The sequence below is a fragment of the Dipteris shenzhenensis genome, chromosome 27, assembly GCF_047967505.1.
Source record: "Dipteris shenzhenensis isolate YYH24624 ecotype China chromosome 27, Dip_SZ_1.0, whole genome shotgun sequence".
Taxonomy (NCBI): Eukaryota; Viridiplantae; Streptophyta; class Polypodiopsida; order Gleicheniales; family Dipteridaceae; genus Dipteris; species Dipteris shenzhenensis.
This window is the reverse complement of record NC_141622.1, coordinates 5,402,716-5,546,894: the sequence shown is the minus strand read 5'-3', so window position 1 is coordinate 5,546,894 and position 144,179 is coordinate 5,402,716. Positions and strand designations below refer to the sequence as shown.

The window sequence follows — 144,179 nt, the reverse complement described above, 5'->3', positions numbered from 1 at the left end:
CAAATCTAAAATGTGATGCACATAATCATCTCCTAAACCTAATGCAATTATTACATAAGCGTTCTCTATCCTTTTGCATCTACAGGTGTAGAAGAAGAGTCAGTTGCCTTCCCTTTACCTTTGGTTGTGGTTGATTCACCTTCTTGAGAGGATTGAGCTCCTGACTTGTCCAAGTCCCACAAATTCTCTTTCATAAGCACAAACTTTATCTTCATTTGCCAAGTGTGAAAGCCTTGGCCATTGAACTTGTCAATTTTATAGGTAGCCATGAGAGGGTCTTACCTCTATCAGGCAGTGTTTACTCTCTTACAAAATGACTAATCTTGTTGAATAAAAAAATCTCCCTCACCATACAAATGTAGATTGCTAGAGATAAATTCACAAAAGCCTAGTTGTTTAGCATATGTATACCCAATTGGCTTCTCCCAAAGCTTCTTGGCTAGGGTCTTCTTTACCTTGAACTTTGTCCTTCTTGTAGTCTTCTTCAAGTGCTTTAGCATTATAAAAACATTGAGAGCTTGGCATCTTGACAAGAGCTTAGTCCCAACTAAACTACAAACTGACATTGCATTCTCTGAACTATAGTTTAGCACCACTTCATACCTCAAGCATCATCTTAGCATTTGCTCTAGCATCAAATTTCAAAAAACTATCAAAAATGCTTGCAAGGAAACAGAGTAATCTTGAAGGCTTGAATTCTCACTCCACATATCTTCAAATTTGAGGCTTTGTAAGCTGGAATGAAGTCTTTATCCCAGAGAGTAAGCACAGAAGAGGAGGGGCGAAATAGTGTGCCACATTGCCTGTGAGAGTCTCTCCAAAGTCGACTGTTCTTTTGATGAATTCTCTATAACCAGTGGACTATATGAGCTCATATTTCACCAGCAACAAGCTCTAGGCATTGCCTAACTTGTGCTTGAAGGGCAGGATGTCTTCTACTCTGTAGGCATGCAATTTAATGAACAATCGGTGCACTCTGTTTGGGTCAGCACTGGCGACAAAGTCCAAATCTAGAAGATTGCTCTAAGCCAGAGGTGTGCCCTAGGGGGTAGAAGCTTTAGTTCAAAGGGTTTTGTAAATGGCGCACAGGATGAAGAGAATGGAGCTTAGCAAATTTTGAAGAGGACGGGAGAGAGAGCTTCAAAATGGAGGTGATGGAGAAGATGATGAGGTGGCACTACCAAAGTGGATTCTCTAGACCCTACCAGCTCTAATACCAAATGAAGAAGTGAGTGGGATAAAAGAGATGCATGATGACACAAAGAGAGACCTCAAATGAGGCAAAATCAAAGTGTATTAAGATGAAGGAAGATCCTCCATTATATAGAGTGAGAGAAAGGTGTAGGCCCCTCCCCTACATCAGTGGCAATCAGCCCCTACATCAGTGGAACTCCCTAAATCAAAGGAATACTTACATCATCACTTATATCATAGATTAGACACCTCATAGCACTAGGTGTCTTTCTACTACACACACACACACACACACACACACTCACTCATATGTGACTCCCTTAGGTGCACACATTCACCTTAGAGCAAGCCCTTGATCACACTTATCCCAATAGAACAACTGCTAAGCTCTATCTCACGGTTTCAAATGACCAACCATAGCATCCCCTATGACCTAACAAGCGGCGTCTCCTTCACCTCTACAAGCCACGTGAGCTCTCCACGGCTAGCTATGATGCTACACTCCAAATTCCATCCACAAGAAACCTCTTCAACCGCGCTCCTAATAGCTATGCTCTAGCCTTGTCTTCAAAGCTCTAGTAAGCTTCCAATGGCGGGCAGCCATGAATAGCCACCATAGTCCAACAATCGGCAACCACGAATAGCCGTCATAGCTAAATGACTGTGCCAGTCTGGTTGCCTTCTGCAGCCTACAAACGAGCGACTCAAAGTGGTGAGGCATCTACTATGCAAGCCAGTCCCAACCTCATAGCACATCACGTGCGACAACAGTCAACTAGTAGCTAGTGCCTCTTTACAGCAACGTCAACCTCCATGACATGCACTGGATGACCAGATCCGACTTATCCTCCTACAGCTCCCAGCACCCTTCTTTACCTACCCACAACCATCGACCAGTACCCACAACGCTTGGTACTCTACCAACGGACCATTCGACTAGGGAGCTCCTTCTATGGACCTTTGTTAAGTGCCCACCACGACAAGAATGCACCAACTACAGCGGCTCTTCCAACACATCTCTCCAAATGGAACAGTCCAATGCTCCATCACGACTACACACACATAGCTCGCCAACGAGCCCCATGAACTCAATGGAGAAGATAACAGAATCTTTGAGATTTCATCAGAATCTTGAAGATTCTGGTCGCCCTCATTCAGACATGTGGCAAGATAAGGTAACCCTATCTATAGCTACCACGTCAATAGTCACATCAGCACAACTCATCCATAGTGCCACATCACCCAAAGTGCCACATCAGCAAGGCTCTGTCACATCGTCCTTGCCACCTCAATTAACACATGGCAGACACATCACTAGTCTACCATGTCATCGGGCCACCTCAACTGCCACATCATCATCCACATCAGCTACCACGTGGCACTCTGACCCCCTTGTTGACATCATCAGACCTTGGGGTTAGTTAACTAGACCATGGTTAGGTCAATCTGACCTTGGTTTAGGTCAGCTAGTGCCACCTCAACTATCCAGTCAGCTTCACACTCATTGCATGTGACCACTCCTGCCACCTCAGCATAGGGCTTCATAGGCACTCCTCTTGCTAGGCACAGTGCCACATCATCACTACATGTGACCCATAGTGACACATCATCATTGAGCACATTTGCACTTCTTTTGCCCCTCCACCTAGATCAAGTCGTATCTCTTAATCCAGGAAGAATTTGAGGGGGCTCCAAAAGAGAAAATCGATCAATTTTTTGAGCTCTACGTGTCGTCACATCACGCACACATTTTGGTGCAAGTATCACTCACTTTTGAGCTTTAACGACAAATCCACTTTCTACATGCACATTTGTCTCTACATCGATGCATTTGACCCAACACATAAAAAGAACAAAGAAAATGAATTATTTGTTGTTCTTTCATCAATTGACAGTTGGTATAGATCAAGATCAAAGTAGACTAGATCGCCATAGAGGGGACGCTTTGAATCTCCCCAAGTTGCCAATCTAAGCCATGCCCAAAATTCTTGACTAGTACCTACTCGGAGTTAGCAGTCCATACGCTCACACATGGTTTCACATCATCACATTACCTGAAACCTGATATTCATCAGTTCAGTGAGTAGACTTCAGAGTGTTCAAAGGCATTGCCGATTGTTCAGTGGGCAGATAGCACATGATTTGATTTCACACACACATGCCATCATTGTAAAGCCTACTTGGCTATTTCACAGCATTGTGCACATCATTTCAGCCTTGTAAAGCCTCTTGGCTATTCCCACCATCATTTGCCATAAGCCTTGTAATTCAGATCATATTTTATATATTACAGTTCTATCTTCACCGACAGTTCAGATTTCACTTACCACAGTTAGTGTTTTGCAGTTGATTCATATAGTGATTTTCATAACACTTTGAGTACATTTCCTGCAACATGTCTATGACTAGCAACCTCAATCTCGAGGCATCTGCTAAGCTAGACAACTCCAATTACAGCACATAGAAATATCGAATGGAGACCATTCTTGTACTTCAGGACAAATGGGAGTATGTCGATGGATCTACACCTAGACCATTGGACGATCCAGCCACCAGTAGCTCTACTCCACATGTGATCACAACACCAGCAACAACGGGATCTACAACAAGATCTGTAGCTACACAAATAGTTTATGCACCCATAGTAGCATATCTTGCCATTGCCCAAGCAAAGGCAAAATGGGATAAAGACAAGTACGAATATCATCTGATCAAGCAGAATGTGCAAGATGTCACGCTAGGACAGCTCAACACTGTCAAGACATCAAAAGAAGCATGTGATATGTTTGCAACTCTCTAAGAGTCCAAGAACACTTCTAGGATTTTCACACTGAGAAACCACATCAACCAGAGTTTTTGCAATAGCAGAGCAAAACCAGTCATGCTTATGTACTCCGGATCAAAGACTACAACAATCAACTCCTAGCAACAGGAGAGACTATGAACCCCATAGAAATGGTTCAAGTCATCCTGAATAGACTAAGAGAGGGATCGAGAATCTAGTCCAGAGTATTGCCATTCAATGGCAAATTTTGACACTGGAAGAACTTCAGTCAGTCCTACTTGGTGAAGAAATCAGGATGCAAGCCATTCAAGCACAAAAAGGTCATTCTAATGATCAGGCATTCACAGCTTCAGACAGAAGCAGAGGTAGAGGCAGATCATTCTAGAAAAGTGGTCATCATCAGCAACAAAATCAAAGTCAGCATCAGCATCAGAATCATCCTGAGCAACATTAGAATCATCAAAGAGGAAATCATTCCAATCGAGGAAGATTCCAAGGATGAGGGAATGCATCCACTAACGTGTCAAACATCAAATGCAACTATTGTCACAAGTTTGGAGACTATGAAAGAGATTGCCATCGCAAGAAGCTGTACGACCAAGACGGTCAATCCAGTAGCAATCGAGGGAATTTCTACGGTAGAGGAAATCATTGTGGTGGACATTCTAGTCATAGTCATTTTGCAAATGAACATGGGAATATGTTTCTTGCAAACGAGGAAATGCAACAAACTGATACAATGTATGTAGACACTGATTGCAATCCCAAAGAGAATTTCAGCTATCAAGTTGACCAAGCAAAATAGGATCCTTGGTACATCAACAGTGGTGCATCATCTCACATGACAAATCATCAAGAATGGTTCACAAAGATGAAACCATTAGAAGGTCAGAAAATAATCATCTACACAGTAGATAATACACTGAATCTAGTTCAAGGGACAGGTGTTATCCCTATGAAAAATTTCACTGGTACGAAAGGATTAGTGAAAGATGTACTCTACATTCCGAAGCTCAACAAGAACCTCTTGTCAGTAGGTCAAATGATGGAACACAACTATCGAGTCATCTTTGACGGAGATGAATGCACTATCAGAGACAAATCTAGAAGATGTCAGCTACTAGTAGCAAAAGGTGTCAAGGAAGGACGCTTGTACAAAATGCTAGCTACAGTAGCAGAGAAGCATGCCATGTCAGCTCAACCACAACAGATGCCACTATCTGCAAAATGGCACAAGAGATATGGTCATGTCAATTTCAAGTACTTGTTAGATCTTAGGGATCAGAATATGGCGATTGGGATTCCTAAGTTACAGTTTCTTAAAAAAGTTTGCGAAGCATGCTACTTCAACAAACAAAAGCAAACAAATCTTGGCAGAAGTACCTCTCGAGCATGAGGTATTCTTGATACAGATGTATGGGGTTATAGCATCAATGGTTTATGGTCAATTTGTTGCATTGGTAAGATTAGTCAAAGGTTAAGAGTAAATCATTAGGGAAGGATATCTTTGTAGTAACAAAGAAACATGGGTTTTGTTCCAAGAGTGAATAGAGTTAAAAAAGATAAGCATTTACATATGCATGGAATCTAGAGTAATACATGCAAGGAGTCCTTGGAAAGACCCCATTGTGTGGGAGGTTGCATTGATGATATCAATCACTCTAATGGAAATAGAGAACTTGATTATAGTAGGGTTTGTCTGTGATACAAACAATGACTTGTAAATTAAACATACAAATTGTCTCATGGATGATGTGAAATTAGTGTTAATGACTTTAAAGTTATATGCATATTTAACCTTCTAGCATTGAGGAAACATATGGACTTTTGAATAAGTGATTTTTTTTGCTACTAAAATGGGGGATTTATAAATCTTTTATTGCTCGCTTCTTTTGGCCCGCTTGCTTTTTAGTAATCCTCGGCAGAAGCAATAGCCACTGCAAACTATTTGCTTAATCGGCTTCCTACCAAACTAATATAGGGTATGACTCCTTATGAAGCATTCACTGGACATAAGCCACACATTGGGCATCTCCGCATATTTGGTTGCATAGCATATGCCCACATACATGATGATCATCGCATGAAATTGGATGCGTAGTCACGCAAATGCATCATGGTTGGCTATAGTGAAGAAAGCAAAGCATACAAGTTGTATGATCCCATCAACCGCAAGGTCATTATCTCCAGAGATGTAATCTTTGATGAGGAATCAGAATGGAAAACCTCAAACACATAGGAGATAGAAGCATCGACTTCACAGTCATCTATAGAACAAGTTGATGAAGAAGAGAAAGAATTGCCAGAAACACCCTAAGTAGAGCCACAGCATCTCAGATGGTCTACTAGGGAAAGCAGACCACCAGCCAAATTGACATATGCTAAAAAAGGCAAAGCAATTCAGGTTGAAACAACCAACTATGCTCTTATGACTACCATCATGGCTATAGAAGAGCCAGTGTACTTTGAAGATGTAGTATACAAGCTAGAATGGCAAACTGCTATGAATGAAGAAATAGATTCTTTGTATAAGAATAATACTTATGAATTATGCGACCTTCCACCAGGAGAGAAGGCCATAGCAAACAAATGGGTATACAAAGTGAAGTACAATCCAAATGGAAGTATTTAAAGATACAAAGCGAGACTAATTGCAAAAGGATTTGCACAGCAATATGGTCAAGATTATGATGAGACTTATGCTCCAGTAGCAAAGATGGATTCCATATAGTTCTTCATATCACTAGTGACTCTCAGCAGATGATATGTTTATCAGCTCGATGTCAAGAATGCATTTCTCAATGGTTATCTAGACGAGGAAGTCTACATGCAACAACCAGCAGATTATGTTGAGCCAGGAAAGGAGAATAAGGTTTGCCATCTCAAGAAAAGTCTCAACAACTTAAAGCAGGCACCCAGAAGTTGGTACAATAGAATCGACAAGTATTTTGCTGATTTGGGATACATGAAGTCCAATGCAAATCATACTCTCTACTACAAAGTTCAAGGGGAAGACATTACTATTGCACTTTTTACGTAGATGATCTGATTGTGATCGGAAGCAAGGATAGCTTCATCAAAAAACTAAAACAAGACTTATCTGTAGAGTTTGACATGAAAGATCTTGCACTTATTCACTATTGTCTTGGAATTGAGTTCTACAAAGATTCAGATAGCACATTCATGAGTCAACTCAAGTATGTTGACAGTCTCCTGAAGAAGTTTCATATGGCAGATTGCAAGATTGCACCCACTCCCATGGAACAGAGTTTGAAACTTACTAAAGATTCAGAAAAGCCTATAGTCAATGACAGATACTATAGGTAGCTCATCGGATCTCTTATATATCTGACTATCACACGGCCAGATATTTGTTATGCAGTAAGCTCACTAGCACAGTTTATGGAAAATCCAAAACAGTCTCACTGGAATGCAGCCAAAAGAGTCTTGAGATACATCAGAGGTATAAGACAATTTAGGATAGAATATAGAGGAAGTCATCCACGGTTGCATGGATACTGTGACAGTGACTATGTCGAAGATCATGAGACCAGGAGATCAACACAGGGATATGCATTTTTCCTTGGTCAAGGTGCTATATCATGGTTGTCAACAAATAGCCAACTATTTCTTTGTCTTTGACTGAAGTAGAATATAGGGCACTCACTATAGGTGCATGTGAGGCTATATGGCTCAGAAGACTATTGTCGAAAACAGACTACTTTGATAAATCAAAGCCAACAACAATATTATGTGATAATCAATCGGCTCAAGCATCGGCCAAGAATCTAGTATATCACTTCAGGACAAAGCACATTGATGTCAAAGAGCACTTCATTAGAGAAAGAGTGTTACTTGGTGACATCACACTGTAGCATTCTAATAGCAAATAGAATGTTGCAGACATATTTAGCAAACTACTCGGTAAAGAGCTTTTTGAGAAACACCAACTAGCTCTTGGTTTGACATAGAGGAAGGACATTCCCATTAAAGGGGTGTGATGGAATGTAATGCTCAGTCCTTCTTCAATTCCCCAGAATCATCATCTTGAGGGAAGGCCTACTGCATGATGTCGATCTTGAGGGAAGGTGTTGAGAGTTCATGCTCAACATCATGTGATCATGTGTGCATAGCACCATCATGTGATCATATGTGCATAGCACTAACCCAATAGAGTGCTATAAAGGAAAGGGTTAGATGCCCTAACCCTAACCCTAAATGGGTTTGTATATATTCTACATTTTCAACTAAATCTAGTGTATAGTTAGTCATTTGTGGTGTGCTCTCTAGCTGTTCCCTCTCTCCTCATCTCCACTCTTCTCCTCTCTACTCCATATTTTGTCAGGATGACCCACCACTCACATATCCTTTTGCTTCTACCTTATAAAGCCACATGAACAGTATCTCCTAATTATTTGCAAACAATCGAGTGAAAGACTCATATGCATAAAATGCAAGAACAATATCAAAATAATTGGAAGATGTTTGACTGCAAATTTAAGAAGAATTCTGTCACAAACAATGGAGTGAAAGGCACATATGCATACATGCAAGAACAATATTGAAATAATTGGAAGATGTTTGACTGCAAGTTTAAGAAGAATTGTGTCACAAACGATGTAGATAAAGATCTAATGGCACAAAGCATTACAATACAACCTGAAGAGTCCTATAAACATTCAAATTTACTTTCCCCTAAAGGCCACACCATGTCAAACACTGGCTAGTCTTCTTATTGTTGAGTGTTGAGTGTTGAATGTTTGTAGCTTGCAATATGGCAATTTTAAGCTTCTACAATAGGGACTTTTGAAGGAAATATGATGAGATAAGGATCCTGGTAAGGTGTCTAGCAACTGGCAGCTTGTCCATTGCAAGTGTACAAAGTAACTTCTCCAAGGTTACAACCTTAAATAGCATCGAAAGTAACACTCCATTAATAATCATTGACCCTAGAAGACATGGGGCACACACCATGCACACTCATTCATCACCTTGAGAAATGGAATTGCCAAATGCCTTTGATTGCCAATAGCATATCTACCAATGTTATCCTCACTGTCAGGTTGCAATCAATCAAAAAGTGTCCTAATTTTGGAAGCAACACTCTCAATACTTCATGACTAGCATGATTTTCAAGCAAGTAAGTCACCCCTTGCAAGAATGCACCTCTTACAGTAGTGACGGATTTATCTTGACTAGTTTCAGCTACAATTCTAGGGAGAAACCTCATAGTTGTAGCAAATAAAACAACAACTCAAAATAGCCAGAGAACCCAACAAACACCTTCAAGGCTATAATTTTCATGCAAACTGAAGACAAGAAAGGAGTCCCAAGAGAACATAATTTGTGAAATGTTTCAAATAGATAAAGTAGAGATAGAGGGACACAATTCTCCCTTCCATGACTTATCACCTAGTAGCTTATATAGCTTTTTTGTCAACTAACCAAACAATGAGGCTCTTTTTTTTGCCTTTACCCAAGAGAGAAATTCTGACCAAAATGTTGAAATATAGGATAAGATCCTGTGAGAACCTCATACAAGAACCATGCAAAAAAGAAACAGCTAAAATCCAAGAAAGTTTGGAACATCAATATATAAATATTATATAAATATATAAACTAATTTTTCCGCCCAAAAAAAGAAACAAAGGCAAATTTGGAAATCAAACAGCTAGGTTCTTACTTGAAGAAGATACCCAAAAGAAGATATATGGTGCACGATTTGTCTACACAAGTCCCACAAAGGTCTTGGCCATTAAAAGATATATCTGCCCATAATGGGTGGCTGCCTATCACCACATTGATGCAAGGCCTTTTCAAAACTAGAGAAGTTTACCATGGTGCTACAAATTTATCATGTACTTGAAATTAATATAAAAAGGTTTGGTAGTCTATTTGATTTCAACATGACCATCAAAACATATCTACCAATAGAAGTAAAGATTCTATTGTATATTACAATTTGCTACCTGCCCATCATCGAAACACTCCATGTTAGAACCAAACGTTTTTAGGAGGTGAATGGTTTTAGAATAAATTTTCCAACACTAAACATCACAAGCCTTATATAAATTTAAATTGTAGTTAGTGGCATGTGTAATGCAAAAGCCATGCTATTAGCAGCTGGTGAGCATGCTTTGCATGTATCCAACAATGGGACTACAAGGGTCTCTTTGGATGGTCTCATAGGACACTTGCAAATGAACACCATTACTTGAAGGGGATTCTGCAAGCTGGGCAACAAAACATTGCATCAAAGTCCATAAATATGACCTCTAACTTGCCAAGGAGAGAGCAATAATTTTTTGATGCTCGATAAGATCTAGCCATGCTCTTTGAGAACCATTGGACACCCATAGCATTATGTGGCATTTGAATTCAAAGAGGAAGCAAGCATACAATATAACAGGGACTGCACCCTAATGACAACGTTCAGATTTTTTAGTAATTACAAAAGGATGAAATCAAATTAATCAATCCAGTTTTCATAGATGAGTTATTGTAATTGATGATTCAAGTACAATCACCTAGCCCTGGAGACTTTCCCCAATGAATTACTCTGCCTAATGCAACAAAATTGGTGCAGCATATGAGGCAGCAAGCTATTAATGAAGCTCAAGGAAAGTCATGGCTTGTGGGTGCAAGGATTTGGGAGAGCTCATAGTGCTTTCTTTTGAGGAGGATTTAGTGACCAAAATTCATGATAGCAATGGAGAGTGATTTTTGACATATGAATGGTGTTAGAAGTGTTCATATGGATTTTCAATTAGATATGTACATGTGGATCACAGAGAGCTCAACATTTCATTTCATGGCACATAGGTACCTGCATAATAAGGCCAACACTTATTCCTATACCGGATCATGTGCGATTTTGATTAAGAAAGTAAGTGTGTGTGTGTGTGGGGGGGGGGGAGGAGACCAGAAAAAACCCCTTTGCATAGTGAAATGACAAAAGAGTAAAGACAATGGAATAGGGATAGAAACTTATTGAATTAAAGGAATGGTTTAAACAAGTAGGTGAACCCCTACTAATAATTATAAAGAGATAACAAGAGGTAGGTAATATTTTCAAAATGATTTTGCAAAAGATGCAAAAAGTTGAGCTTGGGTAATTCCTGGCAAGCATCATTTTTATTGAAGAGGAGAGTCTACATTCCTAACACCATCCAACAAGGAAAACGTGGTGAGAACACACCTTAACCTTATTGTTATCAGGGTCACAAAAGAAATTAGCACTTAACCACAAACCTATCAATCTTGATTTAAACTTATGAGTAAATTCGTAAGTTTTGTTGATCCGTCTAAAAAGTATTTTAGTGCCGGTGGTGGGCTCATGTTTGCCAGTCAAAATTCACTCACACTTAGATACTAATTGGATAGTTAGTACTTAGATACTAATAGGAAAATAAGTTTGTCAGTTGCATGAAACATTTTAGGTGTCTTTGGAAAGGCTTAGGATTTTAATTTGAGTTGCATGAAATATTTTAGGTGTCTTTGGAAAGACTTAGAATTTTAATTTGTTATTTACATGAAATACTTTATATTGGAAAGACTTAGGTATCACTTGGAAAGATGTAGGATTTAAATTTTAGTTGCATAAAATATTTTAGGTATTTTTGGAAAGAGTTGATATTTTAACTTTAGTTGCATGATATATTTTAGGTGTCTTTGGAAAGATTTAGGATTTTTATATGTTAGAACATAGTTGCATGAAATATTTTACTTTGGAAAGACTTAGGATTTTAATTTAGTCACATGAAATATTTTAGGTGTCATTGGAAAGACCTAGGATGTGAATTTGTTAGTTGCATGAAATATTTTACTTTGGAAAGACTTAGGATTGTACTTTTAGTTGCATGAATTTGTTAGTTGCATGAAATACTTTACTTTGGAAAGACTTAGGATTGTAATTTTAGTTGCATGAAATATTTTACGTGTCTTTTCAGGCATATTCATTTATTTATAAATATATAGCTACAACTTTATTTAAGAAAAAATCAATGGGCCAGTTGGAGGTTTGCATAAGCAAAACTATAACAACTCGCTCATTGATGAAGAATATTAGTCCTTGTGCCAATTTGGGGTTCACTTAGGCTGACCCGTAACATCTCGCATGTGTATATAAAATTAATATTATATACTACTAGTATTGTATAAGGTAGGACTCAAGAGAGGAGGGAGAATACTTAACTTTAAGCTAGTTGTGGGATGCCGGCCATTCTCATCTCGCGCAAAGTCTAGCCATTTGTGGAGCTCATAATTGCCGACTTGTAGCAACTTGTACAATTATGGTACAGGTGTGTGGATAGATTATAGTATACATAGTTTCACAATCCTTCATTTTTAGATGTTATCAGGTGGGAAAATATAGATATGATTATGTTGCATTTATTACAATTTTAAATCTCATGATGCTACACTTATATACAAATGATATATTGAGGTTTAAAAAGTTTAAACAGTGCTTATATATGCTTGTATAAGTAACCTAGCCTACTGCACACCAAGATGATCTATGCAATCACACATCTGGTTGGGAAGGTCATCATCGAGATGAATCTGGCCGATCGAAGCGAGCCATCATCTGGACAACAACCGGCTCTACTGACACCTATATATGATATATATAAGTATATAATACTAGACCAAAGTAAGGTGTGAATCCGACCAGCCTAAGTGAGCCATCTCCCAGTTTCAATCATCGTACTACCAAAAACACATCACTCGAGACGAGATGAATTCGACCGGCCAAAGTAAGTCATCAACTGGCCCTGAATGATAAACACATCACACACGCATGCGTGCACATGCGCACACACACACACACACACACACAAGAAAGCAAAAATACACATATCTCCCTCTCTCACTCCCTCACTTGCCTTCCCTCTCTCAGCTCTAGGATGAGGTGAATCTGGCCAATCGCCACCATCACCTAGCCCCCACTGAAAAAAAAGAGTAGGAAATTCACCAGAAGCAAGCTACAAAGGCATTTGATAGTGAAGGCATTGGGTAGAATCTTGGGAACATGGCAGGAACCTCCCCCTTTTATAAATCTTGCTTATATAAACTGTGTAATGTAATCGTACACCGTACGGTATGTTTAGACTAATAAAATTATGCCACCTAGTGTGCATGCATTCGGCAACTGAATCCCACATGGTAATACTCCAATTACACCATGGGGTGTAGTGTTTTACCATGCAATTTTTTTATACTATGCGAGGTCTGTAGACGCCGCGTGGTGTATTCTATTGATACTGTGTGGTGTGAGGTGATCAACCAGTACACGTTGACTGGTCTTTTAAAATGTTTTTGTGCATTTTTCACCTTCCCATACAATTTTAAAACAAAAAGCATGTTCTTTTCTTTTCAAAAACATACTTAAAAAATCCTAGTCCATAGAGATATCCATATCAAGTGATAGACCATCCACAAGGTCATGTTCCTGATTCAAGATTCATATGTCCAAATCCTTGATGTCATAATATGCTTGATGCATGTCCTTTGCTTGTGATAGCATTTATAAACTCATCATTTAGCATTGTGTTCTCTTGGTGCAAGATTCATATGTCCAAATCCTTGATGTCATAATATGCTTGATGCATGTCCTTTGTTTGTGATAGGATTTATAAACTCATCATTTAGCATTGTGTTCTCTTGGTGCCACCCCAAGAATGCAACCTTATTATATCAACTCATATAAATTACCTTCTCTTGGTGCCACCCCAAGAATAATACAACCTTATCATTTATCAACTCATACAAGCTATCTTCTCTTCAAATCAAACAACACAAAAATTCCACTATCTGTAAGCCTAGATATTGAATTTCTCTTGGTGCCACCCCAAGAATATAATTATGAATCAAACAACACAAAAATTCCACAATTCATAAGTCTAGAAACTAAAATCTGATTGTAATGGACGCTTTGAGCATCGTCCAAATAAACAAGCTTTCTTATAAGAATAGGAAAAAAAAATTATCAACCATTGATTATAATGTATCATAAGTTAAGAGGCTCCAAAATCTAACATCAATAAGCAAAATCACAAATTGGTCAATTCTTGTTCTATGGAGACATCACCATAGCCAATCTCGTGCACCAAATAAGCTTCATCACTAGCTCCATTCTGCTCAGTATGTCTCTTAAAATAACACGAAACCTCATCATGACTAGTTTTACCACAAAAAGTACATACAGTGACAAATGTATTTGAATAAGCATGTCCAGCATGGTGCCCACGATCGAAAAAGTTTGGCTTCCATGACCAGCTTGATAAGCTTGGCTTCCATGGCCACCTTGATAATCTTGGCTTCCATGGCCGACTTGATAAGCTTGGATTCCACATCCAGCTTGATAAGGGTGGCTTCCATGACCAGCTTGATGAGCTTAGTATCCACGACTAGCTTGAAAAATGTGTTTGTCCAATATTTCCATGAAAGCGCTTTGATGCTACATAGAGCTTTGTCATTATATAAAGAGGAATCAAACAAAATTATTTTACTTACAACCTTGAGGCTTTCTCTTGAAGGTGTTCCATTGTCTTAATCTTTTGAGCAACCTTTAAAGAATCACAAGCTCATTCAAATGTAACATTGTCCTTATTTGCTAACACTGTGATGATTTTATCGAATTCAAGAGCTTCCATAGTCTCCAAATGCTTAGCAACATGTTGATCCTTTAGAACACGTGCACCTACAGTAGACGTGTTTTAAAATATATTTGAACTTCTCAATGTGCTCATCAAGAGAGTTAGTAATTTTATAATCCAAATTTGATAAAGAATTTCGAAGATGAATCACTTCTTAAGTAGTCCTCCTAAGAAAAGATTTTTCTAAATGATTCCAAACCTCATGTGAATGTTGTAGACTTTCCATATCCATCAAAATCGAATCCTTGAGAGCATATAGAATTAATCCTCGAGCAGCTTGCTGTATTTGTGTGTCATATTCACAATTCATAGTGTTTGCAATTCGCCAGCTACCCAGGTCTTTATAGGATTAAACCATATCATTGTCGAAACCATCAGGATCAAGCAGCATCACTGCTTGGTTGGCGGAGAGAAGAAAATGCACAGTTTGTGGAGGATCAAGTGCTTCTATTTTGTCCCCTTCACTTGGAATCCACCACGATATAGGCAACTTGGGTCAGAGAGCTGTGTGATGGGCAACCACCTCCCACGATTTGGAGAGCTCTTCATAAATGTTCCAACTTCCAAGCATATGAGGCTTTGTTGCAATTTGTCGCGTGCTCTATCAGTGCCATAGGTTGCAATTGCCCTACTAGCGTGTGTGCTGAAGTAAAAGTTGACAAAGGATGAGTCTACCCTATTCGCTTTGTAGAACAAATTCATGTGAATATGTGCCCTTCTTGGAAATGCTCCTACTTTTGGAGGAACTTTCCGCCATGTAGGATCCTGGGCAGTAGAGCACGTGAACGGAAAGAAGTCAAGCCAAAAGATGCAACCGGATCCCAAAGCTGAAATGGATGGTTCCAACGTAACAAGTCTTGTTCAAGCAATGTGTCGATAAGTAGAAAACAAGAGAGTACATTGCCTCTTTCTTCTAGCTCATGGATGTAGTGGTATCTCCCCTTCAATGAGAGAATTCAACATATGATGAATGGATTGTACTTTCCCAAGTACAAGAAATGCATTGTAATTTGCCAAAGCCTGCAAACTTCTTACGCTGCTCCCATGTCATGCAATACAATACGTCCGTCAAACTACATTCTTCAAATTGATCATAGATTGTGGAAGCTCAAATGGTCTTCAAGTGATCATGATTGTAGCTTAGAAGTGCTCTGATACCATGTTAATGAATTGATAGTAAGTAAACACATAGATAACCCCCGAAAGAAGAATTGTATTCAATGAACGGCTGTTTACAATTGACCTTCTTTTATAAGAGATGGAGGGAGAAAGCATATTATGCTTTCATTACACAAATAAAACAAGTTGAATGACTTTTTTCATTCATAAGGCCTGTTGCCCAAAAGGCGTTGGAGCAAGGGTGCAGCTTCTAGGCTACATCATGATAATGTGGGCTTGGAGATTGAGAGTGGGGGGGAGACTTGAGAGAGAGAGAGAGAGAGAGAGAGAGAGAGAGAGAGAGAGAGAGAGAGAGAGAGAGAGAGATGAGAAGAAGTGGGAGAAAATGGTGGAATTGCCAAGTACCCTCCCGAAAAATAAAATAAATACAAAAATAAGCAATTTCGCTTTCAAGGGCCACATCTCAACTTAAGCCTTCCTGAGGGCAAGCCAAAAAGCAAAGCATATAGCCTTTACAAAAGCTAAGGCTACAATTTGCTAACAGTCAAGAACAATTTGATAACTATATGCGAACTCATCTACAACTTCATACATTTTCCGTCGCTATACGGATAGATCAAGCAAAAGTATTGGTAGATTTGAAATAGTTTGCTTTTGACAATGTTGTTACTCTAAATTTAGAAAGGTAGTTGTGTGATCCTTTGCGATTGAAAAAAAATATGGAGTCAAAATAATGTGCTTTGGAACGCGTTTGTGCAATCATAGCTCACTTGCCTTTGTTGCGTTGTGATGTTAACATTTTCTTTTCTTCAATTTGAGATGACGGGAAGCTAGTGCATCACTAATAATTCCTTGTTCGATATTGTAAATGTAATGCAAGTTCAGCATCCTCAACCGTCGACTTATAACACATATCTACTCATGCCGACTCCTTAAAATGGTTATTTCTCATTTTTAATGCAAAGCACGGAATTCATCTATCCTATAATGGCTTTCAAGGGATCAAATTCAAGCTTTTGCAAGGCTTTTGTTGAGTAGGAGTGATATGCACTTACCTTTTGAAGCGTGCCCACCCCACCACTAATGTTTTCTTTGAGTCGACATACTTGGAAAACCTTTATGTTGAGTATAACCACAAATACAAGCTCCTACACTTTTATCCCGCCTTTTGCTTAGGCAGGACAACTTCCACCTTGAAGGTAGGAGGACCACACTTTGAGTTTCCAATAGGTCATCTAAACCTCCTCCTCCAACGTCGAGATGCCTCTTTTTCTCTGCTCTTTCTCATTGTGCTTGCCTTCTACCATCCAAATTCTTCATCTCTCTTTTCCCTAAATACTTTCACCTAGTCAAGGAAGCGCAGAGATAAAGATCATAAAAGACTTTCTAATCATTTAATTTTCTCCCACCTCAAATTCATTGCATATCACAAGCCTCTCTTTCAAAGTATTGAGAACATTATCGGTGTTGTTTCCAACCCAAAAATTACAATGCCAATTGTGTGGGAGAGGAGAGCACACACAAAGGGTTAAGGAGACACCAAAAGTGGTGGAGCAAAAGCTACTCCAGCTTATTCCTCTATCATATATATATGAGTATACATGGGCACTATACAGTGGGTGGGCACACTGCCCTTTACCCCAACAACCTCCCACTTAAAGGCAGTGTGCCTTTAAGGGAGTATAGTGTACATATCATACAATCAGCCATAGGCCTAAAAACAAGATGACCAGACTGTCATCCTATGCCCATCGGCACTTTACAATGTGCGAAGTGCATAGAGGATAAGCTGCTAGCAGACATCAGATTTGCAGGATAGAAAATGACAAGCTATAGATGCCTATCAACCAAGATCTCATGCCAGATCTCACTTGGAGAGTGCACTCTCACCACCACGTGCTCCTGTGCTAAGTCCATAGCACCCGAACTGTCACTGTGCAGAGAAAATGTCTCTGAATCCAACCCGTGATCCCCTAGCCATAATCAGATTGCCTCTAGCAATCTTCCATGCATGATCACCCAAAGAGACATGATAACCTGCCTCAACCAACTGTCCAGTACTGATCTTGCTCGTAGCAAGTCTTGGTATATGTCTAACCCTCTGTAGAACAAGAATAGAGCCACTAGGCATAACAAGGTGGATATCCCCATAACCATAGACATCCATAGAATGATCGTTGCCCATCAAACCACTCTCCACAATGCATTCCTGATATGCATTGAACCATGACCTATGAGGGGTCATATGACATGAAGCACATGGATCTAACATCCAATCACCAAGAATGGGTACATCAGTGGCCAAGAAGGAGGTGTCAGACATAGACAAAAGAATGCCTTCATCACTGCTACTGTCAGTGGAAACCCTGGCATCCACGCCTTGAAGCTCAACATGCTTCTTCTCCTTCTTCCTGTCATTCTTAACCTTGCTCTTCTTCTTGTATTTTCTCAGCCATTTCCAGCAATACTTTTTCACGTGGCCATACTTGCCACAATAGAAACATCTAACACAAGTCCGAGAGCTAGACTTGCTCTTGGAATTCCCCCTTGCACATGACCTATTTCTACCAATTGATCTACCTCTGGAGTGCATATCAAGGCTATATTTCAGCACATCAGGGCATTTCAACCCATCATGCTGTAACATAACACTATCATGGTCATACATCTGGCATATACGAGTATAGAACTCATATGCATGGTAGTCTACACCCTGTACACCATCATGTACCTGCAAGTAGACTGACTTCGAGAGTGATGACTGAATGTTAGAGCATGCTTGCTCATCCATGTCATCCCAATCACTCTGTTTAATGCTATTAGGCTTGACACCTTTGCATTGAATGGGCTTATGCTGCCTCTTTTGCACTAACACATCATAAATCTGCTCTTTCCAATGCTGAAAGTTTGATCCATCCAACCTCTCAATATCAAAGAGGGCACTACCAGCTGTAGATGCCATATCTGTGGCACAATAGGTCACAACCAAAGAGCAGTATAGTGCAACAGGCAACCCAAATGACCAAAAAGTATAGTGTTGTCCAGACCAATCAGGTAAATTGGCTGATCCAATGCTCAAAAGCACTCAACCATAAAGAGGCATAAACAAGAATATATGCAGCCTAGTAACCTGCCAATGCCTGGCAATCCAAGTAAGAAACGCACTAAACCAAATGAGCAATGCCTGCTCAACCAATGGCAATAGGAGCCCAGCTCAACTATCCATAAACATCAGTGCGGCATCCACCAATGCAAATCCATAATGCATCGAAATGGCATTTACTGCATCACTAATGCATCACCTCAAGTGTGCAATCCTTTGGCAACAAAATCAAGCATTCACCACCTGCCAAATGTGCCAAAGTGACTTGCCAAAATGCCAATAATGCCCTTGGACTGAAGTAAGATCCCAATCACTTTTTGTAATTTACTATTGTGCAAGAGAAATCACATCCACTTTGGGCAAGATAACATGCTGTCCTTGTTTTTGAACGGTGATATCTTTTCACTGAAAGACCGGATGCCAAAGCTGTAAACAGCAAAGTTGTAGATGGTAGAAAGATCTACAATGTATCAGTTGACCTCAAGAGCCAAATCCTTGTGGATTCTCAGATATTCTCACCTGAAAAACAGCTTCCTGCACATTGGTCACAAATAGACAGTAGACTGTAACTTTTTGTGGTCTTGCAGAGGCTGTAGCTCCTGCAGCTTATACTGGATCAACTTGCTTCCAAAAGCAAAGTTGTAGTATGTTCTATGAACTACAACTTTCCAGTTTGGCATAAAGTGCAATTCCGCACCAGGAAAGAGATATTTAGTCCTGAAAATGACTGTTTTGTCATAAAAACAGCAACAGCAGCAATTGTAATGTCGACCAATGGCAAACACAATGCCATAAAATCAGCCACGAATACGGTAACAAATCATCCCCAAAATGCTGACAAAATACATCCAGCAGATCACCCCGTATGTCAAATGCAACACCAGCAAAATGGCAATTACAATGCCCAACCAAATTAGCCCTGAGAATGCTCACAGATTAGCAATAAAATAGCCCAAAAGCACTGGCAAAACAGCCCCGAAATGTGCTCCAAACAACGGCAAATCACTGATAATATATCCTCCTCATCTGTTCAATGAACTTACATAAACACCACCATACATGTAGGTGTAAAACCGTCAAAATGTCCATTAAATCACTATCAAAATGACCTCAAAGCATGTGTCCTCAGTCGACAAAAGTATTTGCAATGGCCTCTGACAAGAGAACTCCTAACCTGAGTCTCCGTTAGCCTACTGTCACTCGGGGAGACCTACACCTGTCCCCAAGCCAAGCCAAGACCAACTGAAAGAAACTCACGCTGTCTAATGCCCAGCACGGACAAGATGCAGCAAATTATGTCCAACAGGACCCAAATGCACAGGAAAACACGAGCTAACAAAGCTCAATTGCAACCGAAAGAAGCTACATAATGCACAAGCACATATCCCACACAATGTCCACAAGGCGTACTTCTACAAAATGTCCCACAAAGAGACCAAAATCAGCCAATTCTCAGCTCCAAGACCTCAAATGCAACACCGGCTATCTCCCAAGCATACAACTGCATCAAACATGCAATCCACAAGCTCCCCAACAGCTCATCTTCTCCAAAGTGGATGTGGAAAGAAAGAGAGAAGAAGAGGGAAAGGAAGGAGAGATTGGAAAAGAGGAAAGAGGGAGAGAAAGAGAGAAGTTGCTATCACTGGGCTGCTCTTCCTTTGCTCACGGGATGGAGTTGCTGCTAGTGCTGGGATGCTCTTGTTCCTTTGCTCACATCTCTTCCTTTTGAAATAGCCTGTTTCGTGCCATCCTCTCAAGGGCACCTCTAGTGTCCACGGCTCCATCAGCCCTTACAAGTGCCTCAGACTTGAAATACTCTCCTGCTCACGAGCCATCTGCAGCAGCTGCATCTACAAAGAGCTTCCCTACAGCCCTCCATGCAACGCCTCACCTCCAATGACGAGCAAGATTCACTTGCAAGGGGATCTATGGCTGCTCCACGGCTCCATAAGCTGGCAACACACGACACCATCGATGATCTCCATCGACGGTCTCCTTCCAACGCTAGGTGATCGACTCCACAACCCTTCTCATAAACGAGCTCAAGGGCTCACAGGCAATCCGAAATGCCACCACCAGCTGCTCAACAAGCTCCTGGACGGCTTCCGAACAAGCTCCGCAAAATGGCAAAGATATATGTCTAGATGATGTCTACCCAAACTCTCTCCGTGAATGAGAGAATCGAGCTCTCCAAAGCTCCCGGTAGATCTCTCGAAGCAGTGCCCGTTCTCCTCTCACCGAGCTCCTCGTAGATCGAACGCCATGGGCTCTGATACCAGTTGTGGGAGAGGAGAGCACACACAAAGGGTCAAAGAGACACCAAAAGTGGTGGAGCAAAAGCTACTCCAGCTTATTCCTCTATCATATATATATGAGTATACATGGGCACTATACAGTGGGTGGGCACACTGCCCTTTACCCCAACAAATTGGCAAAGAGGAAACATTGACTGAGAAGGCTCCCCTTAGCAACGAATCCCTTCCTCTACCAATATTGATAGAGAGAGAGATATATATATATTATATCTCATGTCTTGTTCAAGATGCAAAGAAACTAGAGAAGGAGAGTGACATCTCCAAATCTTGTCATCTTGTTAAGATGCCAAAAAAATCCTTTGGGTTCCTGTAATAGGTATGCTTGAACTGATCCACAATTTCTAATTTAGTTTGCATCTCATCTTACAAAAAATGAGCTAAAAACAAGGACGTACTCAAAAATGTATTGTGAAGTATCCTTATTTGGAAATCTTGATTAAATTTAACGTCTAGCTCGATGTTTTGCATCGTGTTGGGAAGTTAACTTTATGCAAAATTTTGTATTTTGAGTGACATTAACCTTCAACTTCGTGTGTTAGCACCAAGTTGAAGACTTGGCCTTATATCTTTTGCTAGTGCAAGGCTACTTTTACGTTCATGGACTTCATGCTTTTCAAAGCCTTGAGTCAAGAGCTCAAACCATGAAGAGTTGCTCCCCTACATCACTATCCAACTCCCTTATACATGATGTATTATAGCATTAAATTGAGCACAAGAACAAGGTAAGAAGGCTTTTTTTCAAGAATAAGTATCATCTTTCTATTGAATGCTCTTATTTGCTAAAACCCTAAAAATAGTGATTTTTTTAACAATGTGTTTCTCGCATCCAAGAGCGACATGTTTTAGTGGCCACTTTTTTATACACTCTTTTTTACAGCATCTTTAAGAAGAAACATTTGCAATTACCCAAACAATTCGCAATAGTGTTATACATGTGTGTGTGGGAGGGGAGGGTGAGTGAAAAAAGAAGAGAGCACATGATGTGCTTGACAACACTCTTTCATTATTTCAAATTTTTTAGCTTTATGGAGTGTTGGAGTGTACCGATAGAGGAGGATGATGTTGATGAGTTGATTGGGGAGATGGGGAGGAAGGGGGAGAGGGAGAGGGAGAGGGAGAGGGAGAGCGAGCAAGAGCGAGAGCAGGAGTGGGAGGAAGGGAGGGACGGAAGGAGAGAGAGAACGAGAGAGAGGGGGGGAGGGGGGGGGGAGAGAGAGAGAGAGAGAGAGAGAGAGAGAGAGAGAGACAGCGTAAGAGAAAAACTAAAATAGACTGCGGTTAAATAAAATGGGTGTCCAAAATCTATTGGGAGGACACTTTTTTGCAAGTGTCTCAGTAGAGCACTGCCTTGCAAGGTAACAAAAGAGAAGAAGGGTGTGGGGGTGCGTGGGTGGGTGGGTAGGTGAGAAGGGGGGTGCGTGGGTGGGTGAGAAGGGGGGTGGGGGTGGGTGTGCACAAGGGGGGGGAGGGGGGACGCGTGCATGGGTTGGCGTGCATGCGCGTGCGGGTGCGTGCGCACATGTGGGTTCTTGTGGACGTGCATTAGTGTGTACATGTTGCACAAGTGGAGATACTCATAAATACATTGTAAAGATGCTTGCAATATACAAAATTGTAAAATCGTTTATATGCAACCCTAACCTTTGTAGCCCCAACCAATCCCTTAGTTTTTTTTCCTCCAAGAACCTAGTGGCTGCAATGGCTAAAAGGTAAGGACTTCCACAAAGTTTCAAAACCAAACCCACTCTATACAAGCTCCTTTGTTGGCGAAGAACTTGATTAAGCCAACATGTGTTTCCATCCGAAAGAATATAATCTATGCTTTCTTCGAGGTGACTGGGAACTCCTCAATAGTGACCTCAAGGGGATTTAGAAGTAAGGCCTCAGAGTTAAGGAGCACTTTGTTCATGGAATTGGAAAGAGTATGAGCTATTTCTCTACTCGCTTCAATCCTCCTCAACGCAATGAAGGAAGGATTGTCTTTCATGGCTTCACCGATGAGTTGGGCACTTATGGCCTCCCCCTGCCCACAAAGACACAAATGTAACAAAACCACCCTTGGCTTTCAAGAAGTAAGAGACCTAAGACCTTTTCAATTGTGTGGAAGGACGCTCCAAAACCCCTCCTAGCCCTCACTGAAAATAAAAGCCCTCCTTAGCCCAGCTGTACTAGGTATCCAATGTGAAATCACCACAATAACAGAATGTCGTCGCTATGGAAGGATATTGCTACCACTAAAAAGGTCACCACCTATTAGGCGTCACCACCTACCTGAGCTCGAAGAATCGCGCTCTTTTTGTCTTGCTCGGCCTTTTCCACGAGAAACTTTGCTCTCTCGGCTTCTTGTGCAGCCACTTGCTTCGCCTCGATGGCAGCAGTGAACTCCTTGCCAAACGTGAGATTTATAATCGACACATCATCCATAGAAATGTGGAATTTTGTAGCTCGCTCGGTTAAGATCCTCCTGATTTCTCGGCTCACAATCTGCCATGCATTCCACCACCACAGATCAAGCAATGAGCACCGATCACTACATTCCCCATCTTACACATCAAGCAATGAGCATTGAGTATGCGGAGCCTTGGACTCGCAAAAAATGGATCAAACAGAAAGACTTTTACCTCACGTTGTGTTATCAGCTGGCTTGCATTATACTGAGCTACGACGGCCTTAAGTGTCTCATGTATGATAGAAGGTAGCACTCTGTCATTGTAGTTTAAGCCCAATTGCCTGTAAACCGTGGGAAGTCTGTCTACTATAGGTCTGGTCAACACACGAAGACCAATACGCACCTGCAAAGTACATTCTTGAGATTACAGCCACGCCAATATCCAATGCTTAGCCATGCTGGCCTGGCAGTAATTCCCACCCTTTCTTTTGAAACTTACGATGTGAACAGGCTTTTTGCAATTTTCATGGTCTGTATGTCACAAAGAGATTTCACATTTTTATCAGCTTGTCCCCCCGTGATGGATGAACATGCAAGAATGAGTAATCAACTAATCGTGAAAAACAGCCATAGCTCTGTGCATGGGCTCTGGCTTGGTAAATCTTACGGTTTGCAAATCTCTGCTCCCAGAAGTACTGTCCACCACATGTGGTGTAGCCCTCACGTCGAAAATTACCGGTCTCTCAAACCACGGTATCTTAAAATGCGTCCCTTCAGGGTAGACCTACACAAAGTGGGCAAAATCAGCATCGCACTCCAGCCGTAAAATTCGGAGACGCGAGATCCACAGGAATACCAAACGTCCGACGAATGGAAGCTCTTGAAGTCTTTACGGATTAGCAACTACGCTGGCAGACCTGCCCACTAAGGACAAGGGTGCCCTCCCTCGCATCTTCCTTTATTAGCCTGCCTTCGTTTACAAGAGACTTCTTAGTTTTTCAAGCGGTACCCAAAGCAGGGACAAACCTTGTCTTTGATACCGACGATGCGGTTGAATACGATAGCACGGTGGCCAGCCTCTACGTTGTACAAACTGTGGTAAGCCGTAAGGGCGGTAAGCCCTGCGAAAGCGGCCACCCTGACGAAGGTCAATATAGGTCCGGCGTTGGGAAGCTTCACATTTCTCGAACTGCCGAAGTCCATGATGAGACGATTGAGAGAGGCGAAGCAGGATCCAGAAGCAGCTTATGATCCGGCGATTACGAAGTTTCTATTTGAAAACTGATGTATCTTTGCCCTTGCCCACATTATTAGAGATTGTAATTTAGCCGTCAACGGCTACGGTCGGAAGATTTGTATCCAAAATAGCTTTACTTCTCACGGGTTCAATCCCCAATGATCCCAAGTAGACACCCGGTCACAATGGCCTAGGAAAGCGATGAGTTTTGCACCGTTGATTTCTATCTTGATCCTACCGTGCACAAATTACGCTTCTTGTGTGATGTCCGATCAGATCTTTGATCTTGTGGCTAGAAACAAAAATTGCACGCATGCCTTTCGACTGACTCCCGGTGCATGCCACGTGTCCATCCACCTCCCCAATCCGTTGATGGTCAAAAATCGACTCCAATTGCCAGTTTCCTCCTTGGGAATCTGGCTCCCACCGTCAATTCCCTACTTCTTAAAGGTTGCTTGAGGCAATTAGATTTACCACACTAGCAAGGGGGTGGGTATAGCCCAGAATAGAATGCCCACACCACTCATGGAGCAAAGTTAATTTGTTGGAACATATCATTAGCCTATAGTCAAATTTTCCTTCTATTTTTTGGATTTTTCGTTTCTACTTAGAAATTAAATACCTTCATGTGGATTGTGGACTTGTGTTCATTTTTGCCATCAATTTGCTCTAGCAATCTAGTTTGTGGGTTTTTGTGCAAGGACTCAGTTTGTTGCCCTACCTCGTCGTTGCCTTCATTTTCTACCAAATCTCATGCATGCTCCAAGGGTAGTTCCAAGTCTCACATAAAAATATGATTGAAGAAGTCGACTAAGCCCCTTCTTTTGGTTTCTCTCAAACATGAGACCAAGGAATCCGTGCCCTGTATTATCAAGAAATTGGAAATAAGGGCCAGATTCAAGGAAGATTGGTGAGAGTTTGGATGCTCCATCAATCTCAACCACAAAAATAAAGCATAAACCCAAAACATGTTGAAAAAGAGAAGCATAAAAGCTCCTCCCATGAATCATTCAGAAATTGGATGCTACAAAACCTCCCAAAGGCTATGAATGTGCTTGCAAATAATTAAAGCCTCAAAGAAAGAAGGAGTGGAAGAAAGGAGGGGAGAAAGAGGGGACAATGCAAAAGAAGGGAGAAAGAGGGATGGACAAGAGATGAAGAGGGGGATATGGATGCATAAGAGGGCTGAGTTTATGAGGGTAATGGACAAGAGATAGAAAGGATGGATGCATGAGAGGAGATGAATGATACATACAGGAGGGGCTGAATAGGAAAGGATGGTCTGAGTTTACAAGGGGGATAGGAGATGAGATGGATGCAAAATTTATCATCACAAAACTCACCTTAGAGAAGATAGGATTCAATTTTGAAAGGTAGGAGCCATCTGCTAGAAGGATACAGCTTGAAAGTTTGAGAGTGATGGATCATTGACATAAAATTTTTTCTTTTTCCCACCACAACATTGCTATTTTTGTTGGTATTTTTATCAAAATGCCTTGGGATACAAAAAATAGCAATGTTGTTATATTTTGACTAATTTTTAATTGAATTTTGAAGAAATATATCCATTTGTCACTTCCATCTGAAAGATTTACAAAACTAATCCATGGCATGCATTGGATTGTGGAATTTCGGCACGTGCTTTGAATGTTCAATCTTGTCATTTGAATGACGTGTGTGGGTTCACAAGGTTGGTACTATGTGGGGAGGTTGGTCATTGGCGGCGGCTAGAATGGGACCAAAAATTACTAGCCCCTAAATCACAATGGGATGGACTAGTGCGAGGCCTTGCTTTAGGGTACGCATGTTTTTGTTTACGGCACATGTGGCTGATGGATTTTTGGTATAGGGATCCATGTCTTGCAATGGGACAAGAGTTTGTGCGACTCTAAACCACTATGATACCAACCACTATGCCAATTCTTGTCCCATAAATAGGTTTTCACATGCACATTTTTGTTATGCCACTTGGGGCATGCACCTAGACACATGTGGGTAAGAAATAAGGAAATATGCATGTCTAACCATGCAAATGATATCCGATATGTATGATAATTTGTATAGGAATTAATGTGAGTAATATTAAAGCTTGTGAAATGTATCACATCCATCACACACACATAGGCTAGGATCACACTGATGCATCTTTTTTAACACATGCATGATGCATGGTAAGAAACAAGGAATATGCATGCACAACGATGGATGTGATACTTTTAACAAGGCTTGACATTACTCACATTAAGGCCTATGCAAAGTATCATACCCATTGGAGACACACACATCGGCTTCACAGGGATGCCTGTTTTTGTACACTTATGCATGATGCATAGTAAGAAACAAGGAAATATGCATGCCCAACCATGAAAATAATATTCGACAAGTATGATACCTTTGAAAAACCCTTAATTTGAATAGGATTAAGACCTATGCAATGTATCATACCCATCAAAGGCACACACATAGGCTATAAGCACACCAATGCATAATTTTCAACACTCACGAATGATGAGTCATAAGAAATAAGGATTTAAATATGCATGCCCAACCATGAAATGATATTTGATGTGTATGATACTTTGCACAGGCCTTAATCTGAGTTAATGTTAAGGCATCTACAAAGTATCACACCCTTCAAAGTTACACACTTACAGTAGTGCATAGACACTCTCTCCCATTGCTCTCTCTTTCAAATTCTACAAGAAAGTGGAGGCCTATGGAGCTATTTCAAGATTTAAGTGAACCTATTTGGGATTACTTTCAAGAAATAGGGAGGTCTATTAGTCTAAACTACATTGAGAGAGAGAGAGAGAGAGAGAGAGAGAGAGAGAGAGAGAGAGAGAGAGAGAATCACCATTTGTTTAGCATGCTCTCGTCTATGAGAGTGTGGTATGAGCTGTCACTCGTTGTAGAGATTCACTTGCTCGATATGTTGGATCCATTGAGGAGCTTCAGTGCATCACGTTTCAATCTTTTGATTTGTAAGAAAAACTTGAGAATGCATAAGATGCAAACACATTTCAGACTTGCACTACCAATCACTCTCATGGTGATTGGTGATGCTGAGGACTAAGAGAACATGAGAGTTTTGAGGGAGGCTGAGAGAATGAGAGAAAGATATTAAGAGAGCAAGAGGATGAGTGAGAGTATGAGAGAGTATAAATGATTAAGAGGTTGAGAAAATGACAAAGAGAGTGAGTTAGACTAAAAGGTTAAGTGAATTACTAAGAGGTTGAGCTAAGTTGACAGAGAGCGAGGCTGAGAGATAAGTTTTATGCCTAGAGAGAGGCTAAGAGAGGTTGAGCAAGGCTAAGCAAGGCTACGAGAGAGAGAGAAGAAAGAGGGGGGGTCAAGCAATTATAGGGATGTCGCCAAGGCTATGCAAGTCCTCTTCATTGCCCTTTTTAGCAAGGGTGATTTGCATGCATGACTTACATGTAGTTCACCCTTGCTTTTCTATTTTGCAATGCTTTTTGTGATTTAGTAGCCTCTCTCTCTCTCTCTCTCTCTCTCTCTCTCTCTCTCTCTCTCTTTCTTCTTTTTCCTTCTTGTTTTCCCTCCCTCCCTCACTCTCTCTCTCTCTCTCTCTCTCTCTCTCTCTCTCTCTCTCTCTCTCTCTCTCTGTTTTCTTTTTCCTTCTTCTTTTCTTTAATGACACTAGGAAATCAACCACCTTCAAGGACACATATCTTTCAAATGGTGAAGAATCTTTCTACCCTCTTAGATTCTCTATGATTTTTATCTTCATGTCGCTTAAAAGTCTACACAACATCTATCAATCGCTTCTGAACCAATGCTAATTTGAAAACTCAAATTGTTCTAAAGTGCCTCCCTATATCCTATAAATGGGGCTAGGAAAGCCCCAGCAGTAGCTACTTTGAACTGTCACATGGTGGTTGTACCGTTGCAGTCTATTTTTCTCAGCTCTGTAATACTATTCCAATAGCTTTGTATGAATGGCTCGCTAGCACAACATTGCAATGCACAAGCATCTTGATTGCTCTAGAGACTTTGATCTCCAATTTTTTGATAGGCCTCATTAATAGCACATTCCCACAAATGTGATATCTTGGGATGTCACAAGCATCCTTGTGTTTTACTGATCAAGTTTTATGAAGTAAATTTTTTAATTCAAATTATATTCAACAATAATGTATTTAATTATCTTAATTTATTACATCAAATATCAAATTGCTAATCAACTACATCAATGAAGCTAGATAAAGCATTTAAAAAATAGGAACTCGTTGTAGACATCACATAACAACTTTATGCATGCAACAATTTGCAATGGAAACACCTATCACACACATTCAATATATAGCAGATCATAAACATGGAAACTAACCACAAAAAGATCTACAAGAGTAAGTAGCATGCAACCCAAATTGACCTTAGCTCATTTGAATGCACGAAAATGCCTTTAGCTTAAATTAGATGGAAACATTCGATAAATCAAGACAAAACATGCAAGAAGTTGCTAACATAAAAACATAAAAGTTGAGAATTTCAAGCAAGATTCACTGAACAAAATAGATATAAAAGGGCACTCCTGCTAAACCAATTTACAGAGTTCCAAATTCATAAAATTTTCCCACTTTTCCTAATATGGTCTTCTCTATCTCAATCATGGATTGTGACTTTTTCATTGCACAAGAGTGAGTGCTCAATAATAGAGAGAGAACATAACTCTCAACAATAGAGTTTCACAAAACACCTGAAATAGAACGAAACAAAGCTTGTAAGCACTCACACAAAAACAAGAGGCTACTTATAAATGAGTCTATACTTTACCAAAAACATTGACAAAGGTTGAACACAATAGATGGCTAAACAACAAGAACAAAGTCAAAGCACTACAAAAAACACAAGAACCTACAATAAAATCTAGCTTTGTTATTTCACAAACACACATAATGTAGAGAAAATCAAAATTCATAGTTGTCATCTAGAGTTTTAGGCATCTCTATCACAATGCATGCCACCTCACATTCTTGATCTCTTGAAGTAGAGTGATCACACAATTTGCTTGCCCATCCTTTTATGTGTTGCCTTTCTTCTTGAAGCAATATGCCTCTATGTGGGCGGCCCATTCTTACCACAACATCCACACTTCCAAACGTTTTGTAGTTAATTCTTTGATCCCTTGGACTTCATAGTAGTAGATTTCTTACTAAAAATTGTTTTCTCCTAGCCTTCCAATTAATAGAATTGTGTGTGAACGTCATCATTCTTCATCCAATTCACACCTTGACTTATGCACAGTATTTTGGCAATATCTCCATAATGCATTGTTAGACTTGACAATAGGATAGCTTCAACAATACCAAATTTTTGGACTCCAAAAATGGCCTTGTAAGAGAGTCCTTGTGGAGATATGGCAAGGTAAGGTGAATAAATTTGAATATGAAGTTGGCTTGTGGAGGCTAGGATGTGACATGATTCTCCCCTATTTTTTACCAAATGGCATAAGATGCAACTCTTCACTTTTGTCCACACCTCCCTATCATTCTTCCTCAGCTGCAATGGGGAGAATGGCACTAGTGCCATTGCCCACAACCTCCTATGAGCTTCTAGGGAAAGTACCTAGTGCCATTCACATATGTGTTAAAATCTGGCCTTCTATACTAATGACAATTGGGATCCATATGAGATGACTAGTGCCATTCTCCTCAGTTGCAATCAGAAAAATGTCACTAGTTGCAATCAGGAGAATGGCACTAGTGCCATTCCTCACTATCTTATATACTAATGCCAATTGGGATCCTCATGAGACCTTGTTGGATTGGACATCATGAGGAGGGAAAGTGGATTTGAGTAGGGGCCACTCCTTCTAGAACTCCACTCCCTCTAAATAGCATCATTAAATTGGTTTCTAGGTTTGGATTCCCTAGTCACACCAAATAGAATCTTTAGATTGGTTTCTAGATCTAGTTCCATTGATATTGATCCATGCATCTATCCTTACATCCAAACCCTTGGAGATTGGGCCCATTATTTCCCGTGAGATGGTTAAAACTTGAGCTAGATGCATGAAGGTCCCTTATTGCATTGTGATATGAGGTGTTGTGCTTAGTCTCCCTATTTTAAACAAACGCAATCAAAAACCATGCAAGGAAGCATAGTTAGTTAAGGATCCCTAGAACAAAAGAAACACAACAAACTTTTAAGTAAAATCTAGGGCAATAGCATTCCTAAAACAATATTAAAAATATTAAAGGACATTACAATCAATATCTCAATGCTATGGGATAACCAATGGACAATTTGATATACAACCAAGCCAAGAAAGAAAATGAGTTAAGGTTCTCTATTAAGAAAGAAATTTGAATGAAGTTTCAGTAAGCACTGTGATATATCTCCTCAAGTTGATTTGAGTAGGGGATTGTCCTTCTGAAACTCCACTTTCTCCAAATAAAATCTTTAGATTGGTTCCTAAATCATATTCCATTAATTTGGACCCATGCATCTATCCTTGGACCTTGGGCCAATAGGGACCCCCAGTTAATAGATGTACATTAATTTGCTTGGGCCAGGGCGAGAGGGGGGGTGGAGAGATGGATTAATCTAAGGTTTTGTGAATAGGGAGAATGCACCACATGTAAACTACAAAAAGTCTATAGAGTTCCATATATTTTTGTCACCGCCTTTTGTGAGCTATAAACGGGAATATGCAGTGGTCCCGGTGAGGGAAGAGGGAGGCAAAAGCGAGAAAGGGGGGGGAGAGAAAGAGAGAGAGAGAGAGAGAGAGAGAGGATAGAGAGAGAGAGAGAGAGAGAGAGGAGAGCTGGGCTGAGGGAGAGGAGATTGAGAGAGGAGTGGGTGAGGGGGATGTGAGAGAGTGCAATAGACCAACGAGGTGGAGGAGGGAGAGAGAGGCTCAAAGGGGAGGAAGTGGGGGGATGGAGAGACTGAGAGACAAGGAGAGAACGAAGACCTAGGGAGGGACGTGCAAACACACTGAGGGAGAGGGATGGAGCTTAGCTTAATTGAGAATATGCAAAAAATAAAATGCATGAATAGGCCATAGCTTAGGTTAATTAAGGCCGTGTAACACGAATGCTAATTAATTAATGTGTTTAGACACGAATGCGAATAGGTACATTATTTCCTATGAGATGGTTGAAAGTTGAGATAGATGCATGAAGGTCCCTCGTTGGATTGTGATATCAAGTGGAGGGCAAGTTGATTTGAGTAGGGGCTTGTCCTTTTGAAACTCCACTCCTTGCCATGGAAGATTCCCCCAAGGGTCAATCTTGGGATCCCCCTTGCAAGATCTTCTTGAACCTTACCAAATGCTTTGATCCATTGGACAAAAAAATCACTTCACTTTTAGTGTACTTTGGCCAATTCGGATCCATATGAGATACCACATGAAACTTGAGATAGATACATGAAGGTCCCTAGTTGGATTTTGACTCAGGTTGAGGGGAAATAGATCTTCTTAAATCTCAACAAATGCCTTGATCCTTTGGACACATGGAGCACTTCACTTTCAGTGTACTTTGCACTTCTATACTAATGCCAATTATGATCCCTATGAGATGGTTGAAACTTGATATAGATGCATGAAGGCCCCTAGTTGGATTGTGATCTCAAACGAAGGAGAAGTAGATTTGAGTAGGGGATAATCCTGAAAATCCACTCCATTCCCATTGACGGTGGTATGTGACATATATCTCCCTCATTATTCTTAATGAAGAGTGACCTCCCTTCATGAAGATTCCCCAGAAGTCATCCTTGGTTTGGATCCTAAGTCACACCAAATAGAATCTTTGGATTTGGATTTCTAGATTTGGATTCCCAAGTCACACCAAATAGAATCTTTGGATTGATTCCTAGATTTGGATTTCCAAGTCACTCCCTCTCAGATTTGTTGGTACTTTATAGTAGTGATCTAGATTCATGGTTTAGCTCTTCACAAACACTAGTGTTCTATATAAAGGTCCTCTCATAATGTGAAGCCCATGTTCTCATAAAGGTCTTGGAGAATGGCATTCTCCTAAGTTGCAATGGGGAGATTGGCACAAGTGCCATTCCCCACAACCTCCTATTAGATTCTTAGGAAAGGCCCTAGTGTCATTCTCCTATGAGGTTTTGGGGAATGGCACTAGTGCCATTCCCCACAATCTCATTATTTCCTATGAGATGGACCTCTTTGGTGGATTAAAGTCCGATTCTTTTTAGGCTTTCACATTCATTTTCTATTCAGATCCCTCCACTTCAATTGGCACAAAATTTTGCCAACATCTGGCACTTTTTATATGGTCAAGGTCTTCTTGAACCTTAACCTTAACCAATGCCTTGATCCATTGGACACAAGGATCAGTTCACTTTTAGAGTGCTTTGGGGTGTAAGCATGATTGAGTGGACCAAAAAGCAGTGTCCATGGACACTGCTATGAGGGATTAATTTAGGGTGCCCAAAGCATAGGTGGACAAACCTATTGTGCTTTTAATCCTTCTTATATTTAAAAAGCACTAAAAGCACTACTCTTTTTGCCAATGGAATTTGTAAAAGCAATATTAGGGGTGCTTTTTGACTACTAGCAAAGTAGTAAAAGCATATCAACCAATCATGCCTACAACCTTTTTCCTTCTATACTAATTTCAATTGGGGTCCCTATGAGATCAATTCACTTTTAGAGTAATTTGGCCTTCTATATAGCTAGGGTCCCTATGAGATGGTTGAAACTTGATATATATGCATGAAGGCCCGTAGTTGGATTGTGAACTCAGGTTGAGGGAAGTACATTTGAGTAGGGGTTTCTCCTTCTAAAAACCCACTCCCGTCTCGTTAAAGGTTCTCAAAAAATGGAACTAGTGATATTCTCCTTAGCTGTAATGGGGAGAATGACACTAGTGCCATTCTACACAATCTCATATGAGGTTCTAGAGAAAGTCCCTAATTCCATTTTCTATGAGGTTTTGGAGAATGGCACTAGTGCCACTGCTCTCAACCTCTTATGAGCCTTAACATGGAGGAAAATTTTGGTCATCAATTGGATTCACTCTGCATGGACTTGGGCTATGACATTGCTACTATTGGATTTGCTCTCGAATAGCTACCTTCATGAAAGACCCAATCCCATTCTCCACATCCTTACCGGAGGTTGTGCAGATAAAGATAATGAAAAATTGCACTAGTGCAATTCTGTCCAGAGTAGTTGGATAATGGTGTCAATGCCATTTTGCCCATTGCTTAAGATGGAGAATAATCTAGCCCTGATTGCATGGAATAAGACAAGAATGAGTCTTGACATGGAGGATAAATTGGTCTTGAATTCTTGGCATAAGGCAAGAATAAGGCATGATATAGTGGCACTAGTGCCAATCCCCCTAAACTCCTATAATATAGTGGCACTAGTGCCATTCCCTTGAACATCATTATCATGGCATTAGTGCTTTTGACTATATTATGAGGCAGTAGTGCCATTCTCCAAATAATTATAGGAGGTTTTGGAGAATGATACTATTACCATTCTACCCATTGGATTGGGAGAATAGCACCATTCCCATTATACACATTGTTTATGCCCACTACAAGGGGATAATGGTACTAGTGCCATTCCTTTGACCATCATATGGATAATGGTAGTAGTGCTACTCTCCCCTATGCTATAGGAGGAATGGCACCGGTTGAGGAGGACAATGCTATGCCATCCTATCCGTTGCATCGGAAGAATGGTGCAAGTGCCATCCTACCCATTTCTTATGCCCATTGCAAGGGGGTAACAACCTTACTTCCATTCCCATGAACCTCCTATGAGGTTTTGGGTAGTGTGGCAACAGTGCCATTATTCCCATTGCTGTGGGCGAATGGCACTATTCTCATTCCATTGAACCTCTTATGAGGTTAAGGAGAATGGTAGTAGTGCAATTCCCCACATCCTTCTAGGAGGTTCCGGAGAATGATACTACTTCCAATCCACCCTTTGCATTGGGAGAATGGCATCATCCCCACATCCTTATAGGAGGTTATGACGAATGATACTACTTCAATTGTTTATGCCCATCGTGAGGGGATAGTGTCATTAGTTCCATTCCCTTGAGAATTATGTGAGGTTGTTGAAATTGCAATTAAATACATTTCAAATAGCATTCTAACATGGAAGAATGGCATTGGTTGCTAATAGAAAACAAAGCTATTTTTGCAAAGCTAGCTTTCATGAAAGCATCCATAAAAAAGGGAGATTGAAACTAATGTCATTCCCATGAACCTCCTGTAAGGTTTGAGGGGACACTAGTGCCATTATTTTGATTGCAATAGGGAAGGAGCTACTTCACCTTAGATTAGTTTAAAATATATCAAGGTTATTTAGATTTTGTTTTGAATCAAACTAGTCGAAAGGTTTGCTCAATTTACATTACATTCTATCATATCTAGGGCTAAACTTCCCATTGGATGAGGAGAATGGCATCAATGCCATCCTATCCATTGTTTATGCCCACTACAAGGGGATAGTGGCACTAGTTCCATTCCGTTGAGACTTATGTGAGCTTGTTGAAATTGCAATTAAATACATTTTAAATAGTGTTCTAACATGAGGGGATGGGATTGCTAGGGAATAGAAAACAAATTTGTGTTTGCAAAGCTAGATTTCATGAAATCGTCCATAGAAAAGGAAGATTGACACTAATGCCATTCCCATAGACCTCCTGTGAGGTTTTGGGGGAATGGCACTGGTGCCATTCTTCTAATTGCAATAGGGAAGTAGCTAATTCACCTTAGTTTGCTTATATTTATTTTAAAATATATCAATTTTATTTAGATTTAGGCTTGTATTAAATTAGTTGGAAGATTAACTTAGTTTACATTACCTTTTATCATATCCCTCCCCATCACAATGGAGAGAACGGCACTAGTGCCACTTCCCACAACCTACTATGAGGTTCTAGAAAATGATATCATGTAGACTTAGTAAACCACTTAGTAAACAAAATGATATGATATGGACTTAGTACACCACTAAGTAGGTAAAATGATGTGTCATATATTCAATGCCATTTGTGGTTCAAATGTTTTAGATAACCATACAAGCACACCCTTTGTAACCTTTTTTATGGACACAATCTATCAACCAAACTCATCCCAACCCTGGGAAAGAAAGACCTTCTTGGTACTTTCGAGTTCCCACCATCACGGGATGGGTTGGGGGTCATCGCATTAGGCGATGCCTAGGGTGGTTCAAATGAGTTACACAACGACACAATCAAACCCTTCTTGGACTTTTTGATGGACAAGATCCAATCCTTCCCATTACAATAGGGATAATGGCACTAGTGCCATTTCCCATAGCATACTATGAGGTTCTAGAAAATGATATCATATAGACTTAGTAGACTATTTACTAAGCAAAATGATATGATATTGACTTGGTAGACGACTAAGCAAGAAAAATGATATGACACATTCAATGACATTCATGGCTCAAATGTTTTAGATAACCATACAATCACACCCTTTGTAGCCTTTTTGATGGACATGATCTATCAACAAAACTCATCCTAGCCCTTGGGAACAAAGACTTTTCTGGTACTTCTGGGTTCCCACCACCATAGCATAGAAGTCATCGTATTAGGTGATGCATGTGGTTGTTCAAATGTTTTAAACAACCACACAATCCAACCCTTCCTTGCCTTTTTGAGGAACACGATCCAACCCTCTACATTGCATTGGGGGGAATGGCACTAGTGCCATTCTCCCACAAAGTTCTTGAGAATGGATGCAGTGACATTCTCCCAAATTTTATCATAGATAGTATTCTTATACTAACAAGTATGTTTCTAGGTCTTTACTCTAAGGAATGGCACTAGTGCCATTCTTCCTATTGCATGAAATAATGGCATGAGTGTCATTCCCATGCTAGGAAAGAATGATACTGGTACTTCTTTTTCCTATTTAATGGGGATAATTCTTTTAAAATGTTTTGAGTATTCATTTTCTTGACATTTAATCCTTATTAAATAGGACTTGCAACAATGTCTAGTAAGGGAAAAAGAAAGTCCAATGAGGTGTCTATTCTTTATGGTGTAACCTTTGGAAAAGGATGGTATTTGGACTTGCTCAATAATGAACTCTAGAGGCTCCATAAAGTGTGTTTTATGAATCTTCACGGAGAAAATTTTGAAGATGTTGGGCAAGTCAAAGTAATTAAAGAGGGAAAAGTTGATGAGAAGGATATGATCCCTTTCCTTAGCATTCATACAACAGCAAGTTATCATATATATCAGTTGGATTCAGCTTGCTATGAGCATGCTAAAATGAAAACCATTGGAGACGATACAATAGCATCTAGGGGCTGGAATGTTAATCCATAGAATTGTGCCGGACAACAAATATTGGATGGCTTTTGTTTTGTGACCAAAAAGCTAAAAGAAGATACCACAAAGGGTAGAAAAGTATCTAAGAGAACTAAGATGACCAAAGAAGAGGGAACAAGCTCACGAGTATCGAAAGACACAAGGAAAGAGAAGGAAATAGAGGCAAGTGGGAAGGTTACAGGGCCAGGTGGGGAGAATACGAGGGCATGTGAGAAGGAAACAAAGATAGGGGGAAGAATTCAAGGGAAGGTGGAGATAGTGCACAAGCAAGTATTGCAATTGCTGATAGAGGACAAACGTGGGGCATAAAGAGAGTGGAGATAAAGAGACATAAATAACTAAAGGAGAAAAAGAAGCACGTGCAGAAATAGGCAATGTTGGGGAAAAGAAGGAAGAAGAGTGTGACACGTCTAGAACTGCAATTACACTATATAACAAGACACCATACAAACTTGTCAACTTCAAGACAATACAAAAAAATTTAGCAAAGGACATCGGTATTATAGGGCTAGGGGAGTACACACAGTACTTTCCATTTGGACTCAAATATGAGGTGTTGAATCCTATTATAAATTGTTTTAGTACACCAATAGAAAATTGACCATTAGTTATGTCAATGAGTTGGTGCATAGTTTCATCTTGATGTCAAGGCATCCTACTACTGTGCCTACCTAATACCATTTCACAAAGACACAAACACTCCCATGATCAAGGAAGAGATACATAAAAACAAGTTAACGGATTACACATATTGGATCCTTGCAGGTCAGCATTCTACATATGCTACAAAACTTTTCATAACTCAAGCACAAGGGAAAACCTTTGTATAGAGAAAGAGTTTTTATGCATAGAGGAAGGCAAGAATTGTAGTCAATATGCCATCAGATGCAGGTTGCAAGACAATATGGAGGCCCAACCAATCTTAAAGAATCAACCATATATTGATATCTTGCAACATTTAAGGGCTCAATAGAATGCATTTAGACGACCAAAAAGGCCACAACCCAAGGCCTTTTCAAATGACATAAAGATCACAAAATTTGGGATATGAGTAATCAACTATACGTTCCTCTTTATATTCAAGTTCTCATCTATTTTCACCATTGTTTATTTAAAAAATATTTTTGTGATCTATGAGGAATGGCACTAGTGCCATTCATTGCATAATGGAAATTATGACTTTGTAATTGTGAAGAATTGTCATTATACACAACTTCATTGGATGAGAGGCCAAACATACTACTCTTACCAAATGTGTGTGTGCATCAATTTCATTTGGTGAAAATAGTATGTGTGCATGCCTGCACGTACATATGTGTGCATGCATGCAAGCGCACATGCATCTAAATGCACATGTGTGTGTGTATGTGCACACATGCACATGCATGTGTGCGTGCACGAGCATGCGCACGCACGTGTGTGTGTGTGTGTTTTAGTGCACACGCATGCTCATGCTTGCATGCATGTGTGCATGATCCATGTGTGATTCATTAGATGAGAGTGTATGTGATTGACTAGGATAGTGGATGATGTGTGACTGTGATCATGGCCATGATGGCAAAGTGATAGCCCATGAGCCTACATAAGGAAGTTCTTGGCAATGGAATAAGGTAGAGGATTTTGTTCTGCCAAATCATGTTTTCTTTACAGTGTCTTTTGATGCTTTCCACTCCTTCCATACACAAATTTTCATGCTTTTTAAAATGAATTTCAAAGCCTTTAGTTCCACCTATAGGTTCAATGGATCACGTGTTGCCCTTCTCTTTTGGCATGTTATGCATCTGATTTGCAACTTCTTGTGTGTATAGTTGCTTCTGTTAGCTATCACAACATGCATGAGAAATCATAATAGATACAATAATTGCCTCTAGTTATTTGAGTGTTGTTGTAGCTAATGATGTTGCCTTCTCTTGCTTCTACAAAGTAAGGCCCTCCTAGCTATGTCTTGGAGGTTATGATGGCCATTGTTTCAAGATTGCTATGATGGAGATAGCCCGTAGTACATTGATAGAGCTCTTTTTTGGAACTTTGCACAATCATTAAATCCCTTTTCAAGCCAAATAGATTTCTTTCAAGTCATTCCTTCATTATTGTTGTATTGTTGAAGAGTTCATATGCTCATCAATATTTGCCATGAAGGTTATTTTAAGAGCAACTTTCGTGTGCTACCCTCCTCTAATTCGCATTGGATTCTATGGAGGTGGACCTCATAAATTTAGAGGCACAATATTGACCTACTAGACTCACTTTTGGAGCTACTGAAGGTTTGATTGTGTGAATGTTGCAGACAAATTCAACACGTTTGGTGAGAGACAATTTGTCCTTCAAAATGTTGGGTGCAAGAGCACTACCATGCTTTTGCACCCTTGAAGTACTTATCTGTCTCGAGTTACCTGTCTAAAGTTTTATTGACCCATATCCAATAGATTGGATATGGAAACTAGGCATGGCATGCTTTCCCTACTTTGGTGGTAAACACTTCCTCATGTTGGATTCTTTGGTGACTCTACTCATGATAACATCTTATATACAAGGTTCCTTGCCCTTTGTAGGTCAATGGAACTCTCACAATTATAGGGATACCACATTATATGAATCAGTTTGCAGCATCTACAAGGAGAACAAGATATGTAGGTAGCTTGACAAAGTGTTTTGCATGGCATGCAACAAAGCACTATTCTTGAGAAAATAACAAAATTGAAAGCCCTCATCACCACATTGGAAGGAGTGGAGATAAAGGTAATTTTAAAGGAAAACTAGGTTGAAAAAGTCCTTCGGCTACCATCTCCATTTGTCCAACTCTTTAATGAAAGCACTTTGGCATCATAGCTCTATGGTGCCAAAGTAGAGGGACACTTTCTTACAAATATGATTTATTCCAACCAAATCAAAAGATATGTAGAGAACATTGAATAGAGATATTAGCATTTGCCATTGACAAATAATTGTTGTACATGCTGGACTCTTTTGTCATTTGGAATGCAACTATTTATGAGTTTTAGAATTTTAGTTTTTCCAATTATTGCAAAATCTTTACCACCTTCTCTCTTTTGACTTTGTTGTGATGTTTTTGCATTTAAAATACTTTCACATATCCTTCTATTAGAAAAGATCTGAAATATTTAATGGTGTATGTAAACTTCCAACATTATGGTCTTACTATTAGTCCTGGGAATTTAAATTCATATGCCCTATACAAAATCTATGCCCACAGATATGTGTACCTCTAAGTTTGAGTAGTAAATTTAAGTGAAATATTGACCAATTCATTGTCAAAGAAAAGTTATTGTACATATTTTTTTGATTCATGATTGGGTTGACATACTGAGATAGCTTTCATGAGATTTATTTCTCTATAAAATTTTGATTGCAGGTAATATGCTACCTTGATAATATACTGCTTATGCTTCAAAAATTTTCATGTACATATGGGACTCAAAGTTGAAATAATAATTCAAGGCAACTAACATGCTGCCTTGATAATATATAGCATGATCTTCAAAATTTTCATGTACATATGGGACTCAGGGCTGAAATAATAATTCAAGGCAACCTACTATAGTCGTGCTCTCTTATGGCAGAAAGGCATATTTTTGTAGTAAGAAGAATCTACTAAGGAATATATTGTGTATGGCATCTATGTAAGAATTATTAATTTCTATATTGGAATCCATTACTCATTGAAATGATTTCCCATTTTACTCATTATGATGTTGTTTAATTCTTATATAGTAGAGTGGCTTTGTCTTCACCATTGACAAAAGCATTGACAGCAACTTCTAAATGGATAATACAATCATCATGATATGCTGATGGAGCATATGTACTCTTGATCCATATTGCAATTACAAATTATTGTCTAAATCCACTCTTACACACACAAAAGTTACAAACTTGGACAGAGAAATTTTCTACTTGTATTGAAAGTTTCATATGGGTGAAAGGGAATATATTTTTTACTTCAAAGAAGCTACTGCTATCTAGTGTTGTAAACCAACATCATAATTTTAAGAGTGGGTCATTGATGCTGTTATTCCTTATATTGAAGACTGGTAATTGACAACAACCTCTTGGTAGATAACAAACAATATGCTTTGTTGCTGATGCAGCATTTCCACGTGGTTGGGTTACTAATTTTCGCTCCAGCACGTGTTGCTATTGCAAAATGCTTGATAGATCCAATGTAACTTACTCAAAATAAAATTTTATATTTGTAATGAGCATTCACCATGGTTAATTGGGAGACATTTTTTGTTTGAGAATTGTGAAACTCGGTGCTATCCACTCTTATAAGCCACTATCGTAGGTCACTTCTCCAAAAAATCAATATGGAAGATTCATTAGATACTATTATTAATTGAGCTAAAAGATTACTCAAGTCTCTACATGTCATTGCAGCAATTTGATATTGAAAGTTAAAAATTCATTTTCCTATGGAGGAGCATTTACATGACATGAAAGTTTATTAGTGGCTATCCTTCCATTCATGCATGAATATCATAGATTTTTAAGATGCCATTGTAGGTGATTCTAAGTCATTTCCTCTTTGTATTTCAAATATTTCCTTGGTATTGGTGTCAACATCTCTTGCCTTATTTATTTTAATGCATTCTTGATGTCTTACATAACCAAAAGTATGGAGTACGTTATAGATGAAAACTTTAAAGAATTGTTTCCTTTAAATATATGTGTTTGCATGTGTTTGTCTTAGAAGCTTGATTTCCATGTATCTCCTAATGCACTACAAAAATTTATTACAAGGGAGTAGAGTGTGTGTCCTAAAATGTCTTGCACAAGACCAAAAGACATGGCACAAATTCTCAAGAGATGAAGCTATTATGAAATATATCAAAACATATCAAGCATGGAAGAGTATATAATGAGATTAGGAGAATTAAACTTCTATATCTCTCCTTTTGGTCCTCTCATTTACAAAATGTTTTTTCAAGCTTTCAATTTTAGAGAGTTCAACTATATTGTGAAGAATGGAGGATAAAGTACCAAAAGTTTGACTACTCAGATGCAGTCACTAAAGCAATGGCCATGGAATTTGTAATTAGAGGCATTGAGACAACCATTTATCCATGCAAAATTTGCAAGGAATTCAACAAAAAGAAAATATGGAACGATTTCTCATACATAAAATTGATACACAAAGCAGCCAAACAATATTAGATATTGTTTCATCATTCAAAGGACAATTCAACATACCAAAGAGACATTACTGCTCTAAAGCAAAACATATATGAACTAAAGAGAATAAGAAAGCAAGTATCTAACCTTTCAATCCAACAACTTGATAAAAATTTACAATACAAAGGTGAATGAAAAGTATAATAGAAAAGAGATATCCAAAAAGAGGAAGCAAGAAATCACAATGAAAAACACATTTCCATCCAAAAATACACAACAATGTTTGATGATCATTCAAAACATTTCAAGTAATATTTGAAGACAAACCAATGCACGATTGCCTTTCATGTCAGAGATTGGTGTCCAAAAAGCAAAGAAATTATGTTAAGAAAGTTGTGTATGAGTGGATTGCAGCCAAAAGAACACATGTACACTCAAATTTTGACAAGGAGCATAGAATTTATAAAGAATGCAAGGCTACAATAAGAAAGAATGTAGTAACTAAATTCTTTTCACCTTCACACATAAGATTAAATGATATGGTGAAACCTACAAACATGTTAAATGAGATTGAGGAAAGATTAATTGCCCCAAGAATTGCTTTCACCCAAATCAGGGAGAGCTTACGCATACTGGTCAATATGGTATAATTGGAAGTGTTGTCAATGTCAGCTCTAACACAACCACTATCATAAAAAGTTTTGCCAAGTTTCTTGGATGATGAATCAACACTTTAAATTGGCATTAAATAAATTCAGAGTACAAACCAACATACCTTATTGGAAAGGTTTGTCCATATATTCTTATGTGAAAGCTTTGAATGCCCTTATAAAGACACCACTATACATATGCAACAATGTCACTAGTAATGACAAATGGTGTAAACATTTTAAAACCATGCAAAAGAAGTGGACTTCAAAGAGAATCTTGAAAATGAGAATGAGGATGTTGACACTAACACTCTAACCCACAATTTGATATATATTGGACAAATAATGGATCTCAAAGCACAAGCAACATATGTTGCTCTCTATGAAAACCAAATGCCTTTATGTATGTTTCAAGATTGTGAAGAGCTACATCTCCCAACTTAATACTATGGATCTTAAAGAAATATTGAAAATACAAAGTTCACTTACTTGGATATTATGAAATGGGAACTAACACCCAATCTAGGAATTTTGCACAGCAGATTCCAAACTTATTTCAAAGCCATCAAAGCCTTAATACAATAAGTCATGTAGTCAATATGGGTGCATTAAGGAAAGGAATGTTGCAAAATAAAACCTTGGTAGAAAAGGATGTGAAATATGATACTAATGTAGAAAGAATATAGAGATTTCCAAAACTTACAAACTTTGCCCAACCACAAGGAGAAATGAAGAAAGGAGGCATTCACCATGATGTGATAGTTAGGCCACCAACTTACTTCATTACTTTTTCTTGTGCTGAAATATTATGGGAGCCTTTGATTGATTGTCTATAAACCTCTTATAACAACAACAATAATGTGACCACCCTAGCTTTAATGCCATCTTAAGACAATGAATTAGAGAAAATCCCATAGTGTGTGCTAGATATTATGTACATAAGTTAGAACACATGTTGGGTCATAGGGCATGTTATGAATTACTTTTTTGGTGACTAAATTCCAGAGTAGAGGAAGCCAACATGAGCATGGAATAATGTGGGTGGAAAATGCACGTATATACAACTTGAATAGCAATGAAGAGGTGGAACAATTTATAGATGAGAACATTACATGTGATAAGAACTTGCTAAATGATAACATGAAAGAAATACAAACACGTAAACATACTTCAACTTGCATAAACAATTGTAGGATTCCATTATCCTAGGCTCCCATTACTCAAAATAATGATACTAACTCCTCTGACATGTAATAAAAGAGAACATACTTCAAGTTGCATAAAATATTGTAGATTCCATTATCCTAGGCTACCATTACCCAAAACAATGATACTAACTTCTTTGACATGTAATAAAAGAGAAAATTTCCAAAAAATATACAACATTAATACAAATTTAAAAAATTTGCCATCTGACAATAACATTACAATGGAAGAGTGGCTTGATCAATAGTCTTTTGACTTGATCAATGGAAGAGTGGCTTAATCAATCGTGGACTTGCCAACATACATTTTAGCCATAAGGTCTAAAATCACTAAACCAACTCTTTTTATCCAAATAATGCCAAAAGGCATATTTACCAATGCCTTTAACAAGAAAATTAGCTTTCTATGGCAATCGAACATGAATATGAAGTTTGCCATGGCGCAGCGGCCTCCTATTGCACTTTGTACATTACAAAGATGGACAACATTATAACTTAGAGTCTCGAAGAAACAATGAAGACGTGCTGTGAAGACAATTCAAGCACACAAGAGAGGCTATAGATGTTGGGCAACATATTTTTGCATGCTCAACAAATTAGTGCACAACTAGCCTCATTTATTGCAATCTCTTTATCTCTACACAGGAGCATGTGAGAATTTCAATTTATTAACACAAATGAGAAAAACAATTGCGTATTCATACTAAAGAGGAAATACCAGTTGCAAATTCTTGATGAATCTTGCATAAACATAGCGTTCAAAACAAAAATTGACAAGTATGAAAAGCGGCATAATATGGAGGAAATATGTCTTTAGAGTTCATTGTAGAATACAACCACAACAACAACAAATATGTCTTGCAGAGTTCATCATAGAATACACCACAACAACAACTCCATCTAGAAAAGAAAGTGACCAAAAGTTCTTAGGTTTGTTAAGCTCAACAAAATAAAGGATCTAGAAAATTATTACCATGAGCAATTACTCGTTTATAGCCCATTTTCCAATGATGAGAATGAAAAGCTCAAGATGCATGGCTCATAGCAAAAAGCCAATATGGCATTTGAAAATATTACAGAGATGAAAAAACTAAAATATAATTTTAATTATGATTTATTAGAATCAAATTTTTATGAGTATGATGAAATCCATAATGAAGAAGACTCACACAATGGCATTTTGAAGGAACATACAACCACTCATGAGATGCTGTATGACATTCATCTTGACATGCCACTCCTCCAAAAAGAGCAAAGCAATAAAAATGTTGTGATGTCATTAAAGAAGAACATACTCTCACCTAAAGAAGGATACTTCAAACAATTGCAATCATTAAATGACCAACAAAGAAATTTGTTCAACAACATCATGCTATGCAAAAGACTAGCTCCCACAGAGCAAATCCACCTTTTCATAATAGGTAGGGTGGGAACATGGAAAACCTATCTCCTTCTACTTCTCGTGCAAGGTTTTCTTAGGGCATTACCACCATAACATTTTAGACATTGATTTGGAACTCCCAAAAGCCCTAATCTTTGCATACACTAGCAAACATTAATCGGACCACAATTCACTTTGCATTGCACCTCCCTACTCATACTTAAACCTTGACTTCTTGGATAACTCCATAAGCAAGTAGAGTTACTTGTTTCCTTGTTAGTGGGGAAAATAACTATGTCCTTTCCCAATTTGCGTATGCACACCTTCTAGAGAAACCACACCGATTACTTTGGCGGGACATATGTTTTCACATGTGGAGAATTCTATCAAGCAAAACCTGTAAAAGATTGGATATTCAAAAAAGGCAATGATCCACTTGAAAGTATGGCATCTCCATATTGGTATGCAAAGCCAAAGTGTTATGACTTACTACTACAATGAGCCAAAACAATACCTCTTTTGTGAATGCATTAAACTCTTTTAGAAAATGCACACACATGCAAGACCAATTTGACTACATCAATAAGCGATCTTTGTGAAGTCCCACAACATCATACATTCTCCTTTACTTATTTTAGATAAGTTCAAAATTTGAATAAACACAACCAAAAAGTCCTTGACATAGCAAAAGGTAAGAAGTATGCTTTAAAAGCAACGAACCACTTTTCTCAATGGATTCCTAAAACTCTAAACTATTTGAGGATCCTAGGGGCACAAGTGGGCTCCACACCAAAATACAAATTAAAGAGGGTATGCTAGTGGAATTCTGTTATGGAAATATAAACTAGCAAGATGGTCTTGTGAATGGAGCCAATCACATATTAGTGACCATGTCATCTTATAACAACAAGGACATAGTTTGGATATTATTTTAACAACCAAGAATAGGAGCACAAACAAGGAACCTCAACGTTAATGGTTACATGTCACACATTGACAAGATGGACACCAATCATAAAATCATAAAAGAAGTGCAAATAGGCCCCTTAAAAACAAGCATTCTCACCCACGAACAATTCGCAATTCAACCTACTAGAGCAAGGACAATACACAAGGCACAAGGATTAACCTTGAAAAGCTAGCCTTCTCATCCAAAGGGGTGCATATTCATGGGCTCACTTACACCGCGCTCTCTCAAGTCAATGAGATTGAAAACCTCTACGTCATTGACCATTCCCAAATGACAACTTTGTCCTAAACAAGGACATTAAATTAGAAATGAATGGGTTAAATATAACATCAAGATGGATAACTTTAGAAGAAAAGAAATTCAATACCCACAAATCACATAGCAAACTCGTGAAATCATCAATACAAGATCACTACCTAAGTACAAAATAGACATAATCAAAACAACCAAATTTATTAACTTAGATATTATATGCATTCAATAAATAAGGACCTCCACAACAATAAAGCACATTCCTTCATACTTTCATGTTGTTTTAAATAATGCAAAGCAGTGGAGCTTGTACAATGATTAAAAAATCAATTAAAATCATAAAATTATGTTGTTTCAAATTATGCAAGCAGCAGAGCTTGTAAAATGATTAAAAAACCAATTCAAATCATAAAATATGCTGTGCACAAATACCAACGAATAGAACTTACGACTATTATCATAGTTAAATAGCAATATAACTATATTGTCTTCAACATATATAGGTCCCCATCACTTAAATACAGTATGTTTATTTCATATCTCCAAAAAATAATTACATAAACAATACAACAAAATACAATAATTATACTTATGGGTGATTTCAACATTGACATATCATAGCAAACTCTTCAAGCAACAAATTTATACAAAATGATGCAGAGCTTAAACTTACAACTACAATTCCATGAGCCTACAACATTATATGGATCCCAATTAGATCATAGACAGGCACCAGATTCCCCTATTGGACTTATATATACATTTAGATAACAATAAATAGTTTCTAGGTATAACTTTTCTAGTTTTTGAGAGCTTTTCTTTGCAAGATACAGTTTTTGTTTGTTAATTAATTTCTAGCCCCCTATGATGTGTTGCCTTTACAAAATATGGCGGTGGACAGAAGAGAGTACGAGCTTAAATATGAATTGGAAAAAGCTACATATAAAGGCAGCAGAAACTACTCCCCCTATCGTCACAACCAAGCCTAAGAAAGAAGATCGATCGGCTTGGGGAGGGGAAGGGGGGGTCCCAAGGGGTGTTTCGAACCATACAATTAGAAGAGATCTCTCAAAACCAAACACACGGATAATGAAAGAGCTTACTTGCAGCATAATTGACACGGAAAACTTTGAGACGATGTTGAAAGAAGCAAGCACAGTTTGGCTCAGCAGAAAGAAAACTTCGAGAGGATGTTCAAGAGAACCGGACAAAGTTAAGAACAAGTGAGGCTAGCCCGGCTACTTTGAAGAGGCAGAGGAGGCAACATAGTTATGTCCAGTAGCGGACCCTTAGACACTAGTCCCACATAGATATATAAATTAGTGAAGGAATGATCGTAAGAAGAGCAAAGATTTGGTTTCCGCATCGAGGATGCAAGATTGAGACTGGTAGAAGCAGAACCACCAATAGTGAGCTCATTAATGGATTGTGTGAAGCCTAATGGAACTTTCTTTCCCCACTTGCACCTTGGCAATTCAATTTACGAAGCTTGTTCCTCCAACTAGATTTTATCTGCACCACCCATATCACAGGTAATTATAGGAGGGCCGATAGTAGTTGCCTATATAGAGTTTTTGGCTTGCTCTAAAAGTTGTAGGTGGTTGATCTCAATTGGAAAGCAGTTTTGCTTGCTCCAGGGATTGTGGGTGTTTAAGAGGTGGTCAATTTTTGGATTCATGAGGTGGTGGTTTGTTATAGTGAGGTTGCAGGTGTGTCCACCATTTTACTCATTCACTTTTTATTGATAAAATGCTAGGATTCATGTTTTAAAAGGCTGCTGCCACAAATCTACAAGAGCTCTACCCTCATCCGATTTTTTACTCCCTTCTTGTTAACCCTTGGCTCTCTTGTAATCTCCTTACAAGTTATTAAGTATAGAATTCTCCTGAATTCTGCTGTCGTTGACAGTGGTGCTTCTTCTGTCACAACTTCCAACTCAGGCTTGATGTTGGAAACGGTTTGAGTCTCGCTGATTTGATTCAATATGCGCGGCAACCGTTCCTTTTCTCCGCTCTCTGTGTCCTCGGGGGGTTCCGAGGGAGTGGAGGCCTCCAGCGACGTCGATGCCAATGCTGATCTTAGTATGGGCATCGTTGCGAAAGCTAGTAGTCGTGACTTTGATAAGACTCAAGGTCAATCTTCCATCCATCCGGGTACCGCCCTTCTTAATGTAATAGATTTGGATTCGGAGGAGGAGATTCTGAAGAGCAACGACTTGGAGGTGATCGAGAAGGGCTTCGACGCACGTGGGGAGAACGGGGCTGCAATAATTGCAAATCCTGAAGAGACATGTGGGACTGATATTGTACCGGTCGCCACTTCCAGAGGGGATGAGCAAACCACGAAGGTGGACCGAATCGAACGACCCCAGAAAAATGGGAAAAATAAGAAAAAGAAGAAGAAGGAAAAGGAGGTATACTTCCTACTGTTGAAAAGTTATTTGTTTTAAAGGTTGAGTCTTGTTCCGTAGATTCTCTTTCAGTGTTCGAAAGAGAGAGAGGAGGGTAATGTAGACGACAACCAGGAAACACAACTCCACAAATTGCGAAGGCTGAATACGAAAGTTCTCAGTGATTGACTCTATCCCTTTTCCTATTTCCACTTCTAAGTCTGAGCGTGAATCTCCTTCTGTATATTCTGTTAAGTTAGATGTATCATCTTTGCGGTAAGTTTGCTTCACCTGGGATTTATTCCCTTCTGCAAAACCTTATTTTAAATCTTGGTGTACGTCATGTATCTCGTATTGGTGCACCTCACATCCACGTGCCTAGTTCCAAAACTCTTCGTTGCTACCTGGCTTCGTCACGTATCTGACCATGCTCTTCATGGCAACCTAGCATCGGATAATTGTACTGTAACCCCAGCGATTCTCTATCTTTCAATATATGTTAACGGCCTTTCATGATTTTCTTGCTAGACCCTTTCAGAAAAGAGTCATGCTTTCTTTACATGAGGCAGTTACGCAGGCAGCTGTGCAGGAGGGCTGCCATGCTAGCGGCAGCTATCCAGGTCACGACAGCAAAGGGGTAGGCAAAGGCCTGCAAACAGCAGCGGAAGGCAGCACGTGCCATCAGCATGCGGGCCATGTCAGGGCTGCAAGTGGCCAGGTCAACATACGATCAGAAAAAGACAAGACTGGGTCAGTCCAGTCACAGGTTGGCTGACAGACTGTGTTGGTGTTGTTAATGCCCCACCTGTAAGAGGAGAACTCAGGGGATTTACATCTCAGCATACTTGAGGGTAGAGAACCTGTCGGGGGAAGGGGTGAGGCTGCCATAGTCCTTAGGGTTTATTTGGGGCAGCCCAAAGGGCCACCACATGCCTACGTTGGCTTGCTGTGGTGCTTGAAAGAGCCCAGCCATGAGCCCAAGAACAAGGGCTGGAACAGTGCACGTAAGCAGCAGTAGGAAAGAAGAGCTGCGCCAGTACGTGATCAGCGGTATGGAAGGTACTGTAGGTGGTATTGGCTACTGCAGCATCAGGTACAGCATGGGCAAGACAGTACAAAAGGTCTTCAGCAGGCTGGCAGTGGCAGGACAGATCTGCAAAGGACCAGAACTGGTCGGCAGCACAGCAGACCTGCATACAAGAAAGGGCCAGAGGCTGCACAGGTACATAGGCCTAAAATACGCTGGTAAACAGGTTGGCGGAACAGGCAGTAGACAGACTGGGTCGGGCCAGTCTGTGGCCTGACTGATTGCTTGAGTGTCCAGTCAGCCTAACCCTAACAGGTTGGCCAGATTAGGGGGCCAGTCGGCCCATTTTGGTATACGGAACCCCTTTTGGGGGAGTCCACAATGGGGCTGTTCCAAGTAAAGAACTGCTGGAGAGTGATTTGACATCGTAGTACCTGCTAAAATGTCGGTGGAGCCGCCACGGAGTAGAGACCAATCACCGATATAATAAAATCTGTCCAGGCGCTCCAACAGCACATCATGCCGTCACTAGCCAAAGGAGAGCTGCAGGCTGCCCGGGCGTTTGGTAAACTCAGGCTCGCGCCATGGATCCCTGCCGCTGATCGCAAAAATGAACTGCTCCCAGGTACTCTCCCTAGCTGGCATCTCTGCGAAAGAGGCTCCTCCTGCTTATCCTCCATGAACTCTAGTTTGTTGAAGTTTCCTCCAACAATCCATGAGTCCACCTCTGGAAGGCAATCTGTGAGCTGCCACCGACACTGTTGTCTGCAAGCGGGTGCATACTCATTCAAGATACCGATCCGGGCCTCTCTCGCCTGCAGGCCCACCCACACTGTGCAGCTTGGAAGGAGCTCGCCCTGTGCAAATACCTCTGGGGCCATCGCCTGGGATATCGAATACATGCCCCTCCGCTCCTACCAATTGCTGGGGACCAAACGTCTGGGCCCCTCCTAGGGAGAAGGTAGTGTCGGCGCCGAAGCCTTTGCCTTGCCGTTACTTGCAAATGAGAAGTCTATTGCCGAAACTAGCGGTGTGCGCGAGGAAGAGGCCCCAGGCGAGGCTGCTGCTGTTTGAAGGGAAGGAGAGGTGGTTGGAGGGGGCTTGGGTGGTGAGGGTAATCACCGTGGGAGGAGTAGGCGGTGGAGGGGAGGCATGGAAGGGGGGCCTGGGGGGTCTGAGGGAGACGGGGAAGCTGGCTGTGTGGATCTGCTGCTGTCATAGTAGAAAGTCGCTGCAGCAGCGGCACCTGTGGCCTCCGAGGCTCCTCCTCTGAACTCTGAGGAGGGTGAGACAAGGGGGCCGTGGGTGCTGGTGCTCTGTGAGTCTCTGGTGCCTGCTCCTGCTGCTGTGGGGTTCTTGTAGCGGGCAAGAAGTTTGTCCTCCGGAGGGGCCTGAAGAATGTCCTAAGATCGAGGGTCCTCTCTCCGAATCTCATGGTACGCTTACTTGTGGGCCACCAACCTAATCTCCCTGTGACTTTGCAGCTGCCTGTACTCGCCTCTTATAATTGGCGAGCTATCATTGGTTCTTTCTAGTCCATTTACTTGGCTTCTTTTTCCCAACCTTCCCTTCGAAGGCTCAACCCATGGGGTCTGGGACTCTGCCTGTTGTCGATGAAACTACTGTTGTGTCTTCGTGGGTGGCCTTCGAGTCCCATCCTCTCTCGTGTCACTATGTTGTCCCTGTGCCTTTTGTGGGGAGGGGTGCGCTCTGTTCAAGCCTCTCGTACAATCTCTAGCTAGGTGCCCCTTCTGCCTACACCTCAAGCACTAACTTGGTAAATCAGAGACCTCCATCGGTGGCAAAGAGTACCTCCTCCAAGGTCTCCAAGAGAATCACCTCTAGGAGGGTCTCGTCATGTGTCACCAATGCCGCCTCCGACTTTGAAGGGTACTCTAAAACTGTGCCAAAAGCTCGTTGGATGGACTTATATTCCCTCAGGAGCCTTGGGAAGCGGAGTGTCGCTAGAAAGCGAGGAACATGGTGAATCAAGTCCATGTCCTCCACCGTGAATCCATGGTACCAAGGGATAAGATACACCAAATGAGGGCCTAGGAGAATCGGGCTTCTCCCCACGAGAGCCAGAGCAATATCTGGGAAGCCAAGCTGGAGGAGGAAAACACCACGTCCATAGATAGGGACCTCCTGGATGTGGTCACCATCTAGTTCCAAGCTGGCCTGGATCCAGTTTCCTAATTCCATGAGATGAACTTGCATAGAAATGCTTTGGCTACCAACAAGTAGTAAATAGTTAAAGATGAACTTTCATAGAAATGCTTTGGCTACCAACAACTTGCATAGAAATGCTTTGGCTACCAACAAGCATTTCTATGAACTTGCATAGAAATGCTTTGGCTACCAACAAAGGGTTGAAACTGTGACAGGAGAGTCTGCGGGAGTTCTCCACTTGCCATCGTTTGATCGATGGGAGGAATGCCATGACATGAGCTCTGCAGCCCCCGAGCTGGCGACCGCGGCCGCTAGCCCCCCCGCCCCCCCTCTCAGCCCTCCACCCCCTTCACCCCTCCCACCCCCTTCCCCCCCACCCACCCCCCTCCTCGCCCCCGAGCTGGCGACCGCGGCCGCCAGCCCCCCAGCCCCCCCGCCCCCCCTCTCAGCCCTCCACCCCCTTCACCCCTCCCACCCGGCTCCTCAACCTGGAGATAATACATCTGGACACACTCATATGTTGGCATTTGAAAGAGATCATTGGTCTCAGCTCTTGCTTCACCTCCGTTTGACTGACTTATGGAAAGAATCTCTACCTTTTATGCCAAGTTTCACATTTCAGCACAATGCAGTTTCCTCCTATTAGGCATGCCTGGATTGTTGGTACAGGGTTAAACCATAGCACTATGACAATATTACTTCAAAAATGTTAGTGGATTATACCTTTGTATATTCGGATCATGCTCCTGTCTAGCTGAGAATATCTTTGCATGATATACCAGATGATTGATTATTTCATAGAAGGCTGCTCATTGTAAACAACAGTTACCACCTGCCTCCTTCTCCGTAGATATACAAATTTGCATCAGATGGGCTCCTCCTGAACCCGTTTTGTAGAAAGTAGGCATCAATCCATTGGTACCACGCTCGTGGGGCCTATTTCAGCCCGTAAAGTGCCTTCTTCAGTTTACAGACTTTACCTTTTGAACCGGGGATTACAAAACCTGGTGGTTGTTCCACGTATACCTCCTCCTTGAGATCTCCATCCAGAAAGGCGGATTTTACATCCATCTGAAACACAGGCCAACTTTCCTGTGCTGCTAAAGCCAAAACACTGCGAATTGTGGTTAGTCGAGCTGTGGGAGCAAAAGTATCCTGATAATCAAAACCATATACCTGTGCGAATCCTTTTGCCACGAGCCGAGCCTTGTACTTATCCACCGTGCCGTCGGACTTGTACTTGGTCCCGATGACCTTGCGTTTTGGTGGTCGATCCACAAGGTCCCAAGTGTTGTTCTTCATTATGGAGCCATACTCCGACTGCATAGCCTCCATCCACCTATCATCACCTTGTGCCTCTTCAAGACACTTGGGTTCTTCAACACGAATCACCTCTGTCATCAAAGCGTAGTTGACCAAGTGTTCTTGCGTCCTTCTTTGCTTCTCTAATCTCTTGGACCAGCGGTGTTTGGATGATTCCTCCTCAATGGCTGGAGGTTCTCTGCCGTCCAAAAGCTGCTTTACCTACTTCAGGAATGGCCGTTGTCGTTGTGGTTTCTGCAGGCTCTTCTTCCTCTTCTTTATCTTGAATCCTCCCAAGCACCGTTGGGGGAGTTCGGTCTGCTGTTGGTGGTTGTATTGGATGGATATCTTGGTCCTGGTTGTCTGGGAAGGAAACATCCTCCTCCAATTGATGCGGCTGTTCTGAGAAGACCACATCGCGACTTACTATTACCTTCTTGGTAATATGATTATAGAGGCGGTAACCCTTCGCCTCTTCACTGTAGCCCAAGAAAATACACTTCCGGCTCTTCGGTTCCCATTTGGTCCTGTTAGCATCAGGGACATGCACAAAACAGTAACATCCAAAAACTCTGAAATTTGCAGCTGAAGGTTTCTTACCAGAAAAGGCCTGCAGTGGAGTCATCCCATTCACAGCCTTCGTGTAGCTACGATTCAGAATGTAAACTGCCGTGTTACATGCTTCAACCCAGAAAGTCTTTGGCAAATGTTTCCCTTTCATCATACTCCTGTCTATTTCGCAGATGACGCGCATCTTGTGCTCTGCTACTCCATTTGATGTATGTGGCGGGGGTTTCTGCCTCTTGATCCCGTGACTTTTGCAGTAACTTTTGAATTCACTTGATGCGAACTCACCACCTTTGTCTGATCTCAACTTCTTCACCTTCTCCCCGTTTCTTTCTCGACCATTACATGCCATTCTTTGAACTTACTAAAAGCCTCATCTTTAGTCTTCAGGAAGTATATCCATATTCTTCTACTGAGTCGTCGATCAGCGTCATGAAGTAGTAGGAACCACCCAAAGCTTCCGTCTCCATCTTTTCATAGAGGTTCGTGTGAACGAGCTCTAGAGGAGCCTTTGCCCTGCTGGCCTCTTTAGGAAAGGGCTGCCGATGCTGCTTGCCCATCATGCAAGCTTCACATGCATCGGGCAGATGTGTTATTTCTTGTAGGTCTGCAATCATTCCACTTTTATGCATCTCCTTTAAAGAACTAAGGTTTAGATGACCAAACCTCTCATGCCACAACTTAGTGTTGCTCACATCGGCTCGAGCACTGAAAGCTGAGAGTTCGTAGATGTTGTTGCGCCGTGTACCTTTACCAATGACCTTCCCTTGAAGATCCAAAATCTGTGCGCCATTCTTATCGAAGTGAACTTTGAGGTCCCGATTCGTGATCGCAGAAACGGATAACAAGCTCCTCTTGATATCTGGCACATAAAGAACATCGGACAACTGTTTTACAACTCCATCTAACTTGAGAGCAATCGTACCTTTTCCTTTTGCTGGACATTTTGCATCATTGCCGACTGCTACCAGGATGTCATTCCCTACCGGATGTAGAAGGTATACTAATCCTTACGACTGGTCATGTGGCGCGATGCACCACTGTCAATAATCCAAGATTCATCCGCAGGTATATGAACTGCCTCCGTGCAAATCTCCTCAATTGCTACGAACAGCTCTACTGGTACTGCTTGTGCGCTGTTGCTGGACTCTTTCTTTACTCCGTTCTTCTCATCTGCAATCTTCTTTCGGCACTCATTCTGCGTCTGCCCTGCCTTGTTGCAATAGAAGTACTTGATCTTCTTCTTGCTCTTTTTATCATTAGAAGAAAATGGGTTACCAGAGTCCTTACCCTTACCTTTCTTTGATCCGGCCGAGAAAGCCGAATCTTCTCATGTCCTCATCTTTTGACGCATCTCCTCCTCTAGAAGCATAGTGCTAAAATCCTCAAAGTTGAGGCGGATTTTTGTTATGTGTATTCAGCACCGTAACAAGACCGTCGTACTTTGGTGGGAGAATCCGTATGCACCTTCGTGCTGGATTCTCGCTGGTGATGGTGATGCCAATTGCAGTCATGTGATAGTGCAGATTCTTCATCCTGGTGATGAACTTCTCTGTCGTTTCAGACTCAGACAGGTTCTCGTTTGCGAGTTGAGTCTCCAGATTTTGAATCTGCGTCTGATTCGTGGTCTCGTACTGATTTTTTAAGACCGTCCATGCCTCCTCCGCTGTGGTGACATGTTGAATTAACGCCATGACAGAATCACTTACACTGCAAACAATAGAACACAGCGCATCTGCATTTCTTCTTGTCCACGTGAGAATCTGATCCGCAATTGGTACTATGTGTTGTCCTGCTTTGGCTGGATCCGGTCTCGCAACCGGCTTCACGTCCACCCTAGTAGCAGTATCCCAAAGCTCGTATGCACTTAGGATGGTCTTCATCTTGAACTTCCACAGTGGATAGTTAGTGCCGTCCAACTTTCCGCTTTCGCCGAACAGTGGGATTTGCAGTCTTGCGGGCTGGGCCATCTCTCACAATCTGCTTGCAAACAGAAACACACTACCAAATCTTCTTGCTAGAGCCCAAGCTTTGATACCATGTAAGAAAACAACACAACGTCTGTGCTCGACAGATAACAGGGTCTCGTATGCAAGAGAGAAAAGCAGATAGTATGGAGAATCAAAAATTTGATTACTGTAAAACTGATACAATAGATGGCGCTGCCTCCCAACCGCACGCCCACGATGCCAAAAAGAACTATTCAGTGTATGATAGAGAGCTCTTCAATGTCATCCAAGCATTAAAACATTGGAAGCCTTTCCTATACGGACGGACTTTCACGGTGAAGACAGATCACCAAGCCCTTAAGTGGCTTCAGACAATGCCTAGTACGCAATGGAGCGATCGGCAGCAGCGGTGGAGCCAGATATTCCAACAGCTTGGGAGAATGATTGAGTACGTTCCCGGCAAAAACAACCCCGTTGCAGACGCTCTCAGTCGAAAAGGTTCCATCCAAACCATTGAGCAGGCCACTGTGCTCGAAATCAAAGGAAAGAATCTTGATAGCATGAAGGCACAGTATGCGGAGTCAGCAGAGTTTGGCACGCAGTTCCAGTTAGCCACGACGCTTGCTCCAGGCCATTACTCATTAGAGGACGGTTGGCTTTTCTATAAGAAAAGATTATGTGTACTCAAAGACAAACGGCAGTTGCTTCTTCATGATGCCCATGACGCCCTTACCGGTGGCCACAGAGGTATCAATGAGACTTTGGAGAAGTTAGAACGCTATTTCTATTAGCCAAAGATGCAGAAGGACGTATATGGCTATGTGCAGAATTGTCAAATATGCCAAAAGATCAAGGCTTCCCACAAGAAAGCGGCAGGCTTACTTCTGCCATTGCTAATCCCCGACGGTCCTTTTCAAGACATAGGTATGGATTTCGTGGGACCACTTCCAGCATCTGCAGGTACGCGTAATACTCAATGTCTTACTATTGTTTGTCGCTTTAGTAAATATTGTATGCTTATTCCCTGCAAACAAATGGCCAGCAATGAAGAGCCAACGCTGAAGATGTAGCTCGTTTGTTTATCAAGTATTGGTATCCCATTGGAGGGTTGCCAAAGCCCATCACATCCGACAGGGACTCCAAGTTTACGTCTAACTTTTGGCGAGCCTTTTTTGATAATTTTGGTACCAAGCTAGCACCACAGTCGGAGGTTTGGACCAGCGAACGGAGAGAGGTTTGGACACTGTTTCATCAGCTTTTCTCAGCTTTCTTTTACAGGCTACACAAGCCTATTTCTTAGCTCTGTTCTCTCAGTCATATCTCAGCTCTCTCTCAGTATCTATTACTCTCAGCTTTCACTCTCTCACTCACGCAGTAACCTTGCATTCTGGTGGACAGCACAAGCCTCTTCCTTGCCTTGCAGAAGCGTCCTACATCGTCAGTGTGGACAGCATCAAGGTCTCGGTATTGGTCGGTGTTGCCTCTCAGGTCTTTGGGTCTGCTATACGTGTGCACAGTGAGCTCTTCAGCGTTCCGTGCTCTCTTGAAGAGTGTTCTTTGTATTTCTCAGTTCTCCAAGTATAAAGCAAATTCTCCCCTGATTGGGGGAGGGGGCCCTCAGTGGGTACAGGGATAAGCTTTCTGCTGTAATATGCCACGTGCCTATCCTCTTGTTGTAAAACTGCCCCTATGGCGACATTGCTAGCGTCTGTGATTACTAGAAATGGATCATCCCAAGAGGCGATCTTCATAACTGGTGCTGTCGTGGCCAACCATTGCAAGTCGTGGAAGGCCTACAAAGCTTTGAAATCTATAAGAGGGGCTGCGTATGTTGAGAAACCCTCCATGTGCGAGCTGTATGCTTGACACAAACCCACAAAGGATCGGATCTCCTGGGCCGTCGTGGGGACAGCCCAACTTGTGATAACTTGGATCTTCTCAGGGTCCAATCGAATCCCTTGAGCACTAGTGATATAGCCCAAATACTACTAGTGATATAGCCCAAATACTGAATTTCCAGCAATCCAAATTACTTTTCTTTGCGTTGAGATATAGCTGGTTATCACGTAATAACTGTAGGGCATTGCACATCCTTAATATGTTGCTCGGTTGTAGCGGAAAAGATAAGGATATTATCGAGAAAGATGAACATGCACTTCCCAATATACTCTGCAAATACCGGTGACATCATCTTATTCAATGTTGGTGGTGCATTCTTCAGACCAAAGGGCATGACGACGAACTTGTAATGAGCTCGCTCTGTTCGGAAAGCTATCTTTGGGATGTCAACTTCAAAAATCTGGACTTGATGGTAGCCACTCTTAAGATCAATCTTTGAGAAAAATCTTGCACCATTGAGTCTTTCCAAGATGTACTCGATGCGGGGCATAGGAAACTTGTTGCTTACGGTAAGCTTGTTGAGTGCTTTGTAGTCGACACATAGTCGTGCGGACTTATCCTTCTTTGCCACAAATAGAATGGGTGCAACAAAAGGCGAAGAAGGTCTAATAAACCCTGCGCGCAGTAATTGAGACAATTGATGCTCTAACTCCCCCTCCATAGACTTTGAAAGTCGATAAGGGAACTTACTTGGAGGTGTCGAGTTCGGAAGTAGATCAATGCGATGGTCTTCGGGTCGGTTTGGAGGCAGCTGGGGTGGCAGATCATCTCGGAGCATGATGTCTTGGAACTCTTGAAGTAGATCCACCATTGCTTGCCCCATCGGAGGAGCGGCTTAAACTGCAGTGATTTGGCACTGGACATAAACAAGTGCACACATGGCACCCTTGCGGGCGGCGCGACCTGCTTGAATATGAAAGATTAACGGAATCCCTGGTATGCTCCAATCACCGCGTATCACGGCAGGCTCAGGTAAACCTTCCACAATCATGAAGGTGTCCTGCCGCCATTCAGGCGTCAGAACATGCTCACGGAACCACTGAATCCCGATGATCATGTCGCACCCCATCAAAGGAGTCAAAATAAATTCTGCATAAACATGGCCTTTTGAATTGAAAAAGTGAAATGGATGGCCTTATGCTTGATGTGTGTGTGCAAGCCGAGTGTGAACCTGTCCACCAAGGTGCACCCCACTGTCTTGGCAAGCTGAGGGGAGATGGCATCTTCTGAACTCCCCATATCGAACAAGACAATAAACTGATGCCTGTTAGCTGTGCCGTACGCTCGAATGAGCGCCTGCTTTTGATATGAGAAATCACCCTCCTCCTTACCTTGAAAGACCACCGTGGGAACGACGTTCAAAGCAAGGAAGACAGCATTCGTAGTTGAGGATGGAGGTGGGGTTGGAAGAGCCAATACATTGGCGACAAAGTAGGTGCTTTCGCAGCCTTTTCGGCAAGCCACTTCGGACAATCCTTCTTGCCATGCCCAGCGATGTGGTGGCAATGAAAGCAGTGATGTTCTTGGTGGTACGGCTTTTTCTCATCGGGCTGTAGATAGCCTCTTGTAATACCCGCTTTAGCCTTCTCATACGGAGTCATCTTTGGCTTGGACTCCTTCTTTTGATCAGAAGCCTGGCGGTTTTTCTTCTGGAATTGGTTGTCCTCCTTCTAATCCTTACCCGCTGTGTTGTTGACTGTTGCGGGGCTTTGGAATCTTTCTCGACCTGCTTGGGCCTTTCTATAGAGAAACGATAGGGTTTGCAGTGGAGCGATAAAAAATAGACGATACTCAGACACAACTGAAGAACAGAACTCAGAAAAACATAGTGCTTGTCGGTAATATGAAAAACTAAATACAAGAACCTCAAGCCGTCGTGTCTCAAGGACCATGGCTGAGGTCTGAACAGTGAGCCAGTGTGTGCCCGATCTTGAACCTCGGGAGAGAGGAGTCTATCCCCGCCTCTATGAATGTAGAAGAATTCGAAACAACAGTCATCAAGACACATCTGAACAGAAAGTGTCCCGCCTAGGGAGAACTTGTAGATCCTGGAAGTCGATGCCAATGGAGATTTGGTAGAGGTGAAGGATCATGACCTCCTTGCTCGAAGGAATGGGGAGTGTCAAGCCTGAAACCGAAAAGGGAGGGAGGGATGGGTGTAGAAGATGGAGGTAAGAAAGGGAGGGAGGTATGGGTGTAGAAGATGGAGGTAAGAAAGGGAGGGAGGGATGGGAGTAGAAGATGGAGTTCTGAAAGGGAGGGAGGGCTGGGAGTAGAAGATGGAGTTCTGAAAGGGAGGGAGGGCTGGGAGTAGAAGTGGAGTTCTCTCCCTTAGTGCGCAGCGGAATGAAGAGGAAACTGATATGTTCATAGGAGTGATGCTCCCCGTACCTATGGCCTCTATGAAGAAGCAGGATCTTTAGATCACCAGAGATCTGGGGTCTTTAGATCACCATGGCTCTGATACCATATAGAGAAACGATAGGGTTTGCAGTGGAGCGATAAAAAATAGACGATACTCAGACACAACTGAAGAACAGAACTCAGAAAAACATAGTGCCTATCGGTAATATGAAAAGAATACAAGAACCTCAAGCCGTCGTGTCTCAAGGATCGTGGCTGAGGTGAATCAGAAAGATGATTCCATGTAGAGAAACTGTAGAAAAGATAGCAGCAGAGGGAGCGAAACGCAGTCCTCCGTGTAGCTTGATGATGACGAAGATGATGAAGGGCTGGAGCTGCCCTAGGAAATGGCTGAAAACCAGCATGCTCTGAGGAAGGAACCTTCAGGCTATCTGGAATAGCAACATGATGAAGAAAAGGAGCAGATCTGGGGTAGAAGGGGCAGATCTGGAGCAGAGGAGCAGAAGGGGCAGATCTGGAGCAGGAGGGGACAGATCTTGAGCAGAGGAGCAGAAGGGACAGATCTGGAGCAGAAGGGGCAGATCTGGAGCAGAGGAGTAGATCTGGAGCAGGAGGGGCTGCAACAAAGGATGGAGGAGGTGAGGAGCAGCTGCAGGTCCTGTTCAGAGGTAGGAGAAGATGGCAGAAAGCAGAACTGGAGCAGGCGGGGCTGTAGCAAAGGATGGAGGAGATTAGGAGCAGCTGCAGGTCCTGTCCTGTCAGTGAGAGTGTGGGGGCTAGTGCCTTTATAGGCCTGACCTAGCTGGTCGGCCAGCTGGTTGGTGGGCCTGCCAGCTGGTCCGCCAGTTCTGGTCGGCCAGACCAGCTGGTTGGCCCGATTTTGGTCGGCCATTTCTGGCCTTTCTGGCCACTTGTTTGGCCCTGCCGGCTGACCTTTTGGCTGGCCTGCAAGCTGGTATGTTTGCCCCAGAAATTGGGGATTGCTAGTTGCTTAACATTTTCCCGGTTCAACATCATCTCGTGATTTTGTGCGAGAGTCAGCGCCTGCTTGTAATCCGGCAGGTCGAAGTTCCGAATGGTAAAACGTATGTTCATGTCCAATCCTCCAATGAATTGCTTCATCTTGGCGCTCTTCGTCACGCCCAACTGTTGTGCCAGCGTGATGACCTTGTTACTGTATGTCAACACATGCAAACCATTCTGGGAGAGACAAGAGAACTCATCCTCCAGGTTAAGCATATATTGGGGTGGGAGAAAACGGGCTTTGAGGTTGGCCACAAACGTTGCCCAAATGAAATTCGTCTTAAATGTTTTTGGGTTAGTATGCTTACTAGCCCAATGCTGCCACCAAGTCATCGCCTCACCTGTAAGATGAGGGGCTGCAAGGTGGACTTTATCTTGCTCATCTTGAATCCGCGCTAACGGAAAATGAGCTACAAACTGATGAATAAATTGCAAAATTGTTGAATGGGCACACTTACCATCATACTTAACAAAATTTGGAGTGGACCGAGTGGGTGGTGTTACCTTTGTCGATGGCGAAGTTGTGGCTGTGACGGCTGCTGCACTCAAACTTGCCTGCATAGTGGCTAACATCTGTGTGTTGGAGAAGCATCGCCTCTTGGTCTAGCTTTTGTTGCCTCTTTGCCTGGGCGAGCTCTGCGCGTCGCACTGCCTCCTCATTTTTGCGTTCCTCACGTAGCAACAAGAGCAGTTTTTCAAAATCTGTGGTTCCTCTTTCTTCCAGCGGCTTTTCTGCTTCTTTTTCCTCCAAACGTTGTTTTGTCTGGTCCAGCTGTCTTCTGCTTTCTTCCAGCTGGGATGAATGTTCTTCGAGTTGCCATCACTTCTTGAGCACTTGGTGGAAGCATATCTTGTTGGTAGTCTTTCTCCTCTTCAAAGTCTTCGAGGTTGAAATCTTTTCCTGACCCTTCCATGGCACTTGATTGTGTGTCCTTTCCAGATCTCAACACAACCATACACTCGTGGTAGTCAAGTTGGATATAGACCGAAGCTCTGATACCAATGTAACATGCAACGGTAATCTGATCATGTAATTCACAGCAAGACCTTCTTTAAACCTTTAGCGAGGAATTAGCATTGTTTACCATAGAGAGAGAAAGGAGATGAGGGTAGAGAGAGAGTAGAGTCGACAACCGATTGGGTCCCTGTACCCATTGAGGGCCCCCTCCCCCAATCAAGGGAGAATTTGCTTTATACTTGGAGAACTGAGAAATACAAAGAACACTCTTCGAGAGAGCACGGAACACACTTCTGAAGAGCTGCAGACCCAAAGACCTGAGAGGCAATGCTGACCAATACCGAGACCTTGATGCTGTCCACACTGACGATGTAGGACGCTTCTGCAAGGCAAGGAAGAGGCTTGTGCTGTCCACCGGAATGCAGGGTTACTGTGTGAGTGAGAGAGTGAAAGCTGAGAGTAATAGATACTGAGAGAGAGCTGAGATATGACTGAGAGAATAGAGCTAAGAAATAGGCTGTGTAGCCTGTAAAAGAAAGCTGAGAAAAGCTGATGAAACAGTGTCCAAACCTCTCTCCATTCGCTGGTCCAAACCTCCGACTGTGGTGCTGCGTGGACAGCTTCAGATCAAGGAGCTGAAGTGGAGCTGTAGGAGAGCTGTAGGCAGGAGCAACTGGATGCTTCAAAAGGGCAGCAAAGGGGCCCATTTATAGGGCTGGAACCGAGCCAACCCAGTCTGTAACCAGGCAACTGGGTCGGTCTGTTTTACAGACTGGTTGGCCTACAACCAGCCTATAAAAGCCCTCCTTGGCTCATTTGCTAGGGGAGATTTTGGGCAGCCTTTGCAGGCTGCCTTCCCTGCTTACCTGTCCAGCCTTTGGGGGCCCTAAAGGGGTTCCTAACCTAGGCTAAGACCTAACCTATAAGATGGAAACACTTAACCTACTGTTCTCCAGTGGGTACTAGTGAACAAGTGGGTACTAGTGAACAAGAACTGAATTGTTGACTTGACCTAAGGCTGAGAGATTGGTCTACGTAGCTTGTGCCTGACTGTCCCTGGACAAGGGCTCACAAAGGGGTCACAGCATACGACAAAATCTCCTATCTGGGAGCTATAACGCACTTGTCGAGGTAGCCAGTGTGTCACTTTGCACCCAAGTGCAGGCGTGCATGTGATAGAATGACATGGGGAAAAAAAAGCAAAAGTTGTAAAAGAGACCCACACAAACAATACATGTGGCTAGAAGAAGAGTCATGAAGTGGAAGAAGATAATGAAGAAAGAAAAGGACATCAAATGATGTCGGGAAATCACTCATATGGAGATGATCTCTTACAGCAGGTGGACTTCAAGTAGTTGATAGTAGAGCTCTGGACTCTGGAGACAGCCCAAGGACAGACTTGACGAGGGATGGGCGGCATGGGTGGTGGAGAGGATTCAGTGGAGCAGTCAGGAGCTCCAGTGCTAGGCGCTTAGAGGGAGAGCTGCTTTTGGGGAGCGGGAGAGAGCTCTTTGCCAAGACCTAGCGTCTATTGAGAGACTCAAGGAGCAAGATCCAGGGTCCCAGTGGCTTAGGGGCTGTTTGGAGTGTGCACGTTTGGAGCTACAGGATTTGTAGGTCTGCAGAGTAGAGTTTTCATACCATTCTTCCCGGGCCAGATGTGTCCTGTAGGGTGACAGGATGACCAGGCCGTTTTTCTAGACCATAGGTCCATAGTTATGTAGGCATCCAGCTATGACGACTCATGGACTCACAAGGGCATATGCACACATACTCTCAGGAGATCCTTGAGATGACTACGGCCTTCTACCGCCAGCTCTTTCAATTAGAGGAGGCCTCACCCACCACTCTTTTGGCTAGAGAGGTTGTTTGGGAGCATGTCGCCTCAGTTGTTTTCCAAGGTCTTCGCAGACGTCTGGAGGCACCGCCTCTTGCCATTCTTCTTGATTTCAAGGAGGCTTAAGACAAAGTGGAATGGTCCTTCTTGGAGGGGACCATACAGAGAGAGACTCGGCTTCTCAGAGAGATGGATCAGAACGGTTTCAGCTCTTTATGCGGGCAGCTCCAACCAGGTGATTATTGGGGGGCCTCACAAGCGAGACCTTTCCTCTTTCCCGTTCAGTGAGGCAGTTGCCATTTTATCTATTCCTCTTTGTGGCGGAGGCCTTGGGCTATTTTTTGCTCTCTTAGGCACTTGGCCTTACAGGGATGAGGCTTCTGATCCGACTGCAGGAGGAGCTCCTAGACTCTGAGTTTGCAGAGGATACATTGCTCTATGTGGACGGCTCTGCATCTAGTCTAGAGAGGGTCAGAGGGGCCCTATCCATTTATTGTGAGATTGCCGGTGCTTGCATAAATTGTACGAAATCTGTAGGTTTCTTCAGAGATCTGGGAGGTTCGAGATCAAGGTACTAATTTTGGCTTTCGGTGGATCTCGAGAGGGGAGATAGCAAGATACTTGGGCTGCGAAGCATGCATCGACATCTCGGCAGAGCAGCAATTCAGCCCGAAAGCTCTTGTATTGGAGAGCTCCGCTAAACTCTCGCTCGCGAGCCGAGCATTAGCGGTTAACCAGGTACTCCTTGCCACAGCCTAGTACATTGCCTCTTGCTGGTGTTTCCACCGAGGCTGCATGGGGCATCTACCGTGCCTGGTGAGGAACTTTCTTTGGTCGGGATCGGACGGCACGTGCAACACCATAGCCAGGGTGACCTGGCCCCAGGCGTAGGGTGGACTAGGCATTATTAATCTAGAGATGCAGAGCAGGGCAAGCTGGTAGTGAGAGGCCTCACCCTAGGAGCGGAACCATGGAAGCTCCTACTTCAACGGGGGCTTCTTGGAAACTCCCCTCGCACAGCGGGTCAATGGTAGTAGTCCTACATGTGGATCTTCTCCGAGGCTCCTTTGATAGGGAAGGTCCTCCTGTCACGAGCATCCACACGCCCGTGGCCATGCTAGTTGGTGCCAGTGCAAGAAACCAGGTCAACGGCCACGCAAGCATCCGTACAACCATGCAGGAAGACCTACACAGTCAGCAATCAGCAGTCAACACCACATCATTGCAAGTCAAAAAACAAAGGGTTGATTTTTTGGTCAAAAGCCAACACGTTGACTTTTTTTTCAATGTTGACTTTTTGATCGACTTGGTCAACGGTCGGTGTTGACCAGCGACCAAGGTCCTTGGTCGACGCCCAGTGTTGACCAAGTCGGCCAGGCTGACGTATTAGCCTATAAAAAGGCAACGTTTAGCCCTCGCTCTTGATCCACTCCTCATGCCTTCAAGCCTTCAGAGCAGCAAAGCCCATGCCTCCCCGTAGTAGAACAGCAAGGTAGCCTCAGCCTCTTTAGGGATCTAGTGAGGATTCACCTCCTCTAGGTAGTCTAGTCTTCCATTGCAATGAAGGTTTCAGCCGCTTCATACAGTTGTATTCATCCCTTTGGGCATTCATTATTCAGTTGTATCTATTTCCTCTTCGGAGGTCCACTAAATTCTCTCCCTCTGATTCTCTCTCACATCCACAGCATCACTTTGTGTATTGAGTGCATCATCTTGCAGTTGCAGTTAGTATTGAGCAGGAGACAGAGTGAGGATTGTCTATCTCCCGCTACACCTCCATTGATAAGGAGCCTCTACCGAGTGTGCTAGAGATTGACGAGAGGACTTACACAGACTAGGCCGTCGTGTAGAGAGGAGTTTGAGAGACAATGCTCATTTGGCACTCGAAGATCATGGAAGCTCCTACTCCAACGGGGGCTTCTTGGGAACACTTCTCACACAGGCGGTTAGTGACAACAATCCTCCAGGTGGATCTTCTCCGAGGCTCCTTTGATAGGGAAGGGTCCTTCATTGATAAGAAGCCTCTATCAGGTGTGGCAGAGATTGATGGGAGGACTCACACAGGCTAGGCCGTCGTGTAGAGAGGAGTTTGAGAGAGCGCTCATTTGACACTCGGAGATCAAAGATTTGGAGGGGTGCATGCTTGGGCAAGACTCACATTGGATGGGCATAGTGGGACATTGGACCGGCTAGATCCTTTGGGGCATGGACACGGCTTCCCCGAGAGATAGAGGCCCTTAGACAAGCCCTTTCTCACCTCCGAGGAGCAGCTACCTGGATGCTAGAGATCAAGGCGACAATCTCGGATTCATGGTGGGAGGGATTACGGAGTCCTTGGACGCCCCACTGTTGGTCAAGATAGTTCTCGCGGACAGGGTACCACTCCGGATACGCTTCTTCCGTGAGTCTCTCGGATTCCACCAGTCTCGATTTTATAGGGTGGGACCGGGAGGCTTGCTGCAAACAGAGCCAGAGTTGGAGGATGAGGCAGAGGTGGACCTGGAGGACCTAAAGTGGCAGAGTCAAGATAGTTGGCTGTTTGGGCAGGACTTGGTACATTGACTCCTCCATAGTCTTATCGACCCCGGAGGGAGTAGTGTGGCGCCTATGGATTTGGAAGGGTAGACCCTTATGCAACATTCAATGGGATCTAGGAGAGTGGTTCTAGCTCGCCTGCATAGGGCATTCGGACCGGGTGGAGGAGGTCTCCTTCCTTTCTTACACTACTTGTATAGGGTGCAAATAGGGTGCCGTTTACAACTCGAGGCAGCAGCATGGTCCCCCTTGAGGGAACGGCATTGGTTAGAGCAGGATGTCGTGAGAGAGGTCATAGCGTGCTTCTGGCCTCGCCTTTGGACAAGCTTATGTTCATGCAAGTTCTACTTTTTTTGGCTGATGGCTCACGGGGGTCTATTCATCGGCCCCTGGCTAGAGTAGATGCCGGTAGATGGCATATGCACTGACTGTGCGGATGGGGTTTTGGAGACGGTCCCTCATTGCCTATAGGATTGCCCAGTCGTACAACGGATATGGCTGGTGTCCTTTAGGATTGTGGCTAGCACACAAACGATGAGTAAGATTTCACTTAGGGGATGGTGGCTTGGCTCACGAAGGGAGGACACGCCTTCGCGATTGACCCTGTCTTTTCGGCTTATAGGATACATGGACAGCAGGTCTCCCGGATTGACGCGGTTCAGCCCTCTTGCTCACCCCTATCTTTTCGGCTTACAAGATACATGGACAGCAGGTCTCCCGGATTGACACGGGTCAGCCCTCCCGACCTAATTTTAGATTCCATGGCTTTTTGCCATGAAGGACGTCTTTGTGCATCCTCAAACATTTGAGGCTCAATTTTAGCTTCCATAACAAAGGTCCATGAGCACTTTTTGTGTTTGCCCTAGTTCTCTCTAAAGTAGGCTGATCCTTTGCATCTTGAATGGTCAACCTTTCCCAATTTGGAATGTAGTTCTCTACTGTGCTGCTGGCTGTACCACTTGGAGTCATACTAACTCGATGGCGGTGGTAGTGTATCCAAACATTGGGCTGTTTTCCCTCACCAACTGGCTGCTCATCTAGGACATTTGAGGGAGAATCACCCTCAACATGTGGCAAACTAGCTGAAGAATGAGAGGAAGAAGCAGTATCCTATAGAGAACCCATATCATCATCCTCAAACTGAATTATATCCAAAGGAACATCATCATAAGGTGAAAAATCCACACTACTGGGATGCATGCATTCATTTTCAACAAATGCAACATCTCTGCTAACTTCAAATACCCTTCAAAGGCATTTGATGTGTACTCTCCCCCATTGTGTGAACAAAATGTTTGCCAGAATTGCATTGTTCTGTGGTAAAATCTAGAAATTAACTTGGGCCTTTGATGAAATCCCCATGCCCCCCTCCCCTCCCATGTTTGTGTGTGCGTTCTTCTCTTTCAATCATTGTCTAATGCATTAGTAGGTTATCTTTTTGTTGCGTTGTTATGCAAGTCTTTATCTATCATATATGTAGGTAACAAATGTCAATGTGGGCCACCAGGAAAAGCAAGAGGGGGATCCACTTGTGAAAGTGATTGCAGATGATGGTGAAGACAATCTTGCAATGCGAAAGCTTCTGGTGAGGTTGACCAATATCCTTTGCATATGGCATTCGATTTATCAAAATCTTTTAGTGACAATGGGCCTAAATGAGCCATGCTTCTATATTTTGCATGTGACTATTCTAGATGGAGGTCTTTGTCTTAAAAAAGGAAGTGAAAATTTAAAGTACATCTTGATTAGGTTTGAAATTGACATGGTACGGTTTTTTTGGTCCAAATTGTGGTTATTCAGCGAGGTGCTCGGTATTTTGATCTGCCAGAGGAGAAAACCTGTTTTTGGTGTGGGGACATTGGGCATATTGCAGCCGATTGTACAAAAGAGTTGCGGAAGAAGGCATGCTATGTGTGTGGCAGCTTTGATCATGAGGCAAAGGATTGTCCACAGGTTTGTCTATACAATAGCCATATGTGGCTTATGATATGAATTGGTGATTGGAAATGTCAAAACATCCACTTAATATTGTGCTTGTGGTTTTGTTTAATTCCTTTGGTGCACCAAGGTATGCATCTTGTAGTGTAGGAGCTCCTTCAGATGTGCTAAGTTTATTTTGAATAGGACGATCCAAACAGGTGGTTTGCAAACAATCTCTCATATTGAAGTTAGGAAAATGCTTCTCAAGTCCATCCACACAATCCTTGGTATCATTATCCATGAAGGCCTTCCAGGGACTTTCAGAGGTGACGCAAGGCAAGTAGATAGGCCACCAGCAGACACATAAGCAAAATGAGGCGTGGGATTTTTAATGCCCCTAAGGGGTCAGATGGCACACCATGACCCTAGTGCAAAGGAACCAATGACCCTATTTTGTAGGATCTATAGGGGGTCAGTTTTTAAAGGATGACCCCACTGAACCAAACCAATGACCTTAGAAATTGAAACCACTCTAATAACACCAAGAGTTGCACTTATTGCACATGAAATCATAGGTACCTTTTGGGAAGTAACTAAGGCCCCTAGCCTGGTACCCTAGGCCAAATTCTGTGACAGTTAGTTCAGACACTTCACCATCACCACCACATCCCCGTGACACTTACTTTGCATGCTTTTACAAACAATGGCTGCGTAGGATGCTAGGATACCAGTGTCACATAGTGGCAACTGTTGTAAGCTTGCAGCATCATGCATCTCTTGGCTCGGCAAAAAGCAACCTACAGTTGCTATTTCCAGCCATGAAGTTGGGTACAGGGAAGTTTTTACAACCATGGCAGAATGTATTGGGCTATGGTAACTGCTTGTAGAATCCAGATCTTGATGTTGGTCAGACATCTCCCACCACTATTGACACTGACAGTCAAAATGCTTAGCCATTGTGCGGAATCCAGTGTTTCATACATGCACTAGTGCATTGTCGTTCACTGTCATTATGTCTGAGAGCGACTGTCAGTAGGGCATATTGAATTGTCTTATGTTCTGACATAAGACAATTTGGCAGATATCTTAGCCAAGGTTCTTTCACGACCCAAGGTTGAAGCTTTTCAGCAAGCTTTATACCTGATTCCATTTGTTATGTGATTCTGATTCAGAGTACTTCATCCCTACCATGGAGGGGTGTTTGTTAGGTTTAGCACCTGCTATGGCCTTGTAGGCTAGTACTAGTTAGTTCTAGCTACTGTTAGTTCATTTTTAATTAAGTCAACATAGATGAGGGCTGAGGGCTAGCCTTCATAGGCTTGTACTCTTACTTATCTTGCATGCTTTTTGCACGTGAGTGCTGCTGCAATACATCGGTTCAGAAATCTTAGCTTTGTCCTTGCTCTCCTGCTCTGATGTGTCCCTACAACTACTGTTTCACTCGCATCAGTTTCAAGAACAAAAGGTTCAACGTTTAAGTCTGGGGTTGTAGTATTTAAAGTGGTAAAACTTGTTCTAGCCTCCTCCATCTAGGTAAGATACTTCCCTTCCTCTTAAGCTGACCTCATATGCACCACAACTTGTACATACTGCTTGGCAAATTGCAAATTTACTCTTAAAAGTCTAAAAGACCAAGGATTTTAAAGAAGGGCCGGGCTTGGTCAATCAAGAATAATTTCAAGTTTCATTGGATCCATATATATTCCATCTTTGGAAATAATATGTCCTAGATAGATGATGTTGTTTGAGCAATTGAAATACATAAAGGTAGCTAGCGCATTTGTCAAAGCATTACTTTGAATTAGTAGTGACCCTTTCAACCTCTAAAATCAGTTTTGGGAATATCTTTGCGATGTAATTGACTTGATGATGCTTTGAATGTTATCCGATATTATTGAAATGCTTTGCTTGTTTTTAACTAATCAAAGAACTCATCACCACATCACATTGGATATTTAAGTTTTACTATAACTTTATTTAAAGGTCAATAGTCTATACACACTAGTTCATAGACCCACCATTCTTTCTCACTAAAAGAACTAGGAACTAGGGCAGCCAAAGTGAAGTACTAGGCTGAATCTCCCCCTTCTAAGATATTGAGTTAATTGGTTTTGTGTGTGCTCTTTTTGTTTTCTTAAATGATAAGGGATGTTAGAAATGGGAACAACCCCTTGGACTAACTCTAGAGTCTATTTTACGATATGAAACACTCTTTGTACGTACCAAGAAGATTCTTTGGAAAAACTTTAGCAATCTCATGTAATACAAATGGAAACTTTTCATGCTTCAATTCAATTTGATGCAAAAAATATTTGTCAAATAAATAAAATCACTAAGAATATGTGTACATTGTGCTCGATTAAAGGCTCTAGCTCAAATACGATTCATGAGAGAGAAGTTCGTTATGTCATGCTGACTGTGAATGTGGATCCCATGTCAATCCTTTTCAAAAGTAATAGAGTTATTCAGATAACTCCTTTGTAGGGTAACCCTAGAACCATTCCCTATCTAGAACTACATTAACTTCATGATTTGGAAATCAAATGTTGGGTTAATGCCCCACCTATGAGCCCTATTTGAGGAGGACTTGGGGGACTTGACACTTATGATGATTGTTATCTTCTGTATGTAAAGAAGTGAGTGAGGGCTGCTTTGTGGGTGTGCCGGCCATCCCCTCCTTGTATGGACTTCCAGCAAGGTTTGGGCTGTTTTGGGGTGCATGAGAGGTCCGTCTAACTTGGACCAGGCTGGCTTGGGAGCCAGCCAAGGATGGGGCTGGGTTGGGGGCCAACTAGGTCCCCAACTTGGTTGGGTTAGGCGACCAGACTAGTCGGGGTAACTTCACCAGACCCGAGCGTTTGGGGTCGGATTAGGCTGACCTGTGGGTCGACCCAGGTCGTCCTGCATAAGTAGGTCGACTGTAAGGTTGGGGCTGTAATTATAGATCCCTCTCCTGCCCTCTTTCATCAATTTTCATGATTTTGGGTGTCGAAGTGTCTCTCCCTCCATCTTTTTTTTTGTTGTTTGCGAGTTTTCAGTTTTTTTGCAAAGAAAGGAACCTTCTATTAATGCTTGAAAAACTTCATACAAAACAGCAGCACCGAAGGTACTGAGTATGGAAAAAACCGATTAAAGGCTGAAAGAAGAAAACCAGCCTATTCCAAAGAAACCCAACTCACTGCCTAGGGAATCGTTGGTATAGGGGCTGACAGCCAGGTGGGGGGACTATACAACCAACGAATCCCTTGCGGAGTGAAAATGTAGAAAACTCCTGTAGGTCGAGGCTTGCAGAAATGTGCGTGCCTCGCGAGAGTCGCCCTAGAGCCCAGGGTCCCACGATCCCTATAGATGATATCTTGCCAGATGGCAACCAAGGTAGCCAAGGGTGGAACCGGATGCTCACCCATCAATAGACTATAGCGAGCAACCCAAATATTCAACGCCGTGATACTAGCTACTACCTCCCACACGCTATCCTCCAGAGGGGGGAAGACGATCCGGGCTATTAGGAGGGATTACCTCATGGCGCTCTATCCTGTGAATGCTTTGACCTTGTATCTGGTAAGCTGGAGAGACCTCATTAATCTGGAACACGTGACCTCCCTAAGTCAACGGCCACCATCCCCTAGGTGTAGTCCCTCTGAAGGCTTTGCATGCGGATCATAATCCTGAGGGCTCCCATCCAAATCCTCACTGCGCTATGACAGCTCCAGAGGCAGTGAGGGATCGTCTCCAGAAAACCAGCAGAGCAACAATGACACTGCCCCTCCACCCGCATCTGCTCCAACCACGGGCCTATGAGGCAAGCCTCTCTTCCTCGGCCGCAAATTGGACCATAGACGCGTCCAAAACCTAGAATGGGACTCAAGAAAACCCCAATCTACTCTGTCATAGGCTTTTTCAAAGTCCAAGAGTAGAACTGCTAGCCTCTGCCTGCTGTGCATAGCCCACTTTGTGGCTTCCCAAAAAGAAAAGATATTATAAAAAATGCTCCTGCCATGCACAAAGCCTATCTCAGTATCATGAATGAGGTTTGTTAGAAGAGGTTGCAATCGGATGCTGATCGCCTTGGTAAGGATTTTGTATAGGGTGCCCAAAAGAGTGATGGATCTCCAATGGGATACAAAATTCCTGTTGCCACCTTTTGGGATAAGGTGTATGAGTCCCTCGGTCAGTGAGTCAGGCATCTCACCCGAGTCCCAAACGCCTTGCATGGAGACATCCACCGAGCACATTCCACCGAAATGGCGGGTTATTATATGCAATCCATTCCAGGCAGGAAGTTCACTATAGAACAAGCAGAATTACGAGAACTTAAATTGGTTATTGGAGTCTCTAGAGGAGGTGAACCACGGGAAGTGCTTAGAGGTAGATGGTCATAGCACAAATAGCTCATGCAAAATCATGGTGGTTCACCTCCCTAATGCATCGTCGATATTTGGACTAGGGGATGTCATGCAGTGGTGGAACGGCTCTTGCAATGCATTCAATCTTGCAAGTTGAGTGCTTGCAGACAATGGTGTCCTTATATTCATAGGGACAATGAAAGGATTGGAGGCCCTTCTCATAAAGATCGAGGAGGATAGGCGTCTGCATGAAGAAACATGATGCTAGAAGTGTATGTTTTTTTGCTTACAGGTGGTGCACTCAGAAACCACAATATGTGTGCAGGGAAAGAGAGAGGTACATGCTGTAATCATGAAAGGGTTTTTCAAGGAAGTAATATGATCACCTATCATATCCCAAAAGGCTGTAAAAAAAGATGTAGTAAGACCATCGGAACCAGGGCACTTGCCCTTATGAAGGGCGGAGAGAGCATTCCTGAACTCTGTGTTGGTGAAGCGTGCATCAAGTGAGCATATCATCTCTGGTGTGACCAACACAGGTAAACTTTGCCAAACTACATCTCTAGCCTCATCTTTGGCCTGTGTGTCAGGATCTGCATAAAGAAGGGATTAGAGGGGTGGCCTCCCTTTACAGATCAGCCCACAGCCAGGTTTTGATCGGAGGAGTAAGGGGTGACAGGTTTAAGATTTCGAGGTCAGTTCGTCAGGGGTGCCCTTTAGCCCCCTTCCTCTTTCTATTTGTGGCAGAAGCTATGAGTATCTTCCTTAGATCTCAGGTTGATCGTTATGGGCTGAGATTGCCACTGAGACAGGAGTAGGAGCTTCTTGACTATGAGTTGGCTGATGACACTGCTATTTTTGTTGAGGTCTCTTTGCAGTCACTTGATTCTTTTCGGACAGCCTTGGATATCTTTTGCTCAGCTGCAGGGGCACACATTAATTGGCATGAATCCTTTGGCTTTTGGATCAGCGATGAGGACACTCCAGGCTGGGGAGTTGACATTGGCTTTTCCTGGATTCAGAGGGGTGTTCCTGTCAGGTATTTGGGATGCCAGGTAGGATTGGGCATCTCTCCAGCACAGCAGTTTGCCCCAGTATTGGAGAGTATAAGGAAAAAGCTCATTTTTTGGAGCTCAGCCAAACTCGACCTTGCATCTAGAGTTGTGGTAGTGAACCAGGTTCTTTTGGCCATTGCGTGGTTTGTGTGTTCTTGCTGGTGCCGGTCTAGGGATTGCATCATTCAGCTCGTTAGACCAGCCAGGAATTTTTTATGGAGTGGACTTGATGGCACGGCAGATGTTGCAGCGAGGGTGGCCTGGGAGACCATTATTCTCCCTACATGTGAAGGGGTCATTGACCTGGACTTGCAGTGCAGGGCCTTGCTTTGTAAGGTGGTGGTGAGGGGTGTTGGGGTAAAGGCACATTGCCAACCCTTCAATTAAAGATAGGACACCTATGATTGTCTTAAGACAGTCATAGGGTAAACCTAATCCTAATAAAACATAAGTGAGTTTGTGGTGTGGCTCATCATTCTTCACACCCGCACTAGAGTGTCACTCTCTCTCACTCTCACTCTCTTGCTCTCTTCCACTTCTCTCCCCCTCTCAACTGGTATCAGAGCCTACCTAGCTCCCCCTTTTTCCCTACCCAGCCTTCTCCCTTGCCTACCCTCTCTTCCGTACGGACAGATCCGTACGGCCGTACGTCGTCCGTACGACCGTACGGACGGGCTCGACCTGCGCAGGAAGCGGCGGCGCATTTTCGCAGGACGACGGTACAGGGCGGCGCATTTTCGCGGGCTGCAGGGTGAAGGCGCGGGCGCGGGCTGCAGGGTTTTGCGCGGGCTGCAGGGCGTCGTCGGATTTTTTTGTTGCAGCTGTACAGCAGCTGCTGTACGCAGCATTTTCGACGCTGCATCAGGCAGCTGCATAGCTGCTGTGCGCAGCTAGTTGTACGACAGCCGTATGGACTGTCCGTACAGTCGTACGGACTGCCGTACAACTGTGTACGGGCGTCTTCTTCTGGTATCTCACCTGCAGGTACAGTTTTTGGCTGCAAAGACTCGATTTTTTGGGGGGAAAGCGTGCCTGCTACAGGCACCGATAGTACACAGGTACTCTGCAGGGACAGAAGTACAGCAGGTACTTTGCAGGTACTGAAAAGTACAGCAGACATTTTTTGTTGGAAGAGGAATAGTGCTGAAGCACTCTGTTTTTGTGCATGTGCGCGCAGTACATGAAGCATTTCTGATACATTCTTGAAGCATTTCAGCTGTATACTGTGCATTTGTTGAGGTACAGCAGGTACTCTCGTGTCACTCACGCTTGAGGTGACTTGTGCCACAGTGGTGGTGTTTGCGCAGTTACTTGTCTTTCAGGAAGGTCAGATGCTTGTTTTGCAGAAGCTTCTATGCATTTACTAAGTGCAATTCTCAGTTTTGGGTGACCATTTCAAAGGGCTTTTGCCTGGATGTGTTTGCAGTATATGCCTTGTGTAGCCGGGGAGCACACATTTGCTTTGTTTCCGCAGTGCATTTGGTGACATTTGTTGCAGGTCACATTCTTTGTACGCACTTTGAAAATCTCAGTTGAGCCACGCTTGGTCAGGGCGCATCGAGTTTACTTGGTCCCTAACTGCCCATCGTTGACAGTGCTCAAAAGATTTTCTTCTTGGTGTTTGTACTTTGTGATTTGTGTTGTTACTGAGTACACAGGGGCAGTCTATGCATTGCACATTGTCAGGTACAAGTGTCAGAGAGATTTCATATTGCATGCTACCTCAGTGTTGAGGTGTTCTCCACTTGATTCAGGTGTCAGATCAAGGGGCTTTTGCCCAGACTTTGTTTGATAGCACTTGGGTTACCGACAGAGATCTTCAGATGCATTTTCTCCCCTTGGTATAAGGGTGATTGCTTGGGATTTATCCCATTTACCGTTGCAGGTTTTGTGACAGGCTGAAGGGTCATTTACTGTTTTTGGGGTGTTTGTCAAGTGGTTTCTGCAATTTAACTCAGTGCAATACCTCATCTGAGGTGGGAGAAGTGATCAGTACAGTCAGTACAGCAGTGTTGGTGGTTTTTTGTCAGATGATTATGCACTGTTAAGCACTTGTTGAGCAGCAGCAGCAGCAGTCTGAAATTACTGTTTTTTATGCCTCTTTGAGCTCAGAACAGTTTGTCAGAAGGTACAGTATTTGCAGGGTCATTTACTGTTTTGCTGCAGATTTTACTGACAGTAAAAACAGCACCATTGAGAGTGCTTCCGGCTCTTGAATAGAGCAGGTTTTTTCTGAGAAATCAGAATTTTTATTCAGTTTTTTTTTACTTCCAGGGAGTCAGGTACTTTCCTCATCTGATATGGCATCAGGTGGAGGTGATTCTTCAATTCTGAACATAAAGAAACTGGAAGGAGCACACAACTATGCATTATGGGCAGAACAGTGCTTGAATGTACTTCTGTTAAAGAAGATTGCTAAGCCCATAAGAGTGAAGGGTGTCAAGCCATCTGATATGGCAGCTGATGACTGGGAAGAGCTTGATTTGTCCGCGAGAAAGCCATGCAGTCAGAAATGGACTCCCTACTTCAGAATGATACATGGGACTTGGTGCAGTTACCTGCAGGCAGAAAGGTTTTGCCATGCAAGTGGGTTTACAAAGTCAAAGTGGATTCAAATGCTTTACCTCGGTATAAGGCCAGATTGGTTGCCAAGGGATTTAAGCAGGAAAAGGGCATTGACTTTGATGAGATTTTTTCCCCTGTAGTCAAGATGACTACTTTGAGAGTAGTGTTAGCTCTTGTTGCTCATGATGACATGGATTTATGTCAGATGGATGTGAAGACAGCTTTTCTTCACGGAGATCTTCATGATGAGATCTATATGAGTCAGCCAGAGGGATATGCTGTTAAAGGGAAAGAACAGCTTGTGTGTAAGCTCAAGAGGAGCTTGTATGGACTCAAGCAGGCGCCAAGGGAATGGTACAAGAAGTTTGATGCCTTCATGCAGTCCCAAGGGTATCATCGGTGTGAGACCGATCATTGCTTGTACACCAAACGGGCAAAGGATGGCAGTTTGATGCTACTCATTCTATATGTGGATGACATGCTTATTGCCAGTAAATCTCAGCATGAGATTAGTGCTTTAAAGAAACAACTGCATAAGTCTTTTGACATGAAAGACTTGGGTGATGCAAATCATATTCTTGGCATGCGTATTACTCGTGACAGGTCCAAGGGACTTTTGTTTCTGTCACAGAAAGAGTATATTGACAAAGTACTGCAGAGGTTTAAAATGGAGGGGGGGAAGTCTATTAGTACCCCGTTGCCTCCACATTTAAAACTCAGCAGTAAGGACAGCCCCAGATCAGATGATGATAAGGCTGAAATGGCCAAGGTTCCGTATGCATCTGCAGTTGGATCTTTGATGTATGCCATGGTTGCCACTCGTCCGGATATTGCTTTTGCGGTGGGAGTCATCAGCATGTATATGGCAAATCCAGGCAAGAGGCATTGGGAAGCAGTGAAAGGTGTCTTGAGGTATCTCAAAGGTACCAAAGACTTGTGCATATGCTATGGTAGGCAGGATGCATTGGTGCATGGTTTTACAGATTCAGACTATGCAGGGAATGCGGATAACCGGAAGTCTACTACCGGTTATATTTTCACATTTGCAGGCGGTGCTATATCATGGGTGTCTCGGTTGCAGAAATGCGTTGCACTGTCAACCACAGAAGCTGAATATGTTGCAGCCACTGAGGCTTGCAAGGAAGCAATATGGCTTACTCGGCCGGTGGGAGATTTGGGCATTACAGGAGATATGCCAGTTTTGCATTGTGATAGTCAGAGTGCTATCATGTTGGCAAAGAATCCGGTCTTTCATTAGAAGACCAAGCACATAGAAGTGAAATATCATTTCATCAGGGAGGTACTGGAAGACAAGCGACTTGAGCTTGTGAAAGTGCACACTGATGATAATCCTGCAGATTTGCTCACTAAGAGCTTGCCTACAGAGCGGTTTGCACATTGCCGCCACATCATGGGATTAGGATGAGACCATTCTTACTTTATGGTCTTGTATACAGTAACTGTATATTGCTGTAATTTTTATTCTTTTCTCCCCTTTAGGCACATTGGCCTTTAGGTGGGAGGTTGTTGGGGTAAAGGCACATTGCCAACCCTTCAATTAAAGATAGGACACCTATGACTGTCTTAAGACAGTCATAGGGTAAACCTAATCCTAATAAAACATAAGTGAGTTTGTGGTGTGGCTCATCATTCTTCACACCCGCACTAGAGTGTCACTCTCTCTCATTCTCACTCTCTTGCTCTCTTCCACTTCTCTCCCCCTCTCAAGGGGACTCATGCCTAGGCAGGAACCTTGGAAGGATTTCTTTTTTGGACGCATTCAGGTTTGTACACCTACCTTGGGAGATGATTGGGTGGACAGCCCTCGCTGGATTTTTACTTCAGCCCCTCTGAGATCTCTTGCCTCTCCTCTCATGACTGCCATCCTGAAAGCTTGGGGGAGTTTCAGGAACACTCTTCGGAGGGTGCCACCCTCTACCCTCGAAGAGATTGATAGGCAGCCGATGATTTGGAATGATAGTATACTTGATGAGCATGGCAGACCACTGGGCACCTCCCATTACATGCAGTGGTCTAGATGGGAGAGAGGCCCCACCTACACAGTAGGCACTTGGAAGGCTTTTATCAGGCTACCTGAGGATCAAAGACTAGAGTCAGTGAGTCACCTCAGAGGAGTAGCACGCAGGATTCAGCAGATAGGTGCAGCCATCTCGGTGGGATGGACAGTTGAGATGCCTATTACTTCCACCACTTGGATGGGAACTTTTTCGAGGACATCAGTTCCTTTACAGGTGATCGCTCTTCGAGGTCTCGAGGAAGATGCGCTGGTCTTTGATGTTTGGGATGGAGGTATACTCTCTAGATCCACGGATGATATCCTTCTAGAGGTTGCCTTTCAGCCTGTCAGGATTGCCGGTTTTGTGGTTCATGGAGCGGGCTTGCAGTGGTACTTAGACCCTGACCCTCTGTTCTTGGCCCTGGGATCCTGGAGGTTGTGGTTATATGGATCAGGTGCTTGCAGTGGGACCCAAGAGAGTGGGAGTGGATAGATCATGGGCACCGAGAGAGGGGGATTCCCTTCTTTCGTTTCACGGTTGGTAATGCCAAAAGATTGCAGCTGAGCATTAGGGGTTGGATTCCCTCCAGAGCCCCCCACTGGGACAGCTTCTTCATCACCACAGATTTGCGTAGGAATTTATGGAGGAGGCTCTGGAAATCCCTCAGAAATAGGAAGATCACTCTTTTCATTTGGCTGATTGCAGTGAACCAGTGGAGATCACGATTTGAGTCAGTGCGACATTGCCTTTGGGACTGTAGTCAGATACTCAGCTTTTTTCATACTTCCCCTTTCTTCATGACTTGGGGCTCGGTCGCATGGTTATCCCTTACTGGGCCCCAGGTGTTTTATGAGGGTGAGCCTTCTTCTTGGGCACTCTCGGTCCACCAGCAGGTGATAGAGCCCTGCTCTCTTCAGGATGTACCACTTACTCCCTTCAGAGCTTCCCATGCTTCAGTGGACACCTCTTGGGAGATTTTGGCTAGCATTTCCTCTTGGCACATTTGGAGAGCCAGATGTACAGAGCCATTGGATGGCACGCAGATACACCCATCACATGTGTTCATGGGTATTTGGATTGACACGGTTCACATGTTGATAGCCACTTGGGCTAGCATGCAAGGCCCTTCACGGGCAGCCTCTTCTAGGAGGACTGTTTTTCTTCGAGTTTGGAGAGGTTCTCCCTTTTTCTTGGAGGACTCTACTGGATTGAGATGGCACTATCAGCCACAATCCTTTCTTTTTGGCTCTTGAGCTTTTCATGCATTGCATGGTGTATCCCGTATGGAGCTTGCTCCAGCGATTTTCTTTAATACTTAATAGAAGTCTCTTTTTGCAAAAAAAAAAAAAAAAACCTGGAACGGACCTCTTGGGGTACCCTCTAGGCCACCCCCCTCGAAGGGGTCCAAATTAAAGAGTCCATCTGAAGCCTCCTGCCAAACCGAGTGGTATAGGAAAAGAATGGCACCTTGTCCACCTGCTTGGCGAGGCCGATCCTAGAAGGCCAAAACCACTCTCCCGAATCCCACTGGACCTCCCTCAGGGGCCTACCTTCTCAAAGCCAAAGGCGTTGTCTAAGGGCATCCTGCTTTGGAATGTTGGGAGGATCAATGTGCCACTCCTCCAACAATCAGCCCACCACTCTGATCATTTGCCAATGATTCCCATCCAGACTCCCATCCATCTCTGGGTCTCTCTCAATGAGTGCCTAAAGTAAGCCTCCGGGTCCTACATGGAAGAAACCGTGTTGCATGTTGCCTCGCTGAATCATCATCCTCAAGGGGACCCCAGTCCGAGAAAATTGACCCAACCATTTGCTGTTTATCCACACGTGGAGTCCCTCCCACCAAGACTCAGGGATGGCTAGGTCAATCTCCCTCATCTGCTACCCTGCCCCTCGCATATGCACCAAGGCTTCAAGCCTCACCTCTGCCTCCATGGGTAATCTGCTCCATCTGCCAAAGGAGCATATCGGGCCCCTGTCTCACTGTGCCCATCCAATGTGAGTCCGCTGCCAAGCATACACCCATCCTAATCCCTGATCTCCGGGTGCCAAATGAGGGGCTGACGCTCGAACTCCTCTCTGCAACGGGGCTGAGCACGGATGAGACCCCCTGCTAATCTCTGCCAGACCCTATGGAGGCTCCTCATCATGGGAGAATCCTTCCCCGTAAGGGGAGCCTCTAAAAAGATCCATCCGTGTGAATGCTGCCACTGCCCCCCAATGCGTGGCGGGGGCAAAAGCGGACGGGAGGAGGCAAATGAAGGAGCCGGGGGGGCGGGAGAGGAGATGGCGGGAGGTGGAGGGAGAGAAGGCAGAGAGGGCGGAGGAAGAGGGCAGCAGAAGGAGACAAAGGGGGGTGGAGGCAAGGGGTGGAAGAGGAGACGAACGGGAGTGGAGGAAGAGAAGGCGGGGGCCCGAAGATGAGGGAGGCGCAGAAGGGGTTGGATGTTGAGGAGATGGATCATGGTGGAAGGTGGGAGAGTTGTAGGCGGAGGAAGAGGACAGGAGAAGGAGACGAGGCGGAGGCGGAGCAGCTGCAAGTCGAGTTTTCTATTTTTGTTGTTCACATATCTGCTGCACCTTTCACATGGTATCAGAGTAGCAAAACGATATAACTTGTGACAAAATATGAAGAGGGGAGATGAGAAGAGTGGAGATGAGGAGAGAGGACACAGCTAGAGAGCACACCACAAATGACTAATTGTACACTAGATTTAGTTGAAAATGTAGAATATATACAAACCTATTTAGGGTTACGATTAGGGCATCTAACCCTTTCCTTTATAGCACTCTATAGGTGTTAGTGCTATGCACATGTAATCATAGGATGTTGAGCGTGCTCAACACCTTCCCTCAATATCAACATCATGAAGTAGGCCTTCCCTCAAGATGGTGATTCTGGGGAATTGAAGGACTGAGCATTACATTCCATCACACCCCTTTAATGGGAATGTCCTTCCTTTGCATCAAACCAAGAGCTTGTCGGTGTTTCTTGAAAAGCTCTTTACCGAGTGGTTTGGTAAAGATGTCTGCAACATTCTCTTTGCTATCACAATGCTGTAGTGTGATGTCACCAAGTAACACTCTTTCTGTGATGAAGTGCTCTCTGACATCAATATGCTTTGTCCTGGAGTGATATACTAGATTCTTGGCCAATGCTTGAGCCAATTGATTATCACAAAATATTGTTGTTGGCTTTGATTCATCAAAGTAGTCTGTTTCTGACAATAGTCTTTTGAGCCATATAGCCTCACATGCACCTGTAGTGAGTGCTTATATTCTGCTTAAGTCGAAGATAAAGAAACAACTGGGTGTTTGTTTGACAACCATGATATAGCACCTTGATCAAGGAAAAATGCATATCCCTGTGTGGATCTCTTGGTCTCATGATCTTTGGCATAGTCACTGTCACGGTATCCATGCAACCTTGGATGACTTCCTCTGTATTCTATCCCAAACTGTCTTATACCTTTGATGTATCTCAAGACTCTTTTTGCTGCATTCCAGTGAGACTGTTTTGGATTTGCCATAAACTGTGCTAGTGAACTTATTGCATAACAAATATCTGGCCGTGTGATAGTTAGATATATAAGAGATCCTATGACCTACCTGTAGTATCTATCATTGACTGTAGACTTTTCTAAATCTTTTGTAAGTTTCAAACTCTGTTCCATGGGAGTGGCTATAATCTTGGAATTTGCCATATGAAACTTCTTCAGGAGACTGTCAACATATTTCAGCTGACTCATGAAGGTGCTGTCTGAATCTCTCCAGAACTCAATTCCAAGAAAATAGTGCATAAGTCCAAGATCTTTCATGTCGAACTCTGCAGATAAGTCTTGTTTCAATTTCTTGATGAAGCTATCCGTGCTTTCGGTCACAGTCAGATCATCTACGTACAAAAGTGCAATAGTAATGTCTTCCCCTTGAGCTTTGTAGTAGAGAGTATGATTTGCATTGGATTTCATGTATCCCAGATCAACAAAATACTTGTCAATTCTGCTGTACCAACTTCTGGGTGCTTGCTTTAAGCCGTAGAGCCTTTTCTTGAGATGGCAAACGTGATTCTCTTTTCCTGGTTCAACATAACTTGATGGTTGTTGCATGTAGACTTCCTCGTCTAGGTAACCATTGAGAAAAGCATTCTTGACATCGAGCTGGTACACATTCCATTTGCTGAGTGTTGCTAGTGATATCAAGAACCGTATGGAATCCATCTTTGCTAGTAAAGCATAAGTCTCAACATAATCCTGACCATATCGCTGTGTAAATCCTTTTGTAACTAGTCTGGCTTTGTATCTTTCAATACTTCCATCTGGATTGTACTTCACTTTGTATACCCATTTGTTTGCTATGGCCTTCTTTCCTAGTGGAAAGTCGCATAATTCCCAAGTATAGGATTCATTTCTTCATATGTAGCAATTTGCCATTCTGGCTTGTCTACTGCATCTTCGAAGTACACTGGCCCTTCTGTAGCCATGATGGTAGTCATAAGAGCATAGTTGGTGGTTTCAACCTGAAGTACTTTACCTTTATGAGCATATGCCAATCTGACTAGAGGTCTGCTTTCCCTAGTAGACCGTCTGAGTTGTTGTGGCTCTGCTTGGGGTGCTTCTGGCAATTCTTGCTCTTCTTCATCAACCTTTTCTGTAGATGACTGTGAAATCGGTGAATCTATCTCCTGTGTATTTGAGGTTTTCCATTCTGATTCCTCATCGAAGATTACATTTCTGGAGATAATGACTTTGTGGTTGATGGGATCGTACAATTTGTATGCTTTGCTTTCTTCACTATAGCCAACCATGATGCATTTGCGTGACTTCACATCCAATTTCTTGCGATGGTCGTCATGTATGTGGGCATATGCTATGCAACCAAATATGTGGAGATGCCCAATGCGTGGCTTGTGTCCAGTGAGTGCTTCATAAGGTGTCATACCCTAAATCGGTTCGGTCGGAAGCCGATTAAGCAAGTTTGCTTTTGCACAATACTGATTGGGAAGATGCTTCTCACTAAGCATTGCTGTAGCACTGTCTGCTAAAGTACCATTCTTTCTTTCAGCTCTTGCATTCTGCTGAGGAGTATCTGCACAAGTGAATTGTCTTCGAACGCCGTGACTTGTGCAAAAGTTCATGAATGTTGAAGACATGCATTCACCTTCTCTATGTGATCTCATGACTCTGTTTGGTTTTCTACCATGGCTTTGAATTCTTGAAATCTAAAAAACACTTTAGATTTCTCTTTCAGAAAGTAGACCCAATAATATCTGCTGTAGTCGTCAATGAAAGTTAAGTAGTAAAGTGAACCATTGATGCTACGGGTCTGGGCATAACCCCACACATCTGTATGTATCAAATCAAGTATATCTCGTACTCGAGAGGTGCTTCTACCGGAGTTGGTTCACTTTTGTTTGCCGAAGCAACGTGCTTCACAAACTTTTCCAAGAAACTGTAGCTTAGGAATTCTAATTGCCATATTCTAATTCCTGAGATCTATCAAGCTCTTGAAATTGACACGACCATATCTCTTGTGCCATTTTGCAGATAGTAGCATCTGTTGTGGTTAAGCTAACATGGCATGCAAATCTAGTACTGTAGCTAGCATTTTGTACAAGTGTCCTTCCTTGACTCCTTTTCCTACTAGCTGAAATCCTCTGGATTTGTCTCTGATAGTGCATTTATCTCCGTCGAAGATGACTTGGTAGTTGTGTTCCGTCATTTGACCTACTGACAAGAGGTTCTTGTTGAGCTTCGGAACATAGAATACATCTTTCACCAATTCTTTCGTACAAGTGAAATTGTTCATAGGGATTATGCTTGTCACTTGAACTGGATTCAGTGTATTATCTGCTGTATAGATGACATTCTTTTGACCCTCTAATGGTTTCATCTCTATGAACCATTCCTGATGATTTGTCATATGAGATGATGCACCGCTGTCGATGTACCAAGGATCGTGATGTGCTTGGTCGACTTGATAGTAGTTGAAATCCTCTTTTGAATTGCAATCAGTGTCTAGATACACTGTATCAGTTTCTTGCATTTCCTTGTTTGCAAGAAACATATTCCCATGTTCATTTGTATAATGACTGTGACTAGAATGTCCACCACGATGAGTTCCTCTTCCACGGAAATTCCCTCGATTGCTTCTGGATTGATTGCCTTGGTCGTACTGCTTCTTGCGGCAATCTCTTTCATAGTGTCCAAACTTATGACAGTAGTTGCACTGGATGCTTGACACTGTGGATGCATTCATTCGTCCTTGGAATCTTTCTCGATTGGAATGATTTTCGCTTTGCTGTTGCTGAGGATGATGCTGATGCTGATTTTGACTTTGCTCATGAGGTTGTTGGTGATGATGATCACTTTGTTGGAATGACTTGCCTCTGCTTCTATCTGAAGCTGTGAATGCTTGATCATTGGAATGACCTTTGCGTGCGTGAATGGCTTGAGTCCTGAGTTCTTCACCAAGTAAGACTGACTGAAGTTCTTCCAGTGTCGAAATTTGCCGTTGGATGGCAATACTCTGGACTAGATTCTCGTATCCCTCTCCTAGTCCATTCAAGATGACTTGAACCATAGCTGCGGGATTCATAGTCTCTCCGACTGCTGCAAGTTGATTGTTATAGTCTTTGATCCTGAGTACGTAAGCATGACCGGTTTCATTGCTGTTGCGGAAACTTTGCAAAGTTGATTTGGTTTCTCAGTGTGAGAATCCTGGAAGTGTTCTTGGACTCATGGAGAGCTGTGAATATATCCCATGCTTCTTTTGATGTCTTGACGGTGTGGAGCTGTCCTAGCATGACATCTTGCAAGTTCTGCTTGATCATATGATATGCATACCTTTCTTTCTTATCCCATTCTGCTTGTGCTCGGGCAATGGCAGCATCTGGTACACGTGCGAAAATTATTAGTGTAGCTGTAGATCCCGTTGCTGGTGCTGTGACAACAGGTGGAGTAGAGCTATTGCTGGTTGGATCGCCCAATGGTCTAGGTGTAGATCCATCAACATACTCCCATTTGTCCAGAAGTACAAGAATGGTCTCCATTCGGTATTTTCATGTGTCGTAATTGGAGTTGTCTAGCTTAGTAGATGCCTCCAGATTAAGGTTGCTAGATATAGACATGGTGCAAGAAATGTACTCAAAGTGTCATGAAGATCACTGTCTGAATCAATTGCAAAACACTGGTTGTAGCAAGTGAAATATGAACTGTCGGTGAAGGTAGAATTGCAATATATAATCCAATCTGTTACAAGGCGTGTGGCAAATGATGCCGGGAATAGCCAAGAGGCTTTACAAGGCTGGAATAAAGTGCACAATGCCGTGAAAATAGTAGAATAGGCTTTACAATGATGGCATGTGTGTGTGAAATCAAGTCATGTGCTATGCCCACTGATCAATCGGTCAATGCCTCTGAACACTCTGAAGTTAGCTCACTGAATTGATGAACGTGAAGTTTCCGTGAAGTTTCAGTAATGTGATGATATGTGAGCGTAGGGATTGACTCTTGAGTAGGAACTAGTCGGGAATTTTGGGCATGGCTTAGATTGGCGACTTGGAGAAATTCAAATCGTCTTCTTTATGGTAATCTAGTCTACTATGATCTAGATCTATACCAACCGTCGATCGAAGAAAAGAACAACAAATAATTTCTTCTTCTTCTGTTCTTTTATGTGCTGGGTCACATGTGTCGATGTAGAGGTTGATGTACGTGTATGAAGTGGATTTGTCGGCGAGGCTCAAAAGTGAGTGACACTTGCACCGAAATGTGTGCGTCATGTGACGAGCACGTAGAGTAAGAAAAATCGAGCGATTTTTCTTTTCGGAGCATCCTTAAATTCTTCCTAGATCAAGAGATACGGCTTGATCTAGGTGGAGGGGCAAAAGGGTGCAAAGTGTGCTCAGTGATGATGTGGCAGTCAGGGGTCACATGCAGTGATTGTGCTTGTAAAGGGGTGTACACGCGTCTGGGGCACTGTGTGTTGAGGTGGCACAGGGATTCCATGCAGTGTGCTTGGCACGGGTACAGTGTGCCTGCAAGGGGAAGTGCTGACTAGACAGCTGAGGTGGTAGTTGATTGACCTAACCCAAGGTCAGATTGATACAACCATGGTCAGGTTAACTAACCCATGGTCACGTTGACTAGGGTCTCAGGCAATGACGTGGCAGGCGAAAGTCGGTGCGAGGAGCTGTCGGAGTGCATCCGTTGCTTGTGGGAAGAGCTGCCCGTGTGGCGATCGTATGCTACAGGAGTTGGGAGCCCCGTCTATCTACTGGGGTCGTTAGTGGGGTTGTGCGTTGAGATGCTCGCTGATTAAGCTAGGCAGAAGCTTCCGAGTCGATGGTTGGAGGAGTCAGTTGATGGCTGATGAGAGCTCGGTTGCTGGAGCTGGCTGAGGCGTGACGCAACTTGGTGTGGTTAAAGTCGATGCTACGTGGATGATGACGTGGCAGATAAGATTGTTGAGGGTGCCACGTGGCAGGGTAGGGTGGCACATGGCACTATCTTAACCACACCAAGGGGTGTGATACCCTTGTGGATAGCCCTTGCCGGAATCTTAGAGGATTTCGACGCCTAAGAGATGTCGCCTATCTGCTCGCCGATCCACACCAAAACTTGGAGCTCGCGGGGAGAGTTTGTACGTTGCCTCACTCGCCTTGATGAAATGTACCGAATGCCATTCCTCCATCGCTATAACATCACTGGGACAATCCACCATATCACCTCATGAAATAAGTATACCCGCAAAATCTCACAAGTGTGCGTGCCCTTCCTTGTCAACGAATCCGTCAAGCTTTGCAAAATTCACAAGGACTTTTTTCGCAACGTTGCGGTCGGTTTTGTCCAATCTCGTGCTGCATACAGGAGGCAACCCAACAAGTGGTTTGATGACGGGGCTTGGAATTCGGAGTTTGTCAAAGCTGTGATGCAGAGATTGCACGAGCTCCAAAGAAAAATCGGGAGTGGAAAGCTCGGATTCTCGGGGCCCTCGATGGGGAGCTTGCAAGTCTGCACACCTGCTTCGAAGACGTCGAAAGAATCAGCTTGGAAAGTTTTCTCTTGTTGATGATTGTAAATATTGTTGTGCCTACGACTTTCGTGCTTCCATGCCGTTGAAGGACAAACTGCTTCTGGAAATTAAGGAGCTTGCACTAAAAAATCAATTGTCGAAGAATTCGTGCAGAGTAGAGCGATGTTTGTGTAATTTTTGCCTCTTCTTCGGATCATGCGATGCCTCTTTGTGATTGATGAGAACTTGCGTGCAATTTCGATGGAAGATTCGGGGCTTAATCCATTGTGGAGAAGAGTTGCTTAGCAATCAAGCTGTGCTTGTAGAGTCAAAGTGCCGGCTGGAGAGATAGCCCTTCGTAGAAGTGGCCCTTTAGAAGGCCTTGATGAAGCCTTTGATATAGAGAATGGAGATGGAGATGACCATGAAGTTGCACTCCCTATCTCTCTCACAAAACCTTTGAAAAAACACTCCCTATCTCTCTCTCTCTTGCAACAACAAGAATATAGATGCTCTCTCTCTCAAAAGAACATGAACCTCAATCTCTCCCTATCTTTGTCTATAGATTATCTCTCAAGAAGAATACAAGTAGATCTCTTTCTCTCAAATGAATCGATGGAAATTCTCTTTCATCAACGGAATGAACTCAATTGCTTTCAATCTCTCAATCACTCTCTCACGCTCTCACACAAGGATCACCATGTCTTAGCGGAAGACAAGGATGCTCTGTGAAACCGGCCTCTAATCACTCAGAGGGCAGTGGAACTAAACCTTTAATTACGTCAGCATTTTTTACAGCTCACAAGGCATATATCACAACCATTAACCATTGCATGATCACCATTTGGCCCATTTGTTCACAAACAAAACCACTGAAAAAGGGATGGAGGCTAGAATGCCCCTGCTCAACAAACATAGACAAGTGCACCCGATTGGCCCCAAACACCGTGGCGCCCCTTTCGGTATTTCTTTATATTTCACAGTGAAATGATTACAAGTTGCATCTGGGAGACCTTCCCTGCAAGTGAGCACGCAGCCCCAATTCACTAAGCCTTTGCAAGGCTTTCAAGCATAGAACACCATCACATAAGTGCACTTAACCCATAGGCTCAACCCAAAGGCATTCTCTTTTCCGAGTGCAATTCCATTGGCTGTCCAGATGCAATCACACTGCACCCCAGCTGCTGTCACCACAATGTAAATATCCTAAGTCAAAGTACAGTTGACTATTTATTTGATCATAATTAAAGTGTTTTATATGTGTTAATTATGGTCAAAGAGTTCTTTCAATGGTCAGGGGATTGACTATGGTCAAAGATACTTGACTCTAGTCAAGTAAACCTGACTTTGGTCAAGGAGACTTGGTTTATTACCAAGAGGGTTAACTGCGGTTAACCAGAGAACTACAGAGCTGACTACGTTCAGAGAGTGTTGACTTCGGTCAACAAGACTTGGCATGCGCCAAGAGGGTTAACCCCGGTTAACCAAGATGTGCCAACTTCGGTTGGAGAGACTTGGCTATAATTAAGGCGCCTCGACCCTTGGTCAAAGCTCCTTAATTATAATCAAGAGTGTTGACTCCGGTCAACTAGAGAATAAATATATATTTTTTATATTTGTTAGGTGTGCACATGTGTTCAGTGGGGACGCCCACCGTGACTAGAATTAGTCCACAGTGTATTATTTGCATGCAAAGCGCTAACAATTAATGGGCGCCATGGTGGTGCGCTTTAATTAATTGTTGCAGGTACTAGGAAGAGTTATTTTTCCTAAGCGCTAGGGGAGCCTGACAAGCATCTAAGAGGCGGTTCGTGTGACCAAGTGCTTTGAAGACTCCAGAGTGGCCCTCAGTGGCATGTAATAGGACTTAGTCTAGATTTTAGACAAGTGGCATGTTGCCAAATTGAAATGAGCTTGAAGCTCTTGTAATAAAGGGGATTTTTCACGTTTTGAAAAGAGAGAGGACCAGACAGCTCTACGCTGAACTTTTGTAACAGATTCTCTTCAAGTAATAAAATACCTTCGGGGGGGTCCAGCCCGACATGTTGTCCTGGGCCCTATTGTCTCTGTAGAGAGAGAGAGAGAGGGAGAGCAAAAGGGGAAGTGTGCTTGCTGTCTTTTACGGAGGAGGTTCGTAGTGAATCAAAGAGAAATTGCTGTCTGTCAAAGAGCGTGTGGGATTTCGTCTGATTTTATTGGTATCAGAGCATGGCTTGACAGCTCTTTGTAGCTGTGACGATCAAGTACGGGCTCCGTGCAAAAAGAAGCTTCACAGGAAATTGTGTAGCAAGCGTTTATTTTGGGGGGCGCAATTCTGAAATTTGTGAACGCACGATTGGTCGGGTGATAACCGAGGAACACTTATTCCAAAGGCAGGCTGGATAGTAGATTGGAGCCTAGTGTTTCTGCGTCATACGGCCTTTTCAGACAGTTGTAAATTGTGGCGTATATTTGAGATTTCACAAAGCACCAAGCAGAGGTCCCCTGATTGCACGTTACCAGAAGTGGCTTATGGCTATGCTTCTAAGTTCTCAGGTCTTGAAATGGAGGCGTGGGAGGCAGGAACCGCTGCGTGGGGGCTTAAGGAGTTTGAAGGACGGCTGAAGAACTACCTTCACGTGACTTGCAACGCCCACAGTGAATGGACGGAGATACTGACGGAGACGCTCAACGGAAGATGACTGTTTGGTTAACGGAGCTAGCGATGTGGAGCGCTATCAAAAGGAGAATACGCCGGCGATAACTGATACGATAGACATCGTATGCAGACGAGGAGCAGACGATTGCGTACGCTCAGGGCGGAAGGCTAGGAGGGAATACTGATGCTGTCACGCGGGCACACATGGTCCTCACGCAGGACGGATTGTAACACGGCGTTCGCGTGACGAGTAGCGACGAGGTGGCTCCGTCGACCATTTCCTTGCGCAGGGTGCCGGCGTGACGCTGCCAAGGTCGAAACCTTTGGCTGTTGCTGACGTGGCCAGGGCGCCAGCTAGGAGGACACGTGGCGCTGATGTGGCCGGCCTAACAGACAGATGACGTGGCAGCCAGCAGGTCCAGCTGACGTGGCAACCACACTTGCGAGGTGACGTGGCAGCCTAGTGGCATGCATGTGCAGGTGCTGACGTGGCAGTACATGTGGCAGCCAGCTCAGATGATGATGTGGTACTGACACATGGCAGACAGGTAGCTGATGTGGCAGACCCTGTGTTTATCCAACCTAACCTTGGTTAGTGGACTGGTTAGAGGTCCAGTTAGTTGACCCAACCAGACCAGTCTGGTCACTGTAACTAAATTGTGACCAGTCCAGTTAGTCTAGTTGCAGACTAACCAGACCAGAACCAGTCAGTCTGGTTAGAGTAACTAGCCAGTTACTCCATCTGGTTACTGTTCTTTCAAAAAAAAAAAAAAGGGACAGTTCCAGAGACTGTTTCTGCTAGCAGATTTCACCTGCCTGTCAGACTTCTACTGTCAGAAAAGCAGCAGAAAAGCAGAGAAATCAGAGATTTGCCGAAAAAGAAAATGCATGCCTTTGTGCACTGGGAAGATGAATCAGATGCTTCTGAGTGCTTTTTGCAGTAGCCAGAAAAAAGGGCAATACAATTGTTGATGCTTTAGCAATTTTGTGGGTTTATGCTTTGAACTGATAGCCCAATTACTGGCACAAGTTGTGAATGCAAAACACCTCTTATTGAGGTATTTTTTTTGTTGGAAAAGCAAAGGTAGTTGTGCATCAGTTACCTACACGGTGTGTGTGTGAAATTTGCAGATCTCAGAATATGGATCAATCACCTATCCAGTGGGATTCACAAGATAGGGATGTACATCCAAGACAGAGAAGTGTGCCGCAAACTCAACAAGAATTTGAACAGATGGTACGCACTCGTATACAAGAGATGGAAAATCTCAAAAAGGATCCAAGGGCTCAGCATTTGTTTCAAGCAGAAGCTATGCCTAGTGCAGAGGCACACTCCCGTGTACAGCCAGAGAAAGAGAGATCTCATAGGGGATGGTCTCATAGCAGGAAGAGATCGAGGCATCATCACCGATCTCCTAGTCCATCACCATCTACCTCGAATTCGACTTTTGTTTCTTCTTCTTCCTTACCAGATAAACCATCCAGGAAAAGAAGGAAACACAAGAAGTCTAGGAAGAGAAAGTCTTCCAAAGAGACCAAGGAATTTAAAGAGGGAGGTAAATCTGTCAAGTTTATGACCTACAATGGACAGTATGGTCATACAGACAAAGCATTGCAGTTCATCAGGCAGTTTGATGCTGCATTCGGCACAGAAAAGTTTTCAGAATCCTCCAAGTTAAGAATGGTTAGTTTGCACTTGACAGCAACAGCTAGTGCATGGTGGAGTGCACAGACCACAGATGGGTCAGCCCCAAGGAAGTGAAAGGACTTCAAGAAAGCCTTCTACCAGCAGTTTACGCCTAAACAGTTTAGAGACCATGTTCTTCAAGATTGGGACAGTTTGCATATGGATGTAGGAGATACAGTAGATGTGTACAACCAAAAGTTTTGGGATGCTTATTTGCAGGTTGCACCTTTCAAAAAGATCTCCAAAGGGACCCAAATGAGAAAGTATAGAGCAGGTCTCACTCCAAGAATTCAGGCAGTAGTGACTGCTTTGGGGGCAAAGAACATTCAAGACCTTATGCATTCAGCTTCAGTAGCTAGTCTTGTGCCGTTACAAGATCCATCTACAGTGCTATCCTTGCATGCAGGACGTGCTGATAAAAAGAAAACTGATTTTTCAAAATCAGAAAAGAAAGAGTACCCCAAGGCTGAAAAGAAAGGGTTTCAGCCTCAGAAGTCGAGGGGTACTCAGTTTTCAAAGGCTTATAAAGGCAAATCTCTATTCACCCCTGAACAAATAGCTGAATTCCGTAGAGATGGGAAATGCTTCAGGTGCGGCAAAGAGGGGCATGTGGCTGCCCAGTGCCCAGAAAAGCCTTCAACTTCAAAGGGAAAAGAGGCAGAGAAGCCACGAGGACCGCAAAAGCCAATGGCGGGGGGGATTCGTGACATACTGGGTCATGCTTCAAACCCAGAAGAACGAGAATTGCTGCTATCATGGGGCAAAGTTAGAGACCAACAAGCGCTAATTTTATTTGATCCAGGGGCTACTGATAATTTCATATCAGAGGATCTAGCCCTGAGGCTGGGAATAAAGACGGAGGAGTTGGGCAGGGCTTTGGATGCCGATCAGATGTTCTGTGGGAATCCTGTGCCAGTCACTCCCTTGATAGGGAAGCTCCGTTTTCATGTACAGAGTTATGTGGATCAGGAAGACTTCTTCATTTCTCCACTGAAACATCATGATGTAGTCTTGGGAATGCCTTGGTTTCATCGCAAGGCAGTGAAGTTGACTCTTCCTGAAAGAGTGTTGGAGTTTTTGCATAGGGGGAAAAATCAGCGTTTAGTTGCCAGGAATAAAGGGGACACTATCCCCATTGTATCTGATGTTACATGTGGTAAAGCAATAAAGTCTGCAATTTCTGCGTACATGGTTTTTGTAAAAGAAAAAGAGAATGATATGCATGCTGAAATGAATGATGCAGACAAAGATAAATTTCAGTTTCTTGTAAACTTTAAAAATTGCTTTTCTGATACTTTGCCAGGGGAGTTACCCCCAGAGAGACCAGAAGATCATCAGATAGAGTTAATGCCTGGTAGTGAGCCACCAAACAGACCACCTTATAGAGCCAGTGCGACTCAGAGAGAGGAGATTATGGCTCAGGTACAGGATTTGCTGTCCAAAGGGTTGATTCAGCCCAGCTCGTCTCCTTTTTGTTTCCCTGTACTGCTAGTACAAAAGAAAGATGGTTCATTCCGTATGTGCGTCGATTATCGCGCACTGAACAAAATGACCATCAAGAATAGATTCCCTATTCCGCGCATTGATGATGTGCTGGATCAGTTAAATGGAGCTTCAGTTTTCAGCAGGATAGACTTAAAGAGTGGCTATCACCAAGTGAGGATACAGCCTCAGGATGTGCACAAGACAGCAATCCGCACTACATTCAGGTTGTATGAATACTTAGTGATGCCTTTTGGGTTGACAAATGCTCTAGCCACATTCAATAGAATGATGGATCGCATCTTCCGAAAGTACAGGCATTTCATGGGTACTTTCTTTGATGATATCTTAGTCTTTTCTAAGACAGAAGAAGAGCACAGGGAACATCTTGCTATAGTGTTTCAAGAGCTGCGAAATCATCAGCTCTACGCAAACAGCAAGAAAAGTGAATTCTTCTTGGAAGAAATCCACTATCTGGGGCATATAATATCCAAGAATGGGATACAAATGGATCCAGCAAAGATCCGTGCCATTCAGGAATGGCCAGAGCTGAAAACTGTGCATGAAGTTCGAAGTTTCCTAGGCCCGTGTTCTTACTACAGAAGGTTTATCAGACATTTTGCTGATATCGCAGCTCCATTACATGACCTTACTAAGAAAAATGCAGCCTTCTCATGGGGAATATCACAGAAGAAAGCATTCAATACACTCAAGGAGAAGTTGACTACAGAGCCTATTCTTGTAGTCCCGGATCTTTATCAATCTTTTGATGTTGATTGCGATGCTTGTGGAGAATGTGTTGGGGCTGCATTGCATCAGAATGGTCATGTAGTAGCCTATGAAAGCAGGAGACTTCGGATGCAGAAAGATATCTAGGAATCTATGAGAAAGAGTTATTGGCTGTAATTCATGCCATCCATACATGGAAGCACTATCTTTTGGGTGCAGATTTTACTGTTAAGACAGATCACCAAAGTCTGAGATACTTTTTGACTCAGACCAAGCTTTCCGAGAAGCATATGAAATGGGCAAACATGCTGTCAATGTATCATTTTCAGATTGTCCATACCCCAGGAATTCGGAACAGAGTGGCAGATGCCTTGTCCCGAAGACCCCAGGTCAATAACGTGACTATTGCTTATCACCAGGACCTGGAAGGCATGAGGGAGCAATATGCTCGTGATTCAGATTTTGGTGAAATTTTACAGCAAATGCAAGAGGGGCAATCCACCAGTCACTATTCCCTGAAAGATGGGTATTTAATGAAAGATGATTGCCTATGCATCACCCAGGAGATGGAAAAAGATTTTGGAGGAATGCCATGCACCTCCCTATGCTGGACACAGAGGAATTACAGCAACAACTCTAGCACTAGAGAGGTATTTCTTTTGGCCAGGGATGCGGAAAGATATACATCAGTTTGTTACTGAATGCCTTACGTGTTAGAAAGTGTGAAGTATGATAGACGGAAGGCACCTGACCTACTTATGCCTCTTCCTGTGCCTCAGGCACCATGGGAAAGTATTACAATGGACTTTATTTTTGATTTGCTAAGATCAAAGTCAGGGAATGATGGGATTTGGACTATCATTGATAGATTCAGCAAGCAAGCTCATTTCATACCGGTTCGCAAAACCATAAAGGCAGATCATATGGCTAAGCTTTTCATGGTACAGATTTTTAAACATCATGGTATGCCTAAGTCCATTGTTAGTGATCGAGATCCCAGAATGACCAGTCTATTCTGGAGAGCTTTATTTGATAACATGGGGACGAATTTGAATTTTTCTTCTTCTTTCCATCCCCAGACAGATGGTCAAAGTGAAGTAGCAAATTCTACAGTTTTGGATATGCTGAAATGCTACGTGGGTGACCAAAGTTCAGACTGGGAAAAGTACCTACCGTTGGTAGAGTTTGCCTACAATAATACGGTACATAGCTCTACAGGGAAAGCCCCTTTTGAGGTCATATATGGGAAAGTAATTTTGCCACCTATATTGAGGACCAAAGATGAAATATTTGCAGCTGATCAGTTTGTGAGAGACCTCCAGACAGCTTACAGCCAAGTCCGGACAGCAATTGAAAGGTCTCAAGAGAAACATAAAAGAGCTGCAGATAAGCATAGAAGACAGTTAGATCTCAAGGAAGGGGATTGGGTACTTTTGAAGTTTGAAAAAGCTAGGCTCCGCAAGTTTAAAGGCAAACAGAAAGTGTATGCAAAGTTATCTCCCAGATACTATGGCCCTTTCAGGGTTACAGAAAGAATAAATGAGGTTGCATACAGATTAGCATTGCCAGAGCATTGGAGGATTCACAATGCATTCCATGTGAGTCTTCTAAAGAAATTCCAGGGACCAGAGCCTACAGAACCAGTATCAGAGGATCCACCAGAAGTGGATGAGCTCGAGGAGGTCCTTCAACCAGAGCAGATTGTGTACCATACTGTGCGCAAAGGCCCTCAGGGTAAGGAGTTTTACATGTATCTTGTAAAATTCAAAAATTATACGGCATTAGATGCCAAGTGGATGGACGAAGACATGTTATCCGACCATCCACAGCTTTTGGATGTTTACAAGGAAGCTTTTCAGTTGAGGTCAACTGAATAGAAGCCGAGGGGATGTCACCACAATGTAAATATCCTAAGTCAAAGTACAGTTGACTATTTATTTGATCATAATTAAAGTGTTTTATATGTGTTAATTATGGTCAAAGAGTTCTTTCAATGGTCAAGGGATTGACTATGGTCAAAGATACTTGACTCTAGTCAAGTAAACCTGACTTTGATCAAGGAGACTTGGTTTATTACCAAGAGGGTTAACTGCGGTTAACCAGAGAACTACAGCGCTGACTACGGTCAGAGAGTGTTGACTTCGGTCAACAAGACTTGGCATGCGCCAAGAGGGTTAACCCCGGTTAACCAAGATGTGCCAACTTCGGTTGGAGAGACTTGGCTATAATTAAGGCGCCTCGACCCTTGGTCAAAGCTCCTTAATTATAATCAAGAGTGTTGACTCCGGTCAACCAGAGAATAAATATATATTTTTTATATTTGTTAGGTGTGCACATGTGTTCAGTGGGGACGCCCACCGTGACTAGAATTAGTCCACAGTGTATTATTTGCATGCAAAGCGCTAACAATTAATGGGTGCCATGGTGGTGCGCTTTAATTAATTGTTGCAGGTACTAGGAAGAGTTATTTTTCCTAAGCGCTACAGGAGCTTGACAAGCATCTAAGAGGCGGTTTGTGTGACCAAGTGCTTTGAAGACTCCAGAGTGGCCCTCAGTGGCATGTAATAGGACTTAGTCTAGATTTTAGACAAGTGGCATGTTGCCAATTTGAAATGAGCTTGAAGCTCTTGTAATAAAGGGGATTTTTCACGTTTTGAAAAGAGAGAGGACCAGACAGCTCTACGCTGAACTTTTGTAACAGATTCTCTTCAAGTAATAAAATACCTTCGGGGGGGTCCAGCCCGACATGTTGTCCTGGGCCCTATTGTTTCTGTAGAGAGAGAGAGAGAGAGAGGGAGAGCAAAAGGGGAAGTGTGCTTGCTGTCTTTTACGGAGGAGGTTCGTAGTGAATCAAAGAGAAATTGCTGTCTGTCAAAGAGCGTGTGGGATTTCGTCTGATTTTAGCTGCACTCTCTTTGAGTGGTTTCCAGATGGCATTCACAAAGCTTTTCAAAGCTCCAAAATAAAATCAGCAAAGTACCCAACCAAAGAATGACTCATGTAGCGCTGCCTGGGCACCTGTGAGCCAAGAAGAGGCGGCACACGAGGCCAACCAATAGCTTATGGCAAAAAGAAATTGCAGCAACAAAAGCACAACTCACCAAGGCCTGAAAACTCGAACCAAGTCCTCAATCGCCAAGAGGACATAGTAGCCAATGCCCAATTGCATTCTCAGCCAAAGAGGAGTGCAAAGGCATGAAGAAAGAGCATTTACAAGAGCCAACCAGCAAGAATTCCACTGAAAAATGCGAAAAGAAGCACTTCTGTCGCGAAGAAATGGGAGTTCATGGGCTCAAAAGAAGCGTGCTTCAGAGAGGAATGCATTGAGAAGGTTTTGGAGAAGTTTCATCGCCGGAAAGTCCTCCGAAACTGAGAAAAACCAGTCAACCAGCACGTGGGACCACTCGAAATTCAACAGAGATTCTGTAGCTTTGCAAGAGGAGAGGCCCAGGAGGCGGTAGAAGCAAAAAGGTCCAGAAAAAGCCACTTTTGCAAATTCGACCAGCAAAAGAAGTGCTCAGCTCTGCCCGTTCTACCAAACGCACGGAGGGAAAAGCATATCACTACGAAGGGGAGGCAGAGGGGAAGCCATCGGGCCAAACGGAAGTCGAGGAATCCAAACGGGTGAGGAGTTATGAAGAAAAACGGAATTCAGCTGAAGGAGGCTGAAATACCAGTCCAAAATCTCAACAAAGGGAGAAGATGAGAGAGAAAAGCACACATGTGAAGTTTAGAAGGCCCAGGAAGGTCCAGGAATGGCAAAGGAGCATGTAGAAGGCACTAGAGCCACCTGGAACTCTAGGGGGGCCACTGAAGATACATGGCCCTCTAGGGGGTCCATTAAAAATGCCACATCATCATTTCCCAACAACCACTCTTTTAATTCCTTGGAATGCCTTTGGGCCTAGGGATTAATTACACTTTACCTGTGGATGTGTGCACCGTATTATTGTTAGCATATTCTAACAAAGGCAAATAATGCTCCCATTTGCTTTTGTGGTCTGAGACATAGCATTTAAACATATCCAAGATGATAGAGTTTTCCTGCTCCGATTGTCCATCAGACTAAGGGTGAAAAGATGACGAAAAATTCAGCGTAGTACCCATATTTTCAAACAGCCCTCTCCAAAAGAGGCTGGTCATCCTCGGATCTCTATCACTGATTATGGATTCAGGCATCCCATGATACTTGAAGACATGCTGCAGAAACAATTTGGCCATTTGATTTGCTGTAATTTTCTTTCTTACTGGCACAAAGTGGGCTTGTTTGCTAAACTTGCAAATTATTGTCCACAACTAAACTTGCAAATTATTGTCCACAATCCATCATGTCCAGTAGGAGTACGTGGAAGATCAAACACAAAATCCATAGCTATGCTTTGCCATGGTCTATCCGGAATTGGCAAAGGGTGTAACAACCCAGGTGCCTTCTGCCTGTCAAACTTTACTTTCTGACAAACCATGCATGTTCTCACATATTCTTCCACATCTTTCCTCAAAGATGGCCAATAAAAGTATTGTTCCACTGCTGTAATTGTTGCTGTAATTCCCCTATGTCCTGCATATGGAGGAGCATGACTTTCCATTATGACTTTCTGTCGCATCTGATCAGTGACACTGAGTCGTCCATGCATCAAAATGAAACCCTCTTTCAACATATAGTGATCATGCCTTTGACCATTAGAAAACTTATCATAAATAGTTGAAAAATCAGCATCATTAACATATTGATCTTTCATCACATCTAACACATTGTTGTAAGCAATGCTCACTGCTGAAACACTGGGTTTCTTGGAGACTGCTTCAGGCTGTGGTTTCCTGGAAAGTGCATCAGCCACGCCATTTTTGTTACACGGCACATGTACAATTTGAAAATGAAACATTGAGAGGAAGTTAGCCCATCTCATGTGCTTTTCAGATAATTTTCTCTGCGTGAGAAAATATCTAAGTGACTGATGATCTGTCTGCACATAAAAATCAGCTCCAAGAAGGTAATGTTTCCATGTGGTCAAAGCATGTATCACTGCTAACATTCCTTCTCATATGTCTGCAAGTACAATTCAGCATCTTTGAGAACTCTACTCTCATATGCAACCACTCTGCCATCCTACATCAAAGTGCCTCCTATGCTGTTCCCACATGCATCACAAGTTACAGCAAAGGGTTTTGCAAGATTTGGCAAGATAATAATGGGTTCAGAACACAACTTTTGCTTCAGGTCTTCAAAAGCTGCATTTTCCTTTGGTCCCCACCGAAACGGTACAGCTTTCTTTTGTAAAGCATGCAAAGGAGAAGCAATTTCTGCAAAGTACTTTATAAACCTCCGATAGTATGAACACTACCCAAGGAAGCTTCTGACTTCATGCAGATTTTTCAAAATTGGCCAACTCCTTATGGCCTCAACTTTTTCAGGATCCATCTTGACTCCATCCTTTGACACTATATGACCGAAAAAATGAATCTCATGCATAAAGAACTCACTTTTCTTGGTGTTTATTAATAGCTTGTGTCTTTTCAACTCTTGAAACACAATAGTGAGGTGTTTCCTGTGCTCTTGCTCATTTTTAGAGAACACAATGATGTCATCGAAGAAAGTGCCCACAAACTTTCTATGTGCTCTAAAAATTATGTCCATCATTCTATTGAAAGTGGCAGGTGCATTAGTCAAACCAAAAGGCATCACAAGGAACTCATATAAGCCAAATGAAGTGCGGAAGGCAGTCTTGTAGACATCTTCAGGCCGTATCCTTATCTGATGGTATCCACTTTTAAGGTCAATACGACTGAACATTGAGAAACCTTCCAACCGATCCAATATATCATCAATGCGTGGAATTGGAAAACGGTTCTTAATTGTGACTTTATTCAAAGCCCTATAATCAATACATATTCTCCAACTGCCATCCTTCTTTTGCACAAGCAACACAAGGGAACAGTAAGGAGAATTACTTGGCTGTATTAATTCCTTTTCCAAGAGTTCCTTCACTTGTGACATTATCTCTTTCTGTTGTGCCTTACTGACACGATAGGGAGGTATATTAGGCGATGATCTTCCTGGAATTATGTCAATTTGATGATCCTCGGGCCTCTTGGGAGGTAATTCTTGAGGAAGTGCATCTGAGAAACAATCCTGAAAATCTGAAATAAAAGCAGCCCTTTCTCTATCTAAAGCAGAAAGAGTAGAGCCTTCCTGAACTGGTTGGCTGTCCTCTTTGACAAAAATCAAGTAGGCTGAAATATGACGCTTTATTACATTGGAAATACAAGAAGCTGAAACTACAGGGATGGACTCCCCTTTCAACTTTACATCAAGTACATGATTTTTGCCTCTATGAGTTAAAGAAATCTTCTTGTTTCTCATCTGCACATCAACCCCCACCCTGTACATCCAAGGCATCCGAAGCAAAGCATCACACTTTGGCAAAGGCATAATGTAGAAGTCCTCTGCATCCTGATATCCCTGGATATGCATCCTCAACTTGCCAATGATAGGAGTGACAGGTGTGTTGAGTTCAGGGTTCACCATATCACACATGCTGGATGGCCCCATTTCCTCAGGCTTGATGCCAAGCCTTCCTGCCATATCAGGAGTTATGAAATTCGCCTTTGCCCCAGAATCAAAGAAAAACAAACAATTCTGATTTTTTATTTTTCCCCATGCTCTGCACATCTCAATCTTTTTCATTTCCTCTTCATCATGTGCATGTCAAACTCCCAATCACATCTGGAAGAAGTCCTGCGGAAGGTTTAGGCCTTTTGCCCTTCCGATCAGCCTGTTTATCACCATTCTTATCATCATTTGACCTGTCTCTTTTCTTGGATGGGCAATCATAAGAGCGGTGTCCCTCTCCTTTGCATATAAAACATTTGTTTTGCTCCATGAGTGACTTTTTCTCTTCATCAGATAACTTGGTACGGGGCTGTTTATTATGCTGTCCACGCCTTTGACCAGCTTTGAATTGGGCTTTTTCTCCCTTTTGAAACGGTCGTTTGCCATAATTTTTATTTTCAGATTTGATGTCCTTATCCTGGTGTTTGGCAGCCCGTTTGTTGTCTTCTTTCTTGCTGTCCATAAAGCCCAAATTCTTCTCCTGCATCCTCCTGCATCCATGCATATGCTATCCTTGCATTCTCAATTAATTGAGTCATAGAACCCACCTTACACATTATTAAGCCCATGCTTGGACTTTTAAAACCAAAGTTGTCACGGTCTTGTAGTACATTAAAGTACTTAGAATTTCACGCCCCCGTGACACTCTGATACCATGACAAAATGTGAGGAGGGGAAGAGTGGAGATGAGGAGAGAGGGCACAACTAGAGAGCACACCACAAATGACTAACTGTACACTAGATTTAGTTGAAAATGTAGAATATATACAAACCCATTCAGGGTTAGGGTTAGGGCATCTAACCCTTTCCTTTATAGCACTCTACTATGCACATGTAACCACAGGATGTTGAGTGTGGTCTCTCAGCAAATTGGGACCAGGAGCGGTGCAGGAGCAAGCAACAAGTTCGAAGGAATTTCGCTGATGTTTGGAGGCTTGAGGGACGATTGGAGTGTGCTGCCAAAGGCGGTGGATTGTTTGGGAACGCATGAGCTATAGGAAGAGACAAAGCAAGTAAGGGAGCTCAAGGTGACTTTGTGAGAAGAAATAAGACGCAGGGACAGCAAGTGTTTTGATCGACGTAGTAGAAGGCAGAAGCAATGGAGCAGCCCCTTTCTCTCTTCCATGCTCTTCTTCTTTTCTGAGCCGCCTCCTCTCTTCTCTTCCAGTTTTTTCCCCATCTCCTCTTCTTTTCCCAGCCACCTTCCCCTTCTGAGATGGTAGACCTACGCGAGATGGCTGAGAAGTGTAGGCTATCTCATGGGCTATTAGTCCAGTTAGGGCAATTAGCCCTAGGGTTTTGTTATGTTGGCTCTCCCTTGAGCCTCCACACTTCAGTTTTGCAGCAATCTATTATAGCATCTCGTTTTTCTCCATTGTGCTTCCATTGCTTCCAACACCCAATAGTGGTATCAGAGCAGGTCGGGAATCCATTCCCTCAGCCATTGACAACTTAAGCTGTTTGGCAGCCTTTGGAGCTCTCATTCTTGCTGGTCTTGCTGGTTTTCACATTTCCACGAGTGTTTGAGACCTTTCGAAGCACTTTTGTCGCGAAAAACCTCATTTTGTCACGAGAAGACCGCACTTTGGAGCAACTCTCGCGAAGGGAACTGTTTTTCGGAGCATTTTTCAGCCTACTGCAGCAAAAAAAGACCACAAGTGAGCATTTACAGCATCTGTACGGAATTTCGAACCTGTCTTTAAAAAATTGTACATGCGTCAGAAATTGTACGAAAATCCGTACATGCGCCAGAAATTGTACGGAAATCCGTACATCTATCAAAAATTGTACGGAAATCCATACATCTGTCAAAAAATTCCATACTTCTGTCCGGTTTAAACGTAAGAATTTCAGTACATTCACTGCAGTACGGGCTGCCTCGGGGTGCACGCCAATCATTTCTTAGTTTCCATCATTTTGGAGCTGCCTCGAGCTGTGTGCCGGCGTTTGGAGCCATTTGGAGCTGCTGAATTGATCCGGAGACTTCTCTTTGAGCCCTTCCCTCCTCATTTGGCATCCCTTTGCCTCGGGCTGCGAGCTTCTCTCCATTGGTTCTCTTTCTCTCCATTTCTATGTGCTCTCCTCCTCGTGGGAGCACTTCTTTTGCTGTAATTCTCATTTCCGGCCCTCCTTTGCTCGCATTCAGAGCCTTTCATTGCTGTCCTTTCGGGCTACATCATTGGATAAGCCGTTGTTGCATTGGCTTTTTCCAATTTCTCCTTCGTTTGCATTTTGGAAAGGCCCATGTTGCCTTGGAAGGCCTCGTGTTGCCTTTGGGGATTTTTCTTGCAGCAGGTACACCTTGGGATAGCAGTGTCTTTTGCAGACATAGCTTTGAAGCTTGGGCAGTTTTTTGGCACTTGATTCTGAGAGGTTGCCTTTCTCTCATTTGCTTTGCCAGTTGGTGCATTTGCCTTGTATTTCAGCACCATGTATGGTGGCAAAGATGATTTGTTTGGGCTGATTGGGGCCGATGACAAGCTTGATGGCACCAATTACCCCATGTGGTCATACATGATGGGAGATGTTATGGTTGCCAAGAATCTATGGCATATTGTTTCAGCTTCTGAGGCCAGGCCTACACGCAATGTTACTGCTACACCTGCAGCCTCTGCTTCTTCAGGTGATGGTTCTACTACTACAGCCAGGACTCTTGCACCTCCTGCTCCAGGTGCTTTGCCTCCTTCACAGGAGCAAATTCAGTGGGATGGTCGTGATGCCAAAGCACATGCCTTGATTGCTCTTTCAGTGAAACGGGTTATTATCCCTCATATTTGGTCTTGCAAGACAACTAAGCAAGCATGGGATCAGCTTGCATCTTTGTATCAGGTGTGGAATGAGGCGAGGGTTGCCTATCTCCGCAGGCAATTGAAAGATTTAAAGCTTGATGAGGGTGGTAACATGGATGCCTATCTCACTAATATGAAGGATTTGAAAGAGCAGTTGGCCAACATTGATGAGATTATTCCTGATTCTCAGCTGGTTTCTAATACCCTTGATGGATTGCCTGATTCATATCAAGGCTTTGCTACTACATTGAGGTTGGTTGCAAGGGGTGATGCCAATCATTTCTCATTTGACCAGCTTGTTGCTCTTCTTCTTCAGGAGGAGCAAAGTCGTGTGAATCGCAATGCTACTATGGCTAGTGATCAAGCATTTGCTGCCCATCATAAACACAAAGGTAAAGGCAAGGTTTCAACTGGAAAGCCCTCTCATTTCCATGCTGATCATTCACATGGTGCCTCTTCTTCGGGGGATAACAAAAAGAAGAAGAGATGTAACTATTGCAGGAAACTTGGGCATGACATTTCTGAATGCAGGAAGCGCATAGCATTTGAAAAGAAAAAGAAAGAGTCTAGTCTTGCAGTATCTGGTTCTTCTAGTGCAGAAGATCGACATGAGTTCGCTAATTTTGCACAAGATCACCATTGGGCTTTCTTGGTTACATGTCAGTATAATCCTGATGTTCATGATGCTTGTATGGCAGTTTTAGATGTTTGTGATGCCTGGTTCTTTGTTAGTGGTGCTAGCAAGCACATCACTTCCGGCAGGAAGTTATTCAGCTCATTGGAGCTTACATCTAAGGGGGGCAGTGTCACATGTGCCAATAATGCATCATATACCATGAAAGGTATTGGGCAAGTTGCTCTTACTTCTGTCTCTGGTGGTATTGTCACTCTAGAGCATGTGCTTTATGTTCCAGGCATTCGTAAGAACCTCATTTCTATTTCAGCCATTGCTACATGTGGCTTTCAGGTTATTTTGATGGTGTGAGGTATGCAGTGTATGATGTTACACATGCCTCTACCCTGGTTTTGATTGGCACATTGTGTAGCAGTCTTTACAGACTTGATGCTTGTGACAGATGTTCAGATGATGATGCTGCACTTGCCGATGCACATGCCTTTGCTATTGATTCTACCATGACAGATACTCATTTGTGGCATGAGAGGTTTGGATACCTCAATTTTGGAGCCCTGGTGAAGTTATATAAGGAAGATATGGTTGTGGATCTTCCCAAAATGCATATGCCTACCAAACATGTTTGTGAACCATGCTTGCTTGGTAAGATGCACCGTGCTGCGTTTCCCAAGGATGGGAGAGTTGGTGCTTCACGTAAGCTTCATCTGGTTCATAGTGATGTTTGTGGACCCATGAGGGTTGCAGCTCTTGGGGGGTTCTACTATTTTGTTACTTTTATTGATGATTTCACTAGGTACACTTGGATTTTCACATTGAAATCCAAGTTTGATGTTTCTTCATGCTTTAAGCACTTTATTGCCTTGGTTGAGAATGAGAGTGGGCTGCACGTTGCTCACATTAATACAGACAGGGGGGGGGTGAATACATGTCGAAGGAGTTTGCTGTTTTTTTGGCTTCCCTTGGCATTAATCATCGATGCACGGTGCCTTATATTCCTCAATAGAATCCCGTGGCTGAGCGGAATAGATCAACGATGGAAATGGCCAGATGCTCTACTGATGCCCCAAAAGTGAGTCCAGTAGCTCAGCAAGAGCTCTGCAGTAAGTCCTTGTGCGTGCCAATGCTGGGAGGCAGATGGAATGTGATGAAAGTCTCCTACTTTCTTTGGCTCACTATACATAGGGGCATACTTGTGGGTACTTGGCTCCAGCAGATGGGTAGACCCTCCTTGTGTAGGCGTTGTCAGCTTGCAGAGGAATCTAGCAAGCATTGTTTATGGAGTTGCACCAGCTCTAGAGTGGTATGGACAGGTATCTTCAGGTTGTTCTCATATGTTACATCTGAGTCCTTTCTGATGACGTGGGGCGCTGCTCTTTGGGGAGAGGATCTGGAGCCTTTACTCTCTTTGAGTCAGAGCCAAGAGACCTCGGTTTCTTCATGCAGCGTCGCCAGAGACGGGGTCCCATGGAGGCCAGCATCATGGAGCCGCAGGATTTACTTTTGGTACCGGTACCAGCACAGTATTCCATGCCTACTTCAGCTGCAGGGTCAGCCTGGGAGGTGATTTCCAGTATTACCCTATGGCGGATATGGTGTTCGCGATGTTCTTTTGTCCTTGGGGACCATTTATGCACGGAGGTTGACACTCTCGCTTCCATTTGGGCAGAGATTATCTTCACTCTTAGGAGTCGATGGGAGCGGTGTACAGGCACCTCTTTGGCAGCTTGTGGGAGACTTATATCCTTCATGAGGACATGGGACTGCTCTTTATTTTTTCACTTGACCCCTTTTGGGATGTCGTGGCATTTTAGACCACCTCCATGGCTTTTTTGCCACATTGTTGAGGCTAGGGATAGAGTACTTTCTCTCCCACTTGTTGTATGATTTGTTTTGAATGGAATATATCACTCTTTTATTTCGAAATGGCCAGATGCATGTTGAAAGGCAAACATTTGCCTAATAAGTTGTGGTTGGATGCGGTCATGTGTGCAAATTACATCTTGAATAGATGTCCTACAAAGGCATTGCATACTATCACACCTTATGAGGCTTGGACGGATCGTAAGCCTCGCATTTCCCACCTGAGGACTTTTGATGCTTAGCTTATGCTCATGTGCCTTCACAGAGACGCACTAAGTTGGATGATAAAGCTATTAAATGCATTTTTCTTGGGTATAGTTCAGAGAGTAGGGGCTCTAAGCTATATCAGCCCCGCACGGGCAAGTGTTTATTCAGTCGGGATGTTGTGTTTGATGAATCTTCCACTATGCCTTTGCTGGACTGTCAAAAACAGCCCATTGTTGATGCCCCAAACATATTTGACAGCTTGATGCCTTTGTTTCCATCCGATGCTCGGGATGATGTTCCATCTGAGGTTGTCCCTCCTCCATTTGTTGGTCATTTACAGCCCCATGTGCATGCAGAAATTCAGCCTGATATGCCTATCATTGATCAGGATCATTTGAACCGGGCTCTTGACTAGGAAAGAGCAGAAATTCAAGAGCCTAAAAAGGTACCCCGTTGGCTCCTTGACACATTAAAAGACAGCAAACAAGACACTCCTTTGCCAGCCCGTACGAGAGCAGCTGTTCGGAAAGAGCATGCTAGTTTTGTTGCTCATGCTTTGGTTGCTACAGCATGCAATGAAGACCCATTATGTCATCAAGATGCCTTTCAGAATGATTGTTGGATGAAGGCCATGCAAGCTGAATTGGATTCTATCCATCAGAATGACACTTGGGAGCTGTGTGATTTGCCTTATGGCAAGAATGCCATTGGATCTAAGTGGGTTTACAAGATCAAACGGAAAGCGGATAGTTCAGTGGACCGTTACAAAGCCCGTCTTGTTGCTAAGGGCTATGCTCAGCAGCATGGCATTGACTTTGAGGAGACTTTTGCTCCCACTTCCAAGATCACTACCATTCGCATTGTTATTGCCTTTGCTGCCCACTTTGATTGACAGATACATCAGCTTGATATTAAGACAGCTTTCCTCATGGGCATTTGCAAGAAGAGGTCTATGTTTCCCAACCTCCCAGCTTTGAGGTTGACGGTTCTGAAAGCAATCTATGGATTGAAGCAGGCACCTCGGGCTTGGTATTCGAGAATTCATTCTCATTTGCTCACACTTGGCTTTCAGAACAGTCCTACAGAGGCTACCCTTCACATCTGCAAGCGTGGGACAGATTTGCTGATTTTAGTCCTTTATGTGGATGACATGCTTGTAGCTGGGACACATGCTCAGCAAATTGCAGATTTTAAAGTTGATTTGTAGCAGACATTTGCTATGTCTGATCTTGGTCTTCTGCACTACTATCTGGGCATTCAATTTGCTAGCAGTGAGGGGGGCATTTTAATGTCACAATCCAAGTACATTGAACAGCTTTTGCAGCATTTTCAGTTTGAGGATTGCAAGCCAGTATCCACACCATTAGAGACTGGTTTTCACTTCTCTTCTAAGGATGGCAGCGGTACATGTGATGTCACTCTTTATCAGCAGGTAGTTGGTTGTTTGATTTATATGAGACTTGATCTACAGTATGCTGTCTCACAGTTGAGTAGATATATGCACAGCCCATCTATGCACCATTGGCATGCCGTGAAGCGTGTTTTCAAATATCTTAAAGGCACTCAGCATTTAGGCCTTCTTTATGGGGCTGATACTTCACTTGTCATGCATGGGTTCACTGATAGTGATTGGGCTGGTTGTTCTGACACTCGTGTGTCACCTAGTGGCAACTATTTCATGCTTGGTACTTCATGTGTTTCTTGGTTCAGCAAGAAGTAGAGTACAGTTGCTACTTCTAGCTGTGAAGCTGAGTACAGAGCAGCTTTTACAACTACAGTGGAGTGTGTGTGGCTTCAGAAGCTACTTGCAGATCTTTGTGCATGTCAAACTGCTCCTACCGTCATCTTCACCGATAGTAAGAGTGCTTTGGATGTTGCACAGAATCCAGCTTTCCATGCTTGCACAAAGCACATTGAGGTTCACTATCACTATGTCAGAGAGCGATTATCAACATGTGATATTGAGTTGTCTTATGCTCCCACTGAAGACAACTTGGCATATCTTTTTACGAAGGCTCTACCTTGACCTAAGTTTGAGGCTTTTCGGCAAGATTTAAACTTAGTACCTTTTGTAACTTGATCTGTTGTACTTTGTACAGTCACAGGTTGCTATATCCTACGAGACGAACATGTGCAACCATGACACTAGATATTTAGTTATCCTGAGCCATGTCCTGGATACTTCAGCCCATACCATGGAGGGGGGTTTGTAGGCTATCTCATGGGCTATCCATAGATGCCACTTATACCTTGGTATGAGCCTTGTAGGCCTAGTTATAGTCAGTTAGGACTATTGGTACAGTTAGTTTATGTACCATCTAGCTCTTCAAGAAGAAGAAAGGCACATGGAACTCCGGAGAGGCAATGACACAGCTTATGCCATAAGAACTCAAAAGGGCAAGTTTTCACCTTGCAAACATTGTAGGAAGACTAATCACCTCTCAAAAGATTGCTTCAAGATCAATCCTTGCAAACATTGTGGCAAAAACAATCACCATGAAAAGTATTGTAAGGCCAAAAAGGAAGCAACTACAAAGCCAGAGACTGCCAATCTACTTTCAGTTGATGTGCCTCCACAAGATGAGGCATCCTATGAAGATTATGCTTTTTGAACCATCTCCATATATGCTCCAGATCTCTCTTTTTATGTTGAGTCAAGGTACTTAGCCTGGATAGTCCTCCAAAATGAATGAAATAAACTATTGTGTGATTTGTAAACACCTCTGGTCACCATATGATGTAGGCCATGTGTATGTGTTTTGCTCCATGGTACCTCCTACAGACATTGTGTACATGCAGGGGAGATAACCATTGGAAGGTCTTATGTATCCCTTTTGTTTACTTCACACCCTTGGGAACCCCTTGCTAGCATGAGAACCTAGCCATAGATTTATCCTTGACCACCATGAGATGGCATGAGAAACTATGAGACTAGATGTATCCTTGACATAGCCTGAGGCATTCCCTTGAGGGGGGGTATGATGGGATATCTCAAGGTGTATGCCCCAGGCACACCTTGGTTTCTATGTGTGTGCTAGAGGCACAGTTAGGTGCCCATAAGCACTATTAGGTGGTGGTTGATGCCACATAGGATGATTGAGAGAATCTAGGAGCTGATTGAGGAGATGATTGTGGAGCTTGGTGGCTCATGTAAGAGGTGCCTACATATGGACCTCACCTTTCTTCATTCCATAATCAAGCATTCTCATTTCGTGTTCAGCTTCATGCTTTCCTTTCAGTTCTTCAACATAGGGTACCAGGCTAGGGGCCTTAGTTAATGCCCAAAAGGTACCTATGATTTTATGTGCAACAAGTGCAACTCCTGGTGCTATTAGAGTGGTTTCATTTTCTAAGGTCATTGGTTTGGTTCAGTGGGGTCATCCTTTAAAAACTCACCCCCTAGAGATCCTTCAAAATAGGGTCATTGGCTCCTTTGCACTAGGGTCATGGTGTGCCATTTGACCCCCTAGGGGCATTAAAAATCCCACGCCTCATTTTGCTTAGGTGTCTGTTGGGGGCCTATGTGCTTGCCTTGTGTCACCTCTGGAAGTCCTTGGAAGGCCCTGGAGCCCTTCCTTGGCTCTCCTTGCTGATTTGAGACTTCACCCCTACCAGGGGCAGCTTCATTCATTCATGGCAGATTTTTGCAGCTCTCCCTTTGCTTGCTGAATTGGAATTTCGTGCTTTCTTCGCGACAGTTCTCCTTCCCTTGGTGCCCTCTGTTGTTGGCATGCTTCCGGGACCTGGACGCCTTCATTCTGGGCCACTTTTGAAGCTGTTCTTGACTTTCTTTACGACATAAGTTCTTCTTTTCTACATCCGAAGCCATATTCATGGGCGCCTCTCTTCCTGCTCTTGCCTGGTGCAAGGTGCACTGAAAACGGAGCTGTTTGTGGGCTGTAAACTCTGTTCTGGTGGACGCATTCTTGGCTGATCTGCTACAGCTTGCTGGACGCACTTTTCTCTGATCTTTTCTGGTGTTGGAAGACACTCCTAGGCAGCTCTCTCCTACCAGAGTTTGCTGTCCACTTCTCATCCTACTTCTGGAGCTGTTTCGGGCTGAAACAGGCTCTTTCTGTTGGCTGAATTCGCATCCTCCTTCTACACTCTTTGCTACAGCCATTCCTACTGAGTTCCTGCTAGGTTGGATGCCCTGCCGTTGGCGCGGGAGAGGATTGGGGCACTGGTTGTGAGACTCTCTTCTTGGGGGTGCAGTGGTTGGCCTTGGGCTCGGTAATGACTTGGAAATGGGTAATGCATTGCTTGGCATGCTGTCAAACTGGTCTACTTGTGATTATGCATGTATGCTGAAAGGAACCAAGGTAATAGCATTGGGAGTTGGTCACTAGCATAACCATAGGTTGGCGTTATACTGGGTTGCACCTGCGGGTGAGGCGTTATACTGGGTTGCACCTGCGGGTGAGCTCTTGAAGGGAGTCCCTTTGTATCTTTGAGCTAACCAGTTTAAATAAATACCGCAAGGGGCGCCAAGTTTTGGGGCCAACAGGCGTCACTCTGTATGTTTCTGAGTAGCCTCCCTTGTCTTGAATGGTTCCATGATGCAGTGCAGTGAAGTTCTATGCTTTGAGTTTTGTTTGTGAACCAAGTCAATCAATTAAGTTGGCTGTATTTTCATATTTGTGAGATAGTAGAGACAGATACACTACCCTTAGTGTTCTAAGGCCGGTTACATAAGAGCACATTGTCAGCAAGAATACGATTTGAGTGGATTCCTCAAAGATGAACTGCGAGAGGGAATGGCTGCATCCAATTCTCTTAAGTATGGTGAATGGTCCACAATACCTAGGAGACAACTTTGGACATTTACCTGTATTTAGAGATTCTGAAGATTCAGATACCTTGAGGTAGACTTTCTCATTTACCTCGAACTCCAACCTTCTACGGTGGGGGTTTGCATAACTTCGTGCTCTATCCTGAGCTTTTCTTATGCTATCTTTAGCTAACTTAACCGTTTGATTCATATCTTCAAGAAAGTCTTTGGTCGCTTGAACCTTCTCTTTCTGGAGTCCCATTGCCATTGGGACTCTTGGTTGAAATCCATACATCATCATGAATGGACTAAAACCTGTAGTTGAATGTTTGGCACTATTATATGCAAATTCTAATATGGGCAAATATTGTTCCCAATTAGTTTGCCGTTTACTTACATATACTCAAAGCATATCCTCAATGATCTGATTGACTGTTTCAGTTTGACCATCACTTTGTGGATGATCCGCGGTGCTCATATTGAATGAAGTTTCTAACCTTATAAACACAGCCCTCCAAAAACTGCTGTTAAATTTGCTATCTCGGTAACTGACAATATCATCTGGTAGCCCATACAATATGTAAATATGTTTCACAAATAGCCTAGCTAATTCTGGAGTTTTGACATCTTCATTGACAGGAATAAAATGAGCCATCTTGGTCAACGGATCAACAATTACCCACACAAAGTTGTGCCCTTCTATGTCCTAATCCATGGAGATGCTTTCCCATTTGCCAAATGGAATCTCCAATGGGTGTAGGAGACCTCCTACCTTAAGGCATTCATCCTTATTGACCTGGCATTTTTAGCACTTCAATACATAATCTTGGACGCCCTTACCCATTCCAGGCCAAAAGAATTGTCTTTTCAGAAGCGCATATGTCTTCAGAATTCTCGGGTGTCCAGCTCTCGGACTATCATGACATTCAAAAAGAATTTTGCGCCTAATGTCATTATTATCCGGGGCACATACTCTACCCTCTTAATGCTCTCTTGATCAAAGATGATCTCGAATTTGGCAACATATAAACAGTGCCTCCAATTCTTTAAAGCATAAACTATAGCATACATTTCCTTCTCATATGCCGAGTAATTCCGTTGGGCACGATCTAAGTTTTTGCTTTCGAAAGCCACTGGTCGACCTTTTTGTAAAAGTACCGCCCCAACAGCAAAATCACCGGTATCTGTCCCAACTACAAATGGTTCATTGGGATCCACTACCTTTAAGACGAGCTACTGCTATAGCTACTTTTAATTTTTCAAAACTTCTCTTTTGAGGTTCATCCCATATGAAGGTGCTTCCCTTCCCCTTAAGCTGGTTCGTCATCCAAACAACAATCTTAGCATAATCTTGGATGAATCTCATATAGAATCCGGACAAACCTAAGAATATCTGTAATTCTTCCAAGTTTGTAGGATGTGGCCATTCCAATATGGCCCTTACTTTGTCAGGGTCCATACGAACCTCTTCTTGGGATATTATATGTCCCAAGTATTTCACTTCTTTTGCAAAGAATTTACAATTGGATTCTTTAGTAAAGAGTGAATAATCTCTAAGCAGCTGAAACACTTTTCACAAATGTTCCAAATGTTTTTTTTTTGTTTTACTATAAATAAGGATATCGTCTAAAAATACTACCATAATTTTTCCTAAATATAGTCTTAATACAATGTTCCTAAGTGTCATGAAAGTTGCTGGAGCATTTGTTAATCCAAATGGCATTACTTTAAATTGATAATGCCCATACCTAGTATGAAATGATGTCTTACGGACATCCTCTTCCCTAATTCGTACTTGGTGATATCCTGACCTTAAATCAATTTTAGTAAAATATTTTGTCCCTTGCAATTGATCAAAGAGCTCGTCAATGCGAGACATAGGATACTTATTTTTTATGGTGATTTTATTTAGCGCTCGGTAATCTATGCATAAATGCATAGTACCATCCTTTTTCTTTACTAGTAAAATTGGTGCAGACCAAGGTGAGCTACTTGGTTGAATTTGGCCCTTCCTAAGATATTCCATTAATTGTCTTTCAACCTCACATTCCTCTGTTTAACTAAGCCTATATGGGGGTTTACAAACATGGGAAGGTTCACGAATTAAATCTATGTTATGATCTACTTCTCTCTCAGGGGGTAAACCTAACATTATCAAAAACAATATTACTTCTTTCCAATGCAAAAGACATAAAATCACCAATAAAAGTAAGTTTACAGAGATAGACCTCACATTCTTCTTGGTGTAGCAGTCCTTCCAATTCCATCGAACTAATTTAAGGTATTGTTTGTATTACTGGGCTTTCAATTGTTGCTGGTGCATGAGATATGCCAAATTGGCAAAGGGGTACAATTCGATGAGCATCGCGTGGCCATCTGGAACATTGTCTTAGGATAGGTGGTTTGGGGCGAGAGAGTGGATCATGGTGTTTACAAACTCTCGGTTTCATCTTCTCTCACCACAGGACAGGACGGTGATGAGTGGAAGTTGGTTGTAGATACACCACTCGGTACCAGACTTACCCAGTTGATGGGGTAGTAGGCATGGATATTGTTGTACGTACACATCTTGGGCAGAGGCATATGAGTTCAATATGAGGCAGGCTTCCAGGTAGACTTCTGGACCATAGGACTTAGTCCCTATTGACTGGAGTGGACCTATGTAGACCACCAGCTCGGGAGTAGAGAAGGTCTAGAGGGGGTGTCTTATTCCGTAGCAGCGGTTTATACATGAGCCACTAGACACTTTTGGGTCAGCAGATTGCTGGCGAGATGATCGGAGCACCCAGCTATACCATGGATGGCCCTTGTGAGGATATGGCTTCCTCGTTGCACGGGACATGTGTAGGTTTATCAATTTGGTTGCGTCATTCCAAATCTGAGGCTTCCAGAGAGGGTATTGAGCTCGTTCGTGGAGATGCCTTGGCACGCAGGATTGCGGTTCTTGCTGTAGCAGCAGCGGCAAAGACAGTCTACATCAATGGAGTGACACAAACTGGGGATGAGCTAGACTCGAGATTGACATCAAGATTTGAAGCATGTGGCTTCGCAGCGGCTACGCGACATGATGGGGTTTTCCCTTACAGAACCCACGACCGTTCGATTCGACGGTCTTCTTCAACACCTGTGCACCACGCAGCGGACCTGTTTACCAAGTCTCTTCCACAACAGCTGCTTGGAGAGCATTCAAGCTCCCTTGTGTTGAACCAACATATAGGAGCTAAGAGGGGGTGTTAGAGTTTGACATCTCTTGTATGTACAGCAGTGAGTGAGGGCTGCTTTGTGGGTGCGCCTACCCAGCAAGAGGGTAGATTAGTGTAGGACAGGAGGGAGATGGACCCGTACTAGGGTAACTACCTCGCCAAGGTATCACGTAGGAGCTTGGCTAGTAGACAGCCAGGTTTCGGCTGTTTTGGGGTGCCTGAGGGTTCTGACACGTGATTAGGCCGCCGCAACAGCCGGACAGGACGGGGCTGGGTTGGGGGCCAATTAGGTCCCTGACTGACCAGACTGATCAGGTTAACTCGACCAGGCCCCCCTAAAGTGTCGGGTTAGGCCAACTTGTGGGTTGACCCAGGTTGGCCTTGCAGGCCGATTGCAGGGTTGGGGCCCTATTTATAGTCCCCCCCCCCACCCTCTTTCGTCATCTTGTACCAGTGGGTTTTCTCAGCTTTAGTGCAGAGTTTTCCCCCGATTTTGGGTGATGAAGTGTCTCTCGCTCCATCACATTTTTCTTGCTTTGTGAGATAGCTGTTTTTGAGGACTTGGGGGTTACTATGGTAGCATTGGCGTGAGAGCTGCCATGTGGGCACAGGGAAAGGTAGATGGGCACATGAGGGGAGCTGAGGGATGCATGCCACAGAGTGGCTGCCGCATGGGCAGCATGGTGAGCTGGCTAAAGGTCTACATGAGTGTACCCTGTACATCCACTGTTGGATGCTGATAACGGAGGTGGGGATGTCATTGTAACTAGTCCCTACTACGCATAATAGTCTATAGAGTTTATGGTTTTCAACTCTGTGGGTGACTATCACAAGGTTGAAACTGCATCATTCTGTTTTTAGAGGATGAGTTTGGGCATGTCCCTGGATTAATCTAGATACATGCATGTAACAAAATACGCAAATGAAAATAGATGTGCAAAAATGTTTTGATGAAAACTTCAACAGATAGAAGGAAAGGATAGTCAACTTGCTACCATTGGCTTTGGCCGTTTCACAACCAGTTGTGTAATGCTTGAGAGATATAATCTTTATTGCACCGCTGATTTTGAGGTGAATGCATGTGGGCGATTATCATTGAAGGCAGAAGCTGTGCCGTATGGCACTGGGGGATTCTTTTTTGTGTTATTTCTTGCCTTGTGTTTTTATCTTGAAGTGCGGCTGGCGTTCCCTGAAACACAATGTGGTCTTACGATTAAGCTTCCGCGCTATGCGATACTGAATTTCCTGTTGCAATTGTTGCCATAGGTGTTTTAGGTGGCCTTTTGATAGGCTGCATTGCATTTTGTTATTTATCAGTAATATTTACTCTATCTGCCTGAAGTATACATATTAACTTGATTGTGTGCAGTCAATGGTTCCACTCCCAATGGCAGGCATTCGGAAAACATTTGATAAAATTGTCTCCTTTGTGTCCCTCTAGGGATCTTGCTTTATCTGCAAGGGCATTGGGCATTATGCTAGGTCATGTCCTAACAAAGCCGACTGTGTTTACAAAGACCGTGAAAGTATTGAAATTTGCCTACGCTGTGGAGATGTTGGCCATCAGATGAGTATATGTGATAGAGGCTACAGTCGAGAAGACCTAAAGGTAATCCTATTCTTCAATAATCTCAAAATATCAATGTGGATTCTTTCGGTTGCATTTACTAAAGATTGTGCCTGTTGCAGGTCATTCAATGCTATGTATGCAAAAAAATTGGTCATCTTTGCTGTGTGGACATAGTCCGCAGTTTGGAAATGAAGGTCTCGTGCTACAATTGTGGTGAAATCGGGCACACTGGAGTGGTATGGTGTAATGTTTGTTCTAAATTGTGTTCTGCTCTCTCCTTTTTTGTAAAATGATCGCAGTTTCTCCTACTACTTGCAGCCATACCCATTCAATATTACATATATCTGCAGGGCTGTGCAAAGAGAACTCATATTGAAGGTGATAAACAACCTGCAAAGGTGTGCTATAGGTGTGGAGAAGAAGGTCACTATGCACGGGGTTGCAGCAGGCATGATGAGGTATTTCTTTAGCTAAAAAGATCCGTTATAAAACTTTCGAGTAATATACAAGAGTAGTCCTCTGTTTCTTGTTTCTTTTGTTGAAAATTTTCCTTAAACTCTCTCTCTCTCCCTCTAGATTTATTTTATCAAGCACTAGGTTTACCAAGAGATTTTGAAATCCCTCAAAAAAGAAACGGCAGCATATGCTTGCATACTATTGAGCAATTAGCATGCTTTCAGAGTTGTGCCTCCATTTAGTTTCTTTCCTACTGAAAAGCTCTGTTTTAACCCTCTTTTCAAATATCCCCTTTGTCTATCTCTCTTACCTTGCTTTTTCAAAAAAGATCTCAATTTGTAAGACTAGATGTAATTTTTGTGTAGACATGCAAGGTCAACGTCTGTCAAAGTGGTGGCAAGTGTTGTGCTTTATGCATTAGCACCACTGAAAATTGCGCATGCATTTGGGTGAGTTCTAATTTTGTCACACATTTTTAATCCCTAGAATGTACGAAATCATGCTAAAAGGCACAATCTAAAATTTGTATTGGGTATGTTGTAGTTTTGGCATGCAATTTTCACCAGCTCAGCAACATTGTCCTGTGTAAAGCAGTAGATCAATGTGATCTCCCCTACATGAAGCGTCTCTGAGACATAATGTTAGTTAATCTCAATGTGCTTGGTACGGGCATGGCTGGAGTCCTTGCCACAGTTATAGCACTCTTGACTGCCAGTGAGAATGGTAGTGGGTGTCTGCTGACACTTCCGAAGATTTTTAAGTAACCTCCTCAGCCATACACAGTCTACTGATGCAGGGAAAGCTGTGGTGTACTGAGCCTCAGTAGGCACGGTTGCAATAGGGGGTTGTCTTTTTATCAACCAAGATATGCATGTCTTGCCTAGAAAAAAACAAGTCCCGCTAGTGAACTGTGTGCCTGGTTTGAATCATCGAAAGTATATAGTTGCAAGCTGTCCCCCCTTGGATAGATCCATCCAAGATTTGTATACCTTGTATGTAACATAAAATATGCCGAACTGCTTGCCAATCTTAGTACTGAGTATGTGCATAAACCTACTGGCACAGGAAACTACAAACTGAGTATCTGGTCTAGTATTGCTCAAATGGATAAGACAGCCAACGTTTTGGCTGTCAATACCCATATCATAAGGCTCTCCTGCATCATTAAGACTCATCTTTAGCCGGGGTTCCACTGGAGTAGAAAATGGGCTTGCAATTCTGAAAATCAAACCTATGCAGGAGCTTCTATAGGTACTTGGACTGAAGCAACACTACGCTTTCATCTAACTGCTCAAACTCTATGCCCAAGTAATACTGCAAAAGACCCAGATCTGGCATCACAAATGCATGTTGTAAATCAGCTTTGAAAGCTGAGATGACATTATTCCCAATCAACAAAATGCCATCCACATTTAAAATGAGCACAAAGAGGACACCATGATCCTCTTTAACATAGAGGGTGCTTTGAGTTGGACTGTTCCCGACTTTCTAGCCAACCAAGTAGACATGTATCTTCTCATACCAAGCTCTGGGAGCTGGTTCGAGACCACAACGTGCTTTTCTCAGCTTACACACATTGGTTTCGTGACCAGACACAACAAAATCGATGTTCATCACAAATGCCTATTTTAGATCATTACATATTTAGACCGAGACAAACAGTTTTTGGATGGACAAATGCAAGTTAACAGAGTTTACCATGGAGAGCCCTTTTAGCATCTATGCAGCTTGCAACTGACAGATAGTTTCGATTGCATGGCATGTCTATTGATCATTTATCCCCATACCAGTATTCACTAGATTGCCCTTTCTTGTGTCTGACTTAGTAGGAGTTTTCATCAAAGCACATGATATTATTTATGGCAGGTATACATCCATAGGACATGGATATACCCTTGGCAGTCAGAGAGCAGTTTCTCCACTATGGAAGTTTCACTTATGAAATATTTGGTAGATTGGAAGTTTGCTTATGGGAAGGAGAGATAAATACTAGGACTTTGTAGTGATGTATGGTAGGTTCACTTATGAAATATGTGACTCATGATTGGTCAGTCATATTCACCTCGAGTGAAGAAAGAGACCTTGTATGGGAATGAATGATTAAATCCTACAAATCTAAGGAATTATTGAATGGATCGTTTTCATTTTATTTTAATATCTAAATTCAATTAAACCTTGTTGGATATTATTGGGTTCTTGAAAGGTTGTATGGAGAGAGTCATGTGAGCTTGTGAGATGAGTAATGTGCTCTTGTTATGGGTTGATTTAAGTGTTATGCTTTGTGAGTTAAGAACTTGAATGGAAAATGCTCTCTAAGCTTTCAAGGGAGGAAAATCATTAATTACAGAGATGGAATATAAGGAAATAAATGAATCCTTTTCATAAGGATTAAGTCTAAAAGAAAACAATTGCTTGTTACAAATTGGTATCGGAGCAGGTTAAGCAAGCTGGGGTAAGGCGAGTAAAGACCATCTCTAATTGGTTTTTGAAAATTAATTAAAAAACACTATGGAACTGGAATCTAGTACACTTGGTAGTAGGTGCGAAAGGGACAATAAGTATTTGTGGATTTGCGTGTGGGTCAGGTGACAACCAATTCTATCCAAAGTCTTTTAGAAGAAATTTAGAGACCCGAGGGAAATCCTAAGAGTGAAAATACTTTTGAGGGGACAGTAACATTTGAAAAGGATTCTTAAGGGGTTTAAGGTCCTTGACTTTGAGGAAAAGATGGAGAGTGGTGAAGGGATTGAGACGTAGATAAAACAGAGGATTATTTTGAGATGGCCCAACCCAACGAAGATTTAAAGTCCAAGATTGTGCCCAGGGAGCAACCGCCCTTATATATGCCAACCTCATTTGCATGATTTTGAATGAGGCAATTACATATTATTTTGTCATACATAACAGAGTTCACTTTCTTGCCAAAAGAAAAAAAAGAGGTTCAAAGTTTGCTCTTCAAGAATTATCAGCAGTCCAAGGTCTCTTATCTCATTAGTTTTGAACCAAGCTCCTCCAAAAGTTGGAGTAGTTCCCTAGTTTTACTCTAGCACAATGCAGAGTTCCCTAGCTCCAAAATCAAGAGGATTTCCTATGTTTGGCTCTAATTATCGTCTATCTCATCAAAGGCCAGTGCTTCCCTTTTTTAATCTCAGAATTTCTTAACATTGCCAAATTGTCTGAAGAATCACCTTCACTTAAACTCTCTTGGGAAAGGTCAGCTGGGTTATATGCAATTCTAATTATGTGGAAATAAATTTTGAAATTTTGAATTATGTTTTCAAAAATGAAATTTTGCACGGAAAAGGTTTCTTCATTTGTTGTACAAAAATATTTTTCATAAACATTGTGTGTCTCTTGGCACAGTGATTGCTTGCCAAAAGCTGGGACGAGTGAGAGTAAATGTAATTATTAGCACTTATCAAGTTTTTGTAGCTTTCCCTACCCAATCACCAAGCGGCTCTCTACACCTCAGCTGCTCTTGACACACTAGCAGGTCAAAGTTACAAACATACTCAACAAACACACGCGTGCACACGTGTGAATGCATGTGCGTGCACACACACGCACACACACACACACGTGTGTAGTCTACCTTATCTGTGTGCATCTTTGAAGTTCCATGGAAACCAAGGCTTATAGTAGCTCCCTGTAAGGCTATTCTGTTGTTTTAATTCGTATCCTCTTGTACAGACTCTCTCTCTTTCTTTCTCTGTTTCTTTCTCTCTCCACTTTCCCCTTTTTTTGTCCTTTGTTTTTCCAAAAACTGTGAATTTGTGAGTCTGGATCTATTCTATTCCTGTGAAGGTATTTACATATCCTTGCTTGAAGATATCAAGTATAATTGTGAAGGAAGCTTCAATTTGCATGATCGACACCACAATGATTTGTGGAGGCATCAATATGTCATGTTATTGCCTTGGTTAGATTTTGTGTTTTGAGAAGTCAGTTTGATACTTGTAACTTGCTGCAGGTTGATCATTGGGGTGACCCCCGGACGCCTGATTCAAAGAAACCACAATCTGAAGGTGGATTTCTTGGATTCAAGTCGGTCCCAGCTGTGGTAGGAGCTCAACCTCGATGGCTAGATATGCGGCATGAGGAAAGGAGGGCACAAACCCCATCCAAACCAAGATGGCCTGAACGTTGGAGTATGGATATTGAGACAGATAGTTGGGCAAATTTTCAAGCAAACAGAGGTGGTAATGGCCCTGTTACTTCTATGGGAAGAAAGTTCCAAGATCAGGAGAGAGACACTCCAAATACTGATAGTGGATCACACAAAAGGAAGAGGCAGCATAGCTTCCCTCGTGAGCTTGAATTGGAAGCTCCGGGCAGTCGCAGAAGTTTCAAAAGGCGGCGCAATGATCACGACTTTCATAGGTCAGATGCTGGAAGCAAAAGGTTTAGGTAAACTGAAGGTGTTAACTCAATTCTTCTTTCTCCGTGGGGTTGAAGACAGTTTTACGGATGGATATTGAACTGCACTGCCTACCCACAAAGTCAATTGAAGGACATAGTCTTCTCGTGTTCACGAACAGTTAAGGTGACTTTTCAAAACTTGCTTGTCACAATGTCACATTATCATGTGATCATAATTTCTGATCCAGAGGGCTCTGGGGTGCTGCTCTTTGCCTATGCAAGTGCCACGTGCTCTGACTCATAACTAAGATTTAGTTCTTCAGAATCCGGATCCTGTTGTAAACTAATGGCCATGGTGGTTACAGTTGATGGAGCTTTATGTGCCTGTCTAAATGAATCTACCTGGTTGACATTTGCTCTAAAAATTTCCAATTACAGGTTGCTGAATCCACAAACAAATATGCAAATTGGCAGCAAAAAAAATGGATTCATTTTTGTTTATGAGTAAGTTTGAATCTATGGAATGGAGCAGTGTTTTGTGAAAGCTAGTGTTTCACTTGCAAGCAAAAGGTCTTTCACTTTGCTTAGTTGAAAAGATGAAGAGAGTTTGTATTCAAAGAATTGTGTTCTGATGAATTTCCCCAACCTCGGGAATGTATCGAGTATATTTTTAATTCTATCTGCAGAAGTCAATCTTGGGAGAAAAGATTTACTCAGTTGAGCGAGGAAAACATGCATAGAACTTGTAATCAAGCAGAGGAAGCAGATGGAATTCTAAATCTGGGTTATCTTTTAACCAAGCATGGAGGTTTTGGAGTTTTAGTTCAAGTGTGCCACCCTAGTGTGAATGTAAAGGCCTGTTTCAGCCCTTTGGAGCTGCACATCTGTGTTTGTCAAGCTGTGGTTGATAGTAAGAGCTTTCTTTGGACCTCTGACATCATTGCAGATCTGTGCTTCTAACAGGTTTTAAATTTCGACGAGACAGATTTGGATTACCTGTTGTTTGGTAATTTTATACGGATGATAGATTACATTACTTCGATTGTAGTTACATATTTCATTCTTACAGAGTCTGTGGGATTACTATGTAGTGAACTCGGCTGACTGATCAGATGAAAGAAACTGAACTATGTCAACTTTTGATCCCTTGCTTGAGGGCTTTCATCCAGTGCACATCAGATGTGGCAAGAATGCAGCTTGTGATTGACACTGTTAAGCCTGTGGTTGACATGCTGTCAAGGCAGGTTTAAAGGGAGTAGCCATTGTGAGTACAGACAATTTGTGTTTTAGCCCTGTATTCAGGATGTTCTTGCTGGCACTTCAAGGACCTTTGTGCAATCATAATCTAAGGTCTAATGTGGTATACATCTTGAAAGTGTACTTAGTGCATGCCTCAAGAAACAGCTTCGCTGGATGTGGCAGAGGAATTTTAGCAGAGCTTCAGCTTCCATAACGTGGGGTTTGTGAATCTTCTTCTTCTTCTTCTTCTTTTTGGTGCGATGCTAGATGTTGAGTTGTCTGCCGCAGTGGATTTTCAGGCAGAATGGAGGCCTTCATACCACAGCAAATAGGTCATAATTTGGTATATAGCGTGAAATTGTAATGAATGCATAGTTCAAGAAGAGAGCTTTGGCCTGAAGAATTTTGTCTGTGTAACAGGTGCTTGAGAAATTTCAAAAGCTTTAGCTTATGTAGAATGGGGGTTTACAGCAACATTTTACTGCAATAATGAATGATAAGCTATAATTTTTAAAACAGAATGAAAGGCCCCCGAAGTAGGCTGATTACTTAGATTTGGATTGGGTCAACTGCAATACTGGTGTGATTGGGATTTGAATACCTGCTGAGCATATACCATTTTATAAGCAGCAAGAGATTATACGACTATTAAACTTATGAATTTGTCAAGAGACTGGACTTGGGGACTCCGATACAGTCTGATGAACCTCGTTTAACTTACCAATGTGATGTTGAAAGCTTTAGTTAGCCCAAGGAGGCGGCCAGTTTTAGTCATGCATTGGACCTCTGGATAGCATCTACATCTACGCTTCCATGTGGATCACGTGACCCTAGATCAGATAGTCACACTACGACTCTCCCTCTTCTCTCTCTCTTCCCCCTCGTCTCTCTCTGTCTCTCTTCCCCCCCTCACCTCTCACGTCCCCCTCATTCTCACCTCTCTCTTCCCCCCTTACCCTCTCCCTTCCTCCTACCCCTACATTCCCCCCTTCCCTACTCTCATATTTTTATTAAGGATGGTGTAAATTGCACTGTACCATGAGGACATAGGCCCTAACCCTAGGGGGTACAAGGGTTGGCTTCATGTTTGGCAGGCCAAGGACACAACGGCGGCGTATGACAATGGCACTTATCCGATAGAGGGCTACCGCAAGGTGACCACAACAGGCCACATAGGTCAGCACTATATCATGGTTTTCATTTCTTCAACTTACCGACCACTATCGAAGCCTTTGTCGGTCAATATTCTCTTATTCATTCTCAATGCACCTAGTGGACTTGCTTCCTTAGACAACATACATAGGACCATCGCCTAGATAGCACATTGTAGATCTATCGTCATGGGTTTAGATATTTTATAGTTGTATTTGTATTTGTTTTAGGTTCTACTGCCTGTTCAGTGGCTCTACCCATTTAGTTGATTATGTTTGGTTTTTTCAATCTCATAGACCTTGCGGTCTTTTAAACCCATAAAACTAAAACAACAAACAAATAACACATTAATGGGATGAATGAGGAGAAAATGACATGGAATCCAATCAAGTCTTTTACATTTGACTGATGTGGTTAGTATGTGCTTGACCAACCTATTGACCATGTCCAAATTTTTATTTTTCAGTGTTCTAAAGTTTACTTAAGGTATGTACTTGGTTGGTTGGTTCATAAGGACTATTATAAACCAACCAGCCAACTGCTTGGTTGTTCGGTTCATAAGGATTGTTGCATAAGGTTATTGCTATTGTACCTTTCCTTATACTTTTCCTCGATATGTGTGTATGCTCTGTAGAGGAGTGTATGCTCATTATTTTCTATCTGTTGTTGGCCATATTTTACAGATTCTTACTCCTTGCAGAATCTTTGTAAGGCCCATCTACCTTTTTCTACCTCTAGATCATTGGAGTTGGTTCTTATTCTGTAGATTATGTGCTGTTTGAACATTGAGATACTCTTGCATCTCTTACTTCTCCATCGGGTTTATTGCTCGCTTGTATAATTTTATTTTTGTTCGTGGGTCTTGCCATAATGTTTGTTGCATTTACTTCATTACTAGCTCTTTAATTTCCACTTCTTTCTTTGGGATATGCACAACATGTAGTCCCTTTCTGTCCATCCACTTTGACTCCCTCTTTATGCCAATTGGATTTGTTGCCTCCATGGTTGTGTACGGGAGTTTGCTTGCGTCCATCTTCATTACCTTGTGAAGGTATGTTGTGTATTGGCAGAGAGCTTCCTTCCAAGTGATCTTTGCTAACATGATGGGATAGGGTTTGCACTTTGAATTGTTTCTATTATTTTCCATATTCTTTAGAGAGTCCAGGTGCCCAAGCTGGGCATCCATAGAGAACCATTGTTTGAACAAGCATCGTGTTTAAGAACTCTCATTTCCCAACTCCATAGATATGCTTTTTTGCATTTGTTTTAGAAACCTCTAGGGCTTTAGACCCTCGTAACTCTTCTCTCCACACATGCATTCCACTTATAATTGTTCTCGAGCTCAAGTCCCAAATATTTATAGGTTGTGATTGCTTCGAGGGTTTCCTCAAATGTAAAGGATGTTTGTTGATTTCATGTTCCGACTACCATGATCTTTGTCTTTGTAATATCGTCTCTCATCCTTGATTGTTACTATCCTATTGTCTCCTACCCTTGTGGATCAATACGATTCGAGTTGCCACTTCATGGGGAATCCCTCTCTCAAAGCTGTTTAGCATCTCCCCATTTCAGCATCTTTGCTAGTTGTTGGGAATCTAGGGCCTCAACAGTTGCTAATTTCTTCAACCCCTCTCAACATCGTTTTCTGTTATAAAACCATGTTTGGCTTTGATGGAGAAATGTTGCTTGGCATGTTCTTCTCCTCCTCTCTCGTAGACGGCCTTGACAAGCCCTATCATGTCTGCCCATGCCGCTTTCCCCCTTGTGACTCATTTCCATGTAGCTTTTGGAAAAGCTTTCTAGGATTTCTTTTAAGGTCCTCAAAATGCTTAAGTTGTTCGTTTCCCAGTTCTGTGCGAGAGTTCCTTGGCTCTTATTACATGCGAGAGTTCCCTGGCTCACGAAGTCTAATCATAAGCTTACACAGTCAGGGCTACTCACATAGATTTGACAAATGCATAGATACTACACAATTACTTGCTCAAGATTGCCCGACCGGTTGGATTCCAATCTACCTTAACGCTGAGTAGTTGCTAGAAAAAGATGCCGTGTGTTTGCTATGTGTTTGATACTGGTTTGCTTGCATGGCAAATTTCCACCTTAGAGCCAGACTCTTTGTTTGCAATTCTTTCCACCATAGTAGCCCTTCGATGAGGAAAAATATACGTAGCTGCGCACTATATTTTACGAAGCCTACCCATTTAGTAGCATTTTTGCAACTCAGGTTCTGAAGATGGGTTACTACTTTGGATGCGACTTTGGACAAGCTTACCATAGGATTGGTAACCTAAACGCCATCTTATGAACACATTTCCTAACACTACATAAGCCATCTTATGAGCAAATTTCCTAAAACTATAGAAGTCATGTTATGAGTAGGTTTCTAACCTTATAATCCTAGTAAGAAGACTTTGATGATGGGGATTAATTTACATGGAGTAATGTCAATGTTTTTTATGATATTCTATCATGCAAAGGTTATTTATGATTACATGCAAGATCATTTAATTGAACCCTTACATGTTTAATTTCGGAATGATATCCTTTGCTTTAATTATTCCAAAAAATGAAATGAAATAAATTTTCTTTAGGAGAACTATCATTAAATTTCTTTAGGCCGGAAACATATTTTGTTTACTATATTCACACTATGGCCACAACTAAAAAGGCATTCTATATGAATTTGCCCCATCATCGTCTAGTCCATTAATAGTCCATTGGGGGCATACTATATGCAGGGAGACATTCTACACTTTATGGAACCAATTCATATTTTTGGGACTGTAGTTTATTTATGGAACCAATTCATACATCATGGTTTGTTTATTACTTAGGAATCCCTCTAAAGGACGTTATTCCCTTTGGAGTCTTAAGTATTACTTGGATTTGCCTTATACTCCCTTGGGATTTTCTCTAGTATTTTATAAGAATTTCATTAAGTTTTAATAGCTAACCAAGGATTCATTTGGTAACATGAGATTGCCAAGATTTAATCTATTTTCATTAAAGAAGGTATTTTCTTTGGACATGTAATTATTGGTTGGGAGGTTCACGCACGACTCCCATTAATTAGTTATAGTTTGGGAAGTTGAGAATCATACTATTCTTTTACATAAAGATTGTGAAAATCTTACATTGATTTTAAAATCTTTTGGTTGGGTTCCAATCTCCTTTTACATTGATTTTAGAATATCCTTTTACAAGGGGCCTGATGAGAACCACTTGGGAAATATATTTAAACTATTTTATATTGGAAATTTCCTCACACATGAGTATTATGTGGATAAACTACACGATCATTAACATGGATCTATGGGATGGCCTTGACCTAATGGATAGATGTGACTTATTAAGTTTCAGCCTTATGGTGAGATTGTTTTGGCATTCTTTAATCCAAGGTGATAAACATTGTACCATTGGAACTTGGAATTTGTCTTTAAATTGGAAAAAGGGAATTGCAAACACGAGGAGAAAGAGCAATGTCTCTGATAACTAATAATTTGAGGATTGCTTTATAGTAGTGTTTATAAAAAATTTTCATTTATGGTGAATGGATTGATGCTTTCCTGTTCCACTTGTCTAGCCTCTATACTTTATGCCATCCTTCTACCCATTGGCATCTTATCACAATGTGTTATGCCTAGGATGCCATTGGCATTTGAAAAGATTTTCTTGCCCTATGTTCTAGATTATTCAAGTGATAAATGGGATCATCTTGGATATATGTTGAGTCAAGACATATTTTACCCTTTGATCTATATGCAGGTTTCTATCCACCATTTTTTTGGGGTTCTTGTGTGCAAGCCTAACATGATGCAACACCATGATTGGTTGAGAATTTATCAAAGGACAACATGGCCTTTGATTAGTTCATATAATCCTTTGGGAAATACTTTGAGATTTAATAAGCATTTCATTAACTGTCTACATGCCAACCCCTGATTATAAGGGGCCTCTTTGATTAAATTTCAGCTTTTTAATGTCTCATTCTTACTTCTTGACTTTCATAGGATTAGATTAGCTTGGGTAATGGTGTTAGATGGTAGCCGCCACTTCGGGAGTATTTCTTCAACTTTGGGAGTATTTCTTCACCCTCACTTTACTACTTCACTTGCTATATTCCACCTTTCTGCTTTGGGAATCACTCTAAGATTTAATAAGCATTTCATTAACTGTCTACATGCTAACCCCTGATTATATAAGGGGCCTCTTTGATTAAATTTCAACTTTTTAATGTCTCATTCTTACTTCTTGACTTTCATAGACATTAGATTAGCTTGGGTAATCGTGTTAGATGGCAATCGCCACTTCGGAAGTATTTCTTCAACTTTGGGAGTATTTCTTCACCCTCACTTTACTAAACACTTCACTTGCTATATTCCACCTTTCTACTTACTACAACTTACTAGAATTTTGACATTTTTTACCAACCTATGTTTTATAAGAATGCCAAGATTTGATGCTTATCTATATAGAGTGATATGGGTAACAACTGTGTACTGGCATTGAAGCCTGGCATCCACAGCAAAAATGTATTGTTCTAACCTTCATTTTGGAAGACTATGGAACTTGGCCACCCTCCACCGACTGGTTAGATAGAATTGATACTTTTACTTACTTTTCTCTTACAAATCTAGATCCATTACATAGGGTTATGGATAATAACTTGACACTGGAAGAAATCAGTATTATACTTAATATTTTTCCATGGATATGGAATTTATGCTACCCTCAACCGACTCGTAGATGAGACTTGATACTTCTACTTGTCAACTAATGATTCAGATCCACTATCGAGAGTAAAGGGTATGATGATGACCCGTTTGAGACCACTGATTCTTGATTGGATTTTTCTAGGGCAGTAGTCCGACCCAATCCACTGTGAGTCGGCATACTTCTCCATCAGGTTTGCATTGAAAAATCTAAGGCATGAAGATACAGTGTTGGCAACTTCAAGGCATACTCTACAACGGATTATCTCCAAGTACTGCTGATAAATAAGATTGGAGATTTTATTGGAAACCAATCATCAATATTGTTATACTTTTTGCAATCTACTGACATGAATGTGAGTATAAAAATTGACTCCCACTTTGACACTTTGTCACAAGCAACGGTATGATATGGATTATTCTCACTTATGCAATATTAAGAGGTTGGTTACTTATAGACTACTCTCACTAGATATTTGAAAAGGGCAATAGTGGATGTTGGTAATTGGTTTACTTTGACATTGGAAACTGGTCTAGTAGTATAGTAGGATAGATTTTTTGATAGGACAAACTCTCTCTCTCTCTCTCTCTCTCTCTCTCTCTCTCTCTCTCTCTCTCTCTCTCTCTCTCAGACACACACACACACACACACACACACACACGCACACACACACACACACACAGAGTTATCCCCTTGGGGATCCTTGGGGTTGTCAACACTTTGATTTATCCGTGACAATATCGTGGACCTTGTAGTACTTTCACCTTGCATCTTGCAGTACTGTCATAGAATTGATTGTTCAATCTGTAACTTTATGGCTTGATCATGATTATCTACATGCTGTATAGGACTTGAGCTTCCTCGGAATTACTACTGATTGGGAGCCCATGAGTTATGCATTGATGGAGAGGGATTTTTCCTCGGAACCAAATGGGTTAGATGTAAATGATATATGTTTAGGCCCTATAGATTTATTGGCCTGCCCGTAGGGAGAGGCTATAGTAATCGTTTTGCACTCTCAAAGATGATAAAATTCCTATTTGGGGCTGGCCGAGTGGCAGAATTTGACTGGTGGTGGATTTTCTTTGTTGACTCGTGCAAATGGGTGATTGGCTGTCCACCGCTGCTATTTTTGTCCTCTGTTCTTGCTATGTTTGTCCCCATTTTTCTCCCCCTTTCTCTCTCTCTCTCTCTTCTTCTTCTTCTTCTTGCTTACTATTTTTGTCCCCATTTTTTTCTCCCCCCCTCTCTCTCTCTCTCTTTCTCTCTCTCTCTCCCTCTCTCTCTCTCTCTCTCTCTCTCTCTCTCTCTCTCTCTCTCTCCTTCTTCTTCATCTTCTTCTCTCTCTCAGCTTCCAGGGTAGGCCTTTCGAATGTATTCAACTTGTTCACACACCATTTCATGCAAGTTGTCCCTAAAATTTCATCGCTTTTTTGTGATTGGTTGGGACCATGTGATCTCCACCATTCCTTCCTTGTTTTTCTCTTCTTTTTATTTTGGGCAGGCCCAGTGAATGCCATTCACCTTGTTATGCCTTTAACAAATGGAAATGGGTTGGATGTGATTTGTATGATATTTAGAACCCAAAGATTTGTATAAGTTTAGACCTTTTCTTAACTTGATAATTAAATATTATAGAAAGGAAAAAGTCCTCGATAATTTAGCATGGAAAAACTTAGACCTCGATGTGGTGAATAAAGATGTGGTCCCCTGACCAGGTACAGATGGAACACTTGTCAGTACTTTAGTTGCCCAGTACTAATGGGTGGTGTATTAACAACGGCATTAAAAAAAATGGCATTACTCCTTTATACCTCATAACTAAAGAGAGGGAGAAAAAACGAATGGAGGAGATCAATAAACCATCACTAGTCCCAAGGATAGGCTCATCAACACTCTCAAGGAGATGAATCACACTTTGGTAGATTCACGTAGTGAGGTGGAACGACCACATGAAACCTCTTACACATATGGAGTGAAAGGACTACTTTGCCCATTATTGAGGGATAGTGACCCTTTTTAAAGAGTAAAAAATGGGGATTAGAAAAAAAGGGAGTCATGCAAGCTTTGCCTAAGGAGAATCGGCACGACCCTCGACACTCACTCTGCCCAAGGAGAGTTAATGGTAGAACTAAGCAGCACACAGCTCGAGAGCTGGTGCGAAAATTACCCATACAACGACAACATGCGAAATTACACAGATGCTTACACATAGCTTGAAGTACTCTCCATCACGCTCCCTCTGCAGGTTTTCGTTCCAATTTCCTCACAGGGACTGGCTGTTCACTGGAGCTTGAACACTCTGAACTTACTGAGGATCAACTTCATGGGTATAGCGTGAACAATATCCCATGGATAATCTTCAAAGCTCTCTGGCTTGTAGCAGTGGGCAGAGCTCTAGCAGACCAGCAGCCCGATAACTCGATCTGCCCGATTGTGTTCTTTGTCTGTATACTTTCAATAGTCTCTTCTATGGAGAGCGGACCTTGGAGGGCTTGCAAGCATATCGAGACCCAGGTGCCTACTACTCTAGCAGCCTTTCTGCTAGGCTGCTCCATAGCCCTCTTGATCGCCTTCTTTACGTTCTCTACTACTCTCATTTTTGGTCGCCTTCTTTCCGTTCTCTACTACTCTTTGCTGTGGTTGGCGTTGGTGATACCAGGAATGGTGAACTACTTGCACTTAAGCCTTATGAGTTTACGCATGACCTTCAGCGGCTACCTAGAAACACAACATGGCCTGATTTCCTGATTTCCCTCCACTCCTGCTATAATAGTCGACCTTGAGCAATTTGTTCTATCAACCTTGTGCCCACACTCCAAACTACTAAAAGACGATGACGAAAATAAAGGAGCGTGGAAGAAGAGCTCTGCTAGCCTGTAGTCCAGCTCACTGTTCTTCAACGCTCCCTTCCTGTGATGAATTACAGAGGCTTCTTCACCCTATGACTTTTGACGACAGAACCATGTGCATAGCCTGTATCAAAGATTTGCGACAAGAGTTGTTACGTGCAAAAAATGCCATGACGGACTTTGTTAAACCTCAGAGCAAAAATTTGTGAGCTACACATATGTTTGTAGCACTAAGCTTCACGGAGACCCTGCCAAGGATGTCTTGGAGGGATACTTGAACTTCGGTTAGCGTATGGGCTTCCTATGCTAGCAATACCTCCCGCATGGAACTACTGGCTATGGAGCTCTCATAGGATTTCCACGGACAAAAGAAAGCAGGAGATTGTGGTGTCTCCTCCTGACTATTATGAGATCTGCTCGGCTCCATATGTGTGGTTACGCATAGCGAGGTAGAACCCACACAGTTTACCAAGCATCAACCAAGCAGTCGACTTTTGAAGGGTGGCACACTGTTACATTGTTAGCTCTCATCACAAGCCAGATAAATATACCAAGTTGTTTGTTGGAATCCTGGTTCTCTGACTACTTTTGTAGCACGAGTTGTAGCATGCACACCTGAGGATAGTATAGCAGCACGATCTCCTCCACGAACACTCAGAGTCGACCGAAAAGAACTAGGAAGAGACTTGTATGTCGTTGGATAGGGATATTGTGTACACGAATAGGATGGCATAATGAATCGAATGGTGAAGGTCCTAGAGTTTTGTTCTGGCTCACCTTTCTCCGAAAGACCTCCACCCAATAATGGAAACTATATGCTTTATCATCAAACGGGATTCGATTTTATAAATAATATTTTTGGTGTAGCAATTTATGATTATTTAGGAAGAGTGAAAGAAGAGAATTTTCCTTGAAGTTCTTGTCGCTTGCATGTCTTTTTTAATCACACTTGGGAATTACTAGTATGCTCTCTTTGGTTCACATATTTAAAGGTTTTTTTTACCCTTGTTAAGGGATACCTCCATTCATATGTCTATCACCATGTTGTTAAGGAGACTACGAGAAAAAGGAATTTTCCACACATATATTATGAGGAAGTTAAAAGAACCTGCTTGGATACGTTTAATGTATACCCTCGGCCATGAAGATAGAATATGGTACAAGTTTTTCCCTTATATTTGAGAAGAAATGATTTCTTAAGCTTGAAATAAAAGTATAGAATCAATAGCTTGGACTCCGTCGAGAGAGAGGCATTGGGTAGCATAGCAAGTACCTCGAGAGGTGAGATCCAGTATCTAGACACGCCTCTGTTCCAGTCTCCGACCGCAGAAGATCTCCTACTTTTTTGGATGATAGCGCATGGAGGTCTTCCTGTTGGCCCTTGGTTGGAGCATATGCGGGTGGATGGCAGCTGTCATAGATGCACGATTAGGACTTTGGAGACGATCTCCCACTGTCTTTGGAGCTGCCTAGCAGCACAGAGGATATGGCGAGGAGCACTTTGGATCGTGGCTAGAGGCTTCAGGGCACGCAGAGGGACTTCACGCGAGGCATGGCTACTTGGTTGTCAGAGGGTGGCCATGCCTTTCCCATTGATGTGGTCTCTCTAGCATACAGGATACAAGGCTTGTGCATTTATAGCATTGACTTTCATGAGGCGACCCCTCCCACTAGTCATCGACCTCTTCCTTCGTCGAAGAATAGCGTGCAAGAGATAGTAGCCAGCATTATAGCATCAAACATCTGGGTTGCTCGATGTAGCTGGGTTATGGGCCAGCACCATGTTTCACCGTCGGCCACCTTGGTAGCCGTATGGCAGGACATTATCTTCACGCTTCACACCATTTGGGAGCGAGGCTCTCCAGGTTCTCAAGCTACCGTTGCACGAAGGGAATGTTTCTGCAATGCTTGGCCTGCAGGTGTTTTCTACAATGTCACCCCGAGAGGGATCAGATGGTTGTATAGTCTGCCACCCTGGTTGTTAGCCCCTATTATAGAGAATCCCTAGGCAGTGAGCTGGGATCTCTAGCAGCAGGAGTGTCTTTCTGACAGCATTTAATTTTTCGTTGATTTTTATGGTTGTCACCTTTATGGTGTTTGCCAACTTGTATGATCGTTTTTAATAAGCATAATAAGTAGTCTAGTATAGTTTTTTGAATGGCATTATAAGTAGTCTAGTACAATTGTCTACAAGACATTATATGTAGTCTATGTACAATCCCATATACCCCATGCTTGAGGGGATCACCTTAACATATATTAAAAGACCATGAACTATGGATGGAGCAGTACTTTCACTTTTTATATAGTAGCTACTATACACATATACAATAGCTACTAGACACTCAAATTTGGACTTAAGGAGATTGCCTCTAGTTTTAATCTAGAGGTACTCTTGCAGCAATTTTCTTTGAGTTTTATAATTGGCATTTTTACTATGACATATGCATAATAGATCATGGATAAAGTCCCTCTCGACCCATTTTATCTATGATTTGGAATGGCTCTATTTGGAAAAAGGTAGATTTGAGAGTTGTTAGAGTGGATCCATTAGTAACACTATATGAGCTTTATTAATGATACATTAGTAATTGTTTAATAGAGGTCGGATGCTTTGATGAATGAGAAAAATTGGAAATGATGATTTGGATTCTTGGAAAGATGGATGCAATTAGCAAATTTTATACTCTATGACTTCAGAAATTTTGACATTTTTTGCCAACCTATGTTTTATAAGAATGCCAAGATTTGATGCTCATCTAGATAGAGTGACAAGGATCATAACTATATCCCATGGCATTGAAGCTTAGCTTCCATAATTAAAATGGATTGTTCTTTCATTTGGTTGTGATGGCGCTAGGTGAGGTGGCATACCACTCCATTGGATTTGCATTGGAAAATTTATGGCATGAAGATACAGTCTTGGCAACTTCAAGGGGTACTCTATGGTGGATCGTCTCCAACTATTGATAAATGAGATTTAACTTTCTACTAGAGACTAGTCAGGAGTAATGTTGTACTTTTTGCAATTTACTGACATGAATGTGAGTATGTAAGTTGACTCCCACTTTGAGACTTTGTTGGAAGGGACGGTATGGTGTTGGATTATTTTTACTTATGTGATGTTAAGGGCAATGGTATATGGATGTATTTGGTTTATTTGAGGCCTGAAAACATTTCTTTTCCTTGACTCCTCCCGCTCTTTCATGGAGTTGGTTTACTGACTGAGCTCTGATTTATCAAAAACTATGGAGGCTTATATAAAAAATTGCGTACTCTCTTGTTCCAAATTCTACTCTTAAGGAGGTCCCTTGTTAATTAGTAGCCCTCAGATCCTCCTTTAGAATTCCCTAAGGCTTGGGATTTGTATTCTTTCTAGAAAGAGAGAGTCTATTTCTAATGTGTTTTGTCAGTTGCTTATAATATGTCATTCCTTCTTTACAAATGCTATATAGTGAAGGGACTTAATCACTTCCTTGGGAGGTTTTCCCTTTTTTCGACCATTAATTAGCGATTGCTTATGTGCTGATCTAATACCCTTTACTTGGATACAGAAACTACAACATCTAGCCTCTAGGACACCACTAAATAGGAATCATAGAGGACACATTTAATATGATTTACCCTTAGGATGATATGGGGTTACACTTTACACTTTGATTGACAACATTACACTTTATACTTCATATTACCTTAAGAGATCTTCCATGGAGTTTTATTATGACTTCATGTATGTATGTCTTTTCCTTCGGGACTGATTAGTACTTAGATGTTTCAATGTAGGTCTCACCAACCTTTTGGAGGGCTTCATTAATCTTTTGATAGCTTAAATCCTTGGACTTGTAACAATTAGCAAGGATTTTTGTGCTCTTGGACTTACAGGGCTTATGTTAAACCTTTATGGCTAGCGCTTAAAAGTGGAGTTTGTCATGTAGAATACATAGTTAAAAGCCTTTTCATGGTCCCTTTCATAATGAATTTCTTTATCTTATGGACTTTACGTTGGGATTTTATGAAAAGAAGTCAAGCATTTAGCATGATTTTAAGTTCGGAGTAATGAAAATGCCATATAACAAGGTGTCTTTAACTTTGACCCTCTCAAGAACCTTATCTCACTTTGATGTGTGCATAAATTTAATTGTGATACTAATAATTGGAAAATGCCAACAAGGATCAAGAAAAGGTATAATTACAATGAGGTTGTATTTGGACTTTTTGACCTTGAAAATCAAGGAAAGATATAAGTATACTGAGGCTATATCTGGATATTTCGACCTTGGGAACTCCCTTGGACTTGGTTGGAACACCCTTAATGGTTTATTTGAGATTCCCACTTATTACTTGGATTTCACTAACATTTACATGCATTTCTTCATATCTTTAATTGCCCACCTCGGATTACTATTGAATAGTAAAATGCCAAGATTTGATTATGCTAATCTAGATCGAGTGACACAGATAACAACTGTGTGCCGGCATTGAAGCATGGCTTCCACAGCTCAAATGAATCGTTCTAACTTTTATTTGGTTGTGATGGTGCCAGGTGAGTCGGCATACCTCTCCATCAGATTTGCATTGAAAAGTCTAAGGCATGAAGATACGGTGTTGGCAACTTCGAGGCATACTCTACAGCGGATTATCTCCAAGTATTTTTAAATAAGAATGGATATTCTATTGGAGACTAGCCATCAGTATTGTTGTACTTTTTGCAATGTACTAACATGAATGTGAGTACAAAAATTGACTCTCACTTTGATACTTTGTCTGAAGGAATGGTATGATATGAATTATTCTCACTTATGCAGTATTAAGAGATTGGTTACTAATGGATTACTCTCACGAGGTGTTTGAGAAAAGGGCAATAGTGGATGTTTGCAATTGATTTATTTTGACATTGGAAACTGGTATAGTAGTGTAGTAGGATAGTTGTTTGATAGGACAAACACACACAGTTATCCCCTTGGGGATCCTTAGGGCTATCAGCACTTTGATTATCCATGACAACATCGTGGACCTTGTAGTACTTTCACCTTGCATCTTGCAGTACTTCATAGAATTGATTGTTCAATCTATAACTTTATGGCTTGACCATGATTATCTATGTATAATATAGGACTTGAGCTTCCTTAGAATTACTACTGATTGGGAGCCCATGAGTTATGCAATGATGGAGAGGGATTTTGCCTCGGAACCAAAATGGGTTGGATGTAAGTGATATATGTTTAGGACCTATAGATATATTATACCTTTAACAAACCGAAATGGGTTGGATGTGATTTGTATATATTTAGATCCCAAGGATTTGTATATGTTTAGACCTTTTCTTACCTTGATAATTAAATATTATAGAAGGGACAAGGTCTTTGGTAAAAGCATGGAAAAAACTTGGACCTCTATGTGGTGAATAAAGATATGGACCTCCATGACTCTCACTTTGATACTTTTTTAAAGGAACGGTATGATATGAATTATTCTCACTTATGCAGTATTAAAAGATTGGTTACTAATGTATTACTCTCACAAGGTGTTTGAGAAAAGGGCAATAGTGGATGTTTGCAATTGATTTATTTTGACATTGGAAACTAGTCTAGTAGTGTAGTAGGATAGTTGTTTGATAGGACACACACACACACACAGTTATCCCCTTGGGGATCCTTAGGGCTGTCAGCACTTTGATTATCCGTGACAACATCAAGGACCTTGCAATACTTTCACCTTGCATCTTGCAGTATTGTCATAGAATTGATTGTTCAATCTATAAGTTTATGGTTTAACCATGATTATCTATTTATAATATAGGACTTGAGCTTCCTTAGAATTACTATTGATTGGGAGCCCATGAGTTATGCATTGATGGAGAGCAATTTGCCTCGGAACCAAAATGGGTTGGATGTAAATGATATATGTTTAGGCTCTATAGATATATTATACCTTTAACAAACCGAAATGGGTTGGATGTGATTTGTATATATTTAGATCCCAAGGATTTGTATATGTTTAGACCTTTTCTTACCTTGATAATTAAATATTATAGAAAGGACAAGGTCTTTGGTAAAAGCATGGAAAAAACTTGGACCTCCATATGGTGAATAAAGATGTGGTCCCTTGACCAAGTACACATGGAACACTTGTCAATAATTTAGCTACCCACCAGTACTAATGGGTGGTATATTAACATTGGCATTAAGGAGAAGGATAAAAAACGAACGGAGGAGAGATCAATAAACCATCACTAGTCCCAAGGATAAGCTCAACACTTGCAAGGAGATGAATCACACTTTGGTAGATTCACATAGTGAGGTATAATGACCACATGAACCCTCTTACACACATGGAGTGCAAGGACTACTTTGCCCATTATTGAGGGATACTAAGGAGAGTTTATGGTAGAACTGAGCAGCACACAGCTCAAGAGCTGGTGTGATAATTACCCATACAAGGACATCATGCGAAACTACAGCAATGCTTGCACATAGCTTGAAGTACTCTTCATGACGCTCCTCTGCAGGTTTTCGTTCCAATTTCCTCATAGGGATTGGCTATTCACTGGAGCTTGAACACTCTGAATTTATTGAGGATCAGCTTCATATGGGTATAGCATGAACAAAATCCTATGGATAATCTTCAAATCTCTTTGGCTTGTAGCAGTGAGCGGAGCTCTAGCAGAGAGCTAGCAGACCAACATCCCGATAACTATCCTCATCCATCGAACCCATGGTGAACACACTTAATCCCTCCCTTCCAAGCATCTCTCGTTGCTCATTTAAAATTGCTTGAGCCTTGGTGTGATTCAATTGCTCAGCTAAATCGGCCTCTTGAGATCCTAAACTATCTTGTGGGCTTGGAACATCCTCAGGCTGTGTATGTCTAGGCTCCTCTGGAAGTGTGCGAGTAGGTTCTCTCCCCTTATGCTCATATCCATCCTAAAATTAACCCTAAAAAATGACAACTAATGCATCCAAAATGTGCAAACATGTTTAAAATAATGATAATTGCATTAAACCACATTAAAGAATAGCAACATAACACTTTTTATATTCAATCATAGTAGCATAACACTTCTCAACATGACACTTGTTGCATTAAATTGTAGCAACATGACACTTATTTAAAGTACGTAATTTCAAATTATACAAACAATATTTAAGTGCTCATCATGGCTTGAGGACTCAATAATATACGAAAATGATCATTTTATGAGCCATCATGTTGCAAAATGTTCAAGGTTGTATCAGACATTTGCTAGTCTAAGTGCTTGGTTGGGATTGACTTGCAAATTGTAGCTTGTTGCAATATTAAAAATGCTACAAATCTTTGTGCTTTCCTTGGAGTGAAAGTTGTCAGAGCCATGGGATCAAAGCTTGTGTAGGACCAGTATAAGTCGATGTAACATAGAAAGGTGGGGGAGTAGTGCAAAGGCACTCTAGAGTTACACAGAAAAATCTTTAACGAAAAATTATAGCATTTATGGGACTGTTACTCTTCAATGCTAGATAATGCTTGTTGGTTCTCGTAGGTGTCATCATTCCCCAATCACAAATTCCTAGATACAAATCTTTGGATGACTTAGAGAAATGTAGCATAATGTTTTGCACATGCAAATTATTATGTAGGACATTATGTCGGTGCATGTAATGAACAGTGCATACAAGTGCACTTAGAAGATTAAAAACATGCTGACAAACACGTGGAGCTCTGACAGGCATTTTTGCATCATCTCTATGTCTCATCGGAGATTATCTCTTTCCATCATGTTCGAGATAGGTCATCCATCTCTCCAAATGACTTCCATTCCAAACCAGGAATATCAGTGGATTATTGTCAGATACTAGACCTATAACTCGAATGATGCCCATGTGTACAACATCCCCCAAGCATGTGGCTTTTGCTAATGCTTTTGTTTGCAAATCCTTGGGTATTCAGGAGTGCTTCAACATATGGGGATTGAATGAGCTGATGCAAATGTGGCACATGCTAACATTGCCAAATGTGTCGGTGCCCACCGATGGTTGTTGTTGTGAATCGTATGTCCCGTCATTGGAGATGTGTGAGTGTCGGTCTCACTGTGACATTCTTGATTCAACAGGTTCATCATGTTGTTTTGGTGGTGTTGCTATTGGTGAAGGTGAGGGAGCTACGGGTGCAGATGTGTGGTGAGTGCAAAGGAGAGGGAAACCTACCTAGATGTGCGGTAGGATGTGCAAAAGGTGTGAAATCATGACGTGACCTCTTCAAGGGGTGTGGAACAAATTCTAAAACAGAAGTCGGGTGTGGATATGGGATACAGGGGGTAGGGGACCATGTGCAAAAAAAGGAAAGGAGTGGTTGTGGCTATGGATGTGGGGGATGCAGTGGTTGTGGCTATGGATGTAGGGGATGCAGTGGTTGTCGCTATGGATGTGGGGGATGCAACAGTACTTGAGGACATGGGTGCCAAGGGGACATGGGTGCATTGGTGGAATGAAGGGTGAGGTAGCTTCCTTGCCCTTGAAGGTTCACCACACATTTTTTATGCACGCGACTCTAGCTTCTACAGTGGGACCCTCCCACTTTGTCTCACATGCAAAGATGTCTCGATCTATTTGACCAAGATATTGTCGAATCTCCTAGGCAAAGTGGTGCATGAATTGATGATTGATCTCCAGCTTGTGCTGAAAAAACATTTGGAAATCATTAACGCAATGCCCTCACTCCACCCTCAGCCATCATTTTTGCAAGATTTTGCACGCCGCTTTCACAATAGTTGAAAGTGGTGTCAATGATGTCTTGATCGACATTCATCAAGAAGTGCATGTTCGCATTCTTTAGCACCTTCTTTTGAGCTTTAGTGAGATCAGGATGATCATGCCTTCTCCTCTCTCCCGTGTGAGTCATCATGCAATAATGAATCTGCAACATAGAATTCAAAACCGATGCAGTGCCAACAATGACAAATAACAAAGCAATTTCACAGTTACCCAAATTACATTTTGACTCACCTAAAAATAAAATAAAATCGCAACAAATCTATTCATGAGACCTTGTGAATGTGAGATGTTGACTAACCGTTTATGAACATCTAATACTAGGCTTTAACTGAAACACACAACTATCAAGGGACAATTGAGTGCCATACCTATTGTGTCTATGAACACATTGCATGATATTAAGCTTAGACTGCATTACACAACTCTCAAGAGAGACATGAGTGCCAGACGAAAACATCTCTAAACTTAGACTGTAGCACACAACTCTCAAGAGAGACATGAGTGCCAGACTAAGCATCTATGAAAACATCTCTAAGCTTACACTGCATCACACAACTCTCAAGATTGATTAGAGGTGAGTACCAAACTAAGCATCTATGAAAAGATCTCTAAACTTAGACTAGAACACACAACTCTCAAGATTGATTAGAGAGATGAGTGCCATACTAAGCATGAACATTGAGACTATAACACACAACTCTAGCAAGAGAGATAGTACCAGCTTTAGATAAAAAGCAAACATTAAAATCAAAGTGGAGACTACACCACACAACTCTTGTAAAAGAGATGAGTGCTAATCCCTAATGCAAACATGAATATTGAAACCGAGACTACAACACACTACACACACTACAATACTTTTACTTATACAAATAGTGAAGTATTGGTAGGAATAAAATAGAATATTTTGGTTACTTCATTTTAAACTTAAAAAAACAAGCATTTTACCTGTTTTTAAAATACATAAAAAATCGGGCTAATTAATGCAATTGAGCCCACTGAGCATGTCTTCCACTGAGCATAGTGATGGTAGTAGAGATTGATTGTTGTTTGAGTGATTCGTGAAGTATTTGAGTGTCCTTTATGTGAGGTTTGAGTGTATTGCGAGAGGTTTCTTCCTCTCCATCTTTCTATATTGTTTTTCATATTTTGAGTGTATTGTGAGAGGATTATTGTTTTCACTTTTATTTTTCATGGCCTCGCGTGACATTCTTCCACGACTTTTGCTCTCATATCTTGAGTCACACAAACGTGACTAGTCAACACTTAGCACAAACCCTTGAGTCTACTACAGTAAATACAGTTCTATAGCTAGGAAACTACAACAACTACGGATCTTAGCAATATAGTAGAGAAGCAGCATTTACTAAAGACACAAGATGAGATCTAGTAAGCACACAGGTGGACTATAATGTGACTCTAAATAACAGAAGTCACAACAATGCCTCCCTCAAGACCAATATTCTACAGCCAGCCAAAGTAGCAATGGACTCTACTTAGACTGCACAATAATGCTCAATGTGAATGCAACAAAACTTAGACAACAACAGAATCATGCAGCCCACAAGCAAGCAAACTCGACTAACAAACAGATGTGGCATAAGGCAAGTAAAACAAAAACAGGAAGAGACCATACTATACAACGCAAAACAAAGCCAATTTATATCAATGATACGGACTACAAGGAACGCTATAAAGGAAAGACACAAAAAAGAGCAAAGTAGCTGACCGCAATGAAACACGCGAGCTATGAACACAAACAATAACAAAGCGGCTATGAACACAGACAATAATTAAGTGACAACAAGCGGCCAACAGTAGCACGGAGACACACCTATGACTCTACTTTGACTCATCATAAGACTCGGCGTCAAATAGTACTCTAAGAGAAAAAATACAATGAAGTAGGCACAAACACAACACTCTGCAAGTATGGCCACAAAACATATTGACAGACCTAGAACAACTACTGGGAACAAAGAAAGTAGCTTTGAATACCTATAGAGAGCTTACATTCAATGATGGAGAGGACAGGTCAGGTGGCAACAATTACGTGGCTGATAAGGTCAAGTTTGACACATGGCATTGATAGGGTTAGCCTAGGCTATGCACACCTAAAGGCCTTATGGCATGCGAGGGGTTTCGTGGGAAATTGTATTTCCCATATGCTAAAAGGGGTTCTTTTGGGAATTTGGTGGGAAATTCATCCTATGTGGCAAGTTGTAATTTTCCGCAGCATTTTAGCTTCATGTATTTGTAGGAAAAGAGTGAGGGCCTCTTCCTTATGACATGCAACGATGTCCACATCATAGGAAAGTCTAAAACTGGTGGGAAATATTACTTTTTCCCATGTTCCCCATATCATTACCCCTTAAGTATTGCTAAGCAGGTTGTGCACATTGTACGTGCATACACCTACCACATCAGCACTTGTGCCACAAGCAAACCCCTTTAAAGGCACACATACAACATGTGCACCTGATTGCCACATCACCATTTTTACCTTTCTTCTTGATTAAAGTGTGACAAACCATAACTTTTCGTCTAGGAAGAATTTATATGTCGTCTAAAGAGAAAAAGTGGTTATTCGAGCTCTCCACGCCCGTCATAGCAAAACTATTGTGTGAAATTTGACACTAGTAATATTGAAAAAATCCAATCAATATAACCTTTACAAAATGGCATAAAACATCTTATCTATTGAGGGGTTCAATGGGGAAGAGACTCACTAGGAAAAGCACATTAAAAGCATGAATGTACAAAGCACTATGTGTGCTAGTTAAAAGCATGAGTGCATGAGATGACTGTAGCACATCACATGGCATCCATACATAATGTATCAAAGGCACAAAACGAAGTCAAGCACAAAGCATCGTGCATCAAGGATTATTAGTCCCATATCAAAGAAGTTACCAAAGAGCCAAGAGTCAAGCCAAAGACCAAAGACCAAGAGCCAAGAAGCAGCCACAAGAAGATGGAAGAGTCCAAGAGCTAGGACAAGAATATCAACAAGGAGAAAGGAGCAGGAAACTCTCACCAAGAAGTCTTCATTGAGCAAAAGAGAACTTGGGCCACTCACAAGCATTTTCAAATCCTTACTTTTCCTTTAATCTTTCACATACGCTTTACTTGTCTCATAAGCTCATGGAGTTTTTCAAACTTCAAAATACAATACCTCTCTCTCTCTCCAAATGTCAAAATGGACAAGGTCTTGAACCAAAATGAAGATGGAGATGCCTTTGATACAATGTGTACAATAGGTGTAGAACAATGCCTCATTGGAAGGATTAAAAACAAGTGGATACACGTTGGGATGCAAGAGAATGCATGAATGGCATACAATGCCTTGTTGGAAGGCAAATACAATCACATTGTCAACTCCCTCCAACCTTACAAGGCCCCATTGGAAGGCTCTCATACCATGTGCAAGTTGAAAGGAGAGAGGGAAAGAGTACACCATGCAAGCCTATAATGTACAATTCTATTGAATAATGAAGGAATAAACACATTTATGCAATTAGGGATAAGGATAAGGGTTGCCCCTCATTGCCCTATATTTTCACAATGTGGACCTTAGTCTATACCACTCTACTCTTGCACACTATATGTGCATGTGGTATTTATATGATGTTGAGATTATTCTTCTCAATAGTAGATATAATCTCCCTTCCAATATTATTAAGAGTTATCACATATTTCAAGGCTTAACCATATTCCAACTCTTGGTTGTCTCTTTTCATATTAGAGTGACTAGGGATCATATTGAGTTGTTGCAAGGTCTCTATAGCAAAGCTTTCTCGATGTCCCCTACCCCCTCCAACAACTAAGCCTCATGGACAAAAATGAATGCCCGTTGGAGATGAACTGTCTTCTTGGCCTTGCATAAGAAAGTATCAACACCATTTTCAAAGACACAAATCTAGTTCTTGTGTTGTATCAAGTTGGCTTCTTCAACAACACAAAAGAGTTCTTTGAAAGGTCGAACGTGGAGGCTTTGAAAGTTTATCCTTTTCTTTTTTCATGCAATTTAAATTCAAATTGAGATCAATGCTTTATAAAATCATCCATGTATGGCCCTACAACATCTTGCATGTAAGCAATGAGTCCCACAAGATACCTATACACCATTCGGGTACAAGGGATGAAAGGACAAGGCTAGGAAGGCAACATCAATTCTTATACATATCCATTCTTTTAAAAATAATTAAAATATTAACAAAAGTTAATGAATCTATCAAATTAAACCTCTCCTCATATGATACTAAAAGAAAAACAAATTTCTTTCAAAAGAAAGATGATTTTTACAAGGCTAAAATCATCATAGCCATAATCTTTTTATTTCTTCACAATTTAGTCAATTTGAATCTGAAGGATTTAAATATCATCTACCATGCCCAAGACATGGTCAGAGTGTACATTTACTAATTCACATCTACAATTTAATAAGAATTCACATCTAGACTCCAACCTTTGTTGTCAAGCTACAAATTCTTTCTAATCACTCAAAAATTTGTGAGATACTTAGCCTCTTTAGGGTAAGCTTACACATGAAGCCGTCATTCATGCACCACCTTATACTCTTGTGTATGCACACAAACCTATACTCTAAGGAGACTGTCGATTTGGTTTTTTTGCGAGTGCACATAAAGATGGGGACAAGGGCATACACCCCCCCCAAAAAGAATGGAAAAAGGAGCACAACAAAGCATGAACGAAATGCCAATGTCAATTTTGTGAAGCCCAATTCTATTTCATACTACATAGGCTCAAAGGAGCCAAGAAACAAGAGATTGTGTATTAGCAAGGTAATCAAGGATTATTCCAAGAAT

At 42.3% G+C, this 144,179-nt stretch overlaps 2 protein-coding genes across 4 annotated transcripts; one reads left to right on the top strand and one right to left on the bottom strand.

Moving 5' to 3' along the window:
- Window positions 1-22,990: 22,990 nt before the first annotated feature.
- Window positions 22,991-24,766, bottom strand: LOC147883782 (prohibitin-1, mitochondrial-like). Its single transcript, XM_087398854.1, has 5 exons — window positions 24,590-24,766; window positions 24,231-24,347; window positions 23,796-23,966; window positions 23,446-23,658; window positions 22,991-23,197 (listed from the first exon to the last, which is right to left on the bottom strand). Exons 1-5 carry the CDS (start codon window positions 24,764-24,766, stop codon window positions 22,991-22,993), a joined length of 885 nt encoding a protein of 294 aa, XP_087254980.1.
- A 23,776-nt stretch (window positions 24,767-48,542) lies between these two features.
- LOC147883781 (uncharacterized) lies at window positions 48,543-121,761 on the top strand. Of its 3 annotated transcripts, none has more exons than XR_015543713.1 (8): window positions 48,543-49,127; window positions 68,241-68,318; window positions 68,534-68,686; window positions 115,704-115,871; window positions 115,952-116,068; window positions 116,183-116,290; window positions 120,259-121,185; window positions 121,267-121,761. XR_015543713.1 is itself a non-coding variant. In XM_087399116.1 (7 exons), exons 1-7 carry the CDS (start codon window positions 48,699-48,701, stop codon window positions 120,697-120,699), a joined length of 1,521 nt encoding a protein of 506 aa, XP_087255242.1. In that variant the 5' UTR covers window positions 48,543-48,698; the 3' UTR covers window positions 120,700-121,761. The 3 variants fall into 3 exon arrangements, 1 of the variants encoding a protein (XP_087255242.1); XR_015543711.1 differs by having other exon boundaries at window positions 68,214-68,318; XM_087399116.1 differs by having other exon boundaries at window positions 68,214-68,318; window positions 120,259-121,761.
- The last annotated feature ends 22,418 nt before the right edge of the window (window positions 121,762-144,179 follow it).

Coding starts and splice junctions, on each gene's coding strand:
- LOC147883781 (XM_087399116.1), top strand. CDS start 48,699: ATGCGCGGCAACCGTTCCTTTTCTCCGCTCTCTGTGTCCTCGGGGGGT. Junction 115,872..115,951: donor ACAGTCGAGAAGACCTAAAG/GTAATCCTATTC, acceptor TGCCTGTTGCAG/GTCATTCAATGCTATGTATG. Junction 116,291..120,258: donor GTTGCAGCAGGCATGATGAG/GTATTTCTTTAG, acceptor AACTTGCTGCAG/GTTGATCATTGGGGTGACCC.
- LOC147883782 (XM_087398854.1), bottom strand. CDS start 24,766: ATGGACTTCGGCAGTTCGAGAAATGTGAAGCTTCCCAACGCCGGACCT. Junction 24,348..24,589: donor TCGTCGGTATCAAAGACAAG/GTTTGTCCCTGC, acceptor CACTTTGTGTAG/GTCTACCCTGAAGGGACGCA. Junction 23,967..24,230: donor GGAGCAGAGATTTGCAAACC/GTAAGATTTACC, acceptor TGTACTTTGCAG/GTGCGTATTGGTCTTCGTGT.